Source organism: Anolis sagrei, chromosome 8 (genome assembly GCF_037176765.1).
Source record: "Anolis sagrei isolate rAnoSag1 chromosome 8, rAnoSag1.mat, whole genome shotgun sequence".
Lineage (NCBI taxonomy): Eukaryota > Metazoa > Chordata > Lepidosauria > Squamata > Dactyloidae > Anolis > Anolis sagrei.
This window is the reverse complement of record NC_090028.1, coordinates 9,409,968-9,531,863: the sequence shown is the minus strand read 5'-3', so window position 1 is coordinate 9,531,863 and position 121,896 is coordinate 9,409,968. Positions and strand designations below refer to the sequence as shown.

General features: G+C 44.0%; 2 protein-coding genes across 3 annotated transcripts; both read right to left on the bottom strand.

Moving 5' to 3' along the window:
* Positions 1-2,616: 2,616 nt before the first annotated feature.
* Positions 2,617-82,037, bottom strand: ESRP2 (epithelial splicing regulatory protein 2). 2 transcript variants are annotated; one of them, XM_067471021.1, is made up of 17 exons: positions 81,857-81,948; positions 81,488-81,653; positions 76,432-76,560; positions 45,192-45,305; positions 42,594-42,708; positions 39,977-40,075; positions 39,784-39,844; positions 31,784-31,894; positions 26,358-26,490; positions 24,186-24,228; positions 22,595-22,896; positions 20,897-21,118; positions 17,954-18,152; positions 15,974-16,193; positions 14,004-14,181; positions 9,340-9,453; positions 3,846-3,935 (listed from the first exon to the last, which is right to left on the bottom strand). In XM_067471021.1, exons 2-16 carry the CDS (start codon positions 81,623-81,625, stop codon positions 9,364-9,366), a joined length of 2,154 nt encoding a protein of 717 aa, XP_067327122.1. In that variant the 5' UTR covers positions 81,626-81,653; positions 81,857-81,948; the 3' UTR covers positions 3,846-3,935; positions 9,340-9,363. The 2 variants fall into 2 exon arrangements, with proteins under 2 accessions (XP_060643895.2, XP_067327122.1); XM_060787912.2 differs by lacking the exon at positions 9,340-9,453 and having other exon boundaries at positions 2,617-3,935; positions 81,857-82,037.
* Positions 82,038-119,247: 37,210 nt separating this feature from the next.
* Positions 119,248-121,385, bottom strand: LOC132783072 (leukotriene B4 receptor 1-like). The gene has a single exon (XM_060788136.2). It carries the CDS (start codon positions 121,324-121,326, stop codon positions 120,316-120,318), a length of 1,011 nt encoding a protein of 336 aa, XP_060644119.2. The 5' UTR covers positions 121,327-121,385; the 3' UTR covers positions 119,248-120,315.
* Positions 121,386-121,896: the final 511 nt, after the last annotated feature.

Genomic DNA, 121,896 nt, shown 5'->3' with positions numbered 1-121,896 from the left:
CCAAACGTGATCCAAAATTCGTCGTCCATGTTCCTTTCCTATGTTCAATTACCAGAGATTGCACTGAATTACTCAAAAGCCTGCACAAACATCCAGGTCTTCAACTTTCTACGGAATGTCATAAGAGATGGTGCCAGCCTAACATCTACAGGAAGGGCGTTCCACAGCCGAGGAGCCACCACCGAGAAGGCCCTATCTCACGTCCCTGCCAACCGTGCTTGAGAGGCCAGCGGGACCGAGAGCAGGGCCTCCCTAGAAGATCTCAAAGTTCGGGTGGGTTCATAGGCCGAGATGCGGTCAGATAGGTATTTTGGGCCGGAACCGTTTAGGGCTTTATAGGCCAATACCAACACCTTGAATGGGGCCCGGTAGCAAATCGGCAGCCAGTGGAGCTGGTTCAACAGGGGGGTTGTATGCTCCCTGCACTCCGCTCCCGTTAGAATCATGGCTGCCGCGCGTTGGACTAGTTGCAGCTTCCGGGCCGTTTTCAGGGGCAGTCCCACATAGAGAGCGTTGCAGTAGTCTAGGCGGGATGTGACAAGAGCGTGTACTACCGTGGCCAAGTCAGACTTCCCAAGATATGGGCGCAGCTGGCGCACGAGCCTGAGCTGTGCAAATGCTCCCCTGGTCACCGCCGAGACCTGGGGCTCCAGGCTCAGCAACGAATCCAGGGTCACACCCAAGCTGCGAACCTGTGTCTTCAGAGGGAGTGCGACCCCATCCAACACAGGCTGTAACCCTATGCCCTGTTCGGCCTTGCGACTGACCAGGAGTGCCTCTGTCTTGTCTGGATTTAGTTTCAGTTTGTTCGCCCTCATCCAGACTGTCACAGCAGCCAGGCACCGGTTCAGGACTTCAACAGCCTCCTTAGTAGCAGGTGGAAAGGAGTGACACAGTTGGACATCATCTGCGTACAGATGACATCGCACCCCGAAACTCCGGATGGTCTCACCCAGCGGCTTCATGTAGATGTTAAACAGCATGGGGGACAATATAGAGCCCTGTGGAACCCCACAGGTCAAAGGCTGTGGAGTTGAACAGGAGTCCCCCAATAACACCTTCTGGGAACGACCTTCCAGAAATGACCGGAGCCACTGTAAAACAGTGCCTCCGAGGCCCATTTCCGCAAGGCGCCCCAGAAGGATACCGTGGTCAACGGTATCGAAGGCCGCTGAGAGGTCCAGGAGCACCAACAGGGACACACTCCCCCTGTCGAGCTCCCGGCGCAGATCATCCACTAAGGCGACCAAGAGTTTTCCAGACTGTATTGCCATTTTCCAGAAGCATTCTCTCCTGACATTTCGCCTGCATCTATGGCAGGCATGTCAGAGGTTGTGAGGTCTGTTGGAAACTAGGAAAATGGGCTTTATATATCTGTGGAATAATGTCCATGGTGGGAGAAAGAACTTAGTAAAGTGAGTTTTCCTTGTAACCTAATGTCTCCAGAGTCCATGATTTTACAGAGCTGTATCTGGTGTATCTAGCATTTGCTTCTGTCAAGTTGCGCCTTAGCTTGACAGAGTTTGGGGGAAATAGAGCTTGACATTTGGTAGTTGTAATTGCTGGGATTTATAATTCATCTACAATCGAAGAGCATTCTGAACTCCACCAATGATAGAATTGGGCCAAACTTCCCACACAGATGACCAACAGAAAAAACGGGAAGAGTTTGGTGAGCGTTGACTGTGTTTGGGAGCTGCAATTCACCTACTTCCAGAGACCACTGTGGACTAAACAATGATGGATCTGGACCAAACTTGACACGAATACTCAATATGCCCAGATGTGAATATTGGTAGAGAATGCCTCTTGAACATGGCCATATTGCCCAAAAAAACCTCAACAACCCAGTGATTCCGGCCATGAAAGCCTTCGACAATTTAATATTGGTAGAGTTTGGGGGAAATAGAGCTTGACATTTTGTAGTTGTAATTGCTGGGATTTATAGGTCACCTACAACCAAAGAGCATTCTGAACTCAGCCTACAATGGATCTGCACAAACTTGGCACACTACCTACATGACCAACACTGAATAATGATGGGGTTTTGGAGGCTGTTTTTCAATTGTGGAAGTTGTAGTTCTGTTGTGATAGAGTCTGCTAGCAATGATAGTACTACTGGTAGTATTAGTAGAAGTTCACCAACACCAAAAAGGAAGAGAAGGTCAAGCAGAGAGATCTGCCAAAGGCGTTCCTAAGACCATCAGAAAAATGAACATGGCAAACTACTCTCAGAGCTCCAGCTGTTAGCTCCAGCTTCCCATGCGGGGACACAAGAGAAGCCTCCTACAAGGATGGTAAAACATCAAAACATCCAGGTGTCCCCTGGGCAACATCATTGCAGAAGGCCAATTCTCTCACACCAGAAGCGACTTGCAGTTTCTCAAGTCGCTCCTGACACGGAAAAAAGGGAAAAAAAACCAAAGTAGTTTTTTCTGATCCATGATCCCTTAAAGGAATTGCCCATACGAACAGGTATATGTGTGTATGATGATGTTAACTACCTCCATATGCAAAAATACAACATTTAGGCAAAGGATACTAAGGGGTCCTGACCCCCAGGTTGAGAAATGCTGCCTTAGGGTCTCCTCTAACTCTCTGAAACAATAAAAAGAGTTATTCTGCAAGCATATTTTTCCTTTATTTCGTATCATATGAAAGAAGCATACATCAACATCATTTCGGGGTCTGATTCCCTTTTAAGTACTACTCAAGAGTTGTAGGCCTCGCACACACACAACAAAGGACGCGATCCCTGCGCCAAACACAGGCTCTTTGGAGGCTCCTTCCAGTTTCTTCTGCTGTTATTGCACTTTTCGAGGAAAAGTCTTGATCAAGGCACGGTAAATACAAAAACAAAACCCAAATCATCGAGTGCTTCTACAGTCGTGGTCTCACTCCACACTATGCAACATAAAAACTATATCCTCTGGACATGTATATATACATACATTAAAAAATAAAGAGAGACATGCACTAATCAATAGGTCGAGATTTTCCACTTCTCGTTTTCTTCCTTTTTGTTTTTGCTTCGTAATATACAAATAATGTATTAAGGTTGTAAACAAATGGCATGCACATAAACTAGAGCGAAATATGCTTTAATACAATATCCGAGAGCTATGAGCCTTAAATAAAACAAAACATATAAGTTACTAGTCCTTAAGGTTTATGTGCCATTCTCGTCCCTAGTTCGGGGTTTTCTTTGAGTTGGGTTTTCAAGTTGGCATCTTGAATGCTATGAAACAGATATGGCTTAGTTATTTGCCTCGTGCCACACAAGAAAAAAAACAAACTAAAATACCCTGAAATACTTAATTTGCTGAAATTCATTTGGATTATATATTTCCGGAAAGCAAATATAAACGCCCATCGGGGCGACATTTCAGGGAAGTCCTATTTGGAAGAAATTTTCGAACTCCTCCCTTCAAAGAAAGGCACATTTTTTGGCAAATTCCAAAATAAAATGGTTTCAAAGGAGACAAATCGACCCCCTTTTCCTCTCCTAATCGTTACATAAAATTAAACAGAAATTAAAAAATGATCCGTTGAGCTGACAACTGCTGCAAGGGCGTATCCGGTCTCCAAATCAATAGGTGGGAATGACTACATTTGGTGTTTGTTTGGTTCCATTTCACTCCAAAGATGAATGGAATTTGTTGTATTGGCAGCAGGCACTTTGGCGAGGGAAGACTTGGTTCTTCTCGAGATGGAGGTGATAATTTTGGAGGCACACAAGGCTGGAAGCCGGCTCTTAGTCCCAATCCTCGGTCGGGTTAGACAAGGCAGAGCTCCACACAGCGGCTTCCCAAGAGGCAGCCGCTTCGCTCGGCCACGGCTTTCTTGGCTGAGTCCAGGCTGGGGAAAGTGACCAAGGCTTCCCCGCTGGGCTGGCCGTTGAAGTTGTAAAATGGGAGGATGGCGTCTGCGTGGAGCTGGAAGAAGGGAGAGGGAGGTTAGAAAGGGCAACGGGAGGAAAGAAAACGGTTTACAAGCCGTGCGCAACTCGCAAAGTTACCCTTCACGACATCCTGTTCAGCTTGGAAGTCCCTGAACAGACTCAAAAGTGGAGTTGGCAGATCGAAAGACAATCTGTCTAAATGGCACTACCTAGAAGAATCTTTCACCTTGTGTGACTGTGGAGCAGAACAAACTCCGCACCGGTATGCTTGTCCACAATGCTCTGCCTTATGCACAGAGGAAGATTTTTTTAAAGCTACAGACAATGCGGTTGCTGTGTGACTTGTCTCAAACCTACACCTATTGATAGACTGTACAAGCTAGCTGGCATTGTGTGTTGTCATCACCCCCCCCCCCCCCCCACTGTATGTGCAATGGGAAGTTGCTGCAAACTGGGAGAGAAATAATGTTGAACACTGTGAAAGCCACCCACTGCATGGCTACCAGCCTCTTCCCAGTAGACTCAAATCAAGGAAAAGCTTCACTCCTCTTGGTGTTCCCCCAGCAACAGCAAAAGTGTCCTTCTGGGCAGCTAAACTAGGAAATCCCAACTGGATGACCCCCCATGAGAGTCTTCCTTTATGAGCAAACCAGGAATGGGCAACTTGGAAGTCCCTGAACAGATTCAGAAGTGGAGTTGGGAGATCGAAAGACAATCTGTCTATGTTGGGGTTCAGCCTGATCCTGATCTGTGTGAACCGGATTCTCTGATAGTTTTTCCAACTGAGCAAGCTCTCCCTGACTCTGACAGTGTGGAATCTGTTGTTGATGCAGAGGTCAGTGGGGATGAAAACGAAACCCAACAGCTGGAGGAAAATGTTTTGGAAGTTAGCCGTGATATCACTAGCCGTGATATCTCTCCACCTGGGGTTTTTAATGAGGACCGAAGAGAACAGATAGTTAGAGACAGAAATATTTCCCAGTTTCTACGAAGGTCACAGCGCTTACAGGAGAAAGCGGCCCAGATGGAAAAGTCAAGGGGCGTTTCAAAGAATAGCTTCTTTGGTTTAAGAGGCCTCCTGCCGGGTGCCTCTTTAGATCAAGCAACGTTTGGGACTGTGGCTGTGCCTTGGCAGAATTCCTGTGTTTCATGGCCGGTAATCCCAGAGGCTTGTATTTATCAAGTTCTTGGTTAGTAAAAGACTAACAGGTCCCTGATTCTTGTTTTGTGGCTTCTGAAATTTTGCTCAAGTTCAGAGATTCTACTGACTGCTGTGCTTTTCTGTGGCTTTTTGACTCTGCATTTACCTTTCTTTTGTAACCAATTTTTCATCAATAAACAAGGATTGCTTTTCCTACAGTCCAGTGTGGTGGATTTAATCCTATGGTCTTGTTTCTTGAACTGGGATGCAACAGTCTAAATGGCACTACCTAGAAGAATCTTTCACCTTGTGTGACTGTGGAGCAGAACAAACTCTGCACCGGTATGCTTGTCTACAATGCCCTGCCTTATGCAGAGAGGAAGAATTGCTTAAAGCTACACACAATGGGTCTCTGTTGTGACTGGCTCAAACCTACACCTGTTGATAGGTTCTACAAGCTAGCTGACATTGTGTGTTTTCGTTGTCGTCCCCTCCCTGGCTCAATGCGCAATGGGAAGCTGCTGTGCCCATAGCTTGGGGGTTCTCCAGGACTCAATGCTGTCACTTGATGCTCAGGTATCGGCGGTGTCTGGGAGGGCCTTTGCACAACTCAAACTTGTGTGCCAGCTGCGACCATACCTCGTGAAGTCTGACTTGGCTAGCGTGGTTCACGCCTTGGTTACATCCAGATTGGACTATTGCAGGGGTCCTCAAACTAAGGCCCGGGGGCCGGATGCGGCCCTCCACGGTCATTTACCTGGCCCTTGCTCAGGGTCAACCTAAGTCTGAAATGACTTGCAAGCACACAATAACAACAACTCTATCTCATCAGCCAAAAGCAGACCCACACTTCCCATTGAAATACTAATAAGTTCATATTTGTTTAAATTGTTCATTTTAATTATTGTATTGTAGTGTCTTTTGCACTACAAATAAGATATGTGCAGTGTGGATAAGAATTCATTCATGTTTTTTTCAAATTATATTCCGGCCCTCCAACAGTTTGAAGGAACTTCTGGTTGATTAGTGCAATGGTGTCACCTACCGGGACCATGGTAAATAGAGACACCACATCGAAGCGTGGGCTTTGTTGCCTGGAGACATCCTTTTGGGATGTCTTAATTGGCCCTTGATTGCTTGTTGTCTGGAGTTCTCCTGTTACTAAGTGGTGTTCATGTGGACATGGACAAGCATGTGGATAATTTCAACAGAAAGGGGGAAACTATGAAAATGAACAAAATCTGGTTACCGATGTATATATGTATGTGTATGTGTATTGTTTTTAAGTGCAGGCCAAGGTTTTTAGGCACTGTACCCAGTGTGCCAATCACTACTAGGACCCCCTTGACTGAGGCTGGATGGCCATCTGTCAGGGGTGATTTGAATGCAATATTCCTGCTTTTTGGCAGAATGGGGTTGGACTGGATGGCCCATGAGGTCTCTTCCAACTCTTTGATTCTATGATTCTATGACTGGCTTGTGAGTCGCCCGTGGGCTGAGAAAAGTGATATATAAATATAGTAAATAAATTAATACGTGTATGTGTGTGTGTCTCTGTGTGTGTGCGTGCGCACTAGAATCAAGACAGTAAATAAGGAATACAATTTAAAAACAGGAGAACACCAGACAGCAATCTATCAAGGGACAGTTAACACTTCCCAAACAGAGGATTCCTCCAAGCAACAAAGGCCAGGCTACCTTTATGCAAATACCCTCACTTAATTGACTGCAAACTTCGTGGCTATTCCAATATTAATTCAAGCTTGCTAACTGCAACATTCACATTTGCTATAAAAAGACAAGGTTTCTTTCTTTCCACCCTAGGATTTTTAAATCCTTGCGTGTTATTGTTTATATGTGAGTTATATTAATTGTATTGTTTTTGCTTATTGTATTTTGTTTTATTGATGTGTTGTCAGGCTTGGCCTCATGTAAGCCGCTCCGAGTCCCCTTGGGGAGATGGTGGCGGGGTATAAATAAAGGTATTATTATTATTATTATTATTATTATTATTATTATTCTATCTATCTATCTATCTATCTATCTATCTATCTATCTATCTCCATGCATACACACATATATAAACATACACATGCACAGGGTTGTTGTAGGTTTTTTCGGGCTATATGGCCATGGTCTAGAGGCATTTTCTCCTGACGTTTCGCCTGCACCTATGGCAAGCATCACCTCACTACCTCTGAGGATGCTTGCCATAGATGCAGGTGAAACATCAGGAGAGAATGCCTCTAGACCATGGCCATATAGCCCAAAAAAACCTACAACAACCCAGTGATTCCGGCCATGAAAGCCTTCGACAATACATTACACACGCACACATTCCACTTGCTTCAATGCCAACACAACCTCTGGAGATGCCATTAGCCATCTGGAGAGAATGCTGTTGGAACATTTGGAGAGAATGCTGCTGGAACATGGACATACAGCCTGAAAATCTCACAGCAACCCAATGACTCCAGCCATGAAAGCCTTCAACAACCCTCCACATGTTACAGAGGGTGTGATAAACTGAACATATGTCACCATCATAATCATTTCTGAATTGATTAATACCACTCCCCATGCTGCATCTTGAAAGACATATGGGACATATAGTCTTCACTGCCTTCAGTTAAAGATGGTGGCATGTATATGGACTAGATGGCGCATGTGGGGAGGTTTGACTAGATCATAGAATTGGAAGGGACGTTGTGGGCCATCCAGTCCAACCTCATTTGGCCAAGAAGCAGGAAAATCACATTCAAAGCACCCCTGACAGACCATCCAAAAAGCCTCCAAAGGAGGAGCCTACACCACACTCTGAGGCAGAGAGTTCCACTGCTGAACAGCTCTCTCTCGCAGTCAGGAAGTCCTTCCTAATGTTCAGGTGGAATCTTCTTTCCTGTAGTTTGAAGCCATTGTTCTGCGTCCTAGTCTCCAGGGCAGCAGAAAACAAGCTTGCTCCCTCCTCCCTATGACTTCCTCTCATGTATTTATACATGGCCCTCATCATGTCTCCTCTCAGCCTTCTCTTTTGCAGGATAAACGTCCAGCTCCTTAAGCCGCTCCTCATAGGGCTTGTTCTCCAGACCCTTGATCATTTTAGTTGCCCTCCTAAGGACACATTCCAGCTTAGAGTCAATATTTCCTTACAGTTGAGGTGCCCAGAACTGGACACAGTGTGATTCCAGGTGAAGTGGTCTAACCAAGGCATGGTCTAACCATGAGGGGTAGATGTCCCATGTGGTCTCTTCCAACTCCATATTAGTCTATGGTTCTATATCAGTGGACCTGGTGAGTCTAACCAAGTTCTAGTCTGAACTTTATTCAGCATCATGGATACCTCCTTGAAAGATCTGGAGAAGATTCAACATTATCCACCAACATCAAAGCCAACGCTGAATGGGTAGATGTCTCATGTGGTCTCTTCCAACTCCATATTAGTTTATGATTCTATATCAGTGGACCTGGTGAACCCAACCAAGTTCTAGTCTGAACTTTAGCTATTCAGAACCATGGATACCTCCTTGAACGATCTGGAGAAGATTCAACACTATCCACCAACATCAAAGCCAACACTGAATGGGTAGATGTCTCATGTGGTCTCTTCCAACTCCATATTAGTCTATGATTCTATATCAGTGGACCTGGTGAACCCAACCAAGTTCTAGTCTGAACTTTAGCTATACACCCCTATCGATGCCTCCTTGAAAGATCTGGAGAAGATTCAACATTATCCACCAACATCAAAGCCAACGCTGAATGGGTAGATGTCTCATGTGGTCTCTTCTAACTCCATATTAGTCTATGATTCTATATCAGTGGACCTGGTGAACCCAACCAAGTTCTAGTCTGAACTTTAGCTATACACCCCTATGGATGCCTCCTTGAAAGATCTGGAGAAGATTCAACATTATCCACCAACATCAAAGTCAATGCTGAATCCCGCAAGATAAACCACTAAAGGATTTGGTTAGACGCATTCATCAGGCATTAGTCAAGGCCAATCGCGGCCATGTTAAAAGAGGAATTGGGGGAGAGAGCCAAGCAAAGAGGTAACACTGCGCATCCCTTTCCTCCAAAAGCGGAAACATGGCTCCCCGGCGTAATCAGAATCGTCATCCGTTCTGCCAATCGGGTTAGTTGATTTCATGCCGGCGGCTAAGCAAGCGAATGTTAGCAGGCAAAATCCTTGCAGGTCAGCCCAAAAGAGAGGATGCAAACAGGCAAAGCTCATTCTCCCCGTCCCTGCCGCTTCCATCCACCGCTGCCGTCTCCGCTTCTCCCGATCCGGGCTTACCTTCTCGCCGGAGGTTACAAACACTTACAGACAAACCCAGTCTTTCGGTGCTTGTAACACACTCCTCGCCTGGTCGTTGAGTTGAATAAGGCCATTGTAGTCATCGGGCACATACTACAGTACAAGCGTGATACACAAGGTCAGCGGGAGGAAGGGGAGCCGTCTCGTACCAACAAGCCACTTGAACACTCGGATTTTTTAAAAAATGGGTGCGATGTTACCGCAACAAACATAACATACAAAGGCTGCTTTAGACCTAACCAGACTGTGAGTTTGAAAGGCCATTTTAAGTGTATTTATTGAATTTTAATCTGTTTTTTCCACACTATTTAATTTTTTAAAACTTTTGCATTGTGCTTTTTTCAAACCTGACTAAGTGTGGGATTGTTAGCTGCCTTGAGTTCCCCACGGGGAGAAAGGCAGTGTATAAACAATGATGCTGATAACAACAACAACAACAACAACAATTGTTATTATTATCTGCCGACACAACACACAGTCCTAGACTGTGGGATTGTTAGCTGCCTTGGGGAGAAAGTCAGTGTATAAACAATGATGTTGATATTATTATTATTATTATTATTATTATTATTATTGTTATTGTTATTGTTATTATTATCCACCAATACATTACACAGTCCTAGACTGTGGGATTGTTAGCTGCCTTGAGTTCCCCATGGGGAGAAAGGCAGTGTATAAACAATGATGCTGATAATGATAATGATAATAATAATAATAACAATAAATATAATAATAATTATTATTGTTATTATTATCCACCAATACATCACACAGTCCTAGACTGTGGGATTGTTAGCTGCCTTGAGTTCCCCATGGGGAGAAAGGAAGTGTAGAAACAATGATGCTGATAATAATAATAATAATAATAATAATAATAATAACAATAATAATAATATCCACCCACCAATGATGGAATTGAACCAAACTTGGCCCACAGAACTCCCATGACCAACAGAAAAGGCTGGAAAGGTTTGGTGGGCATTGACCTTGAGTTTTGGAGCTGTAGTTCACCTATGTCCAGAGAGCACTGTGGACTCAAACAATGATGGATGTGGACCAGATTTCGCAGAAATACTCAATATGCCCAAATATGAACACTGGTGGAGTTTGGGGGAAAGAGACCCTGGCATTTTGGAGTTGTAGTTGCTGGGATTTATAGTTCACCTACAATCAAAGAGCATTCTGAACCCAACCCTCCAACGATAGACTTGGGCCAAACTTCCCACACAGAACTCCCATGACCCACAGAAAATACTGGAAGGGTTTGGTGGGCATTGACCTTGAGTTTTGGAGTTGTAGTTCACCTACGTCCAGAGAGCACTGTGGACTCAAACAATGATGGATGTGGACCAGATTTCACAGAAATACTCAATATGCCCAAATATGAACACTGGTGGAGTTTGGGGAAAATAGACCTTGACATTTGGGAACTGTAATTGCTGGGATTTATAGTTCGCCTACAATCAAAGAGCATTCTAAATCCCACCAATGATAGAATTGGGCCAAACTTGGCACACAGAACTCCCATAACCAACAGAAAATACTGGAAGGGTTTGGTGGGCATTGACTTTGAGTTTTGGAGTTGTAGTTCACCTGCATCCATAGAGCACTGTGGACTCAAACAATGATGGATGTGGACCAGATTTCGCACAAATACTCAATATGCCCAAGTATGAACACTGGTGGAGTTTGGGGAAAAGAGACCCTGGCATTTGGGAGTTGTAGTTGCTGGGATTTATAGTTCACTTACAATCAAAGAGCATTCTGAACCTCACCAATGATAGAATTGGGCCAAACTTCCCACAAAGAACCCTCATACTGTGTTTTCCGATGGTCTTTCGTGACCCCTCTGACATCCCTTTGTGACCCCCTCAGGGGTCCTGACCCCCAGGTTGAGAAATGCTGCCTGAATGGATCAGAGCAGAGTGATGTTGGGACATGGAGACTCAAGGTACGTCAGGACAGTGTCCTTTGATAACCTCCACTCCCCTTCCTGCCCTGTCACTCGATCAATCTCCCGCTTATCAGCACCAGCCAATGGCAGCGCAGCCTCTAAATCTATAGCGCTAAGTTCTTTGCATGAGGAGCGGCGAGAGGCTAATTGAATGAGACACGGCAGCACAGGGCAATGCAAGAATAGATTCCGGAATGAGAAAAATGATTAATTCATTTCAAAGACTCCTCGGCAAAGGAGGGCTGTTTGGAGGAAACTGGGAAAGTATAGTGGTTCACAAGAATGCTCCAGCTGGAGGTGTGTGTATGTGTGTGTGGAGGGGATAAATGGAAATGTAGACACCGGTAGGAATAACAGTCAGGAAGGAAGAATCAAATGGCTCATTATTGCTATTTTTGAAAAGGTCTGCAATGACGAAGTGCTTGAAATGTTTTGCCTGGCTGAAAAAGCTGCCCCAATTAGCTGAGCATCAGATACTGGCATTCTCAAATACATTTGCAATCTGAAAACCGCTATTTGAAAGAGGCATTTCTGCTCTTATTTCATAATCATGCTCAACGCAAAGCTTAAGGCATGTATGTGAAGGCAGGAAACCAAGGATGGAGGACACATGTGGGCACTGGGTTCTATTGTTGTGGTCCTCCAAGCTCGCCCTCATCTGTTTCCCAAAGTCTCTCAATGTAAAGAAGAAATCCCTAAATGTACGAAAACACACATCTCCACCTCCCCATCCACAAGCCTGCCAGACCCTATATTTCTCCAAAATATCTCAATTTTCCTCTGCAACGCTTTTCAAAATAGCGGTGGAAGTGATAACACTCTTTGGTGTTCTTGGGTTGCTCAGAGGAAGTGAAGAATTCAAATATGATCAATATGAGTATCTACCTTCCCTCCTTTTTCTTTCTTTCCCCTTCCTTCCTTCTTTCCCTCCTTCCCTCCCTCCCTCCCGCCTTCCTTCCTTCCCTTTATACCTTCCCCCTTTCCTTTATCTTCCTTTCCTCCGTTTTCTTTCTTTACCCTTCCCTCCCACCCTCCTTCCCTTCATACCTTTCCCCTTTATCTTCCTTCCTTCCCTCCTTTTTCTTTCCTTACCATTCCTTCCTTCCCTCCCTCAATGTTTCCCCTTTCCTCTATCTTCCTTCCCTCCTTTTTCTTTCTTTCTCCTTCCTTCCCTCCCTCAATATCTTTCCCCTTTCCTTTATTTTCCTTCCTTCCCTCCTTTTTCTTTCTTTCGCCTTCCTTCCCTCAATACATTCCCCCTTTCCTTTACCTTCCTTCCCTCCTTTTTCTTTCTTCCTCTTTCCTTCCTTCCTTCCCTCCCTCCCTACATTTCCCCTTTCCTTTATCTTCCTTCCTTCCCTTTTTCTTCCCCCTTCCTTCCTTCCCTCAATACATTCCCCCTTTCCTTTACCTTCCTTCCCTCCTTTTTCTTTCTTCCTCTTTCCTTCCTTCCTTCTCTCCCTCCCTACATTTCCCCTTTCCTCTATCTTCCTTCCTTCCCTTTTTCTTCCTTCCCCCTTCCTTCCTTCCCTCAATACATTCCCCCTTTCCTTTATCTTCCTTCCCTCCTTTTTCTTTCTTCCTCTTTCCTTCCTTCCTTCCCTCCCTCCCTACATTTCCCCTTTCCTTTATCTTCCTTCCTTCCCTATTTCTTCCTTTCCCCTTCCTTACTTCCCTCAATACATTCCCCCTTTCCTTTATCTTCCTTCCCTCCTTTTTCTTTCTTCCTCTTTCCTTCCTTCCTTCCCTCCCTCCCTACATTTCCCCTTTCCTTTATCTTCCTTCCTTCCCCTTTTCCTCCTTCCCCCTTCATTCCTTCCCTCAATACATTCCCCCTTTCCTTTATTTTCCTTCCCTCCTTTTTCTTTCTTTCTCCTTCCCTCCCTCCCTCAATATCTTTCCCCTTTCCTTTATTTTCCTTCCTTCCCTCCTTTTTCTTTCTTTCCCCTTCATTCCTTCCCTCCCTCAATAAATTCCCCTTTCCTTTATCTTCCTTCCTTCCTTCCTCTATCTTTCTTTCTTTTTTTCTTTCTTTCTTTCTCTCTCCTTCCTTCCTTCCTTCCCTCCCTCCCTACATTTCCCCTTTCCTTTATCTTCCTTCCTTCCCTCTTTTTTCTTCCTTCCCCCTTCCTTCCTTCCCTCAATACATTCCCCCTTTCCTTTATCTTCCTTCCTTCCCTCCTTTTTCTTTCTTTCCCCTTCCTTCCTTTCTTCCTTCCCTCCCTCAATACATTTCCCCTTTCATTATTATTTCACTATTGATTATTTTTATGACAGAACCAATTAGGAACTGCCATTTATAATGAAATTTTGAAAGTTTTGTTAGAGTTCTGAAATTTTCACCACCAGAACTTTAGCAACATTGTAGAAGCAAAGCACCAGCGCCTCCTAGTTTTCACCACCAGAACTTTAGTTTTGTAAGTACTTTAGAACCATTTAGAACCATGGATTGTACGTGCCTAGTAGCTAGGCAGGAGTGCAGGCTATTGCACCCTTCCAAGATTTTGGACTACAGCACCCATCAGTTGAAGTCAAGGGTAAGTAAAACTGCTCGAAAAATATGAAGACCAAAGGACTTGTGTACAGCATTCTCCATCCCAAGTTGCTGGGTTTGGAACATTCCCTTTAGGGCTCAAGACCATCCCGAGCAAAGGGAATGAGAGACCAAAAGGAGAAGCCCACTACTAACCTGATATCCTTGGAAGAAGCTGAGGATCTCCTTCATGCCGGCGTTGTAAGGCAACCCTTGCATCCGGACCAGTGCACCGGGCTGGGTCAGCATCGGAGTGTGCGAAGCCGAGGCAGCGGCTGCAACAGCCGCTTGCGGAGCTGCGATGTACCCCACTGTGGTTGGTGACACCGGAGGGCTGGAAGAGAAGCAAAAGGAGCTTTGTACCAAAAGGACACATCCAGAGGTTGTGCATTTGCTGGGATTCCTATCTAGACTATCAGAGCAGTGCAACTTTCATGTATCATGTTCTGCAGTTGATGGGGATTGGTGGTGGCAGGCCTAGCAGTTGGTGATGGAAGGGTTAATGTAAGTCTTACTTCTAAAGGGCTGAGTAATCTGTAAAGAAGAGTTCATGGGTGAAAGCAATTAAGGGTGGAGGTATGCAAGAGATAGGTTGCAGTTAGGTGTTTCTGGATATAATGAGCTAGCCTTGGGACATAAAAGTATTTGTCTTATTTTGGTGGTAGATGCTGCTGGTTTCCCCCCAGGTTTGTGGATTTTCAGTATCCTGACCTGTCTCCTGTGCTCTTGGAACCCTGGAACCTTGAATCTCTGGACTGACTTTTGACTACGGTATAGATTCTTGATCCCTGGACTTTTCTCATTGAACCCTTGGCATTTGACCATTGGACTGGACCTTTTGACTACGGTGTTATCTTGAACCGGCAACACTGTTTGCTGTCAGTTTTTGTTTTATATTCTGTGGTTGAGTGCTATCTTTATGTTTTACGTTTTGGACTATTAAAACAGAAAGTAAGTACTGTTTTAATTAAACTGTTTGATACAAACTGGGTGTTTGTTTGATTCACCTCTGCCGGAATGACGGCAGAACCCTGGCATCGTGACAGCAACTCAGTTGGTTAAAGTAGATGTTTTGTTGGATTTAATATGCTTGGCCTTAGCACACGTTATTATCATCCTTTCTAGTGAGTGACAACTTCTCATGACATGACCAAAGTACAACAGCCTCAGATTGGTCATCTTGGTTTCTTGGATCAACTGAAGCCTGCTTCTTTGAAATCCACAGTATTTCTAGGAGTCTCCTTCCTCTTCAATTCCTACCAGCTATTTCGTGATCCAGCTTTCACAAACATACTGTTGAGAATCAGACTGTGTTTTGTGTTTCAGGATCCTGATGAGGGAAATGATGAGAGAAATGATGGTGCCAAGGCTGAGGTAAAAGATGGGAGATGGTTTGGTCAATGGTTTTCATGCACACAATGACAGAGAGGCCGCAGTGCAAAGGGCAGTTTCTCATGAGAATATCCCTGCTGGACCTAGCAATGACGGTTCACTCGCTCTCTCTGTGAGCTCTCAAGATTTGGGTTTGGAAAACAATGTGACACCTGGGAATGTTAATGAGCAGCCAGATAGGGAGCTGAAAAATAGGCGGCTGGAGATTAGCCAGGATTGACAGCAAACTCTGTTTTTACGTCGCTCTGAAAGGCTTCACTTGATAAGGGGTAAATGTGGGGGAAAGCGAAACCAATTTCTGAGTTTTGGGATATAAGGTTTGCCTCAAGGGAAAACCTGTTAGATCAGGCACCATTTGGAAATCAAGTTCATGTGCCATGGAAATCCTGTTCAAGGGATCTTGTTCTTGTGGAGTTTTTTAAATAGCCTTTTGGATTGTCTTTGCATCCTGTTGATTCCTGTCTGAATTAATGCTGTCTTGGATTGCTTTTATATCTGGTGTGGACATTGCTTTGTGTTATTACTTTCTATGGATTTATTACCTTTTGGAACTTTATTTTCTTACAAGCATTTACTTCTTCTGGCTACTTACTAAGCTTCAATAAAAGAAGATTTGTTTCTTCACTCTTCGTGTGGTGTGCTTTAAAGTCAAGGGCTTTTCCTGACCTGGAGTGCAACACATACCTAAAAACGTGGAATGCAATGGCAAGAAAAGACTGCAACCTGAACCATACCTGGGGTAGTAAGCCGTATAGTTCATATACAGCTGAGCAGCCTGAGTCGGGTAGTAAGCAACAGCTGGAGAGGCAACAGCGGCAGCAGCAGCAGCAGCGGCGGCCGAGGCTTGGTGGGTTCTAGTCTGAGGCAGGAGCGCTTGCGACTGGTAAATGGCGGCATCTGCTGGGATCACAGCTGCAGCAGTCTGGAAAGCAGCGTAGCCTGGGGGAGAAAGGCCTGCGGATAAAGCAGAAAGGCACATTAATAAGGGAGGAATCCACGGAACCAGTCATCCATTTCTGTGTAGCAAATTAGTGCAAGTAAGGGAGGTCCTGCATAAGAGTTTCATGCGTTGGAGCACATGTATCCAACTGATGGCCCACAGACTAAATCTGTCCCTCTGTGTCATTTTCCATGATCCTCCTCCTGATGCTAAACTACAATGCATGTATTCCTCATCATTAGACATTGCATTGAAGCGATACTCCTCTGCCATCAACTCCACTGGACAATTGAAGTAATATGTTGTACAAAAATATTGAGCTCCTACTACAGTAGGTCCTCCGCTTTTGTGCGGATTGGGTGAGTCGAACTCATGTGAAAGTGGGAAAACTGTAAATTAAAGTAAAAAGAACACATCTCTATACATTTTTAGGCCCTCTAGTATGACTCTATGGCACAGCTGTGGAATTCATTTTCATTGAGGGCCACATCCTTGGTTGCTTTCAAAGGGTGATTGAACCCATGGATGGAGGATCTGTGGATACAAACTATACTTTTTTGTACATAGTTTTCGGTGCACTTTAGTTTTTGCCCAGATGGGTCCCCAGAAGTTATTGAAGGACAACTCCCATCACTTTTGATTGCAAATGTTGACTACAGAGTCAATAGAAGTTGACTACAGAGCCAATAGAAGTTGACTACAGAGTCAACAGAAAATGACTACAGAACCAATAGAAGTTGACTAGAGTCAGTAGAAGTTGACTACAGAGCCAACAGAAGTTGACTAGAGTCAATAGAAGTTGATTACAGAGTCAATAGAGGTTGACTACAGAGTCAATAGAAGTTTACTGAGACAATAGAAGTTGACTACTTAGCCAATGGAAGTTGACTAGAATCAATAGAAGTTGACTACTGAGCCAACAGAAGTTGACTACTGAGCCAATAGAAGTTGACTACCGTCAACAGAAGTTGACTACTGAGCCAATAGAAGTTGACTAGAGAGCCAATAGAGGTTGACTACTGAGCCAATAGAAGTTGACTACAGAGTCAACGGAAGTTGACTACTGAGCCAATAGAGGTTGACTACAGAGCCAATAGAAGTTGACTACAGAGTCATGCTGGAGAACCTGGAGAATAAATTGATGCAATCCATGGATAACACTATGTAGCACGATTTTTGTTCCTGGGTTATAGATGTCCTTTTCTAATTGGCTGTATCATTAAAAACATGGCAAAAGTTTAACAAACTACAAAAACTTTGTTTTTGCAGGATGGATATCCTGTTATACCACATTTTGCTCTAGTTTTTCATTGCTCATCGAGTCTCAGCCAATTCGACACAGTTTGTGGCAGCCACAAAAATAAAGTTCCTGGAGTAGAACAACTACTTTTAAAGTAATCGAACAAGGAATAACACTTTTCAAACCAGGAACAGAAACTTTTTCAAATTTCGTAATCAAATCCACAGACCCACAAATGCGCAAGGCCAACTGTAATAGTTAATTCTATTTCAAAGTCAATGAGAAGTCAAAAATATGCAATCAACTGAACAAGATCATCATAAGTCAAAGTTGACTTGACTGTAGGCAACCACCACAAAATCAACCAAGATTCCTGAAAGGTTTCCAATCATGCGCATTTTGGCCCAGCGCCCATTCCCAGCCCATCTGCATCGGTGATTTCCGACCCCGAGACCGACCAAGTGGGCAAGGCCCCCGTTGCACCTACCAGCCGTGAGCAGCACAGAAGGGAGCGGAAGGACTCTAGAGACTTACATGGTAACTTACATGGCGGCGGAGACAAGCCACTACGGTTTAAAGTGCCACCCATTAAAACAAAATTCATCTCCTCTCCTGAACACTGGAAGACTTCCACGTAACGGTCCTTCATCATCTTCTTGTGACACTTCTGGGCGACTAGGTAAGCGCGGTCGGAAGATTTCATCTGGATGAAGGCATCTCCGGACGCCCGGCCCTGAAATCAGGCAACGAGAGAAGGAAACTCAGACCGGTTGTAACTCAATGGGTCACAACAACTTCGGGACAGATCTATTTAAGTGACGTGAAATGGAAAGAGACAGAATGGGGGACACCTGACTCAAGAGATCTTGGAGTCCTCCTGATCTGTCCAACATCCAACAATGTGATGCCAAATGGGATTTTGGCCTGCATCAATAGAAGTCTAGTGTCTAGATCCAGGGAAGTCATGCTACCCCTCTATTCTATTCTGCCTTGGTCAGACCACACCTGGAATCACACTGTGTCCAATTCTGGGCACCACAATTGAAGGGAGATGTTGACAAGCTGGAATGTGTCCAGAGGAGGGCGACTCAAAATGATCAAGGGTCTGGAGAACAAGCCCCATAAGGAGCAGCTTAAAGAGCTGGGCATGTTTAGCCTCAAAAAGAGAAGGCTGAGAGGAGACATGATGAGGGCCATGTATAAATATGTGAGGGGACATCTTAGGAAGGACGGAGCAAGCTTGTTTTTTGCTGCCCTGGAGACTAGGACACGGAACAATGGCTTCAAACTACAGGAAAGGAGATTCCATCTGAACATTAGGAAGAACTTATTAACTGTGAGAGCTGTTCAGCAGTGGAACTCTCTGCCTTAGAGTGTGGTGGAGACTCCTTCTTTGGAGGCTTTTAAACAGAGGCTGGATGGCCATCTGTCAGGGGTTCTTTGAATGTGATTTTCCTGCTTCTTGGCAGAATGGGGTTGGACTGGTTGCCCATCAGGTCTCTTCCAACTCTATGATTCTAAGGCGTTGTATTATTTTACTTTGTTATTATTATTTTATTACATTTACATGATTTTACTCTATTATTATTATTATTATTATTTATTTTACTCTATTATTATTATTATTATTTATTTTACTCTATTATTGTTACATTTCTTTTATTCAATTATTATTATTTTACTCTATCATTATTATATTTATTATTTTACTCTATTTATTATTGTTATTATTACATTTGTTATTTTATTCTATTATTATTCCATTTATTATTTTATTCTATTTATTATTGTTGTTATTATTGCATTTATTATTTTACTCATTATTATAATTACATTTTTACTCTATTATTATTACTACATTTATTATTTTACTCTATTATTATTACATTTATTATTTTACTCTATTTTTGTTATTATTATATTTATTATGCTACTCTATTATTATTGGAAGCATATGTAAACACATTTATACTGAAGACGGTTAGAATAATGGTTGAAACAGAGTTGGGCAGTCTTATCTCAAATTACAGTTTTATGTAAATATTCAAAAACATTAAACCTCCTGATGCCTTAATTAATGTAATTTTATTGGTATCTATTTTTATTTTGAAATTTGCCAGTAGCTGCTGCATTTCCCATCCTCGGCTTATACTTGAGCCAATACATTTTCCTAGTTTTTGTGTGTGGTAAAATTGGATATATTGGTTTATATTCGGGTCGGCTTATACTCGAATATATATGGTCTTTCTTTTGTGTCAGGAGTGACTTGAGAAACTGCAAGTTGCTTCTGGTTTGAGAGGATTAGCTGTCTGCAAGGACGTTGCCCAGGGGATGCCCTGATGTTTTGCCACCCTTGTGGGAGACTTCTCTCATGGAAAACACAGGAGAAGGGACTTAAAAAGCCAGCCCCCCCCAAATACATTACAACACATGTGCAAAACGACATATATATACACAAACACATATATAGACACACATAAATGCATATACAAACACAAAACACATACATGGATGGATGGAAGGAAGGAAGGAAGGAAGGAAGGAAGGAAGGAGAGAAGGATGGAATAAAGAGGGGTAGAGAAGGAAGGAAAAAGAGAAGGAGGGAGAGAAAGTGGGAAAGGACAGAAGGAAGGAAAGAAAGAAGGGTAGAGAAGGAAGGAAGGAGAGAAGGAGGGAAAGAAGGGTAGAGAAGGAAGGAAGGAAAGAAGGAGGGAGAGAAGAAGGGAAAGAAAGGAGGGAAGGAAAGAAGAAAAGAAAGAAGAGTAGAGAAGGAAGAAAAGAGAGGAGGGAGAGAAAGTGGGAAAGAAGGACAGAAGGAAGGAAAGAAAGAAGGGTAGAGAAGGAAGGAGGGAAAGGGGGAAAGAAAGAGGGAAAGATGGGGAGAAGGAAAGAAAGAAAGGTAGAGAAGGAAGGAAGGAGAGAAGGAAATAAAAAAGTGAAAGGAGAGAAGGAACAAGAGAGAGAAAGAAGGAGGGAAGGAGAGAAGGAAGGAAAGAGAGAAGGAGGGAGAGAAAGTGGGAAAGAAGGACAGAAGGAAGGAAGGAAGGAAGGAAAGGTAGAGAAGGAAGGAAAGAGAGAAAGGGGGAGAGAAAGAGGGAAAGACGGAGAGAAGGAAAGAAAGAAAGGTAGAGAAGGAAGGATAAAGGAAATAAAAAAGTGAAAGAGGGAAAGAAGGAGAGAAGGAACGAAAGAGAAAAGAGGGGGGAAGGGAGGAAAGAGACAAGGAAGTATGGAACCAAAGAGCAAAGGGAGGGAGGAAAGAAACAGGTAGAGAAAGAAGAAGGGAAAGAAAAGCAGGGAAGGAAAGAAAGAGGGAAGGAAGGAAGGAGAGAAAGAGGGAGGGAAGGTTGGCCACAGCAACGCGTGGCGGGTATAGCTAGTATAATATATATTACATAAACATTTATTGGGGTGCTGTGGCTGAACGTTTGAGTACTCCTGGCCTAAGATTCCCACATCATCTTGAGTTTCCCATACTTGTTGGTTGAGGACCATGTGGACTCCGTGAGGCTTGATGTCCCCCGTCGCTTCTCCCATGAACTCCAGGATGTCGTCGATCCCTGCCGTGTAGGGCAAGCCCCTGAGCCGGACACAGTCCCGGGCGCTGCTAGCAGCAATGGTGTAAGGCGGCGGGATCACCGGAATGATCGGCGTGGGGAGAGTGGGAATGAGTGGGGTGGACATGTATCTGTTCAGGACCTGTTGACACAAAGGAAACAGGGATGAGAGTGGCAGCGCTTTCCGGGATAAGGACAACATACTTAGGAAGTGCCCGATAAATGGCTCGCACTTCTCGTGCTCTCCATTCCTACCTTCAGGAAGACAGGCTCCCAGATGGCAAGCTATAATCACACCACACACCTACTCACACACCTTTGATCTTACAATTCCCAATTATTGTTTCAGTTGCCACAACTTTGGTTTCTCCCAATGGACACAAAGCAGGCAGAAATAATTAGAAACATGTCGCCCGTTGGGACCTAGTGTTGAAATGGTAATCGTAGAGAATGCGAGAGAGGAAAGTAAAGGTAGTTGTTTCTTTCGGCAACCTCCTTTGTGTGGATAGTCAAGTCTTTGTACTGTCGAAGGCTTTCATAGCCAGAATCACTGGGTTGTTGTGAGTTTTCCATGCTGTCTGGTTATTTTCCAGAAGCATTCTCTCCTGACATTTCGCCCACATCTATGGTAGGCATCCTCAGAGGTTGTGAGGTCTGTTGGAAACTAGGAAAATGGGGTTTATATATGTAGATATCTATCTTACATATCTAGTTTTATTTATTTTTTATTTTATTTATTTATTAATTTTATATACCGCCACTCCCTGAAGGCTTACAATATACATATGTGATACATTACATTTAAAATCAAAGAAAAATTTCAATCAGCAAGATTCAAATGCCAGCCTAAATAAATACAGTATATTCTGGTGTATAAGACTACTTTTTAACCCAAGAAAATCTTCTCAAAAGTCAGGGGTCGTCTTATATGCGGGTGTAGTCTTATGCATGGGAGTCGTCTTAACTCTATATTTTAACTGGAAAAGTTGGAGGTCGTCTTATACGCCCAGTTGTCTTATATTCCGGAATATATGGTAAGTTTCACAAGCTCTACGAAAAGATAGTAAGTCTCGGAGAGCTTGTGTTTCCGCTGGCAAGGCATTCCACAGGTAAGGAGCCACCACTGTGAATGCTCTACACCTAGTAGACATCAGGTGAAAGGTCCTAAAATTGGTGTTGGGGAGGGTCCTATCGGCGTCGGGGAGGTCCTATCGGCGTTGGGAAGGGTCGTCCCACAAGCCAAACAGTTTTTAAAGAATAAAGCCATCTAGCCTGAGAGTGGTCAAACGGTCCGAGGTCGGGGGAGTAGGGAATCGTCGTAGTCAGGGCCAAAGTTAATATCCAAGTCAGTCAGAGGAGAGAATATCCGAAGTTGCTGCTGTCGCGCGGAAAAAGGAACTAAAGGTTAAACCTTCAGGTTTATATATCATGGGAGGAGATGGGCGGGGCTTCTTCGGGGCAAAAAATCATGCTTTTAACTCTAGAATATTCCGAATTTCTGCACAGACGCACAAGGGAAACCCACACGTGCGCATTTCACAGAGGACACGACAAAGAAATACATTAACAGGAAAAAAAGAAAGAAATCAGAATGAAGTTAAGCGCTAAATAACGCAACCTGTTGGACTTCTGCCGCCGTGCTTCTGAACAGCTCAATGTAACGCTTCCCCAGGCTCTCCTTGTGCTTCTTAAGTGCATTCTGTGCAAACTCTTCGCAAGCAAACAGGACAAACGCATCGCCCGTAGGCCGGCCGTCTGGATACTTGACAAAGAGGAGCCCGTCTTTCTCTCCGGTCACCGGGCATTCAGGTCCCAGGAAGCCCAGGACATCCTCGGGCGTGGCTGTAAAAGGAAGGCCCCGCATCCGGATGATGACTTGGTTCTCCTTGGAGAGGAACTGTGCTACTTCGTTGGAGGTGCCTAGAGGAAGGAGCGAAAGAGTGGCAATCATTGCAAAATCTTTCCAGCTAGCCAAAAGCTCATCTTTGAAATGGATTCATTCCAGTGGTTTATGAAATGCTGCGGAGTCCCCAGTGGTGCAATGGGTTAAACCCTTGTGCCAGCAGGACTGCTGACCAAAAGGTTGGCGATTTGAATTCAGGGAGCGGGGTGAGCTCCTGTCTGTCAACTCCAGCTTCTCATGTGGGGACATGAGAGAAGCCTCCCACACGATGATAAAACATCCAGGTGTCCCCTGGGTAACATCCTTGCAGACCGCCAATTCTTTCACACCAGAAGTGACTTGAAGTTTCTCAAGGCACTCGTGAGTTCCAGTCTGTCAGCTCTAGTTTCTCATGCGGGGACATGAGAGAAGCTTCCCATAGGATGATAAAACATCCAAGCGTCCCCTGGGCAATGTCCTTGCAGACCGCCAATTCTCTCACACCAGAAGTGACTTGAAGTTTCTCAAGGCACTTGTGAGCTCCCGTCTGTCAGCTCCAGCTTCTCATGCAGGGATATGAGAGAAGCCTCTCACAGGATGGTAAAACATCCGGGTGTCCTCTGGGCAACGTCCTTGCAGGCCGCCAATTATTTCACACCAGAAGCGACTTGAAGTTTCTCAAGGCGCTCGTGAGCTCCCGTCTGTCATCTCCAGCTTCTCATGTCTGGACATGAGTGAAGCCTCCCACAGGATGATAAAACATCCGGGTGTCCCCTGGGCAACGTCCTTGCAGACAGCCAATTCTCTCACACCAGAAGCGACTTGAAGTTTCTCAATGCTATCGTGAGCTCCCATCTGTCATCTCTAGCTTCTCATGCAGAGACATGAGAGAAGCCTCCCACAGGATGGTAAAACATCCGGGCATCCCCTGGGCAACGTCCTTGCAGACAGCCAATTCTCTCACACCAGAAGCAACTTGAAGTTTCTCAAGACACTCGTGAGCTCCCGTCTGTTAGCTCCAGCTTCTCATGCGGGGACATGAGAGAAGCTTCCCACATGATGATAAAACATCCAAGCGTCCCCTGGGCAACGTCCTTGCAGACAGCCAGTTCTCTCACACCAGAAGCGACTTGCAGTTTCTCAAGTCGCTCCTGACACGAGAGAAATAAAATGAAATGCTGCAGCCTTATCGAACGTCAACTTCTGCAAGATTTCACTTACAACAGATCACTTTTGAAAATCACTTTCTTAACATCGATTTTGTTCAAATCTCACCAGCAAATGTTCAGTTACAGATTGTATACATTTGCTCTAAACTTTTCCTCACCTCCAGCAATCTTCAGAAATTCCTCTCCAGTTGCTTTGTAAACCTGAAGCAAAAAACAAGGAGTGAGGGAAAATAAACAATTAGTAAAACCAATGACACAATCAAGTATGAAAGTCAGAGGTTTTAGCCCAGTGGTTCCCAATCTCTTTTTGACAAAGGACCACTTTAACCAGGGACCACTCTTCAACATTAGTACCAAAAGGGTTATGAATCCGTTTTGGTCAACTTTAGATTCAGTTTGGATATTTGGGGCACTGATTCATAAAATTGTATTGGATAGACCACATCAGCTCTAGCTTCTGATACAGAACATATGCCATTCAGTAGTCACCATCTGTTTGCCTATAGAAAACCATATTTAATAAGTATCAGCACTATAAGGAGGTTTCATTTGCTCTCGTTGCAACGGTGTAGTAACGGTGAGGCCGCAGACCATATTTTAGTTCTTATGGACCACTTGTGATCAATGGACCACAGGTTGGGAACTACTGTTTTAGACCCTCTAGCAAAATGCTGATCTGAGGTTGGGATCAAACAGCTCCAAAGTCATTCTTGGGTTGCAATCCCAACTTCCCTTCAGAGTTGCATTAATATTTACACAAGGGTGTATGCGGCATCAGCAACTCCATGCACAACCGCAGCAGTGCACATGACTTTGATTATTTATACCCCACAGAGTGGCTTCCAAATGGTTAATGCAACAGTTCCCTGCCCTCAGAATTCTAATCTAAGTAAGGCACAGGACATAAGACAGAGCAAATGGCAAGGAAGAAGAAGACTATGTCCAACAGAGACTCTAAGTGGAGAAGGGCAGTGGCAGTTGGGATGGAGGAAGGGGTCTTCTCTCTGCCTCTAGGCCTTGGCATGAGACAACAGCACTTGCCTCTTCCTTTCTCTCTCAATGAGATCAAGGGAGTGATAGCAGGCATGGAGGGTTTTCCATCTTCTTCTGGGTCTAAGCATGGTGGAGATATGTCCATCTCTTTCTTTGAGAGAAGGGCAGTGGCAGTTGGGACAGAGGGAGGTTATTCTATTAGTATGACAGAACAGCACTTGCCTCTTCTTTTCTCTCTCACTGAGGTCAGGGAGATGGAAACTGGCATGGAGAGCTTTCCATCTTCTGGATCTAAGCATGGTGGAGATGTGAGATGTGTCTATCTCTTCCTTTGAGAGAAGGGCAGTGGCAGTTGGGATGGAGGGAGTATCTTCTATTGGCATGACAGAACAGCACTTGCCTCTTTTCTCTCTCACTGTCAGGGAGGTGGCAACTGGCATCTTCTTCTGGATCTAAGCATGCTGGAGATATGTCCACCTCTTCCTTCGAGAGAAGGGCAGTTGCTGTTGTAATGGAGGGAGTATTTTCTATTGGCATGACAGAACAGCACTTGCCTCTTTTTTTCTCTCTCACTGAGGTCAGGGAGGTGCCAACTGGCATGGAGGGCTTTTCATCTTCTTCTGGATCTATGCATGGTGGAGATGTGTCCACCTCTTCCTTCAAGAAAAGAGCAGTGGCTGTTGGAATGGAGGGAGTATCTTCCACTGACCTGAGAAAACAGCACTTCCCTCTTCTTTTCTTTCTCACTGAGATGGCAACTGGTATGGAGGGCTTTCCATCTTCTTCTGGATCTAAGCATGGTGGAGATGTGTCTACCTCTTTCTTCAAGAGAAAGGCAGTGGCAGTTGGAATGGAGGGAGGGTCTTCTATCTGCTTCTGGGCCTTGGCATGAAAAAATAGCACTTGCCTCTTCTTTTCTCTTTAACTGAGGTCAGGGAGGGGGCAGTTGGGATGGAGGGCTTTCCATTTGCTTCTCGGACTTGCCATCATGGAGATGTGCTTGCCTCTTCTTCTCTTCCTCCAACACCAGGAATGAATTATGGGCTATTTCACAAGTCCATGCTGACACATGGCTATGACAGAGTGACACAGTGCTCTTGTTCAATGCACAATGCAGTAACTGCAATGCTCAAGGCTGATGTATCCACAACTCCACTTACATACTGCACATAAGTTTGCATGCATACAGAGACAGGTGTGTGAGTGACAATGGCTAAAATTTAATCTCTCAATATTAACTGCATTACTTATTATATTCCCATTCCCCACTGTTCCCAGTCCAGTCTCACAAAAGAGCAATATGTGACAACATTAAAAACTGACTCCAAACAGCCTACCTCAATGTATCTACTCCCCATGTGGTGCTTATGCCGTTCCAGGGCTAAGTCTCTCTGTTCGGAGTTGACAAACCGGACCAAGGCCTCCCCGTTTCTCCTTCCTTGGGCATTCAGACACAAGGCCACCCCACCTCTATGGAGAAAAGAAAACAGACATATCCCAAGGAGATAGAATCATAGAATCATAGAATCAAAGAGTTGGAAGAGACCTCATGGGCCATCCTGTCCAACCCCCTGCCAAGAAGCAGGAATATTGCATTCAAATCACCCCTGACAGATGGCCATCCAGCCTCTGCTTAAAAGCTTCCAAAGAAGGAGCCTCCACCACACTCCGGGGCAGAGAGTTCCACTGCTGAACGGCTCTCACAGTCAGGAAGTTCTTCCTCATGTTCAGATGGAATCTCCTCTCTTGTAGTTTGAAGCCATTGTTCCGCGTCCTAGTCTCCAGGGAAGCAGAAAACAAGCTTGCTCCCTCCTCCCTGTGGCTTCCTCTCACATATTAATACATGGCTATCATATTTCCTCTCAGCCTTCTCTTCTTCAGGCTAAACATGCCCAGTTCCCTAAGCCGCTCCTCATAGGGCTTGTTCTCCAGACCCTTGATCATTTTAGTTGCCCTCCTCTGGACACATTCCAGCTTGTCAATATCTCTCTTGAATTGTGGTGCCCAGAATTGGACACAATATTCCAGATGTGGTCTAACCAAAGCAGAATAGAGGGGTAGCATGACTTCCTTAGATCTAGACACTATGGTCCTCTTGATGCAGGCCAAAATCCCATTGGCTTTTTTTGCCGCCACATCACATTGTTGGCTCATGTTTAACTTGTTGTCCACGAGGACTCCAAGATCTTTTTCACACGTACTGCTCTCGAGCCAGGCATCGTTCCCCATTCTGTATCTTTGCATGAACTAGGATGGACCAGACTCCATACTTTAGGAAAGATATCTTCTGAACTATTTTTCAAACAGATAGTTATTTCAGTTTTAAAAAAAGAAAGGAAGAAAAGATGGGGGAAAATTCACCAAATGTTCCACAGTCTCTCCAGTTCCTATATATAAGATGTCCTACATTTTTTTTAACAATATTCCAAAATATTGAAATCCATAAAAATGAATAGAAACATTAAAGGTTCTTTTCTGACCAAACTGGCCTTCTTTGGACATGTTAATATTTAATATTTAAACTATAAAATATTATAGTCAGCTGCATTAAGATCACTACTGACCAAAAGGTCAGGAGTTCGAAGCCAGCTTGGGTCAGAGTGAGTTTCCGACCAAATTCGTGTAGCTTACTGTTGACCTTTGTAGCCAGTTGCATCTGTCAAGTAGGAAATGTAAATATCGCTTATGTAGGGAGGCTAATTTACAATGCCATAAAAATCTCCAGCAAGAATGCAAAGAATGAGGAAGTACTTCATCAGTGTCACAAATGGACGGTGAAGGGACAGCTCCCCTGGAATGTTAAATAGCCTCTGACTGTCTCTATATGTTGTGTGCCTATGGCATTGAATGTTTGCCATGCATATGTACATTGTAATCCACCCTGAGTCCCCTGCAGGGTGAGAAGGTTGGAATATAAATACTGTAAATAATAAATAAATAAATAAATATTTTTGATTTGTCATAATATATTCCTGCATATATCTTAAACTGTTCCAAAACTAGTAACCTAATTAATATCCTAAATATTACTTAGGATTTGATAAAACTAATAAAATATCATCTGCAAATAAATTTATTTTATGCTCTGTTTTTTATGTTTATGTTTTGTAGTTCACTATTTTTCCTTATTAATTCTGCTAATGGTTCTATCATTAGAGCAAAAAGGATGGAAAAGAGTGGGAACTCGAGTTGGTTTCCTCTAGAGCAGGTATGGGCCAACTTTGACTCTCCAAGTGTTTTGGACTTCAACTCCCACAATTCCTAACAGCCTCAGGCCCTTTCCTTTCCCCCCTTCAGCTGCTTAGGCAGCAACTCAAGTAATGGTAACCTTAGGATGGAAAGAACAAAGGAAATGGGAATTTTAAGATGATATGAATATTTATCAGATTATATGCTGCTAAGATAACATCACTGAAAGGAGAATTAAATATACGAATGGACATCCTAAGGAGAACTTGGAGTCAAAATGGAAAGGGCTGACAGCCAGAGTAACAAGGAAAGGGAAATATAAAGAATTGAATCGGACAACCTTCATGATCAAACGAATAAAATAATGCAAAGAGCAGAGGCACAACTGTTTCTGGAGGGAGGACAAAGGGGAAAAAATGGATATATTATTTATTTATTTATTTATTTATTTACTTACAGTATTTATATTCTGCCCTTCTTACCCTGCAGGGGACTCAGGGCAGATTACAATGTACATATACATGGCAAACATTCAATGCCATGGACAGACAACATATATAGACAGACACTCAGAGGCTATTTAACATTCCAGCTTTTCATGAGGGTATTCTGGCCACGAGGGGAGCTGTCACTTCACCGTCCATTTGTGACACTGATGAAGTACTTCCTCATTCTTTGCATGCTTGCTGGAGATTTTTATGGCCTCGTAAATTAGTTAAATTAGCCTCCCCACATAAGTGGTACCTAAATTTTCTACTTGACAGATGTAAATTCTTTCGGGCTGCAAAGGTCGACAGCAAGCTACACAAATTGGTTGGAAGCTCACTCCAACCCAGGTTGGCTTCAAACTCATGACCATTTGGTCAGTAGTGATCGTAATGCAGCTGACTCCCAGCCAGCTGTGCCACAGTCACGGTATATTAGAGGTAAATAAGTATAGAAGTGTAAAGGATAGGAACACCAAAATTATCAGAATGTCCTAAGACTATACGGAACTTTTTTTTGTAAAGGTGACTGTGACAATATTATGATTTTGTCGAAGGCTTTCATGGCCGGAATCACTGGGTTGTTGTAGGTTTTTTCGGGCTATATGGCCATGGTCTAGAGGCATTCTCTACTGACGTTTCGCCTGCATCTATGGCAAGCATCCTCAGAGGTAGTGATTTACTTATATAACTACCCACACACCCACACACACATATAAAATAGGGATGTGTGAATCCGATCTATTTTAGTTCTGTTCATTTTGAATTTTGGGTGCTTATCCATTCTGTATTTGGGGAGATTTTGGGAGATTAGGAGAGGAGCCGCTCGGATTCGTCACTTCACGTAATTCGAATCCTGTTTGTAATTCTTAATTCAGAACCATTCGTAATTTGGAACAAATTCGTAATTCGGAACCCTTTTCGTAATTCTTAATTCGGAACCATTTGTAATTTGGTACAAATTCGGAATTCGGAACCCTTTTCGTAATTATTAATTCGGAACCATTTGTAATTTGGTACAAATTCGGAATTCGGAACCCTTTTCGTAATTCTTAATTCGGAACCATTTGTAATTTGGTACAAATTCGGAATTCGGAACCCTTTTCGTAATTCTTAATTCGGAACCATTTGTAATTTGGAACAAATTCGGAATTCGGAACCCTTTTCGTAATTCTTAATTCGGAACCATTTGTAATTTGGAACAAATTCGGAATTCGGAACCCTTTTCGTAATTCTTAATTCGGAACCATTTGTAATTTGGAACAAATTCGGAATTCGGAACCCTTTTCGTAATTCTTAATTCGGAACCATTTGTAATTTGGAACAAATTCGGAATTCGGAACCCTTTTCGTAATTCTTAATTCGGAACCATTCGTAATTTGGAACAAATTCGTAATTCAGAACCCTTTTCGTAATTCTTAATTCGGAACCATTTGTAATTTGGTACAAATTCGTAATTCAGAACCCTTTTCGTAATTCTTAATTCGGAACCATTTGTAATTTGGTACAAATTCGTAATTCAGAACCCTTTTCGTAATTCTTAATTCGGAACCATTTGTAATTTGGTACAAATTCGTAATTCAGAACCCTTTTCGTAATTCTTAATTCGGAACCATTTGTAATTTGGTACAAATTCGTAATTCAGAACCCTTTTCGTAATTCTTAATTCGGAACCATTTGCAATTTGGTACAAATTTGTAATTCAGAACCCTTTTCGTAATTCTTAATTCAGAACCATTTGTAATTTGGTACAAATTCAGAATTCAGAACCCTTTTCGTAATTCTTAATTCGGAACCTTTTGTAATTTGGTACAAATTCGTAATTCAGAACCCTTTTCGTAATTCTTAATTCGAAACCATTTGTAATTTGGTACAAATTCGTAATTCAGAACCCTTTTCGTAATTCTTAATTCGGAACCATTTGTAATTTGGTACAAATTCGTAATTCAGAACCCTTTTCGTAATTCTTAATTCGGAACCATTTGCAATTTGGTACAAATTCGTAATTCAGAACCCTTTTCGTAATTCTTAATTCGGAACCATTTGCAATTTGGTACAAATTTGTAATTCAGAACCCTTTTCGTAATTCTTAATTCAGAACCATTTGTAATTTGGTACAAATTCAGAATTCAGAACCCTTTTCGTAATTCTTAATTCGGAACCTTTTGTAATTTGGTACAAATTCGTAATTCAGAACCCTTTTCGTAATTCTTAATTCGAAACCATTTGTAATTTGGTACAAATTCGTAATTCAGAACCCTTTTCGTAATTCTTAATTCGGAACCATTTGCAATTTGGTACAAATTCGTAATTCAGAACCCTTTTCGTAATTCTTAATTCGGAACCATTCGTAATTTGGAACAAATTCGGAATTTGGAACCCTTTTCGTAATTCTTAATTCGGAACCATTTGTAATTTGGTACAAATTCGTAATTCGGAACCCTTTTCGTAATTCTTAATTCGGAACCATTTGTAATTTGGTACAAATTTGAAATTCGGAACCCTTTTCGTAATTATTAATTCGGAACCATTTGTAATTTGGTACAAATTCGTAATTCAGAACCCTTTTCGTAATTCTTAATTCGGAACCATTCGTAATTTGGAACAAATTCGGAATTCGGAACCCTTTTCGTAATTCTTAATTCGGAACCATTTGTAATTTGGTACAAATTCGTAATTCGGAACCCTTTTCGTAATTCTTAATTCGGAACCATTTGTAATTTGGTACAAATTTGGAATTCGGAACCCTTTTCGTAATTCTTAATTCGGAACCATTTGCAATTTGGTACAAATTCGTAATTCAGAACCCTTTTCATAATTCTTAATTCGGAACCATTCGTAATTTGGTACAAATTCGTAATTCAGAACCCTTTTCGTAATTCTTAATTCGGAACCATTTGCAATTTGGTACAAATTCGTAATTCAGAACCCTTTTCGCAATTTGTAATTTGGAATGGATTTGGAATTTGGAATCATTTTTGGGAAGAAAACAGAATGGGAGGAAGGACAATGACACACCTGAAATTTGAAACGAAAACTGAATGAAAACAGAACAGATTAAGTGTCGGTTCACATACCCTTATACTTACTTGGCAATATTAAGGCCTTTGAAAAAACGAGCAATGTCCTGGTCAGAAGACTGCCAAGGGAGACCTCGAGCTCGTATTACCGTTTCACTATCCACTGTTTCCGATTTACTGCTGAAAGAAAGAATGATAGATTAAATCAATCATTGATTCAAGGGCTCCATAGTTTTTCTTCTTAATTATACTTACATCATGGCTACATGGCAATATATCTATTGATTATGAGATATGGCGTATACATCTATAACATTGATCAATCAAGGATGAGGTGGAAATCCATAGGTCTTATCTGAAGCAAGTGCCAATCATCAGCCCAGATGTCATTAACGCACAACCAATTGCGCCCTCCCAGAGCCCGTTCAGCCCCATGGAAAACACACACAGCCAAAGGCACCCCAAGAAGAGTGAGGAGCAGCAGCATCAACCACATGGTCTCCAATGGCCGGTAAAGGAGACGACTTACAAGAAATTCAGAAAGCCACACCAGGTCACCCCACCGACTAGCCATCGCTCCCACTATGGTTGCCACACAGGTGTAAATAAACCACACACCACAATCCACATTTAAGGAGCATGCCCCAAACCTTATGCCAAGGCAAGGAACCTTTCGTTGCTTACATTACTTCCAATTGCAGTTATCAACACACAGTTTACAGTAAAATTGCTTCTTTTTTCCCCCATCCCTCTGAACTGAAAAACAAGAATATAGGACATCCTATCAGATATTTCATTGGTGATACATGGGTTGCTAGCTCATCTAAGACCAGTGGTTCACAATCTTCCTCATGTTGTGGTGACCCACAACCATAAATTATTTTCATTGCTACTTCATAACTGTCATTTTGCTACTGTTAGGAATCGTAATATAAATATCTGATCTGCATTCACTGGACCAAATTTGGCACAAATATCCGATATCCAAATTTGAATACGACTGGGGTTGGGGGAGACTGATTTTGTCATTTCGGAGTTGTGGTTGCTGGGATTTATAGTTCACCTACAATCAAAGAGAATTCTGAACTCCACAAACAATAGAATTTAACCAAATTTGGCACACAGAACTCCCATGACCAACAGAAAATACTGGAAGGTTTTCCTATCCTTTACACTTGTATACTTATTTACTTCTAATATACCTTGAGTTTGGGAGTTGTAGTTCACCTACTTCCAGAGAGCACTGTGAACTCAAACAGTGATGGATCTGATGGACCAAACTTGGCACAAATACTCAATATGTCCAATTGTGAACATTGGTGGGCTTTGGGGAAAATAGACCTAGACATTTGGGAGTTGTAGTTGCTGGGATTTATAGTTCACCTACAATCAAAGAGCATTCTGAACTTCACCAATGATGGAATTGAACCAACTTGGCACACAGAACTCCCATGACTAACAGAAAATACTGGAAGGGTTTGTTGGCCATTGACCTTCAGTTTTGGAGTTGTCGTTCACCTACATCCAGGGAGCACCCAGATAGATCTGGGCCAAACTTGGCACGAATACTCAATATGGCCAAAAGTGAACACTGGTGGAGTTTGGGGAAAATAGACCTTGACATTGTGGTTGTTGGGATTTATAGTTCACCTATAATCAAAGAGTGTTCTGAACCCCACCAATGATAGAATTGTGCCAAACGTCCCACACAGAACACCCATGCCTTGAATGGACTCACTGGCACAAGCCTCCCTCCAGCCTCACATGCTCTCCCTCTCTTGCACATGCGCACCATGCTACCATGCACTAAGCATGCCTGCTCTCCCCTCCCCACTTGGGAATCTCAGAAACACTCCTCCCTTTGGTTGAGAGGCCAGCCGATCACAGCAGAGAAGGGCTTTTGGTGGTAAGATTTGACGTCTGTTTCCAAAAAGGAAGAGAAGGACTGGCGGAGAGATCTTCAGCCCTCTCTGCCAAAGGGGTTCCTAAGACCATCGGAAATAGATGCGTTCTGATGGTCTTTGGCAATCCCTCTGAAACCCTTCTATGACCCCCCCACCCAGGGGTCCCAACCCCCTGGTTGAAAAACATTGTTTTAGACCAATATGTGAGCAGGGGCTGTTGGGGTACTGTGTTATGTGGAGTGAAAATGAGAAAGGAAAGCAAAACAAGTCTAGAGATGCTGATATTTATTTCCTGGTTGAAAATGGATTTCCTGAAATTCAGGAACCCTGGTCAGGAAGAGAAAAGAAGAGCAATCTTGTACAGAAGGGGGAAATTCTTGTTGGTTTTGAGCAAGATTGTTCTTTTTGTGTGCGTGCACAAAATCCAATAGTCTTGCACACAAACAAAAACAAAACAAGACCCTACACCAGTGTTTTTCAACCTGGGGGTCGGGACCCCTGGAGAGGTCGTGAAGTGGTATCAGAGGGTCGCCAAAGACCATCAGAAAACACAGTATTTTCTGTTGGTCATGGGGGTCTCTGTGTGGGAAGTTTGGCCCAATTCTATCATTGTTGGGGTTCAAAACGCTCCCTGATTGTAGGTAAACTATAAATCCCAGCAAGTACAACTCCCAGATCTCAAGGTCTATTTTCCCAAAACCCCACAAGTGTTCACATTTGGGCATATGGAGTATCTGTGCCAAGTTTGGTCCAGATCCATCATTGTTGGGAGTCTAGAGTGCTCTCTGGATATAGAATCATAGAATCAAAGAGTTGGAAGAGACCTCATGGGCCATCCAGTCCAACCCCATTCTGCCAAGAAGCAGGAATATTGCATTCAAATCACCCCTGACAGATGGCCATCCAGCCTCTGCTTAAAAGCTTCCAAAGAAGGAGCCTCCACCACACTCCGGGGCAGAGAGTTCCACTGCTGAACGGCTCTCACAGTCAGGAAGTTCTTCCTAATGTTCAGATGGAGACTCTCTTGTAGTTTGAAGCCACTGTTCCGCGTCCTAGTCTCCAAGGAAGCAGAAAACAAGCTTGCTCCCTCCTCCCTGTGGCTTCCTCTCACATATTTATACATGGCTATCATATCTCCTCTCAGCCTTCTCTTCTTCAGGCTAAACATGCCCAGCTCCTTAAGCCGCTCCTCATAGGGCTTGTTCTCCAGACCCTTGATCATTTTAGTCGCCCTCCTCTGGACACATTCCAGCTTGTCAATATCTCTCTTGAATTGTGGTGCCCAGAATTGGACACAATATTCCAGATGTGGTCTAACCAAAGCAGAATAGAGCATGGGGAGCATGACTTTCCTAGATCTAGACACTATGCTCCTATTGATGCAGGCCAAAATCCCATTGGCTTTTTTTGCCGCCACATCACATTGTTGGCAAACTTCAACTCCCAAACTCAAGGTCAATGCCCACCAAACCCTTCCAGTATTTTCTGTTGGTCATGGGAGTTCTGTGTGCCAAGTTTGGTTCAATTCCATTGTTGGTGGGGTTCAGAATGCTCTTTGTTTACAGGTTAACTATACATCCCAGCAACTACAACTCCCAAATGGCAAAATCAACCCCCCCGCCAAATTTGGGCATTCTGGGTATTTGTGCCAAATTTGCTCCAGTGAATGAAAATATATCCTGCAGATCATTATTTACATGGCGATTCATAATGTTAGGGTTATGGTTGGGGGTCACCACAACATGAGGAACTGTATTAAGGGGTCGCGGCATTAGGAAGGTTGAGAACCACTGCCCTACACACTACCCAGAAACAATATTTTTTGGCTCATAAATCCAATCATATTTCTGCTCATAATAACTTCCTGAAACGCTCTTTGATGCACAGTATTTGCCCTCACTTGTAAGGATGGAATAATAAGTATTTACGCCCAGAGTAAGAATGCCGCCACCGGTGTTATCTAACTGTTTTGATTATTGTGCCAACTTTGCATCAAAGCAGAAGGAGCTCAATGGCTGCATTTACATGAACCTTTCCCAAACAGGTAGCCACCCAGTTATCCACACAGGTCCAGTCATCCCCAGTCACTGGCCATACTGGTTGGGGATGATGGCTGGCAAGGCTATGGGGTTTATGATCCAGCATATCTGGAGGGCACCAACTTGGGAAAGATTCATCTGACCCAACATAAGACATTTATCATACAAGGAAAGTGAAGCCAGCCTGGGTTGGAGTGGGCTTCCAACCAATTGTGTAGCCTGTTGTCAACCTTTGCAACCCAAAAGACAGTTGCATCTGTCAAGCAGGAAAATTAGGTACCACCTTGTGTGGGGAGGCTAAATTAACTAATTTATGAGGCCATAAAAAAGACTCCAGCAAAGCACTCCAGGAAAAGCATGCGGGGAATGCGGAAGTACTTCATCAGTGTCCCAGATGGACGATGAAAGCAACAGCTCTCCTGGCGGCTAGAAAAAGTTAAATGGCCTCTGTGTATGTCTGTATATGTTGTATGTCAAATTGGCATTGAATGTTTGCCATATATGTGTACACTGTAATCCGCCCTGAGTCCCCTGCGGGGTGAGAGGGCTGGAATATAAATAGTATAAATAAATAAAATAAATAAATCCACAGTCATGGATTCATGTGGTCCATTGTAATTCTATTTCTTATAGGTCTTACTGTATATACCAGGCAAACTTTGGTCCTTCAGGTGTTTTGGACTTCAACACCCACAATTTCTAACAGCCTGGCTGCTTCCTGCCTGGAGGGAATCCTTTGTTGGGAGGTGTAACCTGGCTCTGATTGTTTCCAGTCTGGAATTCCCCTGTTTTCTGAGTGTTGGTCTTTATTTACTGTCCTGATTTTAGCTTTTCTAAATACTAGTAGCCAGATTTTGTTCATTTTCATGGTTCCTTCCTTTCTGCTTAAACCATCCCCTTGCTTGTGGATTTCAATGATTACTCTGTGTCATCTGACATGTGTGATCCAGCATTTTTGTGTTCTCAAATAATATGCTGTGTCCAGGTTCCCGGAAAACTCACAGCAACCCAGTGATTTTGGTCATGACAACACACTGAACATCTCTATGGGGGAAATTGTTCCAAGACAGATGGAGATTGGAAAGACTAAGGACCAGGAAAGCACATCTACTGTGCTCACCGACTTTCCTTCTACACTGCAGAGACACAGATACTATCCCAAAATTGGTCGCAACCAAAAGGACTTTCAAATGCATACACATACATATATTATAGGGGTGTGCAAATCTATTCGGTTTTAGTTCTGTTCGTTTTGAATTTTGGGTGCTTTCACATTTTCAGAAAGATTCTGGGAGATTAGGAAGGGGGGCATTACGATTCGTAATTCAGAAACCTTTTCGTAATTTGTAATTTGGAACAGATTTGTAATTCAGAACTATTTCAGGAAGAAAATGGTTCCGAATTACGGTGGGGACAATGACAACACACCCAAAATTTGAAACTAAAAAATGAGCAAAAACAGAACAGATTATGTGTCGGTTCACGTACCCTTAATACAATGCAAAGAAAGTGTAAGATGATGCTACATGAATCACAGGCTCACTGGTCTTGACATATAAAGCTCTATATCAGTGGTCCTCCACCTGTGGTCCCCAGATGTTTTTGACCTACAACTCCCAGAAATCCCAGCCAGTTTACCAGCTGTTAGGATTTCTGGGACTTGTAGGCCAAAAACATCTGGGGACCCCAGGTTGAGAACCACTGCTCTATATGGTTCCAACCCAGTTTACTTGTCCGAACATATCTCCCCCTATGACCCACCTCGGAGTTTACAATCGATGGGGGAGGCCCTACTCTCGATCCCACCACCCTCACAAGTGTGATTGGCGGGGACGAAAGTCAGGGCCTTCTCGGTGGTGGCCCTCCATCTGTGAAATGCACTCTCCAGTGAAATCAGGGTGACTCCTTCTCTCCCCTCCTCCAGGAATAAACTGAAGTCCTGGCTTTGGAACCATTTTGGCAACTGGCTGAGCAACAACTGTAATGACTCGTGAGAATTGCCAATTAAGAGACCTTGGACTGGAACTCTGGACTATGATTTGGATTTGCGGACTCAGACTTGGTTGTCTTAATATTTTAAGGGCCAATATTTTAAATATATTTTATTGCTTTTTAAAATGTATTTTTGTTGTTGTTGACATGTTTACGTTGATTGTTGTGCTCCAACTGTTTCTTTGTTGGCATCTAATGACTACCAATTGTAAGTTGTCCTGAGTCCCCCTTCAGAGGTTGAGAAGGATGGGATACAAATGTCTAAATGAAATAAAATAAAAAATATTTATGACCATCTGGGTCCAGAAAACTCACAGCAATCTAGTGATTTCGGTCATAAAGCCTTCGACAACACTTTAATGTTGATGCTCTTATGTTAAGCCACTTTGAGTCCCCTTTGGGAGAGATAAAATAGGGTAATAATAATAATAGTAATAATAATAATAATCCCAGCTGACAGCAGGATTGAAGAGAAAAAACTGGAAAAGCTGACACGATATGAGGATTTAAAGATTGAACTGCAAAGACTCTGGCACAAGCCAGTAAAAGTTGTCCCAGTGGTTTTCGGCACACTGGGTGCAGTGCCTAAAGACCTTGGCTGGCACTTAAACACAATCGGCGCTGACAAAAATTACCATCTGCCAACTGCAAAAGGCCACCTTACTGGAATCTGCACACATTATTCGCCGATACATCACACAGTCCTAGACACTTGGGAAGTGTCCGACATGTTTTTTTTTTGTTGTGTCAGGAGCAAGTCGCTTCTGGTGTGAGAGAATTGGCCGTCTGCAAGGACGTTGCCAAGGGGACGCCTGGATGATTTGATGTTTTTATCATCCTTGTGGGAGGCTTCTCTCATGTCCCCGCATGAAGAGCTGGAGCTGATAGAGGGAGCTCATCCACCTCTCTCCGGATTCGAACCTGCGACCTGTCGGTCTTCAGTCCTGCCGGCACAGGGGTTTAACCCACTGCGCGATCCAATACAACAGCCAGCAGAGTGTCTGCTGTGGACTCATCTTGTTGTGTTTCTAATAGGGCTGGGCGGTTTCGTTTCGTTAATTCGTAATTCGTTAAAAATTCGTTATTTTTTTTGTTAATGAAGCGATAACGAACCATTCTGGAGCAGCTTAAAAACGAAACGAATTTTTCAATTCGTTTCATAAATGCTTCGTATTTCGTTATGTATTCATTTCGTTATCGGTTTGAGGTCGTTTCGTTATTATTTCCGCATGTCTAGGGCAAGTTTTATAGTTGTTTTTTTGTTTAATTAGTGAAAAAAAATTATAATATCACACCAACAGTCAACAACATAGAATCATAGAATCAAAGAGTTGGAAGAGACTTCATGGGCCATCCAGTCCAACCCCATTCTGCCAAGAAGCAGGAATATTGCATTCAAATCACCCCTGACAAATGGCCATCCAGCCTCTGCTTAAAAGCTTCCAAAGAAGGAGCCTCCACCACACTCCGGGGCAGAGAGTTCCACTGCTGAACGGCTCTCACAGTCAGGAAGTTCTTCCTAATGTTCAGATGGAATCTCCTCTCTTGTAGTTTGAAGCCATTGTTCCGCGTCCTAGTCTCCAAGGAAGCAGAAAACATAGGGAGAGGGAAGCTTCAGAAGTTCCCCCTGTCCCATTTGGAGGTGTTTTAGCGTATTGCGCGGTCGCGTCCGCCATTAACGAATCGATTCGTGATTGTTTTGTAATTTTTTTTTACCATTTACGAAATTTCGTAAATATCGAACTTTTTTTTAAAAAAAAAATTCGGAATTCTTTTAAATATCGAAACGCAAAAAACCCCAAAAAACGAATCGATTTTAGAAACAAAATTTTCCGTTGTTACCCAGGCCTAGTTTCTAATACTAATAATAATAATAATAATAATAATAATAATAATAATAATGGGAGTTAGCTTCTTGGGACAAATCTGGCCAAAAGAATGCAAAACTGTTATGAGGACAGAAGACCCAGCATTTGTTGTCTTGCTTTCTATCTGAATATTGCACCTACCTTATGCAACCCATTCCCACATTCTCTGCCATCCCAAAGATTAAAATTGGGTTCATGAATCACTTCGTTATCTGGGCTGAAGGGAGGCAGAACTTATGAGAAAACCATCCCAATGAGGCACTTACCAGGGTCCCGTTTCATACTTGTCTTTCACAGTTTCAGGGGCTGTAAACAGGTGATTTGCAACTGATGGGAACACAGAAAAGGTCAAATGTAGATGCAGAGAAAAGCAAGAAGCAGCAGAAATACATTTCTGAGCAAGGCATATTCAAAAGGGCATAAACGTAGCGGGTCCAGGAAAATGTCTTTTTGACTTACTGCATGAATCTGGGAACATGCTGAAAATAATGGCCACCATGGCTTTCACTTGCCACACTCCAAAATCTTCTTCTGTTTCATCTATGCCATAGCCTATATCTGGAGGTTAGGTTCAGGAAAAAACAGCGAAGGGTTTCAGAAATACATACTAAAACTCACTAGTCAATGTATAGTATCACAAAGGATTACTACCTCACCCGCTTCATAGGAAATCTGCTACAAAACAGGAGCTTTTTTGTCGAGTTCCAGGGTCAGAGAAGCAGATGGCGGAAACAGAAGAACGGCCTGCCTCAGGGGAGCGTGCTTGCTCCATCCATGTTTAACATTTACACAAATGATCAGCCCCTGCCAGAAGGGACAGAGAGTTTAATCTATGCTGACGATTGTGCCATCACCACTCAAGCAAGGAGCTTTGAAATAGTTGACCAGAAGTTCTCCAAAGCACTTACACCAGAGGCACAAATTTAGCACAATGCCAAGTTTTAAATGTTGTTTGTGGTTTTTATACATTACTAGCTGTACCCACCATGCGTTGCTGTGGCCAACCTTCCCTCCCTCTTTCTCTTCTTTCTTTCTCTCCTTCCGTCCCTTTTTTTCTTTCCTTCTCTCCTTCCTTTTTTTCGTCTTCTTCCCTTCCTTCCCCCCTTTTCTTTCCCTTCCTCTTCTTTACTTATTCTTGGACTGCAACTCCCAGCAGTTCTCCTGATCGATCTACCTATCTATCTATCTATCTATCTATCTCTATCTAATCTATCTATCTGGAGGATTGTTGGGAGTTGCAGCCCAGGAATAGGAAATTGGACATATTCAGGGATTGGGATGCTCTCAAAGAAATCCAAGGAGAAGCAAGCTTGCATCTTGGAAACAATGCATTTGGATCATCCTCCTCTCCTAAAGGGCCTGATCTAGGGGATGCTGGGAGTTGTAGTCCAGAAGAGAGTGTGGATATGTTATTGTGTGTTTGGTTTGCCGGGGGAGTCATTTTTACACATGTGCTGTAGGGTCTTTTTGCTTTTTTGGCTTTTTAAGTCCCTTCTGCTGTGTTTTTCACTGTTTTCATGAGTGATGGTCACTCATTGGTCTGATAGGTGTATTGTGTCCAAATTTGGTGTCAATTCGCCGAGTGATTTTTGAGTTGTGTTCATCCCACAAACTAACATTACATTTTTATTTGTATAGACTAGCCATCCCCTGCCACGTGTTGCTGCGGCCCACATGGGGTTCTGTGTGAGTGGTTTGGCCCAATTCTATTGTTGGTGGGGTTCAGAATGCTCCGTGATTGTAGGTGAACTATAAATCCCAGCAACTACAACTCCCAAATATCAAGGTTCTATTTTCCCCAAATTCCACCAGTATTCACATTTGGGCATATTGAGTATTCGTGTAGAGTTTGGTCCAGATCCATCATTGTTTGAGTCCTCAGTGCTCTCTGGATGTAGGTGAACTACAACTCCAAAACAAAAGGACACTGCCCACCAAATCCTTCCAGTATTTTCCGTTGGTCATGGGAGAACTGTTGTGGGGTTCAGAATGTTCTTTGATTGTAGGTGAACTATAAATCCTAGCAACTACAACTCCCAAATGACAAAATCAATTTTTTGAGTGAAGGACATACATTAGGTTGTTAGGTGTTTTGTGTCCAAATTTTGGTGTCAATTTGTCAAGTGGTTTTTGAGTTAAGTTCATCCTACAAACTAACATTACATTTTTATTTATACAGATCACTGTATCTTCAATTTGCTTCTGACATGATAAATAAAAATAAATGCCAGCCAATTAATAATTATCAAATGGTAATGCTGAAGGTATCTACAGAGGCCATATAGTCCAAACCCTATGAAGAAATGTATTGTCGAAAGTTTCCGTGGCCAGAATCACTGAGTTGTTGTACGTTTTTCGGGCTGTATGGAGATGTTCCAGAAGCATGCTCTCCTGACGTTTCACTGCTTCCTTGGAGACTAGGACGCGAAACAATGGCTTCAAACTACAAGAGAGGAGATTCCATCTGAACATGAGGAAGAACTTCCTGACTGTGAGAGCCGTTCAGCAGTGGAACTCTCTGCCCCGGAGTGTGGTGGAGGCTCCTTCTTTGGAAGCTTTTAAGCAGAGGCTGGATGGCCATTTGTCAGGGGTGATTTGAATGCAATATTCCTGCTTCTTGGCAGAATGGGGTTGGACTGGATGGCCCATGAGGTCTCTTCCAACTCTTTGATTCTATGATTCTATGATTCACCTGCATCTATAGCAGCCATCCTCAAAGGTTGTGAGGTCTGTTGGAAACATGGCCATACAGCCCTAAAAACTTGCAACAACCCAGGAAGAAACATGTCAATATTGAGTCAGTTTGAAGGCACATAACAATGGCAAACATGGCACTGAGCTTTAAGATCATTCTTTCCAGATTTTCCTTACAAAAAACATATTACCATATTCAGATTAGAATTCAGCAGGGCCATCATTTATTTATTTATTTATTTACTATGTTTGTATACTGTCCCTCTCAACCCGGAGGTGACTTGAGGTAGTTTATCATGGTCCAATCGGTCTCACGCTTACCAATCAGCATCTCCATCCAGAGAGCCAATCCAACTTCGAAGGAAACAAGCAAAAAGGATACATTCTGCCATAGACTGGATAGTCTGGTCCTTCACGGGGGCTGAATTTGGGCAGGACTCATGGAATTCTTTGCGTAGATCATAAAATGAATAAAAACAGTCAGATAGGAGGAGGTTCTGTGAGGAGAAGAAGACAAACATGGTAAGTAGGATGAACAACACGCAGAGCAGTGTCAAAAAATCTCATTGAAATCTCCCTGCTTTGTCAACTCCATGGCTGCTCTTTGATTGTAGGTGAACTATAAATCCCAGCAACTACAACTCCCAAATGACAAAATCAATTTTTTGAGTGAAGGACATACATTGGGTTGTTAGGTGTCTTATATCCAAATTTTGTGTCAATTCGTCCAGTGGTTTCTGAGTAATGTTAATCCCACCAACGAACATTACATTTTTATTTATATAGATGTGCACACATTTCTAATCACAGCATTCCTTGCCCTCATCTTGAGCACCGTAGGAGGTTGATCAAAAGTCAGGTTCATCAAAAGTATCAATAACTTTCTCCATCCATTAACATTAACTTAACAAGTAGGAAAACACCTTTTTGCTCACAGACTCGCAAACCTCATTAGGTGCACTTTAAACTAGGCCCACTGGGGGAGGGGGACAACAGCCTTGCGAACACTACTTTACCCACAATGTCAGGGAACCGCCAGAAGGCTAAACGGAGGGCTGCACAAACACAAAAAGGACCAAGTTCCGAAAGCACAATAATCCCAATTAAACAGCTTAAGGAGCTGGTTTGAATGCAATATTTCTGCTTCTTGGCAGGGGGTTGGACTGGATGGCCCATGAGGTCTCTTCCAACTCTTTGATTCTATGATTCTATGAATGCTAAGATTGATATTTGAGTGGAGAAACAGATGTTAGAGAAATTGAGTTTCTTCAGATATTCCAGACTACAAGTGGCTACCATTTCACCTCTTGGTCTTCAAGAGGTGAAATGGCTTTCAGGACACAATATTCCAAGTGAGATCTGACCAAAGCAGAACACAGTGACACCAGTACTTCCCTTGATCCGGACACTATGTTCCTGTTGATGTAGTCTGGAAATGTATTGCCTTTTGGGCCACCCCTAGAATCATAGAATCAAAGAGTTGGAAGAGACCTCATGGGCCATCCAGTCCAACCCCCTGCCAAGAAGTAGGAATATTGCATTCAAATCACCCCTGACAGAGGGCCATCCAGCCTCTGTTTAAAAGCTTCCAAAGAAGGAGCCTCCACCACACTCCGGGGCAGAGAGTTCCACTACTGAACGGCTCTCACAGTCAGGAAATTCTTCCTAATGTTCAGATGGAATCTCCTTTCTTGTAGTTTGAAGCCATTGTTCCGCGTCCTAGTCTCCAGGGAAGCAGAAAACAAGCTTGCTCCCTCCTCCCTGTGGCTTCCTCTCACATATTTGTACAGAGCTATCATGTCTCCTCTCAGCCTTCTCTCCTTCAGGCTAAACATGCCCAGCTCCTTAAGCTGATCCTCATAGGGCTTGTTCTCCACACCCTTGATCATTTTAGTTGCCCTCCTCTGGACACATTCCAGCTTATCAATACCTCTCTTGAATTGTGGTGCCCAGAATTCATAGAATCATAGAATCAAAGAGTTGGAAGAGACCACATGGGCCATCCAGTCCAACCCCCTGCCAAGAAGCAGGAATATTGCATTCAAATCACCCCTGACAGTTGGCCATCCAGCCTCTGTTTAAAAGCTTCCAAAGAAGGAGCCTCCACCATACTCCGGGGCAGAGAGTTCCACTGCTGAACAGCTCTCACAGTCAGGAATTGGACACAATATTCCAGGTGTGGTCTAACCAAAGCAGAATAGAGGGGTAGCATTACTTCCCTAGATCTAGACACTAGGCTCCTATTGATGGAGGCCAAAATCCCATTGGCTTTTTTTGCCGCCACATCACATTGTTGGCTCATGTTTAACTTGTTGTCCACGAGGACTCCAAGATCTTTTTCAGACGTACTGCTCTCGAGCCAGGCGTCCCCCATTCTGTATCTTTGCATTTCGTTTTTCCTGCCTAAGTGGAGTATCTTGTATTTGTCCCTGTTGAACTTCATTTTGTTAGTTTTGGCCCATCTGTCTAATCGTCAAGATCGTTTTGAATCCTGCTCCTGTCCTCTGGAGTATTGGCTATCCCTCCCAATTTGGTGTCGTCTGCAAACTTGATGATCATGCCTTCTAGCCCTTCATCTAAGTCATTAATAAAGATGTTGAACAAGACCGGGCCCAGGACGGAACCCTGCAGATGGCAATTCTCTTGTCACTTCTTTCCAGGATGAAGAGAAAGCATTGGGGAGAATCACCCTCTGGGTTCGTCCATTTAACCAATTACAGATCCACCTCACCGAAGTTTTGCCTAGCCCACATTGGACTAGTTTGTTTGCCAGAAGGTCATGGGGGACCTTGTCGAAGAAGGCCTTACTGAAATCCAGGTAAGTTGCAAAGACATTCTATTGCCTGAAGTAGTGGACAAGGCATACTTCTTCCCAACATACAATTACCAACCAGAACATCACTCATTTTTTTCTCCTTTTTTTGCCCATGGCAGGGTTATCTCATTGAGATCGCCACCAGGAATCCTGCTAGTTATATACCTTCTTTGAAGCTTCAGGGTGAAGAACCTGCCGGATGAGTAGCTGCCCATCTGTGCAAAAGGTGTAAGAGCTTTTCCCCAGAGTTTTCAGATCGTTCGATACCAGTTGGCTGAACTGCAGGAATAATAAGAATAAAAAGTAGTCACATTCTCAATCATCATCATCATCATCATCATCATCATCATCATCATCATCAAATAGCCTCTAAATGTGCAAGTCAGAAATGCAACACGGTGAAGAACGTTTACAATACATAAAGAGAAAGAACCTCAGCTACTGATAGATTAAAATGCTATTTGGAAAACCTCAGGACAATGGTTCCTCACAAGCATTATAATAGGAATAAACCAGTGTTTCTCAACCTGGGGGTCGGGACGCCTGGGGTGGTTGCGATGGGGTGTCAGAGGGGTCACCAAAGACCATCAGGATACACAGTATTTTCTGCTGGTCATGGGAGTTCTGTGTGGGATGTTTGGCCCAATTCTATTGTTGATGGGGTTCAGAATGCTCTCTGATTGTAGGTGAACTATAAATCCCAGCAACTACAACTCCCAAATGTCAAGGTCTATTTCCCCCAAACTCCAACAGTGTTCACATTTGGGCATATTGAGTATTCGTGCCAAGTTGAGTCCAGATCTATCATTTGAGTCCACAGTGCTTTCTGGAGATAGGTGAACTACAACTCCCTAATTCAAGGCCAATGCTCACCTAACCCTTTCATTATTTTTTGTTGGTCATGGGTGTTCTGTGTGCCAAGTTTGGGTCAATTCCATCTCTGGTGGAGTTCGGAATGCTCTTTGATTGTAGGTGAACTATAAATCCCAGCAGCAATACCTCCCAAGATCCATAGAATGAAAATACATCCTGCCTATCAGATATTTACATGACGATTCATAACAGTAGCAAAATTCCAGTTATGAAGTAGCAACGAAAATAGTTTTAGGGTTGGGGGTCACTACAACATGAGGAACTGTAGGAAGGGGTCGCGGCATTAGGAAGGTTGAGAACCACTGGAAACCAAGCTTTGGCCCTACTTGAGGGCCCTTCTCATTTCTTTACCTCCATGTTACTTCATTTCATATTAATTTGGCTACCTAGGTTACTTGAAAAAGTAAGTTTTTTAAATTGTACAACATGCATAAAGTTGTGGGTGAACTACAGCTCACATCATGCCAGGTTAACCCGAAAAACTCCCATCAGTACTTAAAGTTTGGTGTGTTGGGCAAGTTTGTTCTGGATACATCGTCAGTGAGAAAAATATATAATATCACAAAGGACGACCACCTCACCCGCCTCATAGGAAACCTGTTACAAAACAGGAGCTTTTTTGTTGAGTTCCAGGGCCAGAGAGACAGATTGCGGAAACAGAAGAATGGCCTGCCTCCGGGGAGCGTGCTTGCTCCATCCACGTTCAACATTTACACAAATGACCAGCCACTGCCAGAAGGGACAGAGAGTTTCATCTATGCTGATGATCGTGCCATCACCACTCAAGCAGGGAGCTTTGAGACGGTAGAACAGAAACCCTCCAAAGCTCTAGGTGCCCTTACTGCCTATTACAGGGAAAACCAGCTGATTCCTAATCCATCTAAAACACAGACATGTGCCTTTCACCTTAAGAACAGACAAGCATCCCGAGCTCTAAGGATGACCTGGGAAGGAATCCCACTGGAGCATTGCAGCGCACCCAAATACCTGGGAGTCACTCTGGACCATGCTCTGACCTACAAGAAGCACTGCCTGAACATCAAGCAAAAAGTGGGTGCTAGAAACAATATCATACGGAGGTTCTTGTGGGTTTTTTTCGGGCTATAGAGCCATGTTCTAGAGGCATTTCTCCTGACGTTTCGCCTGCATCTATGGTAAGCATCCTCAGAGGTGTGAGGTCTGTTGGAATTAGGACAATGGGTTTATAAATCTGTGGAATGGCTGGGGTGGGGCAAGGAGTTCTTCCCTGCTGCAGGTAGGTGTGAATGTTTAGCTGATCACCTTCATTAGCATTTGAAGGCCTGCCTGAGCCTGGGAAATCTGTTGCTGGGAGGTGTTAATCTGTGCCTGGTTTTTTCCTCTCTGTTGTTTAGCTGTTATAATTTTAGAGTTTTTTAATACTGGTAGCCAGATTTTGTTCATTTTCATGGTCTCTTCCTTTCTGTTGAAATTGTCCACATGCTTGTGGATTTCAATGGCTTCTCTGTGTAGTCTGACATGGTGGTTGTTGGTGTGGTCCAGCATTTCTGTGTTCTCAAATAATATGCTGTGTCCAGGCTGGTTCATCAGGTGCTCTGCTATGGCTGACTTCTCTGGCTGAAGTAGTCTGCAGTGCCTTCCATGTTCCTTGATGCGTGTCTGGGCAATGCTGCTGCGTTTGGTGGTCCCTATGTAGACTTGTCCACAGCTGCATGGTACACGGTAGACTCCTGCAGAGGTGAGAGGATCCCTCTTGTCCTTTGCTGAACGTAGCATTTGTTGGATTTTCTTGGTGGGTTTGTAGATTGTTTGTATGTTGTGTACGAAAGCTGACTACCACAACCTGGGGATCACAACTAGACACAGTGAACACATCTGCCCTTGCGTTATGCTACTCTGCTGCTGAGTAGGGATACCCAGTGTGGAACACATCTCACCACGCTAAAACAGTGGATGTGGCTCTTAATGAGACATGCCGCATTATCACGGGGTGTCTGCGCCCTACACCACTAGAGAAATTACAGTATTGCACCACCTGATATCCGCCGGGAAGTAGCAGCCAATAGTGAAAGGACCAAGGCAGCTCATCCCCTGTTTGGGTATCAGCCAGCATGTCAACGACTTAAATCAAGAAATAGTTTTCTACGATCCACAGAGACACTCGCTGGAACACCTCAGCAAACAGAAGACCCCTGGGCAAACAGAAGACTGGGCGACTTGGAAGGCGCTGAACAGACTGCACTCTGGCACCACGAAATGCAGAGCCACCCTCAAGAAATGGGGCCACAAAGTGGAATCCACGGCATGCGAGTGTGGAGAAGAGCAAACCACTGACCACCTGCTGCAATGCACCCTGAGCCCTGCCACATGCACAATGGAGGACCTCCTTGCAGCAACACCAGAAGCACTCCAAGTGGACAGATACTGGTCAAAGGACATTTAATCAACTACCAAACTCGCAAATTTTGTATTTTCTCTGTTTGTTTGTTTGTTTTGTTCTGTTAGAAATGTAATACAATTGACTTGTTGCCCTGACACGACAAATAAATACTGGAGTTATACTTAAAAATGTACCTGGTCCTACTTACATACGAATCCAACTTAAGAACAAACTTACAGAACTGATCTTGTTGGTAAATTGGGGACTGCCTGTATATAGCTAGTAGTTACGGTTAACCTCTTTGCCTAGGAAATCTGTTTCACCCTCTTTCCAAGGTGACCACTGTGGCAGAAGAGACGACATTTCTCAGAGGAGTCAATCTTACAGTCTGTGTGCTACGTAAGGACACACTTCCTTTTATATGGTCATAATCGGCCACGACAAAAGGCTGCTGAGAACTCTACATCTTCAAAGGCGGCGCTGTTTTGTTTTGTTTCAAGTCTGGCTTTCCAAACCCTTCTTGCGACTCTTAACCCACACAGAACGAATGTATGGGGCAAGAGGAGTGGGGTGTGGAAGGAGAGGCGCCGACTCAGAAACCGGTTCAACGGGATTCTGGGCATTTGCCTGGGAGCAGAAAGAAGCCGCTCAGCTTGTTTTGCTAGTGCAATGTTGGACAACAGCCAGCGTCTGCCCCATCTCCCCCCACCCACCAAAAAAACCCAACTCCTAATTGTTGCACAACATCATACACACACACACACACACACACACACACACTCCTTTGACATTTTGGACTTCTAAATCGATGCCGGCTGGGGACAATGTTGAGTATCTCTTATCCAAAATGCTCGGGACCAGAAGTGTTTGGAATTTAGGGTTTTTGGGGTTTACATTTTGGTTTCAGAACACCTGTTTTTACACATAAGTACTTAATGAGAGACCTTTGAGATGGGAACCAAGTCTAAACACGAAATCCACATGCTTTGTATGCATCTTACACATATAGACTGACGAAAATGTTGCACACAATATTGGTAATAATTTTGCTTTGTGTCAGTAGAACAAAGCAAAGGAATCGCGATCACAGCAACCCACACGAACGATGTCGGGATTTCAGAAAAGGAAAGCTGCACTAAAGACATTAATAATAATAATAATAATAATAATAATAATAATAATGGAAAAGATGACACGATAAGAGGATTTAAAGATCGAACTGCAAAGACTCTGGCACAAACCAGTCGAGGTGGTCCCAGTGGTGATCGGCACAGTGGGTGCAGTGCCTAAAAACCTTGGACTGTACGAAGTAATTGTCGTACATATGCGAGTGTGTAGCTGCGTGTGCTGGTACATACATGATGAAAGAAAGAAACAACACCGAGGTGGAGGTTAGTATTCAATACCACACATCTCTTTGTCACCATTGTTCAACAACTCATTGTCTCTAAACAAAAAACAAGTGTGATATCTACTAGGTATCTGCGATCCATTAAAAATGGTTCAAAAGTACAGTAGAGTCTCGCTTATCCGACTTTTGCTTATCCAACATTTTGTCTTATCCGATGCTCTTATTTGACATTCCCTTTTTCTTCAGCATTGCCCTTTTAACTAAAGGAGCGCTCTGCAACTCTCCTTCCATTCCCAATAAGTGAAAAAGGCAAAGCAAGGAGGATGAGAGGAAAGTGGGAAAAGAGGCAGGACCCCAAGCGGAAACGTCATCCCTCTTTCCCTCTGTGATTTCCACCCTCCTTTTTTGCATCAGGGCACTTCGTACTGCGTCACTCTAGTTCCTGAGTCGTTGCCTTGCCTTAATCCTTTGAGTCTCTGTTAGTATTCTAGATGTCTTGTGTCGTGTCAGACGGGTAACAGTAGGAGACTCTGTTTTTTGAGAGCATCCCAATCCTAGTGTATTTCCAATTTCCTATTCCTGGATTGCAACTCCCAGCAATTGTCCAGATAGATAGATTAGGTAGAGATAGATAGATAGATAGATAGATAGATAAGGAGGACTGCTGGGAGTTGCTGTCCAGGAATAGGAAATTGGAAATATGCAGGAATTGGGATGCTCTCAAAGAAATCCAAGGAGAAGAAAGATTGTGTCTTGGAAGCAGTGCATTTGGATCATCCTGATAGATAGATTAGGTAGAGATAGATAGAGATAGGTAGGAAGATATATTATTCAGGAGGACTGTGGGAGTTGCAGTCCAAGAATAACTAGAGAAGGAAAAACAGAGAGAAAGAGGATGAGAAAGAAAAGTGAGGGAGGGAAGACAAGAGGAAAAAAGGAAGGAAGGAGGGAAGAAAGGAAAGAAAAAAAGGCAAGGAAGGAGAGAAAGAAGGAGGGAAGGTTGGCCACAGCAACGCGTGGCGGGTACAGCTAGTATTCTTAATAATTATGTACATGGAATAAGGTTTTCGCATGTTGAACCACCATAACGCAAAGGTTTGTTTGTTTGTTTGTCATGTCAGGGCAACCAGTCAATTATATTACATTTCTAACAGAACAAAGTAAACAAACAGACAAAATACAAAATTTGTGAGTTTGGTAGTTGATTAAATGTCCTTTGACCAGTATCTGGCCACTTGGAGTGCCTCTGGTGTTGCCGCAAGGAGGTCCTCCATTGTGCATGTGGCAGGGCTCAGGTTGCATTGCAGCAGGTGGTCAGTGGTTTGCTCTTCTCCACATTTGCAAGTCGAGAATTCCACTTTGTGGCCCCATTTCTGAAGGTTGGCTCTGCATCTCGTGGTGCCAGAGTGCAGTCTGTTCAGCGCCTTCCAAGTCGCCCAGTCTTCTGTGTGCCCAGGGGGGAGTCTCTCATTTGATATCAGCCATTGGTTGAGGTTCTGGGTTTGATCCTGCCACTTTTGGACTCTCGTTTGCTGAGGTGTTCCAGCGAGTGTCTCTGTAGATCTTAGAAAACTATAGATTTAAGTCGTTGACGTGCTGGCTGATACCCAAACAGGGGATGAGCTGGAGATGTCTCTGCCTTGGTCCTTTCACTATTGGCTGCCACTTCCCGGCGGATGTCAGGTGGTGCAATACCGGCTAAGCAGTGTAATTTCTCCAGTGGTGTGGGGCGCAGACACCCCGTGATACTGCGGCATGTCTCATTAAGAGCCACATCCACTGTTTTAGCGTGGTGAGATGTGTTCCACACCGGGCATGCATACTCAGCAGCAGAGTAGCACAGCGCAAGGGCAGATGGCTTCACTGTATCTGGTTGTGATCCCCAGGTTGTGCCAGTCAGCTTTCGTATGATATTGTTTCTAGCACCCACTTTTTGCTTGATGTTCAGGCAGTGCTTCTTGTAGGTAAGAGCACGGTCCAGAGTGACTCCCAGGTATTTGGGCACAAATGTGCCACGAGTTCGGTTGCACATTGAAGGATTTTGTATATGGAGCATTTCATGTTTTGGAATTCTGGATGAAGGATGCTCAACCTGTGCCATCATCACATTGGAAAATACATGCTTATAGCTCAAAGGGTCTCCAAAAATAAATCATTCTTGTTCTATAACTTTTACCTTCTTTTTTGCACGACTTGCACACCTTTAACCTGACCTGATTGTCCTCTGAGATGTGTTGAAAGGTATGGATCACTGTCTGTCAATGTTTGGCACTGGGGCAAAACACATTGTTTTGCTCCCTCCGTCGAGGCTGGACAAATGCCTGCACTGAACCGTGTCGCTGTTTCACGTTCCCTTCGGAAGGTGAGCAGCTTGTTCTCCCTTTAATCCCATTTCACTGCAGTCTCTGGCCCTAACCTTGCCAAGAGGAACCAAATGCACACAAAATGCCACAAAAAGGAAGCGGAGTTCCCTTGGATTGCAGTCAGGACAAAAGCAAGGCAACTTTTTAAAAACAGAAGGCCCTGCCTCTCGCCTTTTGTTCATCTGTTAACTGTTATTCCACATGACTGATAATGGGATCGCTGTGACCTTGGGCTGCAAGGCATACAACAAGCCCAATCCATTAAAGCTGTGGCTCATTTCTTTCTGCTTCTGGCAATATATGATAAAAATGCTACGCTCGTTGCGTGTGAGATCCGTAGTGTGAGCCCAAACGATCCCAAAGTATCGAGTCTTTGCAATTGCTGCCAATTTGACAAAAATCAGGAAAACTAGACAAGTCTTAAACTAGTAGCACCTCCAGCATGGAGAGCCTAATTTCAGCTTCTTTCCCCATCCTCAGCCTGAAAAAAGAAAATCCAGATCTGGATGGGTGAAAATAATCTCTTAGACCATTTTTTGCAGAACGAGAGACCCAATGTTGAACCAGAAACTAGTTGGGAAGGTCATAGAATTGTAGAGTTGGAAGAGACCTTGTGGGCCATCCAGACCAACCCCATTCTGCCACGAAGTGGGACAATTGTGTTCTAAGCACCCCCAACAGATGGCCATTCAGCCTCTGTTTAAAAGCTTCCATAGAAGGAGCCTCCACCACACTCCGGGGCAGAGAGTTCCACTGCTGAACAGCTCTCACAGTCAGGATGTTCTTAGAATCATAGAATCAAATAATAGAATCAGAGTTAGAAGAGACCTCATGGGCCATCCAGTCCAATACCCTGCCAAGAAGCAGGAATATTGCATTTAAATCACCCCTGACAGATGGCCATCCGGCCTCTGTTTAAAAGCTTCCAAAGAAGGAGCCTCCACCACACTCCGGGGCAGAGAGTTCCACTGCTGAACGGCTCTCACAGTCAGGAAGTTCTTCCTCATGTTCAGGTGGAATCTCCTTTCTTGTAGTGTGAAGCCGTTGTTCCGCGTCCTAGTCTCCAGGGAAGCAGAAAACAAGCTTGCTCCCTCCTCCCTGTGGCTTCCTTTCACATATTTATACATGGCTATCATATCTCCTCTCAGCCTTCTCTTCTTCAGGCTAAACATGCCCAGCTCCTTAAGCCGCTCCTCATAGGGCTTGTTCTCCACACCCTTGATCATTTTAGTCGCCCTCCTCTGGACACATTCCAGCTTGTCAATATCTCTCTTGAATTGTGGTGCCCAGAATTGGACACAATATTCCAGGCGTGGTCTTCCTAATGTTCAGGTGGAATATCCTTTTCTGTAGTTTGAAGCCATTGCTCCACGTCCTAGTCTCCAGGGCAGCAGAAAACAAGCTTGCTCCCTCCTCCCTAGGACTTCCTTGGAGACTAGGACGCGGAACAATGGCTTCAAACTACAAGAGAGGAGATTCCATCTGAACATTAGGAAGAACTTCCTGACTGTGAGGGCCGTTCAGCAGTGGAACTCTCTGCCCCGGAGTGTGGAGGCTCCTTCTTTGGAAGCTTTTAAGCAGAGGCTGGATGGCCATCTGTCAGGGGTGATTTGAATGCAATATTCCTGCTTCTTGGCAGGGGGTTGGACTGGATGGCCCATGAGGTCTCTTCCAACTCTTTGATTCTATGATTCTATGAAAACGTCCTCAGCTTTGGGTGAGCCTCTGAGGCACTCTGTGATCTAGACCAAGTGTTATCAAACTTTTTCAGACCAAAGCCCTTTATGAAGCAAAAATTTCTTGTAAAGCCCAAGAAATCTTTATATATTAGCCCACTGGTTCTCAACCTTCCTAATGCTGTGACCCCTGAATACAATTTCTCATGTTGTGGTGACCCCCAAACATAACATTTTTTTCATTGCTACTTCATAACTGTAATTTTGCTAATGTTATGAATCGGCGTGTAAATATCTGATATGCAGGATGCATTTTCATTCACTGGACCAAATTTGCAACAAATACCCAAATATGAATATTGGCAAGGTTGGGGGACGGGATTGATTTTGTCACTTGGGAGTTGTAGTTGCTGGGATTTATAGTTCACCTACAATCAAAGAGCATTTTGAACTCCACTAATGATGGAATTGAGCCAAACTTGGCACATAGAACTCCCACAGCCAACAGAAAATACTGGAAGGGTTTGGTGGACATTGACCTTGAGTTTTGGAATTGTAGTTCACCTACATCCAGAGAGCACTGTGGACTCAAACAGTGATGAATCTGGACCAAAGTTGGCATGGATACTCAATATGCCCAAATGTGAACACTGGCAGAGTTTGGGGAAAATAAACCTTGACATTTGAGAGTTGTAGTTGCTGGGATTTCACCTACTATCAAAGAGCATTCTGAAACCCACCAACAATAGTACTGGGCCAAACTTCCCACACAGAACCCCTATGACCAACAGAAAATATTGTGTTTTCTGATGGTCTTTGGCAATCCCTCTGACACTCCTTCGCGACCCCCTCCCCAAGAAGTCCCGACCCCCAGGGTGAGAAACACTGCTCTAACAGGTCATGCTTTTTACCAAGAGGTTATGGAGGTTTCCATTTTCCAAAATGAGGGAAAACACGCCAAGCAAGTAGAAACTGCAGCAGTTTTCTTTTGCCTGAGCCTACTGGGAAGGGATCCAATTCACTGCCAACTACTTTTGCATTTTGAACTCAGTTTGTACCAGTCAATACGAACCAAGGACAAAAGAGTAAAATTGGGACACTTGGAGAGTAGGAGACAGGTGGGATGTGTAGTAGCCTGTTATAGGCAAAACATACCCTTCAAAACACAACGCTTTGAAGTTCACAAATGCGATGCCGGCCGAGTTCATGAGATGCAAGAGCAGAACAGAGAGCTCCGTTTTTTGCTCTCTCCAGCCGTAGACATCACACTTGGGAGATCAAATCCAGCAGGCCCTCCATATTCCTGGTGATTTATTTATACTTCTTATTAAAATGTCTCCACCAAAAACATTCCTTTCCCCACTTGCAGACATCTTTCAACCTGATGGATGCTTGGATGAACACAGCCTGCTAGTCACATGGCTCACGGCCAGGGGTGGCTGGCTACACAATTGTTATACACACACACACACACACATGCACACAGAGTGGTTGCAGTGCTGAGAACCTATGGATAAAGAGAAAATGTTTTATCTGGAGACCTAAAAGTTCCTGTCCAAGACATTCATACTAAGCAATTTATTTATTTTTCCTCTTATCACGTGTAGTTTTTGCAATAAGGCTAATCGAATAATTAATCCATTTATTAACTGATATTAATTAGATTTTATTGATATAAGTGCATAAATGCATTAATTATTCGATTAGCCCCATCTCAAAAACTACATGTTATAGAGAAAAAATAAACACAGATCTGAATCTGGTGCAAAAAACTTGATAAGAAAGACCTAAAATTATATCAGGTGAAAAATACTTGTTGGCTTGTGTAGTTGGCAAGCTGGTAGAGAAATGGACGAAAGGAATACAAGAACAGGAAAAGGCGAAGCTGAGAATGATGAAACGGGACAAGTCACCTATCCACATCAAATGCAGAATGTGATTGTGCAGGAAAAAGTATGACACTGTCAAGTGCCAATCCATGGGTGTATCTATACCAGCGATTCTCAACCTGGGGGGTCGCAACCCCCAAGGGGGTCGCTGGGCCATTTTCCGGGGGCCGTGAAGCCGTCTGGGTTGGCCCTGCCCCCTCCAAAATGGCTGCTGGCTCCTGTGCGAGCCAAACAGCCACAGCGATGGAGGGGGCCTTTCCTGCTCGCCCCATGCGCCCTCTCGCCTCAGAGGACACAAGGGGCGAGTTTAAGGCCCCCGCCATGGCCACGGCCATAGAGGGAGCCTTTCCCGCTAGCCTCTCGGGCCTCGGAGGGCACGAGAGGAGAGTGTAAGGCCCCCGGCCATGGCGGGGGCCTTAAACTCGCCCCTCATGTCCTCGTGTCCTACATGCCTCCCCCAAACCACTCCAGTATTATCTGTTGGTCATGGAAGTCCTGTGTGCCAAGTTTGGTTCAATTCTATTGTTGGTGGAGTTCAGAATGCTCTTTGATGCCTGGTGAACTATAATTCACACAAGTGCAATTCCCAAAAAGTCAGAGCTGAATTGGTTGGCAATAATTCCAATCCCTTCATCCATTGTCCATATCATTAATCACTATGCTTTAATTATGTTCAATTTGTAACAATGGAAATACATCCTGAATATCAGATGTTTACATTACAATTCATAACAGTACAGTTATGACGTAGCAACAAAAATATGGTTGAGGGTCACCACAACACGAGGAACTGTATTTAGGGGTCACGGCATTAGAAAGGTTGAGAACCACTGATCTATACTATAGAATTAATGCTGTTTGACTCCCCTTGAGCTGCCATGGCTCAATACTATGCAGTCATTGGAGTTGTAGTTTGGTGAGGCACTGAGATTACACACAGACACTTTGCATGTATCTATGTAATAATATAACTATATACTATACAAGGGGTCCATCAGGTTAAACTGCTAAACGTGCTGACCAGGAGGTTGGCGATTCAAATCCATGGGATGGGGTGAGCTCCCGTTGATAGCCCCAGTTTCTGCCAACATAGCAGTTTGAAAACATGCAAATGTGAGTAGATCAATAGGTACCGCTCTGGCAGGAAGATAACAGTGCTGGCCACATGACCTTGGAGGTGTCTATGGACAACACCAGCTCTTTGGCTTAGAAATGGAGATGAGCACCACCCCCAAGAGCCGGACACGACTGGACTTAATGTCAGGGGAAAACCTTTACATATATATTATACACTAGCCATCCCCTGCCACGCATTGCTGTGGCCCACACTGGTGGTCATGGGGATTATGAGTGGGAGGTTTGCCCAATTCTATCGCTGGTGGGGTTCGAAATGCTCTATGATTCTAGGTGAACTATAAATCCCAGCAACTGTAACTCCCAAATGTTAAGATTCTATTTTCCCCAAACTCCACCAGTGTTCACATTTGGGCATATTGAGTATTTGTGTAGAGTTTGGTCCAGATTCATCATTGTTTGTGTCCACAGTGTTCTCTGGATGTAGGTGAACTACAACTCCCAAACTCAACCCACCAAGCCCTTCTAGTGTTTTCTGTTGGTCATGGGAATCCTGTGTGCCAAGTTTGATTCAATTCCATCACTGGTTGAGTTCAGAATGGTCTTTGATTGTAGGTGAACTATAAATCCCAGCAACTACAACTCCCAAATGACAAAATAAAAAAAATGAGTGAAGGACGTACATTGGGTTGTTAGGTATATGCTGTCCAAATTTGGTGTCAATTTGCTCACTGGTTTTTGAGTTCTGTTAACCCCACAAACAAATATTACATTTTTATTTATATACATATACATATACACACACTATTTCCTGTTGGCGGTACTGAAATTAGTGTCCATTGTACAATAGATTGTGTCTTACAATAGACAACACTGGCTCTTAGGTTTAGAAATAGATATGAGCACCACCCGCAAGTCTCGACAAGACTTAATGTCAAGGGGAAACTTTTACCTTATTATATACCATACTATGTAACTAACTACACACACACACTATGTAACAAAAAATTAAAAATGTTCTGTTCCTGGTTTGAAAGTGTTATTTCCTGTTTAGTTATGCAACACTTACTTTGAAATTAGTTTCTATGCTCCAGAAACATTGTTTTTGTGGCTGCCACAAAGTATGTTGAATTGGTTGAGACTCAATGAGATATTCATTAAAAACTATGACACAACAGGTCCCATAATCCCAGAGTATTGAGCTACGGCAGTTAAAGTACCATCAAACTGAGTTAATTCTACAGTGTAGATCAGTGGTTCCCAACCTGTGGTCCGTGAACCACCAGTGGTCTACAAGAACTAAAATATGGTCAGTCTCCTCGCTGTTACTACAACGAGAGCAACTGGTCTCGCAAAACCCTCTTATAGCGGCAAGGCTTATTAAATATGGTTTTCTGTGGGTGAACAGATGGTGACTACTGGATGCCATATGTTCAGTATCAGAAACTAGAGCTAAAGGTAAAGGTTTTCCCCTGGCATTAAGTCCAGTCGTGTCCGACTCTGGAGGTTGGTGCTCATCTCCATTTCTAAGCCAAAGAGCCGGCATTGTCGGTAGACACCTCCAAGGTCATGTGGTTGGCATGACTGCATGGAGCGCTGTTATCTTCCCACAGGAGCAGTACCTCTTGATCTACTCACATTTGCATGCATTTGAACTGCTAGGTTGGCAGAAGCTGGGGCTAACAGCGGGAGCTCACCCTGCTCACCGGATTCGCGCATGCTACTGTGCTGCTGAGTATGCATGCCCAGTGTGGAACACATCTCACCACCTAAAACAGGGGATGTGGCTCTTAATGAGACATGCCGCATCATCGCGGGGTGCCTGCGCCCTACACCACTGGAGAAACTACACTGTCTAGCCGGTATCGCACCACCTGACATCCGCCAAGGAGTAGCAACCAATAGTGATCGGACCAAGGCAGTGACATCTCCAGCTCATCCCTTGTTTGGGTATCAGCCAGCACATCAACGACTTAAATCAAGAAATAGTTTTTTAAGATCTACAGAGACACTCGCTGGAACACCTCAGCAAGCGAGAGTCCAAAAGTGGCAGGCTCAAACCCAGAACCTCAATCAATGGGTGATACCAAATGAGAGATTCCCCCCTGGGCACACAGAAGACTTGGAAGGTGCTGAAGAGACTGCGCTCTGGCACCACAAGATGCAGAGCCAACCTTAAGAAATGGGGCCACAAAGTGGAATCCACGACATGCGAGTGCAGAGAAGCGCAAACCACTGACCACCTGCTGCAATGCAACCTGAGCCCTGCCAGATGCACAATGGAGGACCTTCTTATAGTAACACCAGAGGCACTCCAAGGGGCCAGATACTGGTCAAAGGACATTTAATCAACTACCAAGCTTGCAAACTTTGTGTTTTGTCTGTTTGTTTGTCTGTTTTATTAAAAATGTAATACAAATGTATGGTTGCTCCTGACATGATAAATATATAGATACTAATGTTGGAGAGTGGTCCCTAGTAAAAAAAAAAAAAGTTGGGAACAACTAGTGTAGATGCATCTCATATCAAGACATACCAATCGGACATGTCACTTTCATTAACCTTTATTGGGTTTTCCTTCCAAAAAAGTAAGACAACCATTCGGGTCACAGGCTGCACCCAATTTCCAACACATGGGTCGGAGAGTATTAAACACTGGGACAGAAGAAAGTAATCTGTGAATGAGAGGCCCCTGGAATGCCAACAATGGCAAACATCCATCCTTGCATAACTGTGGTCATTACCAAACAATGGCTGGATGGGCAGCAGAGATATTCTAGCAGCAAGGAGCTGGGTTGTTGTAGGTTTTTTCGGGCTATATGGCCATGGTCTTGAGGCATTCTCTCCTGACGTTTTGCCTGCATCTATGGCAAGCATCCTCAGAGGTAGTGAGGAGCTCCTTAACGCATTCTGGCCTGCATCAATAGGAGCCTAGTGTCTAGATCAAGGGAAGTCATGTTATCCCTCTATTCTGCTTTGGTTAGACCACACCTGGAATATTGTGTCCTATTCTGGGCACCACAATTGAAGAGAGATATTGAAAAGCTGGAATGTGTCCAGAGGAGGGTGACTAAAATGATCAAGGGTCTGGAGAACAAGCCCTATGAGGAGCGGCTTAAGGAGCTGGGCATGTTTAGCCTGAAGAAGAGAAGGCTGAGAGGAGATATGATAGCTATGTATAAATATGTGAGAGGAAGCCACAGGGAGGAGGGAGCAAGCTTGTTTTCTGCTTCCTTGGAGACTAGGATGCGGAACACTGGCTTCAAACTACACGAGAGGAGATTCTATCTGAACATGAGGAAGAACTTCCTGACTGTGAGAGCCGTTCAGCAGTGGAACTCTCTGCCTTGGAGTGTGGTGGAGGCTCCTTCTTTGGAAGCTTTTAAACAGAGGCTGGATGGCTATCTGTCAGGGGTGATTTGAATGCAAAAATTTGAATGCTTCTTGGCAGAATGGGGTTGGACTGGATGGCCCATGAGGTCTCTTCCAACACTATGATTCTATGATTTATTGTCACAAAAATTGGACAGGACAAAGAGAGTCAAATGAGACTATCTCCTTGTGTTTAATCCGTACCTCTGAAAAAAGTCATACATTGGTTCCTTGCTGATTTCTGCTGTTTGCCCTTGCTTTGATGTGAATCAGAGGACAGGGTGGCTATTTCTTTTATTTATTATTTATTAATAATTACATTATTTATTATTTAATTAATCATGCTATGTTCTTCCATCATTCGCCAAAGGAAAAGAGTTCATAGGACACTTTAATGCAAGCTCCCTTTCAGGTTAAGATGCCAATGAGCACCATGACGTCTGTGGAAACATTTTGCATGATGCGTTCCTTTTGTGAAGCATTGTGAGCAGCTGTGAACAATCGTCTATGGGGAAAGTGTTAAGCCCAATCCTTTTGTCTCCCATCACATTGAGCATCTCGCTCCCTACTCTGTAGTTACATTCAACGTTTACTTGGGAGAGGAAACATACAATGTGGCGCAAAACATTGTTTGCATCAAAGTATTTCAGAATTAAATATAATTGTGTTGTTGAAGGCTTTCATGGCTGGAATCACTGGGCTGCTGTGAGTTTTCCAGGCTGCATGGCCATATTCCAGTAGCATTTTCTACTGTGACATGAACACAAAGCCCAGAAAACTCACAGCAATGCAGTGATTCCGGCCATGAAAGCCTTCGACAACACAATTATGGGTTGCTGTGAGTTTTCCAGGCTGCATGGCCATATTCCAGTCGCATTCTCTACTGTGACATGGCCATAAAGCCCAGAAAACTCACAGCAACCCAGTGATTCCGGCCATGAAAGACTTCGACAACACAATTATAGGTTCCTGTGAGTTTTCCAGGCTGTCTGGCCATATTCAAGTCGCATTCTCTATGGGGACATGGCCATAAAGCCCTGAAATCTCACAGCAACCCAGTGATTCTGGCCATGAAAACTTTCGACAACACAATTACAGGTTGCTGTGAGTTTTCCAGGCTGTATGACCATATTCCAGTCACATTCTCTACTGTGACATGGCCATAAAGCCCAGAAAACTCACAGCAACCCAGTGTTTCCGGCCATGAAAACCTTCAACAACACAATTATAGGTTGCTGTGAGTTTTCCAGGCTGCATGGCCATATTCCAGTCGCATTGTCTACTGTGACATGGCCATAAAGCCCAGAAAACTCACAGCAACCCAGTGATTCCGGCCACGAAAGCCTTCGACAACACAATTATAGGTTGCTGTGAGTTTTCCAGGCTGTCTGGCCATATTCCAGTCGCATTCTCTCCTGATGTTTCACCTGTATCTATGGCAGGCATCCTGAGATTGTGACATCTGTTGGAAACTAGGCAAATGAGGTTTATATATCTGTGGAATGTCCAGGTTGGGAGAAAGAACTCTTGTCTGTTGGAGGCAAGAGTGAATGTTGCAACTGGTCACTTGAATAGCCTTGCAGCTTCAAAGTCTGGCTGCTTCTTGCCTGGGGGAATCCTTTGTTGGGTGTTGCGTGCAGCTGGGGAATTCCACACAGGAAACAATCCGGGCCAGCCAACATCTCCCAACAAAGGATTCCCCTCGGCAGGAAGCAGCCAGGCTTTGAAGATGCAAGGCAATTCAATGCTAATCAAGGTGACGAACTGCAACATTCACACTTGTCTAAAGCAGACAAAAGTTCAAATCAAATCAAATCAACGACAAAAGTTCTTTCTCCCATCCTGGACATTCTACAGATATATAAACCCCACTTGCCTAGTTTCCAACAACCTCACAACTCCTGAGGATGCTTGCTATAGATGTGGGCGAAACATCAGGAGAGAATGCTTCTAGAACATGGCCATACCGCCCGGAAAATGCACAGCAACCTGTAATTGTGTTGTCGAAGGATTTCATAGCTGGAATCACTGGGTTGCTGTGAGTTTTTCAGGCTGTATGGTCATATTCCAATAGAGAATGCTACTGCAATATGGCCATACAGCCCAAAAAACTCACAGCAACCCATTCAATATAATTGCTAAACTTTACTATAACAAGTTGGTACTTTAATAAAGCATGATACTTCATCTTGTTGATGGGAAGCTTCCCACCGGAGTGGTAATCATCTACCGGACAGAAGGCAAGCTGTTTAACCTCAGCAGACTGAAAGCCAAAACCAAGGTTGCAACATCTGTTACAGAACTCCAGTATGTCGATGACACTGTCGTCTGTGCGCATTCAGAAGAAGATCTACAAGCCACTCTAAACATCTTCGCATAAGCATACGAGAAGCTCGGCCTATCACTGAACATTGAGAAAACCAAAGTGCTCTTCCAGCAGTCACCAGCCAATTCCTCTCCAATGCCAGAGAAACAGCTGAATGGTGTAACATTAGAAAATGTTGACCATTTCCGCTACCTTGGTAGTCACCTCTCCACCAAAGTCAACATCGACACTGAAATACAACACCGCCTGAGCTCTACGAGTGCAGCATTTTTCCGAATGAAGCAGAGAGTGTTTGATGACCGGGACATCCGTAGAGATACCAAGGTGCTTGTTTATAAAGCTATTGTCCTCCCAACCCTGCTATATGCCTGCGAAACGTGGACTGTCTACAGACGTCACATGCAACTCCTGGACCGATTCCATCAGCGTTGCCTCCGGAAAATCCTGCAAATCTCTTGGGAAGACAGGCGGACAAACGTCAGTGTGCTGGAAGAACGCTGACGTTTGAAGCGTTCTTCCAGCATTGAAGCCATGGTCCTCCATCATCAACTCCGCTGGACCGGCCACATTGTCCGGATGCCCGACCACCGTCTCCCAAAGCAGTTGCTCTACTCCAAACTTAAGAATGGGAAACGAAATGTTGGTGGGCAGGAAAAGAGATTGAAAGATGGGCTCAAAGTCAACCTTAAAAATTCTGTCATAGACACTGAGAACTGGGAAGCCCTGGCCCTTGAGCGCTCCAGCTGGAAGTCAGCTGTGACCAGCAGTGCTGCAGAATTTGAAGAGGCACGAATAAAGGGTGAAAGAGAGAAACGTGCCAAGAGGAAGGTGCGTCAAGCCAACCCCGACCGAGGCCACCTTCCACCTGGAAACCAATGTCCTCACTGTGGGAGAAGATGCAGATCAAGATACGGCTCCACAGTCACCTACGGACTCACCAGAACATTGATCTTGGAAGACTATCCTACTCGGCCAATGAGGGATCGCCTAAGTAAGTAATAAAGCAATATGGAATGCCAAGAAATTACCTTAAACATGCCCATACATTTCTAGTAAGTAAGTGGGAAGTCACCTTATGTGATAGTATATGCGTTAGGCCACATCTAATTGACAAATTGTTTGCAAAAGTATATGTTCACATGCTTCCGATGCAGAGGCACAGGCAGCTCCTTTAAAACTCTCAGTTGCCGGGCTGACTGCCATGCCGTCCCCCTCTCCGCTGCCCCTCCACCGCATTGCATTTCAAGGACACACTTTCCAGAGCAACGTGATCTTTAGCACTGGCTCCATCGATTGCCAAGCACAGTCCAGCCGTATTTACCCAACACTCTTGCCCTGTTTGTTGTGTGAAGCCGAACCAGCCTACAGAGCTGGAGAAAGGGGTGTGTGTACTTTTAATGTGTGTGTCAGGTAGGCATTAAAATGTATATAATCTCAACATTTGGTAACGTGATGGAGGGCAGACTGAATACAGGCAGTCCCCAAGTTACAAACAAACAGAACGGGGCTGAGACAACAGGAAGTGACCAAAATCTACCCCTTCCCTATGCAATCTAGAGTTTGCTTGTATACATATTTATATACCCATCTGAGGATGCCTGCTATAGATGCAGCTGAAATGTCAGGAGAGAATGCTTCTGGAACACAGCCATGCAGCCTGGAAAATATATACACATATCTATCTACGAGGGTTGAATGAAAAGTAATGCCTCCACCTTCGTTACTTGGGTTTGGATGGGAATATTTTAACAAATCAAATGCAGAAATAATCCTTAGAATGTGCTCTTTAACTACCACTATTCATTATTCCATGTAATCACCAGACAATTGGATACATTTCTGCCAACAATGAAAACGTTTTCTGAAGCCGTCATGGAAGAAATCGACATTGTTTCTGCAACCAGGACCTCACAGTTCTCTCATCCTGGGTACCCATCGTGCACAGATCTCCCGATAGCCACGGAAGGCAATAATGTGACCCACACATAATCACCAGACAATTGGATACATTTCTGCCAACGATGAAAACGTTTTCTGAAGCCTTCACAGAATAAGTCGACACTGTTTCCACAACCAGCATCTCACAGTTCTCTCATCCTGGGTACCCATCATGCACAGATATTCCGATAGCCAAGCAAATGTCTGACTCTGGGGATTGGAGTTCATCTCAATTTCTAAGCTGACGAACCGGCATTGTCCATAGGCGCCTCCGAAGTCATGTGGCCGGCATGACTGCATAGAGTGCACAGGAGTTCATCCTGCTCCCCTGGCCACATGACCTTGGAGACCTCTTCAATCGGCCGGCAACTACTTTACCTAATCCACTCACTCCATGAAAATAAGATGTAACCCTCAAGGCCACTTCACCAATGCAGTTGGAACTGAGAAAGCTGTCAAGCAAGGCTGCATCCTGGCCCCACTACTATTGAACTTCTACATGGACTCCATGGTGGATCATCTTCACAACATGGATTTCCACCCACCAAAAATTTTGGGAAGACATATTTCCACCTTACTTTATAATGATGATGCAGCACTACTCTCAAGAACACCTACTTGCCTTAAAAGAGAACTGAGAATACTAACACAATATAGCTTTCAGGATCAGATAGGACAGGGTTTTTCAACTTATTAGTATTTAAATGGGAAGTGTGGGCCTGCTTTTGGCTGATGAAATAGGATTGTTGTTGTATACTTTCAAATCATTTCAGACTTAGGTTGAACCTGAGCGAGGGCCAGGTCAATGACCTTGGAGGGCCGTATCTGGCCCACGGGCCTTAGTTTGAGGACCCCTGATTTATGAAGATGACGTAACACTACTCTCAAGAACACCTACTGGCCTACAAAGAGAACTGAGAGCAATAACACAATACCGCAAAGCAGATTCTGCTTAGCTTCCAAGATCAGATAGGACGTGATGCCTTTCGGGCATTTGAGCCTCAGCAATGTGAAGAAAATCAGCCGTTGACTTCGGAAAGGGTTGCAAAGGTCGGCTCAGTTCTCCATATGCACTGCACAGGGGCTGATGGGTTGCATTCTTTTTGCACCCAAATCAGATTTTCAAATCAGAATCCAGCTAAATCAGTATAATTCTCTCTCCCCACCTTTTTCTTTGCTGAGAGCCGTTCAGCAGTGGAACTCTCTGCCCCAGTGTGGTGGAGACTTCTTCTTTGGAAGCTTTTAAGCAGAGGCTGGATGGCCATTTGTCAGGGGTGATTTGAATGCAATATTCCTGCTTCTTGGCAGAACGGGGTTGGACTGGATGGCCCATGAGGTCTCTTCCAACTCTTTGATTCTATGATTCTATGACTCTATGAGAGAGACAGACAGGATTGCTCTTGTACTAGAATACAAACATTCTCCAAAAAGCTGCCCACCCGTCTTGTATTCGTCATCCCACAGTTGTCAGGATAATGCCTCCCTCCCTACAATTGTCACTGCAATTAAATCCAAATTGTTTGCAAGGCCATTAAGAGGTAGAAAGGAACACACCCTTTCCATCCAGACTGGGGCAGGAGGGAGGGAGGGAAGGAAGGGGGAGGCGAAAGCGACAGAACAGGTTTGCCTTGAAACCCAATTGCAACCTGCTCTTCTGGCCGGAGGGAATCTTGTGGCGAGGCCACTTCTTAAGCCTACCCTCTCTTGACTTTTCTAGCTGCTCCAAACCTCCCACACGATTTATGCTGATTGAGACAGCGCTGGGAAAAGGCGTTGCCTCTGTTCTTGGACGGCGAGCAGCATCGGCAGGACCAAACTTGAACCCACCGAGATCAAACCCAACCTCTGCTTTGAAACTGCTAAATCAGCATGACACCGCAGCATGCCCATTGACGTTTCACAAAGGAAATCCAAGGCCAAGCAACATCAGTCTGCTCAAGATGTTATTGATGGGGAAGGGCATAGAATCATAGAATTGGAAGAGATCTCATGGGCCATCCAGTCCAACCCCATTCTGCCAAGAAGCAGGAATACTGCATTCAAAGCACCCCTGACAGATGGCCATCCAGCCTCTTGTTTAAAAGCTTCCAAAAAAGGAGCCTCCACCCAGAGGTGGCCCTAGGTAATTTTCAGTGGTAAGCAAACAGTATTTTGCCCCCCCCCCCCCCCACCACAACCAATCACTGATATATATTTTCTGTTCATTTTGAGTTCTGTGTGCCATATTTGGTTCAGTTCCATCACTGGTGGAGTTCAGAATGCTCTTTGATTATAGGTGAGCTATACATCCCAGTAACTACAACTCGCATATGTCAAGGTCTATTTTCCCCCAAGAGCGCCTCAAGAGCGCCCCTCGGCAAAATCAACTATACTGCAAATGCTTACTTTGCATAATGGGTTGAGCCACCCCTGCCTCCACCACACTCCGTGGCAGAGAGTTCCACTGCTGAACAGCCCTCACAGTCAGGAAGTTATTTCTCATGTTCAGATGGAATCTCCTTTCTTATAGTTTGAAGCCATTGTTCCACATCCTAGTCTCCAGGGAAGCAGAAAACAAGCTTGCTCCCTCCTCCCTGTGATTTCCTCTCACATATTTATACATATCTCCTCTCAGCCTTATCTTCCTCCGGCTAAACATGCCCAGCTCTTTAAGCCACCCTTCATAGGGCTTGTTCTCCAGACCCTTGATCATTTTAGTCGCCCTCCTCTGGAAACATTCCAGCTTGTCAATATCTCTCTTCAATTGTGGTGCCCAGAATTGGACACAATATTCCAGGTGTGGTCTAACCAAAGCAGAATAGAGGGGTAGCATGACTTCGCTAGATCTAGACACTATGCTCCTATTGATGCAGGCCAAAATCCCATTGGCTTTTTTGCCGCCACATCACATTGTTTAACTTGTTGTCCACAAACTCCCAAATGTCAAATCTATTTTCCCTAAACCCCACCAGTGTTCACATTTGGGCATATTGAGTATTCGTGCCAAGTGTGGTCCAGATCCATCATTTGGTCCACAGAGCTCTCTGGATGTAGGTGAACTACAACTCCAAAACTCAAGGTCAATGCCCACCAAACCCTTGCAGTATTTTCTATTGGTCATGGGAGTTCTGCGTGCCAAATTTAGTTCAAGTCCATAATAGGTGGAGTTCAGAATGCTCTTTGATTGTAGGTGAACTATAAATCCCAGCAACCACAACTCTCAAATGACAAAATCAATCCTCCCCAAACCCCACCAGTATTCAAAATTGGGTGTATTGGGTACTTGTGCCCAATTTGGTCCAGTGAATGAAAATACATCCTGCATATCAGATATTTACATGACGATTCATAACGGTAGCAAAATTACAGTTGTGAAGTAGCAACGAAAATAATATTATGGTTGGGGGTCACCACAACTTAAGGAACTGTATTAAGGGGTCGCGGCATTACGAAGGTTGGGAAACACTGTCATAAACAGAGGGAATAATGTGATTGCCACTGCTCCTATTCTCCCTTTGCAGTTAGAAATACAGAAGGAAAGGGTTTGTTGAACAGAAGGCCAATGAGAATCCAGAATGCCATTTATGTTTCATTGTGTATTCGCAGGGCACACTCCCTCTTGCAATCGGAATACCTTTGAAGTGGTACAGGGAGTGGTAAATAAAGAGATAAAGGGGAAAGGTAGAATATGGCCCTCAAGAGATCGGGCACAGAGATGACTTCTATGAGACACGCATGGAAAAACAGGAATGCCTTGCAGCCCGCAGACAGATTTCCCGCTGCCCGACTTCACAGACCCTAAATTGTATTTGGAACTGCAAACTAAAAGTGGACTTCAACAAATACAAAGCAAGCCATAACTCTGCTATTAGAGGAAGATTTCCTTTGATCTTCAAAGACTCCTCTTAACAAAAAAAATACAAAAGAAAGATAACACAAAACTAGCCCCACAATCCACTGGCTTCACAATCAACCATGAGCAAAGGGAACAAAGATTAAGACGAAGCTCAATGCAACCAGCCTTTACACACATTGTATGTATTTGCCTCAAGCAGGACAAAGTGAGGTCTCCCAGCATCAGGCTGTAAATATGGAAAGCAGGATACTGGTCTAGGAAGACCTTTGCTTTCATCCTGTACTTGTATGTCAGTGTTTCTCAACCTGGGGAGTCAGGACCTCGGGGGGGGGGGGTCACAAGGGGGTGTCAGCGGTGTCATCAGAAAACATCAGAAAACACTGTATTTTCTGTATTGTCGAAGGCTTTCACGGCCGGAATGACTGGGTTGTTGTAGGTTTCTTCAGGCTATATGGCCATGTTCTAGAGGCATTCTCTCCTGATGTTTCACCTGCATCTATGGCAAGCATCCTCAGAGGTAGTGAGGATGCCTCATGATCTCTGAGAATGCTTGCCATAGATGCAAGCAAAACGTCAGGAGAGAATGCCTCTAGAACATGGCCATATAGCCTGAAAAAACCTACAACAACCCACTGTATTTTCTGTTGGTCATGGGGGGGGGGGGTTCTGTGTGGGAAGTTTAGCCCAATTCTATTGCTGGTGATGTTCAGAATGCTCTTTGATTCTAGGTGAACTATAAATCCCAGTAACTACAACTCCCAAATGCCTAGGTCTATTTCCCCGAAACCATTCTAGTGTTCACATTTGGGCATATTGAGTATTTGTGCCAAGTTTGATCCAGATCCATCATTGTTTGAGTCCACAGTGCACTGTGGATGTAGGTGAACTACAACTCCAAAACTGAAGCTCAATGTCCACCAAACCCAGTATTTTCTGATGGTCATGGGAGTTCTGTGTGCCAAATTCGGTTCGATTCTATTGTTGGTGGAGTTCAGAATGCTCTTTGATTGTAAGTAAACGATAAATCCCAGCAACTACAACTCCAAAATATCAAGGTCTATTTCCCGCAAACTCCACCAGAATTCACATTTGGGCATATTGAGGATTCATGCCAAGTTTGATCCATCAGATCCATCATTGTTTGAGTCCTCAGTGTTCGCTAGATGTAGGTGAACTACAACTCCAAAACTCAATGTCAATACCCACCAAACCCTTCCAGTATTTTCTGTTGGTCATGGGAGTTTTGTGTGCCAAATTTAGTTCGATTCTATTGTTGGTGGAGTTCAGAATGCTCTTTGACTGTAGGTGAACTATAAATCCCAGCAACTACAACTCCCAAATATCAAGGTCTGTTTTCCCCAAATTTCACCAGTGTTCACAATTGGGGATATTGAGTATTTGTGCCAAGTTTGATCCAGATCCATCGTTGTTTGAGTCCACAGTGCTCTCTGGGTGTAGGTGAACTACAACTTCTAAACTCAAGGTCAATGCCCACCAAACCCTTCCAGTAATTTCTGTTGGACATGGGAGTTGTGTGTACCAAGTTTGGTTCAATTCCATCACTGGTGGAGTTCAGAAAGCTCTTTGATTGTAGGTGAACTACAAATGACAAATGACAAAATCAACCCCCCCCCCCAACCCCACCAATATTCCAATTTGAGCGTATTAGTATTTGTGCCCAATTTGGTCCAGTGAACGAAAATACATTCTGTATACCAGATATTTACATTACGATTCATAACAGTAGGAAAATTACAGTTATGAAGTAGCAACACAAATAATGTTACGGTTGGGGGTCAATGCAACATGATAAATTGGATTAAGGGGTTATGGCATTAGGAAGTTTGAGAAATCCTGTTCTATGTTATGAAAGGTTGCCACCCCAAAATCTTTCAAAGGGTGCTTCTTGCAACTGAATGTTGAAGACTTCCAAAGTCTTCTCTTTAGATTTTGCTGTGGTTCATAACCATTATATCCGCTGCCTCATCTCCCAGTTTAATTTAAGAAGACTCAGAGAGCCCTAGATTTGCTTGAACCTCCATTCTATAGAGTTCAAGAACACACATTCCGATTCCCTGTCTATGACAACTGGTTTTTCAAGTGTCTTTCCAATAAGAGCACACTCCTCTTTGGCTCTTAATGGACATGGAAGACAAGCAGGTGGGTGTGATGCTGAGGCAGCAATCTTTGGAATGAGAACTGTAATGTAACAAGTGTGTTGTCATTTGAAAATTATTAAAGGGCAAGTCACTCCAGAAATCAGAGAGTTTTGGTTCTGACCAGATCCTGCCACCTGCATGGCCTGGAAAGAATTTTCCCCAAAGGCAGAACTTCTCAACACCTTTGTTGCCTCAGTCTTCTCCCAAAAGGAAATCAATATTCAACCTGAATTATATGGAGTGGACGGGGCAACAAAGGAAATGCAAACCAAAACAGGTAAAGAAGTATTTGAGGAATAACTGGCTACTCTAAATGTTTTCACGTGTTCAACCTGAGTAATATTGAGTAGATGAGGTAGCAAAGGAAAAGGCAAACCAAAACAGGTAAAGAAGTATTCAAGGAATACTTGGTTACTCTAAATGTTTTCAAGTGTTCAGTGTGAGTAATATGGAGTGGACAAGGTAGCAAAGAGAAAGGCAAACAAAACAAGTAAACAAGTACTCAAGACTACTCTAAATGCATTCAAGTTTTCAACTCCTCAAAGGAAAGCAATGTTCAGCCTGTGAAATATAAAGTGGAGGAGGCAGCAAAGGGAAAGGTAAACCAAAATAGGTAAAGTAGTAGTCACGGAATACCTGGCTACTCTAAATCCATTCAGGAAATAGGTATTTGACCTGAGTAATATGGAGTGAACGAGGCAGCAAAGGAAAAGGCAAACCAACATAGTGAAAGAAGAACTCAAGGAATACCTGGCTACTTTAAATGCATTTACGTTTTCAACTCTCAAAAAGAAATCAGTGTTCAATGTTAGCAATATGGAGTAGATGAGGCAGCAAAGGGGAAGGCAACCAAAATAAGTAAAGAAGTAGTCAAGGAATACCTGGCTACTCTAAAGGCATCCAAGTTTTCAACTACCCAAAAGGCAATCAGTGTTCAGCTTGAGTAATATGGAGTGGAGGAAGCAGCAAAGGGAAGGGCAAATCAAAATAGGTAAATAAATAGTCAAGGAATACCTGGCTACTCTAAATGCATTCAAGTTTTCAACTCCCAAAAGGAGATCAATGTTCAACTTGAGCAATATGGAGTAGACGAGACAACAAAGGGGAAGGCAAACCAAAATAGGTAAAAAAGTAGTCAAGGAATACCTGGCTACTCTAAATGCATTCAAGTTTTCAACTCCCAAAAGGAAATCAGTGTTCCACCTGAGTAATATGGAGAGTAGGAGGCAGCAAAAGGAAAGGCAAAACAAAACAGGTAAAGAAGTAGTTAAGGAATACCTGGGTATTCTAAATGCATTCAAGTTTTCAATTCTCAAAAGGAAATTTGTGTTCAACCTGAGTAATATGGAGAAAATGAGGCAGCAAAGGGAAAGGCAAACCAAAATAGGTAAAGTAGTAGTCAAGGAATACCTGGTTACTCTAAATGCATTCAAGTTTTCAACTCCCAAAAGGAAATCCGTATTCAGCCTGAGTAATAGAGAATGGACGAGGCAGCAAAGGGAAAGGAAAACCAAAATAGTTAGTTAAGGAATTCCTGGCTACTCTATAATGCATTCGAGTTTTCAACTCCCCAAAGGAAATCAGTGTTTAACCTGAGAAATATGAAGTGGACAAGACAAAAATGATGTAAACAAAATAGGTAAAGAAGTTGTCAAGGAATATCTGACTACTCTAAATGCATTCAAGTTTTCAACTCCCAAAAGGAAATCAGTGTTCCACTTGAGTAATATGGAGTGGAGGAGGCAGCAAAAAGAAAGGCAAACCAAAATAGGTAAATAAATAGTCAAGGAATACCTGGCTATTCTAAATGCATTCAAGTTTTCAACTCCCCAAAGGAAATTAGTGTTCAACCTGAGTAATATGGAGTGGACGAGGCAGCAAAGAGAAAGGCAAACCAAAATAGGTCAAGAAGTAGTCAAGGAATACCTGGTTACTCTAAATACATTCAAGTTTTCAATTCCTAAAAGGAAATCAGTGTACAACCTGAGTAATATGGAGTGGACAAAGCAGCAAAGGGAAAAGCAAATCAAAATAGGTAAAGCAGTAGCCAAGGAATATCTGGTTACGCTAAATACATTCAAGTTTTCAACTCCAAAAAAGGAAATCAGTGCTCAACCTGAGTAATATGGAGTGGACGAGGCAGCAAAGGGAAAGTTAAACCAAAATAGGTAAATAAGTAGTCAAGGAATACCTAGTTACATTAAATACATTCAAGTTTTCAACTCCCAAAAGGAAATCGGTGTTCAACCTGAGTAATATGGAGTGGACGAGGCAGCAAAGGGAAAGGCAAACCAAAATAGGTTAAGAAGTAGTCAAGGCTACTCTAAATGCATTCAGGTTTTCAACTCCCAAAAGGAAATCAGTGTTCAGCCTGTAAAATATGGAGTGGAGGAGGCAGCAAAGGGAAAGGTAAACCAAAATAGGTAAAGTAGTAGTCAAGGAATACCTAGTTATGCTAAATACATCCAAGTTTTCAACTCCCCAAAGGAAATTAGTGTTCAACCTGAGTAATATGGAGTGGACGAGGCAGCAAAGGGAAAGGCAAACCAAAATAGGTAAAGAAGTAGTCAAGGAATACCTGGCTACTCTAAAGGCATCCACATTTTCATCTCCCCAAAAGAAATCAGCATTCAACCTGAGTAGTATGGAGTGGAGGAGGCAGCAAAGGGAAAGGCAAACCAAAATAGGTAAAGAAGTAGTCAAGGAATATCTGGTAACTCTAAATACATTCAAGTTTTCAACTCCCAAAAGGAAATCAGTGTTCAACCTGAGTGATATGGAGTGGACGAGGCAGCAAAGGAAAAGGCAAACCAAAATAGAAGTAGTCATGGCTACTCTAAATGTATTCAGGTTTTCAACTCCCAAAAGGAAATCAGTGTTCAGCCTGTAAAATATGGAGTGGAGGAGGCAGCTCAAGGGAAAGATAAACCAAAATAGGTAACGAAGTAGTCAAGGAATACCTGGCTACTCTAAATGCATTCAAGTTTTCAATTCCCAGAATTTCTAACCATTTGGCAAGCTGTGAGGTTGTGCACCAGTAGTTTTAAGTCTCAAGACCACCATAATAATGGGAGAAGACCATCTTCTCACCTGAGAGCACAAAGACACTATAAGCAAGCTTCAGCTTTAGCATTTAGCTCCAAATCCTTGTGCGGCCTCCTCCATTTTGCCAAGATGTCTCCGCCACACCCAGACAAAGGTAGCGTGCTCCTTTCACATGTGCCATACCATTTAATAAAGCTCACTGAATGTAATTATGGTGTGTCACTGCAGGAAAAAAGAAGGCGAAGAGCAAAGAGTGTACTTAACTAAGCTCTTCCAGGTGGTTGCAAAATGTAAGGCAAGAACGAACTTGCAACTTCCAACATTAGTCTCAAAGCTGTTTCTAAACTCCTGCAGAAAAAGGGGGAAAGGCAGCTTCCCAGCTGTAACAGGTCTGGCATGAGATCTAACTGGGGTGGGGTAGAAGAGAGGTACCACACCTATTGACTCTTATTGCGGGGGAACATTTCTTTCCTAGAGGAGGGTGTGTTCCCAAATTAGGACGAAGCATTATTCAATCCAGACTGAAAGGAGAGCAATGCCCAGGCACATGGCACATGGCGGCTACTTGCCGGATATGAGCCCCATCACCAAAAGTGGAGACACTCTCGAACCTGTTTTACCACCTGAGCAAGTTTCTCCCACTAACTTTCACAGTAATTCAGAAAAATATGAAGAACCAGTTTCAGGAATCCCGCAAAGCCAGACAATTGGTATTTTTCCATCTGACTTCAAACTGCTCTTTAACAACAAAAATGGGTAAAAAGTACGAGTCAGACTCGTATTGCGTGTTATTAAAACTGAACAAACTTTCCACCCCAACAGCCAAATATGGGAAGGATTCTATACGTCATACATTTGTTTGGAGACTCAATAAAGGCTGTCCATAGAATTGTAATTGTTTGGGGGGTGCAAACAATTGTTTGGGGGGTGCAAAGGTAGAGAAGATCGGGATATTAAAGTTTTAACTAATAATGACTACGGAATCTGAGCTTCCTAATGCCGTGACCCATTAATACAGTTCTTCAAGTTGTGGTGATCCCCAACCATAACATTATTTTAGTTGCTACTTCATAACTATAATTTTGCTACTGTTATGAATCGTCATGTAAATATCTGATATGCAGGATGGATTTTCATTCACTGGACCAAATCTGCCACAAATACCCAATACACCCAAATTTGAATACTGGTTGGGTTGTGCGGGGATTGATTTTGTCATTTGGGAGTTGCAGTTGCTGGGATTTATAGTTCACATAGTATCAAAGAACTCCACTAACAATAGAATTGAACCAAATTTGGCACACAGAGCTCCCATGACCAACAGAAAATACTGGAAGGGTTTGGTGGGTATTGACTTTGAGTTTTGGACCACATTTGGCACAAGTATCTGATACACCCAAATTTCAATACTGGTGGGGTTGATTTTGTCGTTTGGGAGTTGTCGTTGCTGGAATTTATAGTCAACCTATAATCAAAGAGCATTCTGAACTCCAATGATGGAATGGAACCAAAGTTGGCAAACAAAACTCCTGTGACCACCAAAAATTACTGGAAGGGTTTGGTGGGCATTGACCTTGAGTTTTGGAGTTGTAGTTCACCAACATGCAGAGAGCACTGTGGACTCAAACAATGATGGATCTGATGGACCAAACTTGGCACGAGTCCTCAATATGCCCAAATGTGAACACTGGTGGAGTTTGGGGAAAATAGATCTTGACATTTGGGAGTTGTAGTTGCTGGGATTTATAGTTCCCCTACAATAAAGAGCATTCTGAACCCCACCAACTATATAATTTGGCCAAACTTCCCACACAGAACCGCCATGACCAACAGAAAATACTGTGTTTTCTGATGGTCTTTGGCGACCCCTCTGACACCCCCTAGATTGATAAAGACTGTTTTAAGAAGATAGTAAAAATAGTATGTTTTGGACTTCAGTAAGATGTAGAAATCCATGTTGTGAAGATGATCCACCATGGAATTCACGTAGAAGTTAAATAGTAGTGGGGCCAGGATGCAGCCTTGCTTGACCAGCAGAAAATACTGGCAAGGTCTGGTGGGAAATGACCTTGGGTTTGGGAGTTGTAGTTCACCTACATCCAGAGAGCACTGTGGACTCAAACAATAATGGATCTGGACCAAACTTGGCACGAATACTCAATATACCCAAATGTGAACACTGGTGGAGTTTGGTCCAGTGAATGAAAATACATCCTGTCGATCAGATATTTACATTATGATTCGTGATGGTCGCAAAATCAGTTATGAAGTAGCAATGAAAATGTTATGGTTGGGGTCACCACAACATGAGGAACTGTATTAAGGGGTTGCAGCATCAGGAAGGTTGAGAATCACTTTCCTAAATGGTTCGGGCCCAGACTATTTGCAGAATTGCATCTCCGTATACAAACTGGCTTGAGCATTGCGATCTGTGGAGGAGGCCCTACTCTCAGTCCCACCCCCGTCTCAAGCTCAGTTGGGAACAAGGGAGGGGTCTTCTCCGTGGTTGCTCCATACCTCTGGAACTACGAAGGTTGAGAACCACTGATCTAAGGAATGGGAGAGGACAGCTGTGGTTGTCCAAACCTTATCAAGACATTCTGGTCCTTGAGACAGAGACAGTATCCGTAATGAAAACGTAAACAAAGGTGACCTAGAATGTGTTTATACCAGGCATGGGCAAACTTCGGCCCTCCAGGTGTTTTGGACTTCAACTCCCACAATTCCTAACAGCCGGTAGGCTGTTAGGAATTGTGGGAGTTGAAGTCCAAAACACCTGGAGGGCCGAAGTTTGCCCATGCCTGGTCTACACTGTAGAATTAATACACTTTGATACCACTTACATTGTCACGTCTCAATGGAAACCTGAGGTTAAAGCACTTATCAAAACTCCAACTCCATAGCATTGAGCCTTGGCAGTCAAAGTGGTATCAAACTGCATTAACTCTACATTGTAGATGGTACTTTTGAAGTCACCGAAGGTGGGCGACAGCTGGAAATGTGTCTCCATGTGGCAGAGAAAGCACAGCAGGTCTTTGTGGAGGGCGAGCCTCGCTTGCCAAAGGGTTCCAAAGCGAAAGTCAAAAGCGCAGTCTAGTGTTTGCCTTCTTGCATCAGCCCCACGTTAACCCTCCGCTGCCCTCACCTGCAACAGCACTCGGTCCAGGGGCTCGGCTTTGCTCAGGCCTTCGGGGGTTAATCCGGTGACCTCCTGGCATTGGTCGTCCAGCTCCAAGTTGTCCGCTTTGACCAGGCATTTGTGCAGGGTCCCTACCTGAAAATGTTTAACAAAGCGGGAGGAGGTGGGAAAGGGACGGGAGCAGAGCAGGGAGAAGGAAAAGTCAATACAACTAGGAGTTGGAAACAATGCAAAGGCTTGCGTTGCTGGTTTTTAAGTGACTGCAATATACAACCCTTACTTTGAAAAATACACATTTAGCAATTTGACAAAGCCCAGGATCTCCTGCCATTCAAAGGGTGACCCATCTAGTATGTTTATATGGAAGGAAGAGAAACTATAGGCTTCAAAACAACTCCTGCCATGCAAAGGTAACCTAGCTAGTATGTTTATATGGAAGGAGAAGAAATATGGGGTTGACTATGAGTACAACTTCCATCATTCCCAAACAATTGCTATGGCTGATGGGAACCAAAGTCAACGCAATCCTCATTTGGAGTAGCAACAGGTTCCTTATCTTAGTTTTAGCTAAACCTTAATGAGAAAGAGGCCCCATGTACACTGCCATATAATGCATTATATGGTCTACACCAGGTATGGGCAAACTTGGACCCTCCAAGCATTTTGGGACTTCAGCTCCCACAATTCCTGATAGACTCAGGCCCTTTCCTTTCCCCCCTCAGCCTCTTAAGCCCATATACAATGCCATATTTACACTCAGCCCATGTACACTGCCATATAATTACTCAGCCCATGTACACTGCCATATAATGTATTATATGGGCTACACCAGGTATGGGCAAACTTGGACACTTCAAACATTTTGGAGTTCAGCTCCCACAATTCCTAACAGCCTCAGGCCCTTTCCTTTTCCCCCTCAGCCACTTAAGCCCATGTGCACTGCCATATGTACACTCAGTCCATGTACACTGCCATATAATGCATTATATGGTCTACACCAAGCATGGCAAACTTCGACCCTCCCTTCAGGTGTTTTGGACTTCAGCTCCCACAATTCCTAACAGCTTCAGGCCCCTTCCTTTCCCCCCTCAGTTGCTTAAGCCCATGTGCACTGTCATATGTACACTCAGCCCATGTACACTGCCATATAATGCATTATATGGTCTACACTAGGCATGGGCAAACTTGGACCCTCTAAGCATTTTGGACTTCAGCTCCCACAATTCCTGACAGCCTCAGGCCCTTTCCTTTCCCTCCTCAGCAGCTTAAGCCAATGTACACTGCCATATGTACACTCAGCCCATGTACATTGTCATATGTACACTCAGCCCATGTACACTGCCATACGTACACTGCCATATGTACACTCAGCCCATGTACACTGCCATATAATTCATTATATGGTCTATACCAGGCATGGGCAAACTTGGATCCTCAAGCGTTTTGGACTTCAGCTCCCACAATTCCCGACAGCCTCAGGCCCGCTCCTTTTCCCCCTCAGCCTCTTAAGCCCATGTACAATACCATATGTACGCTCAGTCCATGTACACTGCCATATAATGTATTATATGGTCTATACCAGGCATAGGCAAACTTCAGCCCTCCCTTCAGGTGTTTTGGACTTCCGCTCCCACAATTCCTAACAGCCCCAGGCCCTTTCCTTTACTTTCTCAGCCGCTTAAGCCTGAGACTTAGGAATTATGGGAGCTGAAGTCCAAAACATTTAAGAGGACTGAAGTTTGCCATGCCTGGTCTACACTGGTCCATATAATGCTGTTCATTGTGGTAAACAGCCTTACATGGGTCTATGATGATCATATAATGCAGTTGCAGCTGGGTTTTGTGATGAGGCAGAAGTCCTGTCTACACTGCCATATAATCCAGATTATCTAATAATGGCTTGCTGTGAGTTTTCTGGGCTGTATGGCCATGTTCCATACATGTTCCATCTCAGTCACAGTGGTCAATGCCATGGAGAATGGAACTTGTAGTCTGAAGACATCTGGACAAACAAAAAGTGCAATTTTGGATTGAACCAAAAGTTTGGTCCAACTTTTTGTTCATGTGAGTGTTCATGCTGACGGAAAGTACATAAACAGGACTGCAAGTGCATCCTCTATGGACATTTTCCAGCATCCGATACATGCAAGCACATAGAATGCGATATGGAGGTATCGTAGTATCGATGGTCCCATCCACCATAAATTTATCCAATCCAACAAAACTAGAAATATGTGGCTACCAAAAGGATGGGCATAACACTCTCTGTGTTGTCGAAGGCTTTCATGGCTGGAATCACTGGGTTGCTGTTAATTGTTTGGGCTGTATGGCCATGTTCCAGAAGCATTATCTCCTGACACACAGCCCTCTATCCCAAAATATCAAGGCAGAAAACCCCACAATATCTGCTTTGAACTGGGTTATCTGAGTCCACACTCAGAAAATGTGGGATTTTGTGCCTTTTTTATATTATTAGAATTATTATAATATAATAATGTAATCTATATAAATAAAAATGTAATGTTCGTTTGCGGGATTAACAGAACTCAAAAACCACTGGACGAATTGACACCAAATTTGGACACAAGACACCTAACAACCCAATGTATGTCCTTCACTCAAAAAATTGATTTTTTGTCATTTAGGAGTTGTAGTTGCTGGGATTTATAGTTCACCTACAATCAAAGAGCATTCTGAACCCCACCAATGATGGAATTGAACTAAACTTGGCACACAGTTCTCCCATGACCAAGAGAAAGTACTGGAAGGGTTTGGTGGGCAGTGTCCTTTGGTTTTGAGTTTTGGACTTGTAGTTCACCTACATCCAGAGATCACTGTGGACTCAAACGGGTGGATCTGGACCAAACTCTACACGAATACTCAATATGCCCAAATGTGAACACTGGTGGAGTTTGGGAAAAATAGAATCTTGACATTTGGGAGTTGTAGTTGCTGGGATTTATAGTTCACCTACAATCAAACATCATTCTGAACCCCACCAACAATACAATTGGGCCAAACCTCCCACACAGAACCTCCATGTGGGCCACAGCAATGCATGGCAGAGGACGGCTAGTACAATATAATACTACTACTAATAATACAATATTATAATTATATATTTTATATTACATGTAATATTACTAATAATATGACAATATAACGATGTAGTACAATATAGTAATACATAATACTGATATTGTACTATGCTAATAATTTAATATATTTTATGTATGTATGTATATATATATATAGAGAGAGAGAGAGTAAGGCGATCTGAGTCCCCTTCAGGATGAGAAGGGCGGCATATAAATGTCGTAAATAAAGAAAGAAAGAAATATTCTGGGATATTTGCCATGTATGTGTACAATCTGTCCTGAGTCCCCTTCGGGGTGAGAAGGGCGGCAAATAAATGTCGTAAATAAATAAATAAATATTCTGGTATATTTGCCATGTAGGTGTATTGTGATCCACCCTGAGTCCCCTTCAGGGTGAGAAGGGTGGCATATAAATGTTGTAAATAAATAAATAAATAAATAAAATATTCTAGGATATTTGCCATGCATGTGTACTGTGATCTGCCCTGAGTCCCCTTCGGGATGAGAAGGGTGGAATATAAAGAAATTATTGTTATTATTATTATTGTTATTGACACAAAAGCACAGTATGTCACAGCAAACGAGATCGATATGTTGGATTTTGTATCACAAAATCACAAGTCGAACACTTCCCAAGCATCTAGGACTTTGTGATGTATTTTCGAATGATGCGCGCAGATCCAAGTCAGGTGGCTTTTTGCAGTTGACAGATCATGATTTTGTCGATGTTTATTGTTTCCAATAAACAATAATATGTATTATTAATAATATTAATATTATTAATATTTATTAATATTTATTGTTGTTATTTATAATATTTATTATTGTTGGAGTTTGTGTTGTTGTTGTTGTTGTTGTTATTATTATTATTATTAGGCTGTGTGGAAGGGCCCTATGAGAGAACGCTTCTGGAACATGGCTATACAGCCTGGAAAACTCACAGCAACCCAGTGATACCTGCCACGAAAGCCTTCGACAATGCAATAATAATAATATTTGTGTAGCACCCAAAAATGAGTCTGACGTTCAGACAGTGATGAGTCAAACGGGCATTTTTGAGTCCTCAGAACAGTCTTGATACAACTTTTGAAAAGTTTTAAAACTTTCCAAAGACATATAAAGCAAGGCCAAAATCTGATGATGACGAAATCATTCTTTTCCGTAATTCCAATCTATCTGTTTTGAGAACAATTTTGAAGTCCAATCTCCTCAACTTTTGAAAAGTTTTAAAACTTTCCAAAGACATATAAAGCAAGGCCAGAATCTGATAATGACAAAATCACTCTTTTCCGTAATTCCAATCTATCTGTTTTGAGAACAAAATTGAAGTCCCAACTTTTGAAAAGTTTTAAAACTTCCAAAATCCATATGAAGAGAGGCCAAAATCGGAGAATGACGAAGACACAATTTTCTGTCGTTACGATATATATGTTTTGAGAAAAAAATTGAAGTCCAATCTCCCAACTTTTGAAAAGTTTTAAAACTTTCCAAAGACATATAAAGCAAGGCCAGAATCTGATGACGACGAAACCACTCTTTTCCATAATTCCAATATCTGTTTTGAGAACAATTTTGAAGTCCCAACTTTTGAAAAGTTTTAAAACTTCCAAAATCCACACGAAGCGAGGCCAAAAACGGAGAACGACGAAGTTACTCTTTTCCGTCGTTACGATATATCTGTTTTGAGAACAATTTTGAAGTTTAAAACCCTAAAAATAGTAATATAAGAGCAGGAAAGGGCTACGTATTTGGCTCAAGCAGCTTACTTTCTCCCTCCGCGACATGATTCTGGGAGGAAAGTCCAAGAGAAAAAAGAGACCCCACATGGATTCGGATACGAAAGATCTCCAATTTTCCCCAAATATTATAAGAAAGGGAGGGAAATAAAGAGAAAGAAGGGGACGTGGATTGGGATACGGATTATAATTCGGAAAGGGGGGAAAAAAGAGGGTGGGAAGCCATACCTTCTTGCTGTGTAGGTCCACAACTTGCCACACCAAGAGAATTAGTTCCCGCTCATCGGACCCCAGTTTAGCCCCCAATGCACCAGCGGTTGCCCCATACAAGACCACCAGAGCCTCACTGTGCGGAGAAGCCGTCATGGCCACAGAAGGAGGGAGGGAAGAACAGCTAAAAAGCAGAGATGTTTACATATATATGTATCAAACACATCATAAAATGCAACAAGAGGAGAAAGAGAAGCATATACAACAAACCCAACCAACACAAACTCCAACCTCCCATCCAAACAACTCAAGGCTCATCCCACTGAACTCAATTTGGGAAAGTGAGCCCCATAATTGCACCATTCCTTGTATTATCCTTGTATCTACCTGCTTTTTGGAGGTGCTCCTGGATGAAAAATAGGTAACCCAAGTTTTAATAACAGGTGGTTTTCTCTCCTTCTGACCTCATCATGGCAGGAGCTGACTCTTTGCTTTGCAAAAGGGGAAAAAATACAAAAAATAATACAGCTCTCTTTTTTCCCCTTCTTCTCCCCTTCTTTCTTCCTCTGTTACCTGCCCAGGAGTGAGGCCACGTGATGCTGTCAATCAACCCCAAGGGGCCACGCTATTGGCCCTCAGCAAAGGCAAGGGCGGGGCCCAGAGGCAATTAAAGCCTACCTGGTGGGGAGGGGCCTTACCTTTTTTAGTTTTTTTTTTGGGAGAGAATGCAAAAACTCCTCCCTTCCTCATATTATTTCCAACTCCAGGAAGTGCCTTAACCTGCTTTCTGGCTGCTCCTCTTCACCTTTATTCTTTTTTTTTCTTCCCCTCCCTCTCTCTTTCTTTTCTCTTTTATCAGGCTGAGGAATGCAACCCTCTCTTCCAATATTTTCCTTGCTTCAAGGCATGAAAGGGGCCTCCTGGGATCCCTTCCCTCCCACAACACCCATAGACATACATAGATGGATGCATGGTTATTTATTATGACTATTTGTTCGGTTGCATGCTGCAAGTGGCTTCTGGTGTGAGAGAATCAACCATCTATTTTATTTATGTATTTATTGATTTACTAACCGTCCCCTGCCACGCATTGCTGTGGCCCACATGGGGGTTCTGTGTGGGAGGTTTGGCCCAATTCTATCGGTGGGGTTTGGAATGCTCTGTGATTAAAGGTGAACTACAACTCCAAAACCAAAGGACACTGCCCACCAAAACCCTTCCAGTATTTTCTCTTGGTCATGGGAGAACTGTGTGCAAAGTTTGGTTCCATTCCATCTATTTTCCCCAAACTCTGCCAGTGTTCACATTTGGGCATACTGAATATTTGTGCCAAGTTTGGTCAAGCTCCATGCTTGTTTGAGTCCACAGTGCTCTCTGGATGTAGATGAACTACAACTCCAAAATTCAAGGTCAACACCCACCAAACCCTTCCCGTATTTTTTTGTGGTCACAGGAGTTCTGTTTGCCAAGTTTGGTTCAATTCCATCGTTGGTATGGTTCAGAATGCTCTTTAATTCTAGGTGAACTATAAATTCCAGCAACTACAACTCCCAAACAACAACTGGGATTTATAGTTCACCTGCAATCAATGGGCACTCTGAACTCCACCAATGATGGAATTGGACCAAACTTGGCACACAGAGCCGTCATGACCGGCAAAAATCTACTGGAGGTCTTCGGGGAAAAATCACCTTGATTTGGGGGAGTTGTAGTTCACCTACATCCAGAGAGCATTGTGAACCCAAACACTGATGCATCTGGAAAAACCTTGGCACACAAACCTGATATGCTGAAATTTGATTACTGGAGGGGTTTGGGAGGAACTGACCTTCCTTTCTGGGAGTTGTAGTTCACCTACATCCAGAGAGCACTGTGAACCCAAACACCGATGCATCTGGAAAAACCTTGGCACACAAACCTGATATGCTGAAATTTGATTACTGGAGGGGTTTGGGGTGGGACTGGCCTTCCTTTTTGGGAGTTGTAGTTCACCCACAACCAGAGAAACTGACATCCCGCCATGATGGACCTGGACCAAACCTGGCACACAGAACCTCCATGACTAACTCAACCTACTGGAGGAGTTTGAGAAGACTGACTCACCACAGTGGGAGTTGTAGTTTACCTTACAGCCAGGGAGCACACTGAACTGATGTTGCATCTGGAGCAAACTTGCCCAACATAACAAACTTTAAGTACTAATGGAGTTTCTCGGGGTAATCCAGGCATGATGTGAGTTGTTGTTCACACACAACCTCATGCATTTTGTATAATTACAAAAATGACTTCTTCAAATATATTTTCTATTGATTTGAAGTGAAACGAAGCTAATAGTTTGAGAAGCCAGCCTGATGCTTCTCTTGCCCCAAACAGCTGAAATTCTGCCCTTTTTACTATCCAAAGCTACTTTTCTCCCCTTTGCAGAAGAGTTGCTAGTGGATCACCTGCAGAATCACCCAGCGACCCCAGTTCTGCAAAAGCAGCAGCACCTGTGCCAAAGTGGCTTGGCTGTGATGCAAAATCTTCCACCTTCCAAATTCCTGGAGTCCATTCATCTCCACCGAGGAGGAAGAAATTGTTTGAACCAGTGCTGCATCTCCACTGTAGAATTAATGCAGTTTGTCACCACTTTGACTGCCATAGCTCAATGTTATGGGATATCGTTGGGGAATTGTAGTTCACCTACAACCAGATAAATTATGACCTCCACCCATGATGGACCTGGACCAAACTTGGCACACAGAACCCTCATGACTAACTCAACCTACTGGAGGGCTTTGAGGGGACTGACTCACCATAGTGGGAGTTGTAGTTTACCTGGAACCAGAGAGCACACTGAACCCCAGCGATGATGCGTCTAGAACAAACTTGCCCAACATAGCAAACTTGAAGTACAGATGGAGTTTCTTGGGGTTAACCTGGCATGATGTGAGTTGTTGTTCACCCACAATCTAATGCATTTTGTAAAATTATACATATACATGTGATTTATTATTATTATTATTACTATTAGCTTCAAGCAACGCCAGCTAGTAAATAATCATCATCAACAACAACAACAACAACAACATCATCATCATCATCATCATCATCATCATCATCATCTATATAAATAAAAATGTAATGTTTGTTTGTGGGATCAACAAAACTCAAAAACCACTGGACCAATTGACACCAAATTTGGACACGATACACCTAACAACCCAATGTATGTCCTTCACTCAAAAAATTAATTTTGTCATTTCGGAGTTGTAGTTGCTAGGATTTATAGTTCACCTTCAATCAAAGAGCATTCTGAACCCCACCAACGATGGAATTGAACCAAAATTGGCACACAGTTCTCCCATGACCAACAGAAAATACTGGAAAGGTTTGGTGGGCAGTGTCCTTTGGTTTTGGAGTTGTAGTTCATCTACATCCAGAGATCACTGTGGACTCAAACAATGATGGATCTGGACCTAACTTGGCATGAAGCCTCAATATGCCCAAATGTGAACATTGGTGGAGTGTAGGGAAAATAGAGTCTGACATTTGTGAGTTGTAGTTGCTGGGATTTATAGTTCACCTAAATCACAGAGCATTCTGAACCCCACCAATGATGGAATTGAACCATACTTGACACACAGTTCTCCCATGACCAAGAGAAAATACTGGAAGGGTTTGGTGGGCAGTGTCCTTCGGTTTTGGAGTTGTTGTTCAGCTGCATCCAGCGATCACTCAAACAATGATGGATCTGGACCAAACTCTACACGAATACTCAATATGCCCAAATATGAACACTGGTGGAATTTGGCGAAAACAGAATCTTGACATTTGGGCGTTGTAGTTGCTGGGATTTATAGTTCACTTACAATCACAGAGCATTCTGAACTCCATTGATGGAATTGAACCAAACTTGGCACACAGAACTCCCATGCCCAACAGAAAATACTGGAAAGGTTTGGTGGGCATTGACTTTTGGAGTTGTAGTTCACCTACATCCAGAGAGCACTGTGGATTCAATGAATGTTGGAGCTGAACCAAACTTGGCACGAATATTCAATATGCCCAAATGTGAACACTGGCAGAGTTTGGGGAAAACAGACTTGTCATTTGAGAGTTGTAGTTGCTGGGATTTATAGTTCACCTACAATCAAAGAGCATTGTGAACTCCACCAGTGATGGAATTGAACCAAACTTGGCACACAGAACTCCCATGCCCAACAGAAAATACTGGAAAGATTTGGTGGGCATTGACTTTTGGAGTTGTAGTTCACCTACATCCAGAGAGCACTGTGGATTCAAAGAATGTTGGAGCTGGACCAAACTTGGCATGAATATTCAATATGCCCAAATGTGAACACTGGTGGAGTTTGGGGGAAATTGACTTGTCATTTGGGAGTTGTAGTTGCTGGGATTTATAGTTCACCTACAATCAAAGAGCATTCTGAACTCCACCAATGATGGAATTGAACAAAAGTTGGCAAACAGCACTCCCATGACCACCAAAAAATACTGGAAGGGTTTGGTGGGCATTGACCTTGAGTTTTGGAGTTGTAGTTCATCCATGTCGAGAGAGTACTGTGGACTCAAAAAATGATAGATCTGGACCAAACTTGGCATGAATATTCAATATGCCCAAATGTGAACACTGGTGGAGTTTGGGGGAAATAGACCTTGACATTTGGGAGTTGTAGTTGCTGAGATGTATAGTTCACCACCAGTGATAGAATTGGACCAAACTTCCCACACAGAAGCCCTGGTGACCAACAGAAAATATAGTGTTTTTTTATGGTCTCTGGTGACCCCTCTGACACCCCCTAGCGACCCCCTCAGGGGTCCCAACCCCCAGATTGAGAACTACTGCTCTATATTTTCTTGAATTCACAGCCTATAAAATCCCATTGCTTTCTTTGCTGGGACGATGAAGAAATACAATTGTTTGCAGAGGACAACACAAGGATGCATTTCCTTTGTGGGTTAAGCCCCTGGGCAATGAACTCGGCCCACAGTTAATGTGTAACTCAGATTTAGTCTAAATAAAGGCCCATCATCACATATCTTTAGCTTGTCTTGTGTTGTTTATATTGTGTTTTATACACCCCAGGATATAAGTCCATGGTGGAAAAGAGCCTCAAACCCTGGGATTTCTAATCAGTGCTAGTTGCGTGTTGTAAGTGATTGCTTCCTATTCTACACACACCATTTCCTTTTGGATGAAGCAAAGCTGGAACAGCCAGGCATTTTTCGGTTCCGTCGCATGAGCTTTGAACCAAATCCAAATAAATGCCGCGCTGTTATTTAGCGGCACGTTTTGTACTTTCCGCTTGCTTTATATTGATCCGAGGATCCCAAATACTTCTGTTATTTTGGCAAATGACCCCACATGTTAGTTGAGGCTGAATCACCAACTGGTATCGTCAATATTATTATTAAACTAATAACAATATGTACTAATTTGTGGAAAATTCTACCCATTCCTTCCCTGTTGTATAAGAGACCAAGGTTCCTCCTACATTGCCATATAAAACCAAGATAATCTGCTTTGAACTGGGTTATATGAGAGTGTAGACTCATAAAATCCATAAAATCTGCATTTTACCTGTGTGTATTTGTTATATGTATTTTATATGTGTTTTGTTTTATCACGCTGTTTTAACCATGTGGTATCCCGCCTTGGATCTTAAGTAAAGACAGGTAATACATTTCTTCCTCATCTTTTTCTTCCTCCTCATCTTCCTCGTCTTCCCCTTCCTTTTGCTTTACTTCTTCCTCACCTTCCTCTTTTTCCTCTTCTACTTCCTCCTCCTCTTCTTCCTCTTCTTCATCTTCCTTTTCTTCTTCTTCCTCTTCCTCCTCTTTTCTCCTCTTCTTTTCTTCTTCTTCTTCCTTCCCTTCTTCCCTTTTCTTCTCCTCTTCTTTCTCTTCCTCTTTCTTTTCTACTTCCTCCTCTACCTCATCTTCCTCTTCTTCTTCCTGCTCATATTCTTCCTCCTCTTCCTCTTCTTATTCTTCTTCTTCCTCTCCCCCTCCTCTTCTCTTCTTTAACCTTATCTTGTTCTTCTTATTCCTCCTCTTCTTCTTCCTCCTTGTCCGCTTCTTCATCCTCCTCCTCCTGTTCCTCCTCTTCCTCCTTCTCTTTTTCCTCCTCCTTTTCCTCCTCCTCCTCCTTCTTCCACTAACTCTTCTTCTCCCCACTTCCTCCTCCCTCGTCTTCTTCCTGCTCATCTTCTTCCTCCCCCTCCTCCTCTTCTTCTTCCTCCTCTCTTCCTCCTCCTTTTCTCCTTCCTGCTCATTTTCTTCCTCCTCTCTTCCTCCTCCTCCTCTTCTTCCTATTCTTCTTCCTCCTCTCTTCCTCCTCCTCCTCTTCCTCCTGCTCATCTTCTTCCTCCCTCCTCCTCTTCTTCCTGCTCATCTTCTTCCTCCTCTTCTCCTCTTCTTCTTCCTCCTCTCTTCCTCCTCCTTCTTCCTGCTCATTTTCTTCCTCCTCCTCCTCTTCTTCCTACTCATCTTCCTCCTCCTCTCTTCCTCCTCCTTCTCTTCTTCCTGCTCATCTTCCTCCTCCTCGTCCTCCTCCTCTTCTTCCTGCTCATCTTCTTCCTCCTCTCTTTCTCCTGCTCTTCTTCTTCCTCCTCATCTTCTCCCTCCTCCTCTTCTTCCTGCTCGTCTTCTTCCTCCTCTCTTCCGCTTCCTTGTCATTTGGGAGTTGTAGTTGCTGGGATTTATAGTTCACTTACAATCAAAGAGCATTCTGAACTCCACCAATGATGGAATTGAACCAAAGTTGGGAAACAGAACTCCCATGACCACCATAAAATACTGGAAGGGTTTGGTGGGCGTTGACCTTGAATTTTGGAGTTGTAGTTCACCTATATCCAGAGAGCACTGTGGACTCAAACAATGATGGAGCTTGACCAAACTTGGCACAAATATTCAAAATACCCAAATGTGAACACTGGTAGAGTTTGGGGAAAATAGACTTGTCATTTGGGAGTTGTAGTTGCTGGATTTATAGTTCACCTAAAATCAAAGAACATTCTAAACTCCACCAGTGACGGAATTGAACCAAACTTGGCACACAGAACTCTCATACCCAACAGAAATTACTGGAAGGGCTTGGTGGGCATTGACCTTGAGTTTTGGAGTTGTAGTTCACCTACATCCAGAGAGCACTGTGGACTCAAAGAATGTTGGAGCTGGACCAAACTTGGCACGAATATTCAATATGCCCAAATGTGAACACTGATGGAGTTTGGGGAAAATAGACCTTGACATTTGGGAGTTGTAGTTGCTAGGATGTATAGTTCACCTACAATGAAAAAGTATTCTGCTTCCTCTTCTTCCTGCTCATCTTTCTCCTCCTCCTCCTCTTCTTCTTCCTGCTCTTCTTCCTCATCCTCCTCTTCCTCCTCCTCTTTCTACTCGTCTTCTTCCTCTTCCTCCTCTTCTTCTTGGAGAGCAAAATCAACCTTCTTAATTAGCAAAGGAGAAATAAATGAGGTTTTTTTCAAACTGTCTTTAATGCACATAATAACACCATCACTCCTACAAAATTAGAAATCATATTGTTATAGAGATGCCTTGGATCCTGCATAAGGTGAAAAGAGGATATAAAACAGTCAGAAACATTAGCAGACAGTGGATTAAGTGAGACAGTTTGGTGGAACATTGCAATGTTAAAACAAGGCCATGGCACTTTCTGTGCATTATAAGATTGCAAAGCCGGTCAGGATTATTAACTCTCTTCGTGGCTCCTTCGAGTTGTTTCTGACCCACGGCGATCCTAAAAGGACCCTATTGCATGGTTTTCTTGTTCAGAGGGGCTTTGTTCTGGCCTTCCTCTGAGGCTGAGAAAGTGTGACTTGCTCAAGGTCACCTTTAAAGGAGCCAAACCTCCTTTAAAGATAGCGATAATAAAGCAAGCGGCATGATTTTGGCTCCAAACCTGCCCTTGACTTATACTTGAGTATATAAGGTACATATTTGTGTACTGTATGTCAGGTTATGGCACCAATGGATGCTTGCAACCTGTTCCTCTCTCTGTGCATTCACGTCCACATATGTGTTGTATGACCCAAAGAGCATAAGTCTCCAGGCTTCCAAGTTTACATACACTTCATGCCGTTTTTCTTAAAAGCCGTATGTGTTTTATGGCTGTGTCAATATTGATCCGAGCGAGGTGTAGCGCACGACAGGTGCATACAGTGCTCGGCGCCTCCTGCCAGAATCGCATCCATGCGCATACACATCCTGGCTGGGCCTTCCAACAGAGAACACCACGCCTCTCCCTTTTTGCACATATCTTTGCTTCGAAGGAAGGGCGCACCCTTGTTTGTCAAGGAACGACAATGGCTTCGGCAAGGCAGCTTTCTCAGCCCACGTCCATCCCGAGACGTTTTTGGAGACTTCTTCCCAAATCACATGCAATACACACATATCTGGACGAGGAGGAACAAGCTGAAGATCAATCCCTTCGTACTTCACACTTGCACATGTCTCGTAATATCCAATGGCTGTGCTGCAGAGAATTTGATAAAATGCCTGACACCTTGGATAATAGCAAACCCTGTAGTGTGTGTGTATGTATTTATACGCTGGGAGAGGTCATCCAGAGTTTTGGAGCTAGGTGCCACCTCTATGCAGATGACACACAACTCTACTACTCATTTCCACCCAATTCCAAGGAGGCCTCCCAGGTCCTGGACAAGTGCCTGGCCGCTGTGTCTATCTGGATGAGGACGAACAAGCTGAAGATCAATCCCGACAAGACAGAGGTCCTTCTGGTCGATCGTAAACCTGACCGGGGTATAGGGTGGCAACCTGTGCTGGACGGGGTTAAACTCCCCCTGAAGCCACAGGTCCGCAGTTTGGGAGTCCTCTTGGACTCATTGCTTACGCTTGAGGCTCAGGCGTCGGCGATGTCTGGGAGGGCTTTCGCACAATTAAGACTCGTGCGCCAACTGCGACCGTACCTTGCGAAGGCTGATCTGGCCGGGGTGGTCCATGCCTTGGTCACCTCCAGATTGGACTACTGCAATGCGCTCTACATGGGGCTGCCCTTGAAAACGGCTTGGAAATTCCAACTGGTCCAACGAGCAGCGGCCAGGATGTTAACTGGTGCTCCTTACAGAGAGAGGCCAACCCTTCTGTTCAAGGAGCTCCACTGGCTGCCGTTTATCTTCCGAGCCCAATTTAAGGTACAGGTGCTTACCTTCAAAGCCCTAAACGGTTTGGGACCATCCTACCTGCGTGACCGCATCTCTGTCTACGAACCCACGCGTTCACTTCGTTCATCTGGAGAGGCCCTGCTTGTGATCCCGCCTGCATCGCAAGCGCGTTTGGTGGGGACATTAGCCAGGGCCTTTTCCGTGGTGGCCCCCCGACTCTGGAACACCCTCCCCAAAGATCTTAGACATTGGCAGTCTTCAGAAAGAACTTGAAGACCTGGCTGTTCCGATGTGCCTTTCCCGATTAGGAAATCTCCAATACCAAGTCCCAGAAGCACTTTATTAGAATTAAGATTGCCGCACACTGCACACTGCACCTGCCCATAAGCCTTGCAGATCATCTGTCACATCAGCACTTTTAATCTTGTACCCTTTACTCTGGCCCGGCCCAGTTTTACTGTGTTTTGGTGTATTGTTTATTGCTTGTTGTTTTGTTGCTTTAATATGCTTTAATTCTGGGCACCACAATTCAAGAGAGATATTGACAAGCTGGAATGTGTCCAGAGGAGGGCGACTAAAATGATCAAGGGTCTGGAGAACAAGCCCTATGAGGAGCGGCTTGGGGAACTGGGCATGTTTAGCCTGAAGAAGAGAAGGCTGAGAGGGGATATGATAGCCATGTATAAATATGTGAGAGGAAGCCACAGGGAGGAGGGAGCAAGCTTGTTTTCTGCTTCCCTGGAGACTAGGACGCGGAACAATGGCTTCAAACTACAAGAGAGGAGATTCCATCTGAACATTAGGAAGAACTTCCTGACTGTGAGAGCCGTTCAGCAGTGGAACTCTCTGCCCCGGAGTGTGGTGGAGGCTCCTTCTTTGGAAGCTTTTAAGCAGAGGCTGGATGGCCATCTGTCAGGGGTGATTTGAATGCAATATTCCTGCTTCTTGGCAGGGGGTTGGACTGGATGGCCCATGAGGTCTCTTCCAACTCTTTGATTCTATGATTCTAAGTTGCTTTAGGTGTATTGTTTACGTTGTGTATTGAGGCCTTGGCCTTTGTAAGCCGCATCGAGTCCTTCGGGAGATGCTAGCGGGGTACAAATAAAGTTTAATAATAATAATAATTATATATATCCAGTGTTGCCCGGGTATATACGAAGGTTGAATGAAAAGTAATTCCTCCACCTTCGTTACTTGAGTTTGGATAGGAATATTTTAATAAATCAAATGCAGAAATAATCCTTGGAATGTGCTCTTTAACTACCACTATTCACTTTTCCACATAATCACCAGACAATTGGATACATTTCTGCCAATGATGAACAGGTTTTCTGAAGTTGTCACGGAAGAAGTCGTCACTCTGTTTCCGCAACCAGCGTCTCACCGTTCTCTCATCCTGGGTACCCATGGTGCACAGATCATCCGATAGCCAAGCAAAGCAATAATGTGACCCACAGATAATCACCAGACAATTGGATAAATTTCTGCCAATGATGAACAAGTTTTCTGAAGCCATCATGGAAGAAGTCGTCACTCTGTTTCCGCAACACTGGTGGAGTTTGGGGGAAATAGACCTTGATATTTGGGAACTGTAGTTGCTGGGATTTATAGTTCACCTACAATTAAAGAGCATTCTGAACTCCACCAATGATGGAATTGAACCAAACTTGGCACACAGAACTCCCATGGCCAACAGAAGAGACTGGAAGAGCCTGGTGGGCTTTGACCTTGGGTTTGGGAGTTGTAGTTCACCTACATCCAGAGAGCAAACAATGATGGATCTTGACCAAACTTGGCATGGATATTCAATATGCCCAAATGTGAACACTGGTGGAGTTTGGGGGAAATAGACCTTGACATTTGGGAACTGTAGTTGCTGGGATTTATAGTTCACTTACAATCAAAGAGCATTCTGAACCCTACCAACAATGGAATTGAACCAAACTTGGCACACAGAACTCCCATGACCAACAGAAGAGACTGGAAGGGCCTGGTGGGCTTTGACCTTGGGTTTGGGAGTTGTAGTTCACCTACATCCAGAGAGCAAACAATGATGGATCTGGACCAAACTTGGCATGAATATTCAATATGCCCAAATGTGAACACTGGTGGAGTTTGGGGGAAATAGACCTTGACATTTGGGAACTGTAGTTGCTGGGATTTACTGTTCACCTACAATCAAAGAGCATTCTAAACCCCACCAACGATAGAATTGGGCCAAACCTCCCACACAGAACCCCCATCATCAACAGAAAATATTGTGTTGTTGTAGGTTTTTCCGGGCTATAGGGCCATGTTCTAGAGGCATTTTCTCCTGACGTTTCGCCTGCATCTATGGCAAGCATCCTCAGAGGTAGTGAGGTCTGTTGGAAGTAGGAAAATGGGTTTATATATCCCATTTTTGGGATATTGTGTTTTCTGATGGTCTTTGACCACCCCTCTGGCACCCCCTCCTAACCCCCAGGTTGAGAAACGCTGGTCTAGACAGCCATATAATCCAGTTCAATGCAGATAATCTGGAATGTATATGGCAGCGTAGAAGGCGGCAGAGACTTTTGAGTATAAGCACACAGAAAAACAAATACACATTTGAGCCTTTTGGAATGTTTTGCCCTTTTCTTGCAAGGGTTGGTTCTGCCTTGAGCTGTTCCCAAAGGCAAAAGTAGGTGATGGGATAATTAATGGGCTAAAGAGGATGCAAATGAATCAGTCCCGTCCTTTTCTTCGACCTTGCCCAAGGACAGTGATAGGCAAATCCGTAGAAACCAGTTTAACATGTGGAATCCATCTTTATTATGTTAAGCCAATCTAATCACGTTGCATTTGCATAGAAAGGAGGAGGAATCCGACAATTACAACAATTACTTAGGGTTTCAGCTGCATTTATAATGGCATTACACTTTGGGGGAAAAAATCAATTATATTCTATTGAAAGGAGGATGTTTTCATCAGTGCAGCTTATTTTTAAATTGACATTACATTTTTAAAAACCTAATTCAATTACATTTTACATTTCAAGAAGGATTTTTCATATCTGATTAGTTTCCAAATTGGGAGGGATAGCCAATAGTCCAGAGGACAGGAGCAGGATTCAAAACGATCTTGACAGATTAGAGAGATGGGCCAAAACTAACAAAATGAAGTTCAACAGTAACAAATGCAAGATACTCCACTTTGGCAGAAAAAATGAAATGCAAAGATACAGAATGGGGGACAATGCCTGGCTCGAGAGCAGTACGTGTGAAAAAGATCTTGGAGTCCTTGTGGACAACAAGTTAAACATGAGCCAACAATGTGATGTGGCAGCAAAAAAAGCCAATGGGATTTTGGCCGGCATCAATAGGAGCCTAGTGTCTAGATCTAAGGAAGTAATGCTACCCCTCTATTCTGCTTTGGTTAGACCACACCTGGAATATTGTGTCCAATTCTGGGCACCACAATTCAAGAGAGATATTGACAAGCTGGAATGTGTCCAGAGGAGGGCGACTAAAATGATCAAGGGTCTGGAGAACAAGCCCTATGAGGAGCGGCTTGGGGAGCTGGGCATGTTTAGCCTGAAGAAGAGAAGGCTGAGAGGGGATATGATAGCCATGTATAAATATGTGAGAGGAAGCCACAGGGAGGAGGGAGCAAGCTTGTTTTCTGCTTCCTTGGAGACTAGGACGCAATGGAACAATGGCTTCAAACTACAAGAGAGGAGATTCCATCTGAACATTAGGAAGAACTTCCTGACTGTGAGAGCTGTTCAGCAGTGGAACTCTCTGCTCCGGAGTGTGGTGGAGGCTCCTTCTTTGGAGGCTTGATTCTATGATTCTATGATTTAATACTCTCATAAAATATCAGCACAAACATAGAATCATAGAATCAAAGAGTTGGAAGAGACCTCATGGGCCATCCAGTCCAACCCCATTCTGCCAAGAAGCAGGAATATTGCATTCAAATCACCCCTGACAGATGGCCATCCAGCCTCTGTTTAAAAGCTTCCAAAGAAGGAGCCTCCACCACACTCCAGCTCCCCATGTTTGTACAGAAACCTTTAAAAAGGACCTTAAAACCTGGCTCTTCTGTTGCGCCTTTGGAGACTAGGTATACAATCCCATACTACTGCTTAACCTCAACGTTCTGTCATTGGAGTATATGCCATCCAGCCTCTGTTTAAAAGCCTCCACAGAAGGAGCCCCCACCACACTTTGGGGCAGAGAGTTCCACTGCTGAACGGCTCTCACAGTCACAAAGTTCTTCCTCGTGTTCAGATGGAATCTCCTCTCTTATAGTTTGAAGTCATTGTTCCATTGCGTCCTAGTCTCCAAGGAAGCAGAAAACAAGCTTGCTCCCTCCTCCCTGTGGCTTCCTCTCACATATTTATACATGGCTATCATATCTCTTCTCAGCCTTCTCTTCTTCAGACTAAACATGCCCAGCTCCTTAAGCCACTCCTCATAGGGCTTGTTCATAATGCACATTGTGATAAAGATAAACCCTAAACACATCATGATAAAAGGTAAAGGTAAAGGTAGTCCCCTGACATTAAGTCCAGTCATGTCTGACTCTGGGGTGTGGTGTTCATCTCCATTTCTAAGCCGAAGAGCCAGCGTTGTCTGTAGACACCTCCAAGGTCATGTGGCCGGCATGACTGCATGGAACGCCGTTACCTTCCCACCGGAGCGGTACCTATTGATCTACTCACATTTGCATGTTTTCAAACTGCTAGGTTGGCAGAAGCTGGGGCTGACAGCGGAAGCTCACGCCGCTCCCCAGAATCGAACCTGCGACCTTTCGATCAACAAGGTCAGCAGCTCAGAGCTTTAACCCACTGTGCCACCGGGGGCTCCAAACACATCATGATATCACATTAATAATAATATAAAAGAAACCCCATAAGAATGGGAGCAGGCAATACAGTATTTTCTTATCACTTGAGCTTTCTAACTATTTTACATACACAGGTGTGGATAACTATCAAAACCCAATTTGCACACATTGAAAGATGTTTAAAATCATAATCAAATGTTTCATTAACACTATGCTAACATAGTTAACCTTTTTCAGGAACAACTTATTTTGAATTTTGTAGAATTCCTTTTTTTAAAGATTTTTTAAAATTCAGGTATTCATTTATTTATTTATTTATTTATTTATCGTGTCATGGGCAACCAGACAATTGTATTACATTTCTAACAGAACAAAACAAACAAATAGACAAAACGCAAAATTTGCAGGCTTGGTAGTCGATTAGATGTCCTTTGACCAGTATCTGGCCACTTGGAGTGCCTCTGGTGTTTCTACAAGAAGGTCCTCTGTTGTGCATGTGGCAGGACTCAGGGTGCATTGCAGTAAGTGATCTGTGGTTTGCTCTTCTCCGCACTTGCATGTCGAGGATTCCACTTTGTAGCCCTCTCTTGGCTACCACACCATCAAAAAAGTTCAGTTAGGGCAAGAGTACGTGCAAATCAACTACTTAAACTGACAAATCACAACCAACCAGGATCCTTAGACCCACTTCTCAAAGTATATAAAGCAAAGGTTACTCCCATGCTCTTATACGGAGCTGAAGTTTGGGGTCTAAACCAGGTACCATTATTAGAGCAATCACAATCACAGCACCTGCGAAGTTTCCTAGGAGTGGACAGGACGACCCCGGCTGCCGCAGTAAGAGCAGAACTGGGAGTACACACAGTGGATGGCTTATCCAAAATCAGGGCCTACAACTACTGGGCAAAACTGATGGCCATGCAAAATGATAGACTCCCCAAACTGTGCCTGTTAGAGCAGATAGAAAATCAACATCAGACCTCTTGGTTAGTTCTCCTGACAAAATACATCAAGAGCTGTGGACTTCCGACTCGGTATCCGAATCTCTTAGAAGAGTTAGACCCAAAAATAGTTGCTCAACGAGTATTGGATATAGAAGGCCAAAAAGACATCGCTACCCTCAGTAAAGCTGGCTCACTGAAATGGTTAGGCTGCTTTAAACATACTTTCCAAACTGCTCGATATCTAAAAACAGAAATGCCTAAACACCTTAGGAGGGTATTTACCAGAGCTCGTTTTGAACAGCTGGATACAATGGACAAGCACGGAAGGTTTAATCAAGTCCCATACAACGAACGATTTTGTATTTGTGGAGCACCAGAGGTGGAGGATATCACACATGTATTGTTCAACTGTGAGCTGTATAAGAAAGAGAGAGACCATTGCCTTGGACCATACATTATTCAAAAAACACACTGGGACCCATATATTAAAACCTCATTTTTGATGGCCGGACAGAACCCTAAAATAACACACAAAACAGCCCTTTTTCTATTCAAAGCAACACAGCTAAGAATTGCACATTTAGAATCAATTGGGGTAAACTGTGGAGGTGACGCAGACATTTGATCTGAACGAGATCCTGTTGACAGCTTGTTTATTTTAACTCCTTTTATACCGAGGGTTGTATGTTGTATGTATGACTATGTATGACTATGTGTTAATTGTGTTATGTGTTAAATGTTTTGATACGGCCAATAGGCCAATCAATAAAACGTATCACTTTGTAGCCCAATTTCTGAAGGTTGCCTTTGCATCTCGTGGTGCCAGAGCGCAGTCTGTTCAGCGCCTTCCAAGTCGCCCAGTCTTCTGTGTGCCCAGGGGGGAGTCTCTCATCTGGTATCAGCCATTGATTGAGGTTCTGGGTTTGGTCCTGCCATTTTTGGACTCTCGCTTGCTGAGGTGTTCCAGTGAGTGTCTCTGTAGATCTTAGAAAACTATTTCTTGATTTAAGTCGTTGACGTGCTGGCTGATACTCAAACAGGGGGTGGGGGCTGGAGACAGGGGCGGCTCGACCCATTACGCAAAGTAAGCATTTGCAGTATAGTTGATTTTGCCCAGGGGCGCTCTTGAGGCGCTCTTGGGGGAAAATAGACCTTGACATATGCGAGTTGTAGTTACTGGGATGTATAGTTCTCCTAAAATCAAAGAGCATTCTGAACTCTACCAATGATGGAATTGAACCAAATATTGCACACAGAACTCCCACGACGAACAGAAAATATATATCAGTGATTGGTTGGGGGGGGGGGGGGTGCCAAAATACTGTTTGCTTACTGTTGAAAATTACCTAGGGCCGCCTCTGGAGATGTCACTGCCTTGGTCCTTTTACTATTGGCTGCTACTTCCCGGCGGATGTCAGGTGGTGCAATACGGGCTAAACAGTGTAATTTCTCCAGTGTTGTAGGGCGCAGACACCCCGTGATGATGCACCATGTCTCGTTAAGAGCAACATCCACTGTTTTATGCATCCACACTGTTCCACACTGGGCATGCATACTCAGCAGCAGAGTAGCAAAGCAGAAGGGCAGATGTCTTCACTGTGTCTGGTTGTGATCCCCAGGTTGTGCCAGTCAGCTTTCGTATGATATTGTTTCTAGCGCCCACTTTTTGCTTGATATTCAGGCAGTGCTTCTTGAAGGTCAGAGCACGGTCCAAAGTGACTCCCAGGTATTTGGGTGCGCTGCAATGCTCCAGTGGGATTCCTTCCAAGGTCATCCTCAGAGCTCGGGATGCTTCTCTGTTCTTAAGGTGAAAGGCACATGTTTGTGTTTTAGATGGATTAGGGATCAGCTGGTTTTCCCTGTAGTAGGCAGTAAGAGCACCTAGAGCAGTGCTTCTCAACCTTCCTAATGCCGCGACCCCTGAATACAGTTCCTCATGTTATGGTGACCCCCAACCACAACATTATTTTCATTATTACTTCATAACTGCAATTTTGCTACTGATATGAACCGTCATGTAAATATCTGATATTTACTGGACAAAATTTTGCACAAATACCCTATATGCCCAAATTTGGACACTGGTGGGGCTGGGGAGGATGGATTTTGCCATTTGGGAGTTGAAGTTGCTAGGATCAAAGAACATTCTGAACTCCACCAATGATGGATTTGAACCAAACTTGAGACACAAAACTCATAGAATCATAGAATCATAGAATCAAAGAGTTGGAAGAGACCTCATGGGCCATCCAGTCCAACCCCATTCTGCCAAGAAGCAGGAATATTGCATTCAAATCACCCCTGACAGATGGCCATCCAGCCTCTGCTTAAAAGCTTCCAAAGAAGGAGCCTCCACCACACTCCGGGGCAGAGAGTTCCACTGCTGAACGGCTCTCACAGTCAGGAAGTTCTTCCTAATGTTCAGATGGAATCTCCTCTCTTGTAGTTTGAAGCCATTGTTCCGCGTCCTAGTCTCCAAGGAAGCAGAAAACAAGCTTGCTCCCTCCTCCCTGTGGCTTCCTCTCACATATTTATACATGGCTATCATATCTCCTCTCAGCCTTCTCTTCTTCAGGCTAAACATGCCCAGTTCCCTAAGCCGCTCCTCATAGGGCTTGTTCTCCAGACCCTTGATCATTTTAGTCGCCCTCCTCTGGACACATTCCAGCTTGTCAATATCTCTCTTGAATTGTGGTGCCCAGAATTGGACACAATATTCCAGATGTGGTCTAACCAAAGCGGAATAGAGGGGTAGCATTACTTCCTTAGATCTAGACACTATGCTCCTATTGATGACAAGCTTCTCCCATGACAAGCAGAAAATACTGGAAGTGTTTGGTGGGCATTGTCCTTGAGTTGTGGAGTTGTAGTTCATCTACATCCAGAGAGCACTGTGGACTCAAACAATGATAGATCTGGACCAATCTTGCCATGGGTACTCAATATCCCCAAATGCAGAATTTGGGGGAAATAGACCTTGACATTTGGGAGTTGTAGTTGCTGGGATTTATAGTTCACCTACAAATGATAGAATTGGGCCAAACTTCCCACACAGAACTCCCATGACCAACAGAAGACACTGTGCTTTCTGATGGACTTTGGCGACCCCTCTGACACCCCCTCGTTGAGAAACACTGACCTAGAGCTTTGGAGAGCTTCTGTTCTACCATCTCAAAGCTCCCTGCTTGAGCAGTAATGGCACGATCATCAGCATAGATGAAACTCTGTCCCTTCTGGCAGTGGCTGGTCATTTGTGTAGATGTTGAACATGGATGGAGCAAGCACGCTCCCCTGAGGCAGGCCATTCTTCTCTTTCCGCCATCTACTTCTCTGGCCCTGGCACTCAACAAAAAAGCTCCTGTTTTGTAGCAGGTTTCCTATGAGGCGGGTGAGGTGATAATCCTTTGTGATATTATACATTTTTCTCAGGAGGAGGTGGTGGTTCACAGTCTCATAGGCTGCTGACAGGTCTATGAAGACAGCTCCTGTGATCTGCTGCCTTTCAAAGCCATCTTCTATGTGCTGAGTCAGGTTCAGCACATGAGACATGAGAGGGACATGAGAGGAGCCTCCTCGCAGGATTGCAAGGCGTCTTCGTAGATGTCTGATTCTCTCACTCCAGAAGCGACCAGAAGCAAAATTATGGTTATATCATACATAGAAACATATTTATGTATTTATTTCCTATATTTATACCCCGCCCTTCTTCCCCCGAAGGGGGACTCAGGGCGGCCTAACAAAATCATCATACGATGCTAGCATCATAAAAACAACATAAAAACAGGTTTCAGTGGTGGCCGGGAGAGCTTTTGCACAACTAAAACTTGTGCACCAGTTGCGCCCATACCTTGGGAAGTCTGATCTGGCCACAGTGGTCCACGCTCTTGTTACATCCAGAATAGACTACTGCAACGCACTCTACGTGGGGTTGCCCTTGAAGACTGTTCGGAAACTTCAACTGGTCCAGCGAGCGGCAGCCAGATTGCTCACCGGAGCGACATACCACCACCCCCCGGTTGTGTCAGCTCCACTGTCTGCCGGTTCAGTTCCAAGCACAATTCAAGGTGCTGGTCTTGACCTACAAAACCCTTTATGGTTCCAGGCCAGTGTAACTGTCCGAACGTATCTCCCTCTACGTCCCACCCCGGAATTTGAGATCATCTGGGGAGGCCCTGCTCTCGACCCCACCGCTATCACAAGTGAGGTTGGTGGGGACGAGAAGCAGGGCCTTCTCAGTGGTGGCCCCTCACCTATGGAACTCACTCCCGGGGGAAATTAGGGCATCAACATCCCTCCTCTCCTTCAGGAGGAAGGTAAAGACGTGGTTGTGGGACCAGGCCTTCAGGCAATCTGACAGCTAGATATGGACAACCAAATGGATAGGACTGACAGGACTGACAATTGTGGAATTGGAGTTTCAACTATGAGATTGCGAAACGCTGACCGTCAATGAAATGGTTTGTATTGGTTTTATTGCTTTTACTTCCCCAACCCATCTAAAACACAGACATGTGCCTTTCATCTCAAGAACAGAGAAGCATCCCGAGCTCTGAAGATCACCTGGGAAGGAATCCCACTGGAGCATTGCAGCGCACCCAAATACCTGGGAGTCACTCTGGACCGTGCTCTGACCTACAAGAAGCACTGCCTGAACATCAAGCAAAAAGTGGGTGCTAGAAACAATATCATACGAAAGCTGACTGGCACAACCTGGGGATCACAACCAGATACAGTGAAGTCATCTGCCCTTGCGCGGTGCTACTCTGCTGCTGAGTATGCATGCCCAGTGTGGAACACATCTCACCACGCTAAAACAGTGGATGTGGCTCTTAATGAGACATGCCGCATTATCACGGGGTGTCTGCGCCCTACACCACGGGAGAAATTACACTGCTTAGCCAGTATCGCACCATCTGACATCCGCCGGGAAGTAGCAGCCAATAGTGAAAGGACCAAGGCAGAGACATCTCCAGCTCATCACTTGTTTGGGTATCAGCCAGCATGCCAATGACTTAAATCTAGACATAGTTTTCTAAGATCTCCAGAGACACTCGCTGGAACACCTCAGCAAGCGAGAGTCCAAAAGTGGCAGGCCCAAACCCAGCACCTCAACCAATGGCTGATACCCAATGAGAGACTCCCTCCGGTGCACACAGAAGACTGGGCGACTTGGAAGGCGCTGAACAGACTGCGCTCTGGCACCACGAGATGCAGGGACAACCTTCAGAAATGGGGCTACAAAGTGGAATCCTCGGCATGCGAGTGTGAAGAGGAGCAAACCACTGACCACCTGCTGCAATGCACCCTGAGCCCTGCCACATGCACCATGGAGGACCTTCTTGCAGCAACACCAGAAGCACTCCAAGTGGCCAGATACTGGTCAAAGGACATTTAATCAACTACCAAACTCACAAGATGTGTATTTTTCTGTCTGTTTGCTTTGTTCTGTTAGAAATGTAATATATAATGGACTGGTTGCTCTGACACGACAAATAAATTGCTTTTACTGGTTTTATGGTTGTGTTTTCGCCTTGCAAGAATTGTTGTTTCTGTTAATTGATGTATTGCTAGAATTGCTGTTTTCTGTTAATGGATGTTATTTTGTCTTATTGTTGTTATATGATGCAGGCATCAAATTGTGCCTTGCTTTTGTAAGCCGCCCTGAGTCCCCTTCGGGGTAGGAAGGGCGGGGTAGAAGCAACCGAAATAAATAAATAAATAAACCACAGTACAATGCGGTCTCTTCCAATTATTCTATGAAAGCAAATAATCTGGATTATATCTGGTGGTGGCACCAAGGGGAGAGGGTGCTTTACCTTCCCTGCTTCTTGTTTTGGGCAAAGCCTGTTTGTTTTACTTAAGGTGACTTAACTGCATTTGGGTTGCTTAATGATGGGAATCGCAGAAGAACAGCCACACCTTTGTGAACAACACCAGCCGGGTGACTCAGGAGGAGCAAAGCAAGAGGCTGGCCTCATAAAAGAGAGAGCCTGAGCAGGCAAAAGGGCAGGCTCAGGAGACAGGGCTTTGGCCAAGCCTTTCCGTCATTAGTGGATGTCATCAGTGGTTGTCATTAGTGGATGTCATCAGAGAACCCCAAAGAGGGAGCAGCATCCCGGCCAACAATCCCCATTTGGGAGGGACAACCACCACAAATAACCTGCTTCCCACTCTTTTCAGCTGCTTTGGAAATGTCCCGGTTTCTCCCTTTATCCTCAGCGTATGCTGATCTTTGCACATAACTGAACCGACATACTATGAGCTCATGTCATAACAACAACAACAGCAACAACATATTAGCTCATAGTAGGTGAGTTCATTATATAGAATCATAGAATCATAGAATCAAAGAGTTGGAAGAGACCTCATGGGCCATCCAGTCCAACCCCCTGCCAAGAAGCAGGAATATTGCATTCAAATCACCCCCGACAGATGGCCATCCAGCCTCTGCTTAAAAGCCTCCAAAGAAGGAGCCTCCACCACACTCCGGGGCAGAGAGTTCCACTGCTGAACGGCTCTCACAGTCAGGAAATTCTTCCTCATGTTCAGATGGAATCTCCTCTCTTCTAGTTTGAAGCCATTGTTCCGCGTCCTAGTCTCCAAGGAAGCAGAAAACAAGCTTGCTCCCTCCTCCCTGTGGCTTCCTCTCACATATTTATACATGGCTATCATATCTCCTCTCAGCCTTCTCTTCTTCAGGCTAAACATGCCCAGTTCCCTAAGCCGCTCCTCATAGGGCTTGTTCTCCAGACCCTTGATCATTTTAGTCGCCCTCCTCTGGACACATTCCAGCTTGTCAATATCTCTCTTGAATTGTGGTGCCCAAAATTGGACACAATATTCCAGATGTGGTCTAACCAAAACAGAATAGAGGGGTAGCATTACTTCCTTAGATCTAGACACTATGCTCCTATTGATGCAGGCCAAAATCCCATTGGCTTTTTTTGCCGCCACATCACATTGTTGGCTCATGTTTAACTTGCTGTCCACGAGGACTCCAAGATCTTTTTCACACGTACTGCTCTCGAGCCAGGCCTCCCCCATTCTGTATCTTTGCATTTCATTTTTTCTGCCAAAGTGGAGTATCTTGCATTTGTCACTGTTGAACTTCATTTTGTTAGTTTTGGCCCATCTCTCTAATCTGTCAAGATCATTTTGAATTCTGCTCCTGTCCTCTGGACTATTGGCTCTCCCTCCCAATTTGGTGTCGTCTGCAAACTTGATGATCATGCCTTCTAGCCCTTCATGCAAAAACTGAAGTATGCTTAGGAAGATTATGGTGATAATAATAATAATAATAATAATAATAATAATAATAATAATAGGTCATAGTAGGTGGGTTCATTTGAGGAAGATTATAGTAATAATAATAATAATAATAATAATAATAAGTCATAGTAGGTGGGTTCATTTATTTGCAAAGACTGAAGTATGCTGAGGATGATGAGGATGATGATAATAATAGCTTATAGTAGGTGGGTTTGTTTATATGCAAAGACTGAAGTATGCTGAGGATGATGATGGTGTTTACAGTGGCTTGTAGGTCTTCTTCTGAATGTGCTATCTGAGAACGGGAAAGTAGTTCCAGATGGTGAATCATTCTGGTAGTTGCACAAAACCTGCCACTCCCCGAATTTCAAAAAATGCAGTTATGCAGTGTGTTGTTGGCATCACCTGCGGCCATTGGACTCAGTAGAAGAGTTTCATGAAAAAGTAAAACACAGTATTAAAATTTGAATTAATCTATGGAAATTCAGCTTCCTGACATAAATTGCAACCCTACTCAAGTCGACTTGACTTTCCCCCAAATTCTAAAAGCCTGGGGGGGGAGGCTCGGGGGGCTTTAGCCCCCCCCCTCCGAAATTCTCATGGTGGTTCGCGAAAAGGCCTTACTGGTGCATTATTTGAACTGTTATGTTTATTCATATCATGATCTGATCACCATAATCAATATACCCCATATGCATGGGGGTATTGGGGTAATGATACAAAAGGTTTGCTAGGCTAGACCCTCTTTCACTCAGATTCAACCCCCCCCCCCCGAAACTCAGCCCCCCTCGAAAACCCCCCTTGAAAAAAATTCAGCCCCCCCCCCCCCCCGAAACGAAATCCTGGCTACGGGCCTGCCTGGGTCCTTCCACACAGCCATATAACCCAGAATATCAAGACAGAATAACCCATAATATCTGCTTTGAACTGGGTTATCTGAGTCCACACTGCCATATATGCCAGTTTAAAGCAGATAATGTGGGATTTTATTCAGCTGTGTGGAAGGGGCCCCATTTTACAGTGGCTCCATTTACACTGCCAGAAATATAGATTAATGGTGTAATATCAGAAAATGTTGACCGTTTCCGCTCCCTTGGCAGCCACCTCTCTACAAAAGTCAACATTGACACCGAAATACAACACCGCCTGAGCTCTGCGAGTGCAGCATTTTTCTGAATGAAGCAGAGAGTGTTTGAGGATTGGAACATCCGTAGGGATACCAAGGTGCTTGTTTATAAAGCTATTGTCCTTCCAACCCTGTTATACGCCTGTGAGACGTGAACTGTCTACAGACATTACATGCAACTCCTGGAATGATTCCAACAGTGTTGTCTCCAGAAAATCCTGCAAATCTCTTGGGACGACAAGCGGACAAATGTCAGTGTGCTGTAAGAAGAAGCAAAGACCACCAGCATTGAAGCGACGGTCCTCCGCCATCAATTCTGCTGGAGCAGCCACGTTGTCCGCTTGCCCGACCACCATCTCCCAAAGCAGTTGCTCTACTCCAAACTCTAGAACAAAAAACTGAATGTTGGTAGGCAGGAAAAGAGATTTAAAGATGGGCACATAGCCAACCTTAAAACCTGTGGCATAGACACTGAGAAATGGGAAGCCCTGGCCCTTGAGCCCTCCAGCTGGAGGTCAGCTGTGACCAGCAATGCTGTAGAATTTGAAGAGGCACAAATGGAAGGCGAAAGGGAGAAACGTACCAAGAGGAAGGCGTGTCAAGCCAACCCCGACTGGGACCGCCTTCCAACTGGAAAGCGATGCCTTCACTTCGGGAGAAGATGCTGATCAAGAATAGGGCTCATAGTCATCTACAGACCCACCGCCAGTACACTGATCTTGGAAAACTATACTACTCGGACAACAAGGGATCGCCTAAGTAAATAAGAAAGTATAGCACAGTATTCACATCAACACAATCACCATAACAGCTTGCATTCTCCAATGAATCTCCTTTGGGGTAACACCTTCTGCTGTCAAGAATTCAATGACTGCACGTTGATTAAGTCGCATTGACCGACCGTCTGTGCAGGGTTCCATACTTCGCACTTTAACAACACAGCCGTTCAATGCTAAGGCTTCCTGCCAATATGGAACTGTAGAGGAGAGTCTACTGAACAAGCCAGTACCTGCTGCATACCAGTACTACCATCTGTTGAGGAGTTACGAAGGTGGAGGCATTACTTTTCATAGAATCATAGAATCAAAGAGTTGGAAGAGACCTCATGGGCCATCCAGTCCAACCCCATTCTGCCAAGAAGCAGGAATATTGCATTCAAATCACCCCTGACAGATGGCCATCCAGCATCTGTTTAAAAGCTTCCAAAGAAGGAGCCTCCACCACACTCTGGGGCAGAGAGTTCCACTGCTGAATGGCTCTCACAGTCAGGAAGTTCTTCCTCATGTTCAGATGGAATCTCCTCTATTGTAGTTTGAAGCCATTGTTCCGTGTCCTAGTCTCCAAGGAAGCAGAAAACAATCTATGACTTCATCTCACGTATTTATACATGGCTATCATATCTCCTCTCAGCCTTCTCTTCTTCAGGCTAAACATGCCCAGCTCCTTAAGCCGCTCCTCATAGAGCTTGTTCTCCAGACCCTTGATCATTTGAGTCGCCCTCCTCTGGACACATTCCAGCTTGTCAATATCTCTCTTGAATTGTGGTGCCCAGAATTGGACACAATATTCCAGATGTGGTCTAACCAAAGCGGAATAGAGGGGTAGCATTACTTCCTTAGATCTAGACACTAGGCTCCTATTGATGCAGGTCAAAATCCCATTGGCTTTTTTTGCCGCCACATCACATTGTTGACTCATGTTTAACTTGTTGTCCACGAGGACTCCAAGATCTTTTTCACACCAGGCGTCCCCCATTCTGTATCTTTGCATTTAGTTTCTCCTGCCAAAGTGGAGTATCTTGCATTTGTCCCCGTTGAACTTCATTTTGTTAATTTTTGCCATTCTTCTCTCGAATCTGTCAAGATCGTTTTGAATCCTGCTCCTGTCCTCTGGAGTATTGGCTATCCCTCCCAATTTGGTGTCGTCTGCAAACTTGATGATCCTGCCTTCTAGCCCTTCATCTAAGTCATTAATAAAGATGTTGAACTCGCAAAGCTCAGGTGATGTTGAATTTCAGTATCAATATTGACTTTTGTGGAGGTAGCGAAAATGGTCAACATTTTCTAATGATACGACATTAAGTTGTATTTCTGACATTGGAGAGGGATTCTGACATTGGAGAGGGATTCTGACATTGGAGAGGACCGGTCATAGATGGTGACTTGACAACACTGAGCATCACTTTTCCTAAAGCTTTCTGGGAGCACGGGGAGGTCTCCCCTAATTTTTGCACCCTTTGGTTCCTTTTGCTACTATGTTCTCTTCTGAAGGGCAAATGAAAGGCTCTCAAAAGGAAACGAACGGAGCCCAGCCAAACGCCTGAACCCCTCCTTTGAATCAAAGGCTTTGCTTAAGCCCCCTGAGATGCTCTAATAATATACACAGACCTCTCTCTGAGGACTGGGCTCAGCTGGTGCCGCACTCTCAAATTAGCGGCACTTTCGTTTCCGCTGAAATGGTTGGAGGCTGACTTCTGTTACCGAGAAGGATAATCCATCCTTGCAAAGGAAAAAACCCATCACTTTGACATTTCAGCCCCCCAGAAGCTTATGTTTGGGGCTTACAGTGGGCCTCATAGATACTCAAATCTGTGGATGCCCAGGGCCTATGATGATGATGATAATGATTAATGTGCTGCCCCTAGCTTCCTAATAAAAGCACAATGTGTCTCTAAGTATTGTTGTTGTTGTTGTTATTATTATTGTTATTAATGTGCTGCCTCTAGCTTCCTAATAAAAGCACAATGTGTCTCTAAGTATTATTGTTGTTGTTGTTGTTGTTGTTGTTGTTATTGTTATTAATGTGCTGCCTCTAGCTTCCTAATATGTGCCTCTAAGTCCCCTTCCATACTGCCTCTATATCCCGATCTGATCCCTGATTATCTGTTCATCCCAGCTTATCTGGCAGTGGGGATTCATATAATTCAGTTTAAAGCAAGTAATCTGGGATAAGATCCTGGGATATCGGGTAGTGTGGAAGTGGCCATAGATACCCAAATCTGTGGATGCCCAGGCTTGATGATGGTGATGATGATGATGCTTCTAGCTTTGTAAGAAAAATACAATGTGTCTCATAGATATCTAAATATGTGGATGCCCAGGTCCTATTATTATTATTATTATTAATAATAATAATAACTTTATTTATACCCCGCCACCACCCAAGGGGAGTCCACCCAAGGGGACTCAGAGTGACTTACATGAGGCCAAGCCCAACAAAACATCAATAAAACAAAAAACAATAAGCAAACAATAAGCAAAAACAATATTTATTTATTTTATTTATTTATTTACCGCTTTTATATTCCGCCCTTCTCACCCCGCAGGGGACTCAGGGCAGATTACAGTGTACACATATATGGCAAACATTCAATGCCAATTTTTGACATACAAACATATACAGACATCCACAGAGGTTATTTAACTTTTTCTGGCCACCAGGGGAGCTGTCGCTTTCATCGTCCATCTGTGACGCTGATGAAGTACTTCCGCATTCCCCGCATGCTTTTTGCCGGGGTACTTGCCGGAGTCCTTTTTTATGGCCTCATAAATCAGTTAATTTAGCCTCCCCACACTTTAAGGTGGTACCTAATTTTCCTACTTGACAGATGCAACTGTCTTTCAGGTTGCAAAGGTTGACAACAGGCTACACACAATTGGTTGGAAACCCACTCCAACCCGGGCTGGCTTCGAACTCATGACCTTTTTGGTCAGAGTGATCTTAATGCAGCTGACACTCAGCCAGCTGCTTCACAATCCCAGTGTTTTAATAATTACTATAACTCACATGTAAACAATAACACACAAGGATTTAAAACCTATTAATTCAAAGTGCTGGCTTTGGCCTATAAATCCCTAAACGGTTCTGGCCCAACTTACCTTTCTGAAGGTATCTCCTCTTACGAACCACTGAGGACTTTAAGATCATCTGGAGAGGCCCTGCTCTCGGTCCCACCTTCGTCACAAGCACGTTTGGCGGGCACGAGAGACGGGGCCTTCTCAGTGGTGGCCCCTCGGCTATAGAACGCCCTCCCTAGGGAGATAAGATCTGCTCCCTCCCTCTTGACGTTTCAGAGGCAAGTTAAAACGTGGCTATTCGAGAAAGCGTTTACAAATACAGAGTAGCTAATATAGTAAATCGAATGACCTGACAATGGAATTGGACAAAGCTTGAGAATAATGAGACGCTGATGATGTTGCTTTTATTGCTTTTATGATGTTTTATACTGTTTAAAGTTTTTAATCTATTCATTTTATATATACTGATTTGTTAGATACCGCCTTGAGTTGCCAATTGGCTGAGAAAGGCGGTATACAAATACTGAAAATAAATAAATAAATAAATAAATAAATAAATAAATAAATAATAATGCTGGCTGTTGTATTGGATCACTGGATCCACCACCACCACCACCACCACCATTATCATCATCATCACTGTGCTGCTTATTAGCTTCCTAATAAAACTGCAGCATGTCTCAGACATACCCAGGATAACTAAAATGATCAAGAGTCTGGAGAACAAGCCCTATGAGGAGCGGCTTAAAGAGCTGGGCATGTTTAGCCTGAAGAAGAGAGGGCTAAGAGGAGACATGATAGCCATGTATAAATATCTGAGAGAAAGTCATAGGGAGGAGGGAGCAAGCTTGTTTTCTGCTGCCCTGGAAACTAGGACGCAATGGAACAATGGCTTCAAACTACAGGAAACAAGATTCCACCTGAACATGAGGAAGAACTTCCTGACTGTGAGAGCCGTTCAGCAGTGGAACTCTCTGCCCCGGAGTGTGATGGAGGCTCCTTCTTTGGAAGCTTTTAAACAGAGGCTGGATGGCCATCTGTCAGGGGTGATTTGAATGCAATATTCCTGCTTCTTGGCAGAATGGGGTTGGACTGGATGGCCCATGAGGTCTCTTCCAACTCTCTGATTCTATGAGTCTATGATCAAGAGTCTGGAGAACAAGCCCTATGAGGAGCAGCTTAAAGAGCTGGGCATGTTTATCCTACACAAGAGAAGGCCAAGAGGAGCCATGATAGCCATGTATAAATATGTGAGAGGAAGTCACAGGGAGGAGGGAGCAAGCTTGTTTTCAGCTGCCCTAGAGCAGTGTTTCTCAACCTTCCTAATGCCGCGACCCCTTAATACAGTTCCTCATGTTGTGGTGACCCCCAACCCTAAAATTATTTTCGTTGCTACTTCATAACTGGCATTTTGCTACTGTTATGAATTGTCATGTAAATATCTGATAAGCAGGATGTATTTTCAATCTCTGGACATTGGGAGTTATAGTTGCTGGGATTTATAGTTCACCTACAATCAAAGAGCATTCTGATCTCCACCAGAGATAGAATTGACCTAAACTTGGCACACAGAACGCCCATGACTAGCACAAAATAATGAAAGGGTTAGATGAGCATTGGCCTTGAGTTTTGGAGTTGTAGTTCATCTATCTCCAGAGAGCACTGTGGACTCAAACAATGATAGATCTGGACTGAACTTGGTGCAAATACTCAATATGCCCAAATGTGAACACTGGTGGAGTTTGGGGATAATAGACCTTGATATTTGAGAGTTATGGTTTCTGGGATTTATAGTTCACCTACAATCAGAGAGCATTCTGAACCTTACCAATGATAGAATTGGGCCAGACTTCCCACACAGAACTCCCATGACCAGCAGAAAATACTGTGTATCCTGATGGAGTTTGGCGACCCCTCTGACACCCCATTGCGACCCCCCCAGGGGTCCCGACCCCCAGGTTGAGAACCACTGCCCTAGAGACTAGGACGCAAGGGAACATTGGCTTCAAACTACAAGAGAGGAGATTCCATCTGAACATGAGGAAGAACTTCCTGACTGTGAGAGCCGTTCAGCAGTGGAACTCTCTGCCCCGGAGTGTGGTGGAGGCTCCTTCTTTGGAAGCTTTTAAACAGAGGCTGGATGGCCATCTGTCAGGGGTGCTTTGAATGCAATATTCCTGCTTCTTGGCAGAATGGGGTTGGACTGGATGGCTCATGAGGTCTCTTCCAACTCTTTGATTCTATGATTCGATGTGGATGCCTAGGTATAATTATTATTATGCTGCTTCTAGCTTCCTGATTAAAAAAAGTAAGCAACTGATATTTCATATTCCAAAGCACCACTTTTTCACAGTCTGCAGCAAATGGAATAAACTGGGGACAAAAGGAGGAAAGAGGGAAACTGGGACATTTTAAAAGCAGTCGAAAAAGTGGGATGGCAGAAGACAAAATTATTTGGGACTCTCGGCCAAATTGGGACATTTGAAACGCGTGTTTTCTCTCTCTCTTTTTGCAGCAGAGTAGTATAACGACCACTTTGCAATTGATTTTAAGTGCTTTTTTATGTGCAAGGATGACAACTTCGCATATGTGGGAGGTTTGCAAGAGCACTTCTATCTCTTCCTTCTTTTTTCTTTTGCCAAAGATTCCCAAAGAAGCTCGGCTAATGTAGCACCTGAGCGTTTCCCACCATTATGAACACCTTCAGGCAAAGTTGGATGAGAAAGTAACTCCTCCAGAATGGATTATTTATTGCTTCTTTCAACGCCTCCTTTTTCACCCACTTGGCTTGTGCAAACGTGCTCTTTCGGCTGACTTTCACCCAAATTGGATTCTAATGGCCTTCAAGAAAAATTACAACTTCTGGGATTCCAGTGCATAGAATCATAGAATCATAGAATCAAAGAGTTGGAAGAGACCTCATGGGCCATCCAGTCCAACCCCCCGCCAAGAAGCAGGAATATTGCATTCAAATCACCCCTGACAGATGGCCATCCAGCCTCTGTTTAAAAGCTTCCAAAGGAGGAGCCTCCACACACTCCGGGGCAGAGGGTTCCACTGCTGAACGGCTCTCACAGTCAGGAAGTTCTTCCTCATGTTCAGATGGAATCTCCTCCTCCTCAATCTCAATTAAAAGTGGCATAAAACTACACTAAATATGCAGTGTAGATGCATCTTAAATTGGTATTCTGGTTGACTTTGCCTGTCAACACAACAGATCTTAATCATGTCCTACACTGCCACCTGCTGGAGATGTGCATTATTGCAATGCTTTCTTTTCTAACTCCCAGGTTGCTTCTCCTTTGTCCAAATATATTAAAATCCCCCAAAATTATCCTCATGGGAGGTTGAGATAGGAAAATTTTGCGCAAAAACTTTGCTTCGTGCAAGGTAAAGGTAAAGGTAAAGTCCAGTCGTGTCCGACACTGGGGGTTGGTGCTCATCTTCGTTTCTAAGCCGAAGAGTCGGCGTTGTCCATAGACACCTCCAAGGTCATGTGGCCAGCATGACTGCATGGCGCGCCCTTACCTTCCTACCAGAGCGGTACCTATTGATCTACTCATATTTATATGTTTTCGAACTGCTAGGTTGGCAGAAGCTGGGGCTAATAGCAGGAGCTCACCCTGCACCCTGGGTTCAAACTAGCGACCTTTCAATCAGCAATTCAGCAGCTTAGCGCTTTAACACATTGTACCACTAGGGGCCCCCGGTGGCGCAGTGGGTTAAAGCACTGAGCTGCTGAGCTTGTTGATCGAAAGGTCGCAGGTTCGATTCCAGGGAGCGGTGTGAGCTTCCGCTGTCAGCCCTAGCTTCTGCCAACCTAGCAGTTCGAAAGCATGCAAATGTGAGTAGATCAATAGGTACCGCTCGGGCGGGAAGGTAACGGCGCTTCTTGCAGTCATGCCGGCCACATGACCTTGGAGGTGTCTACGGACAACGCTGGCTCTTCGGCTTAGAAATGGAGATGAGCACCACACCCCAGAGTCAGACATGACTGGACTTAATGTCAGGGGACTACCTTTACCTTTACCTTTACCACTAGGGGCTCCAAATAATTAATTGCTTCATGCAAACAATTATTGTAAATATTCTATAAAATCAGCATCAGGTTATGTGTATGAGCCTGGGTGACTATGGATGCGTCTAGAATTAATGCAATTTGACTCCCCCTTGAACTTCCAAGGCTCAGTGCCATGGAATCATGGGAGTTGTAGTTTGGTGAGGCACCATCACTATTTTGGCACTGTATAACTATAACTCCCATGACCCCATTGCTTCAAATAGATGATGGTAATAATAATAGTAGTAGTAGTAATAATAATAATAATAATGTATTGTCGAAGGCTTTCATGGCCAGAATCACTGTTGTAGGTTTTTTCGGGCTATATGGCCATGTTCTAGAGGCATTCCCTCCTGACGTTTCGCCTGCATCTATGGCAAGCATCCTCAGAGGTAGTGAGGTCTGTTGGAACTAGGAAAAAGGGTTTATATATCTGTGGAATGACCAGGGTGGGACAAAGAACTCTTGTCTGCTGGAGCTAGGTGTGAATGTTTCAACTGACCACCTTGATTAGCATTTGATGGCCTGGCAGTGCCTGGGGCAGTCTTCTGTTGAGAGGTGAATAGATGTCCTTGTTTGTTTCCTCTCTGTTGTTTTGTGGTGTAATTTTAGAGTTTTTTTAATACTGGTAGTGTAGGGGACCCCCTGCTTGAGGTCCTTGCTGAGTCCATCACAGAGGGCAGCAAAATGAAGCGAGTCTAGTCTCCAGAGGTAAAGCAGAAGTCTCTTTATTTCAAGTGTGGCCACACAGGGAGAAACAGCAAGACAAACCAGTGTCTTCAAAAAAGGCTGTCTCTCATATTTGGATATTTCAGTCACCTTATATACATGTCTTTTCACTGTGTCATGGGCACACACCTCTCTTATCGGATCAACCATTCAAAAACATGTTTTTCTCATATTTTGCCACTTCAGTGTCTTTCACTGCTAACCTTCTACAAACTACGTAAACACACACATTATTGTTACAGATAAGCATTTTGGGTGTTAACCCACCCTGAGTACTCCCTAGGCGAACTTGACAATACAGTATCTTGTGTCTTCCAGATTCATTATCTCCTCTTAGCTTTTGGTCTTCTGCAGGCCAGAGGAGAGGGACAAGCCTCTCTTTAGGTTTGCATTTCAGCACTTAAACACTTCTAAGTTCTGTTAACCCTTTCAGTAGCCAGATTTTGTTCATTTTCATGGTTTCCTCCTTTCTGTTGAAATTGTCCACATGCTTGTGGATTTCAATGGCTTCTCTGTGTAGTCTGACATGGTGGTTGTTGGTGTGGTCCAGCCTTTCTGTGTTCTCAAATAATATGCTGTGTCAAGTGCTCTGCTATGGATGACTTCTCTGGTTGAAGTAGTCTGCAGTACCTTTCATGCTCCTTGATTCGTGTTTGAGCGCTGCGTTTGGTGGTCCCCATGTAGACTTGTCCACAGGTGCATGGTATACAGTAGACAAGGACATCTAATCACCTCTCAACAAAAGATTGCCCCAGGCAATCTTTCTTATTATTCTCTTCCTTCTCCTTTCCTTTCCTTTCCCTTCCCTTCTCTTTTTGTCCTTACTTCCTTTCTTATCATCTTCATTCCTTCCTTTCCTTCTCTCCCTCCCTCCTTACCTCCATCATTCCTTTTTCTTTCTTATCATTCTTCCTTCTCCTTCTCCTTTCCTTTCTTTTCCTTTCCTTTCCCTTCTCTCCCCCCCCTTCCCTTCCTTCTCTCTTCCTCCTCCCCTTCTTATCCTCTTCCCTCCCTTCTCTCTTTCCCTCCTTTTCTTTCATATCAATATCTTCCTTCCCTTCCCTCTCGCAATCCTCCCTTCCCCTTTCTTCCTCCTTCCCTTCCCTCCTATTTCTGTCCTCTCTTCCTTTTCCTCCCCTTCCTTTCCTCTCCTTCCCTTCCTCTCTCCCTTTCACCTTCCCTTCCTTCCATCTTTCTTTCTTCCCCAGCCAACATGGCCAATGGCAAATTCATAATGTATTCTTGGAAATGTAGACACAGAAAACTCAGTCATGGTATTTGTATCTCCTGGGTTTTGTCATCAGGCTGATGACTGGGCTGCCTTTTGAAATCCTCTTGTGAAATCTTTAGTAAACAACCAAAGCAAAACATCTCACTTCCTTCTTCCCACAGTGGCACTTCCCCCATAAAGAAGGTTATGAATGCTACCTTCTTTAACCTCGTACTTTCCAGACATAATATACTGCAAATCCCATCACATCTGGAATGGACCAGTGGAGGAAAGCTGCTGTTGATGTGCTATACCGCCAACTGCGCCCGTACCTTGGGAAGTCTGACTTGGCCACGGTAGTCCACGCTCTGGTTACATCCCGTTTAGACTACTGCAACGCTCTCTACGTGGGGTTGCCTTTGAAGACGGCTCGGAAACTCCAATTAGTCCAACGTTCGGCAGCCATGATACTAACAGGAGCGGAGCGCAGGGAGCATACAACTCCTCTGCTGCGCCAGCTCCACTGGCTGCCGATTTGCTACCGGGCTCAATTCAAAGTGCTGGCGTTGGCCTTTAAAGCCCTAAACGGTTCTGGCCCAAGTTACCTATCCGAACGTATCTCGGCCTATCAGCCCACCAGGACCCTGAGATCTTCTGGGGAGGCCCTGCTCTCTATCCCGCCTGCTTCACAGGTGCGGCTGGCAGGGACGAGAGACAGGGCCTTTTCTGTGGTGGCCCCTCGGCTATGGAACGCCCTTCCCATGGAGGTAAGATCAGCCCCCTCGCTAATGGTGTTCCGAAGAAGATTAAAAACTTGGATGTTTGAACAGGCATTTGATTAATCGGTGCAATGAATGTGATGATTACAGGAATGGTAATATGGACAACGAAACTGGATCACGATTTTAGTCATGAGATGCATTGGGTTGTTATTGTTGTGTCAAGATTGTGTATTATGCTTTTATGGTTTTAAATTGTATATTGTTGACTGTTCTACCTTTGTTGTAAACCGCGTTGAATCATAGAATCATAGAATCAAAGAGTTGGAAGAGACCTCATGGGCCATCCAGTCCAACCCCCTGCCAAGAAGCAGGAATATTGCATTCAAATCACTCCTGAAAGATGGCCATCCAGCCTCTGCTTAAAAGCTTCCAAAGAAGGAGCCTCCACCACACTCCGGGGCAGAGAGTTCCACTGCTGAACGGCTCTCACAGTCAGGAAGTTCTTCCTAATGTTCAGATGGAATCTCCTCTCTTGTAGTTTGAAGCCATTGTTCCGCGTCCTAGTCTCCAAGGAAGCAGAAAACAAGCTTGCTCCCTCCTCCCTGTGGCTTCCTCTCACATATTTATACATGGCTATCATATCTCCTCTCAGCCTTCTCTTCTTCAGGCTAAACATGCCCAGTTCCCTAAGCCGCTCCTCATAGGGCTTGTTCTCCAGACCCTTGATCATTTGAGTCGCCCTCCTCTGGACACATTCCAGCTTGTCAATATCTCTCTTGAATTGTGGTGCCCAGAATTGGACACAGTATTCCAGATGTGGTCTAACCAAAGCAGAATAGAGTTGCCAGCTAGGCTGAGAAACAGCGGTATACAAGTAAAGTAAATAAAGAAATATACCGCCTTCTAGATTGATAGGAAAATGTCAGATTTTTTTTCCAGTTCTGCTACTGACTCAGGATGGATAGCAATATTTTATTTCCTTATTTTTGTATTTTTTTTTCTGATTGAGAAGAAGGTTGAGGCAATCTGGAGGAAACGGATGGGCAGATCTGTCGCAATCATGTCATGGTAAGGAAGGAATCCTAGGGAATAAATAACCCTTTTGTAAAAGGCTGAAGTTAACAAGAATACTTTGAAAATGTCGTTTCATTATTTATTTATTTATTTATTTACTTTGCTTCTATACCGCTGTTCTCAGCCCGAAGGCGACTCACAGCGGTTCACAGTCAGTAAAAACAGCAATAATTCAATGCAACATATAACAACAATTAACAACTTAACACATTGCCCGCTCAGTAAACAATTACTACCATAACCAAACCCAATCGTCTCATCGTCAAAAACATAATTCAGATTTGTCATCCATTGTTCATTCCTATGTTCATTACCAATCATTGTACTAGTTTTTCGAATGCCTACACACACAGCCAGGTCTTCAATTTTTTACGGAATACAATGAGAGATGGGGCTGATCTAATGCCCATGGGAAGGACGTTCCACAGCCGAGGGGCCACCACCGAGAAGGCCCTATCTCTCGTCCCCGCCAACTGTGCTTGAGAAGCTGGCGGGATCGAGAGCAGGACCTCCCTGGAAGATCTCAAAGTCCTGGTGGGTTCACAGGCAGCGATGTGGTCAGAAAGGTATCTTGGGCTGGAACCGTTTAAGGCTTTATAGGCCAACGCCAGCACCTTGAATTGAGCTCGGCAGCCAATGGAGCTGGCGCAACAGGGTGGTTGTATGCTCCCTGTGTTCCGCTCCTGTTAGAATCATGGCTGCCGCACGTTTGACTAATTGAAGCTTCCGGGCCATCTTCAAGGGCAACCCCACGTAGAGAGCGTTGCAGTAGTCTAGGCGGGATGTAACCAGAACGTGGAGTACCGTGGCCAAGTCAGACTTCCCAAGGTACGGGCGCAGCTGGCGCACAAGCTTTAGCTGTGCAAATGCTCCCCTGGTCACCGCTGAAACCTGGGGTTCCAGGCTCAGCGAGGAGTCCAGGATCACACCCAAGCTGTGAACTTGTGTCTTCAGGGGGAGTGTGACCCCGTCCAACACAGGCTGTAACCCTATGCCCTGTTCGGCCTTGCAACTGACCAGGAGTACCTCTGTCTTGTCTGGATTCAGTTTCAATTTGTTTGCCCTCATCCAGACCGTCACAGCGGCCAGGCACCGGTTCAGGACCTCGACAGCCTCCTTAGTAGCAGGTGGGAAGGAGTGACAGAGTTGGACATCATCTGCGTACAGATGGCACCTTAAAAAGGATTGTCACCACCTTGGAAGATTGCTTCATTCAACATTGCTATACTTAATGCAAGCGAACGGCCTTGTTGACTCCAATGCCAGAGAAACTAATTTGGGTTTTAGATAACATCTTAAATAAAGTAAAACATCTTGGAAAAATCATTTAAATATGGACTAAATTCTGGTATTGATGTACCGCCATACTGCCTAACTAGGGGTGCATCTATACTGTAGAATTAATGCAGTTTGACACCACTTTAACTGCCATGACTGAATGCTATGGAATCATGGGAGTTTTAGATTGATCGGACTCCAGCATTCATTGGCAGAAAAGGCTATGGTATAAAACTGAGGTCAAATTTGGACTAGGACCACGGATATGGAGGACCTGTGCCCGGTAAGCATTTATGCTAAAGTCTGAGATTCCAGATTAAAGAACTCACTCACCAAGTGAAGACAAGTCAAAAAGGTTTAATTTTGATCTGGCCAGAAAAAAAATGCAAATACTACTGATGCCAAAATGTACAAGCATAACATAAAATACAGAGACTAGAAGTATTACATGGTGATCAGGAAGTGTTCTGGGAAAAACAAGGGGAAGCGATCTCGGAACAAAAAGTGATGGTCTTCTTCAATCAAGCCTTGGATGTTAAATAAAGGAATTTAATAATAATAAGTGTACATACTTTGAGTCTCTGTTTCCGCGGCCAGCCATCTCTCAGCCGATGTATAACTGTGAAGGCCATGGGATGGAGAAAAAGATGTCCCATGAGCCCCAAAAGGAATATACAGTGGTCCCTCACTACTTTGCAGTTCGCTTATCGTGGACTCGCAATTTCGCGGGTTTTTAAAAAAAAAGAATTTAAGTATAGAGGAAACACTGAAGATTGAGGAGACGTTGTGGGGTCTGAGTGGCAGCCAGAGGCCCGAGTGGTGATGAAGAGGAAAAGGAAGGTAAGGAGGGCAAAGAGGGAAGAAGAGCCACCCATTCACCCTCCTTACCTTCTTCCTCCTCCTCCTTGTTGCCACCTGGGCCTCTGGCTGCCATTTGGACCCCACAATAGAGAAGGCGTCACGTGGCCCAAGTGGCTTCAAGAGGCCCAGGTGGTGACGAGGAGGAGGAAGAGGAAGATAAGAAAGGCGAGGAGGGAAGAAGAGCCACCTCCTCACCCTCCTTACCTTCCTCTTCCTCCTCATCGCCATCTGGGCCTCTTGCTGTTGCTTGGGCCCCATGATTGAGGAGGTGTTGTGGGGCCCAAGTGGTGGCAAGAGGCCCAGGCAATGACGAGGAGGAAGAGGAAGGTAGGGAGGTCGAGGAGGGAAGAAGAGCCACCCCCTCGGCCTCCTTTCCTTCCTCTTCCTCCTCCACATCACCATCTGGGCCTCTTGCTGCCGCTTGGGCTCCGTAATTGAGGAGGTGTTGTGGGCCCCAAGCGGTGGCAAGAGGCCCAGGTGGCGATGAGAAGGAGGAAGAGGAAGGTAAGGAGGTCGAGGAGGGAAGAAGAGCCACCCCCTCAGCCTCCTTTCCTTCCTCTTCCTCCTCCACATCACCATCTGGGCCTCTTGCTGCCACTTGGACCCCGTGATTGAGGAGGTGTTGTGGGTCCCAAGTGGTGGCAAGAGGCCCAGGTGGCGATGAGGAGGAGGAAGAGGAAGATAAGGAGGTTGAGGAGGGAAGAAGAGCTGCCCCCTCACTCTCGTTATTTTCCTCTTCCCTCTCCTTGTCACTGTCTGGGCCTCTTGCTGCTGCTTGGTGTCATGATGCCAGGGCTCTGCTGTTATTCCAGCAGAGGTGAATCCAACAAACACCCAGTTTGTGTTAAACCATTTAATTAAAACAGCACTTACTTTCTGGCTCTTTCAATAGTCCAAAACATAAAACATAAAGATAGCATTCAGTGACATAATAAACAGAAACTGATAGCAAATGCTACACCATAGTCAAAGGGTCCAGTCCAGTGGTCAAACGCCGAGAGTTCAATAAACAAAGTCCAGGGATCAAGAGTCTACACCATAGTCAAAAGACAGTCCAGATGTTCAAGGTTCCAGGGTTCCAAGATTACAGGAGATAGGTCAGGTTACCCAAAATCCAACAAACCTGGGGGAAAACCAGCAGCATCTACCACCAAAATAACACAAATATTTTTCTCCTGAAGATCAGTTCCAAGGCTCGCTCCTTATATCCATAAACACCCAGCTGCAACCTATCTCTTGCATACCTCCACCCTTAATTGCTTTCATCATGAACTCTTACTTTCAGATTACTAAACCCTTTAGAACTAAGATTTACATTAATCCTTCCATCACCAACAGCTAGGCCTGCCACCACCAACCACCATCAACTGCAGAACATGATAAATGACAGGCCCCATGATTGAAGAGGCGTCGCGGGACCCAAGCGGTGGCAAGGTGCCCAGGTGGCGATGAGGAGGAGGAAGGGAAGGAAGGCGGGGAGGGAAGGTGAGGGGGTGCCCTTACTTTGTGGAATTTCACTTATCACGGGTGGTCCTGGAATGTAACACCCGCGATAAGTGAGGGATCACTGTAAGGACCTTCACATATCCTGGATTTGAGCCATAGATGACTTTCTAGGTTACAACCAGCACTTTGAATAAAAGCAATAAGTTTAAAAGTTACAATGCAACTTGGTCAATCTCACATGGTTGCTAATGTTGGCATGAAAAAGGCCAACTTGGTAAATCTCATAGGACTTTACGATACAATGGTAAATTTAATCCAACTGTGAAGGTTGGTACAGAGGAGACCAAATCTCATTTCCTCCCACCCCTTTCATCAGATCATCTCCATGGTTGTCAAAGTCTCCTCTTTCCCATTTGGCGATGGTGCTTCTTTGACCGATTCCAGTTTGGCCAAAGGGCCCATTTGCTCGAAGAGTCTGGATAACTTCACGAACCTGACGCTGCTGCGGAAGTTCCTGGCTGCGAAGGCATAAAGGAGAGGGTTGATGCAGCTGCTAACAAAGGTAATGGAGCCAGCGATGTAGACACCGACGGCAACTGTCTTATCCAGAGAGCCCGACATTTCTGGATGGGAATCCTCCATCAGAACGGATGCAACGCTCATCAGGTTAAAGATGTGGTGAGGAAGCCAACAGAGGCCAAAAGCGGCCACCACCGAAGCGATGAGCTTTGTGGATCTCCTCTTGGATGGACAAACCATTCGACCAATTCTCCGACTGATGGAGACATAGCAGATGATAATTACGGTGAAAGGGATGAGGAAACCCATGGTGGTCTCTATCAAGAGACAGGCAACCTCTTGAGCATTTGAGTCATACCTACGAGCTGCACATTGGAGGCCTATATCTGTCTCGTCCGTCTCCTGGAAGGGGATGATGGTGGCTCCAAAAGCAATGGAGAGGAACCAAATGCCGGACACTACCAGGAAGGTGACGGCCTTCTTCTTCCACCATCGGACAGCGAAGGGGTAAAAGACCGCCGTGAACCGTTCAATGCTCAGAGCCGTGATCAGGAAAATGCTGGCATACATGCTGCAGTAGACAACAAACACCAGAGCTTTGCACGTCACAACGTTGAAGACCCAACTGTGGGCAAAGGAATAAATCCAGATTGGCATGGTTGCGAGGACCAAAAGGTCGGCGATGGCAAGATGTAGGATGAGCACCACCGTCGACGGCTGTTGCTTCATTCGTCTACAAATGGTCCAGACAACGAAGGAGTTCCCGGGAATGCCGATGGCAAACGCCACAGTCAGAACCACGCAAACCAAAATCCTGGCTGCCGTCAAAGACAAGCGATCACGGCTTTCTTCAGAAGGGTTCATTTTGATCTGAGCCACTTTCCTTCTCCTTTACAGCTCCGAACTTTTGGCACTGCTTTGAGTTCCTGGCTGCCCATCAGACTGAAAGATAACATGACCACATAATGCAGCATGTGTCTGGAGTGGACGGTTTCACTTCCTAGTTTCTTTCCGCTGAGCACAGGCTTTCTACTTTGTGCAAAACTTGAAAATACACAAAAATGGGGTTGGAATTATAGCATGAACTTGTTCACTTGGGCCTCTTGAGACAGAGCTTGCTAGGAGCAAATGATAAGGAATCAGTGGCATCTGACGGTAACATTTTATGCTGTACATCCTGTATCTTACACTTAACACACCGAGCACACCATGACATTATAATTTTAAGTGACTTGTACCATTTTTACCTGTTATATATTATATGTGCACCCTGGAGTGCCGTGTCAGCTGCCCTGAGTCCCTTCGGGGAGATTGTGGCAGGATATTAATAATAATAATAATCTATATAAATAAAAATGTAATGTTCGTTTGCAATACCATCAGAACTCAAAAACCACTGGGGGAATTGACGCCAAATTTGGACACAAGACACCT

Coding starts and splice junctions, on each gene's coding strand:
- ESRP2 (XM_060787912.2), bottom strand. CDS start 81,625: ATGACGGCTTCTCCGCACAGTGAGGCTCTGGTGGTCTTGTATGGGGCA. Junction 22,897..24,185: donor ATTTCTGAAGATTGCTGGAG/GTGAGGAAAAGT, acceptor TCCTTCCTCTAG/GCACCTCCAACGAAGTAGCA. Junction 21,119..22,594: donor CGGCGGCAGAAGTCCAACAG/GTTGCGTTATTT, acceptor TTGTGTCAACAG/GTCCTGAACAGATACATGTC.
- LOC132783072 (XM_060788136.2), bottom strand. CDS start 121,326: ATGAACCCTTCTGAAGAAAGCCGTGATCGCTTGTCTTTGACGGCAGCC.